At 42.4% G+C, this 144179-nt stretch overlaps 2 protein-coding genes, 1 long non-coding RNA gene and 1 pseudogene across 3 annotated transcripts; 2 read left to right on the top strand and 2 right to left on the bottom strand.

The window, feature by feature from the left end:
- Positions 1-13225, bottom strand: part of LOC115121043 (myosin heavy chain, fast skeletal muscle-like) — a 19754-nt pseudogene extending 6529 nt beyond the window's left edge.
- A 7424-nt stretch (positions 13226-20649) lies between these two features.
- Positions 20650-22818, top strand: LOC135562737 (uncharacterized). The gene is made up of 2 exons (XR_010460084.1): positions 20650-20888; positions 21908-22818. It is a non-coding gene; the product is annotated as an uncharacterized LOC135562737 (long non-coding RNA).
- Positions 22819-35710: 12892 nt separating this feature from the next.
- On the bottom strand, positions 35711-59345 carry LOC115121042 (myosin heavy chain, fast skeletal muscle-like). Its single transcript, XM_065005964.1, has 41 exons — positions 59292-59345; positions 58812-58854; positions 58452-58679; positions 57972-58115; positions 57578-57734; positions 57334-57361; positions 56567-56675; positions 56362-56454; positions 55427-55487; positions 55145-55243; positions 54609-54712; positions 54073-54211; positions 51615-51733; positions 51338-51487; positions 51079-51249; positions 50551-50854; positions 47302-47366; positions 47121-47208; positions 46886-47003; positions 46630-46753; positions 45708-45844; positions 45038-45293; positions 44602-44844; positions 44077-44253; positions 43833-43978; positions 43587-43677; positions 42984-43373; positions 42735-42861; positions 41977-42095; positions 41625-41821; positions 41324-41507; positions 41025-41190; positions 40243-40367; positions 39611-39919; positions 38998-39201; positions 38763-38888; positions 38338-38508; positions 37959-38063; positions 37768-37863; positions 36154-36285; positions 35711-35835 (listed from the first exon to the last, which is right to left on the bottom strand). Exons 3-41 carry the CDS (start codon positions 58665-58667, stop codon positions 35815-35817), a joined length of 5811 nt encoding a protein of 1936 aa, XP_064862036.1. The 5' UTR covers positions 58668-58679; positions 58812-58854; positions 59292-59345; the 3' UTR covers positions 35711-35814.
- Positions 59346-88203: 28858 nt separating this feature from the next.
- Positions 88204-116624, top strand: LOC115120786 (myosin heavy chain, fast skeletal muscle). The gene is made up of 41 exons (XM_065005965.1): positions 88204-88244; positions 88682-88724; positions 88857-89084; positions 89421-89564; positions 89802-89958; positions 90167-90194; positions 90852-90960; positions 91071-91163; positions 92039-92099; positions 92267-92365; positions 92712-92815; positions 93988-94126; positions 102232-102350; positions 102511-102660; positions 102749-102919; positions 103149-103452; positions 104778-104842; positions 104936-105023; positions 105141-105258; positions 105407-105530; positions 106326-106462; positions 106872-107127; positions 107305-107547; positions 107896-108072; positions 108171-108316; positions 108472-108562; positions 108816-109205; positions 109328-109454; positions 110081-110199; positions 110355-110551; positions 110673-110856; positions 110990-111155; positions 111968-112092; positions 112424-112732; positions 113146-113349; positions 113459-113584; positions 113835-114005; positions 114271-114375; positions 114471-114566; positions 116049-116180; positions 116499-116624. The coding sequence occupies exons 3-41, from the start codon at positions 88869-88871 to the stop codon at positions 116517-116519; spliced, it is 5811 nt and encodes a 1936-aa protein (XP_064862037.1). The 5' UTR covers positions 88204-88244; positions 88682-88724; positions 88857-88868; the 3' UTR covers positions 116520-116624.
- The last annotated feature ends 27555 nt before the right edge of the window (positions 116625-144179 follow it).

Genomic DNA, 144179 nt, shown 5'->3' with positions numbered 1-144179 from the left:
GTCAGATATACCTGGATGTGTAGAGTCAGCATTTGTTGCTGACATGTTACGTCTAAGTTTGCTGATCTAGCTAATGAAAAAATCATTAAAGTAGTTGGCATAAATCTTTGGATTGTTCAAGTCCAAATCATAAAGTAATTATAATACTGTTTTAAAATGGTGTTGATGATTACAGTTCCCTCCATTTTCAAAACACTATTCAAACATGAGCCCAATAGAGATTCTGTCAAATGCTCACGTTGCAGGTTCTTGTTCTCTCTCTTCAGAGTCTCCAGATGATCCAGAGCCTCCTCGTAGGAGTTCTTCATCTTGAAGAGTTCAGTGCTCATTGAGCGAACCTCTTCTGAGCTCCTTCCAGCTCAGCCTGGCCCTCCTCATACTTCTGCTTCCACTCTGCCAGAACCTAGGGAAATTAATGGGATTTTCTTTAGGTCTTGATGAAGAGTTTTGAATCAGAAATATGCTACAATTATTCTGCATTTGATCATATAGCAGACAGAAAATATCACTCTAGGTTGAGAATTATTAATGTTCACCTTGTCAAAGTTCCTCTGCTTCTTGTCGAGGTTGGCAGCCATTGCGTTGGCTCTCTCAACGTCAATCATGAGGTCCTCCACCTCTCCCAGCAGCCTCTGCTTGGTCTTCTCCAGGGAGGCGCACTTGGAGTTGGTTGCCTCAATAGTCTCTTCAGCATCCTGCAGACGCTGGGCCAGCTTCTTCCTGTTGTACAACAGAATGTGTACAAATGTTAAAATACTTAGCGAAATAATAATTTCTTAGAGCCCTCTACGGCCCTCACCATCCACACCGTATATTTGAGTTTTTGCTGTTCTGTGCGACTCACTTGGCCTCCTCCAGCTCTTCTGTGCGCTGGATGGCATCAGTTTCATACTTAGTCCTCCACTGAGCCACCTCACTGTTCGCCTTGGACATGCCGCGCTGCAGCTCTGCCTTGGCCTCCTGCTCCTCCTCAAACTGCTCTCTCAGGAGGTCACAGTCATGGCGGGCAGACTGGACACCGTGGGCCAGTGCATTTTTAGCCTGTGAGAGAGAAAGTGAAAGACAAAGAGAGATAAGAGAGACAGTTAAACAAATTACAGTAAAAGTCTCAGAGGGTGGCGTAGTCACTGTCTATATGAAGATCTAAACTCTGTAGTTAATTTTGAGTTCCTTACCTTGACCTCCTCCTCAATCTGCCTCTTCAGCTCCTCCACCTGCTGAGTGAAGGCCTGTTTGCCTCTGGTCAGCTGAGTCACCAGGGATTCCTTCTCCTCCAGCTGGCGGCCAAACTCACCTGCAGAAACAGAGGAACATCTTGTTAATTGGGTCTCTGTTCTCTCAGATTGAACATTTATTTTAAGGTATCGCAGGACAATGTTAGGAGTGAAACTGTGGAATATACTATCTGGATACATCCCCAATACATGTTATTGTGTTTAACTTGATGATGGTACCATTTTCTGTTAGGAGTCTGGCCCTCTGTCCACCGATGTCGTTGATCTGGCGAACATTCTCCTCATTCTTGGTCTTGATCTCGCTCAGCTGGTCCTCAAGAGTACGGCACATCTTCTCCAGATTGCCCTGTTAGTGAAACATGTTCCATCATTACTTTATATATGAGACTCCTGTCAACTTCAGTTCACTTGAATGGTAATGTCGTTGACCCTCCTCAACACTGCTTGATCAAAACATCACTACTCACCTTAGCCTTGGCGACGGCCTCCATGTTGCTGGAGAGGTCATCAATCTCCATCTTGTACTCACTCTTCTCCTTCTCCAGCTTCTGTTTGACACGCTGCAGGTTGTCGATCTGCTCCCCGAGCTCAGCCACACTGTCAGCCTGTTTCTTGCGCAGAGCGGCGGCTGTGGACTCATGCTGCAGGGTGGACTCTTCAAGATCACGACGCAGCTTCTGGAACTCAGCCTCACGCTTCTTGTTCATCTCAATCTGAACAGAAGTGGCGCCTCCGGCCTCCTCCAGCCTCTCGCTGATCTCCTCAAGTTCCCTGGAGAGATCGGCCCTCTGCTTCTCAACCTTAGCCCTGGCAGCACGCTCAGCCTCAATTTCCTCCTCCAGCTCCTCAATACGGGCCTAGAACAGGGGGCAGGAGCAGGGAGGGATGAAAATTTAATTTTAATTTTTAAAATTTTACCTGACCTTGTCAGCTCGGGGGTTTGAACTTGCAACCTTCCGGTTACTAGTCCAACGCTCTAACCACTAGGCTACGCTGCCGCCCCTACTGCAAAATAATAAGAGTCTGTGTATATTTTTCATAAATGTTAAATTTTAATGTGTTAATGTGTTCATACAAAGCCAGTTTCACAAATATATTAAGTAGATAGTGTCCCTTGCAACCTTCAAGCCACCAGGAAAAATGTGTGATACCAGAATATTTTTTTTAGGAGATGTTTCAGGTGTGTTCTTTCCTGTACTGGAGCTTAGGTTCTGTACTGTACCTGGAGTTCCTTGATCTTCTTCTGTAGCTGAGCTCCCAGAGACTGTTCATCCTCTATTTTACTGAGGAGCTGGGATGTCTCAAACTCCTTCCTAAGAAACACAAAGACAGACATTTTCAAACACATTTTGGGTTCAATAGTGTAAAGATGAATAGTTTAATACTATTAATAGATTAATACTATAAGAGTATTGTACGAATCACATGCAAATGTTAATTCATATTTACAAGAATTAGACAAGAACAACCGTTCATTTGCTCAATATTGCAGGTAAAATTGTAGTAATTTGTTTTTGTTTACTTCTTGATTTTCTCATCAGACTGCTGCTTGTCATTCTCCAGGTCCATTATGGACTCCTGGGCCAGTTTCAGATCTCCCTCCAGCTTTCTCTTGGCTCTCTCAAGGTCCATACGGAGCTTCTTCTCTTGCTCCAGAGAACCCTCAAGCTACAAGATAAAAAAAACACATGTATTGTTCAAATCTAAACAACTAAAGATAATAACATCTTACATACTATCTCAGCCAAAATGTCAAACTCCACTCACGTCGTCCACTTGCTGTTCCAGCTTGGTCTTGGCCTTGGTCAGAGTGTTGACTTTGTCCTCCTCTGCCTGCAGGTCGTCCAGTGTCTGCTGGTGGGCCTCTTGGAGGGCTTTCTTCTCCTTGGTCAGCTTGGCAACACTCTCATCCAAAGACGCCATCTCCTCTGTCAAGTTTTTAACCTGAAAACGGCCACCACATAATTAGCCTTTTGTTACTTCACCAATGTGTATTGCATTCATTTAATTCAGATTAGAAATGTGTCAACAGGTACTGTTCTATAGATTTACCACAAGGTGGCAGTGCCAGTGTACTGAAGTTAGAAACGAGGGGCAGCTGAACATACAATAAACGTGGGGAGTACCACTATTCTACTATTCTGTGTCTTCATGTTTCCGCCACCCACAATACATCTGGAATTCAGTTTCTTTTGAGTTATGTTTTGAGTTGATTATGGTTTGGAAAATTGTTTGGTTAGACTGTCTTTGGTAAGACACAAGACCTTGTTTTCAGTGGCGTGCTTCTCCTTCTCCACTTTGGCCAGGGTGAGCTCCAGGTCATCAATGTCCTTCTTCAGCTCAGAACACTCATCCTCCAGCTTCCTCTTCTTGGCAGTCAACTCAGCATTCATCTCCTCCTCATCCTCCAGCCTCTCAGCCGTCTCTTTGAGTTTGGCCTCCAGCTGGATCTTGCTCTTGATGAGCCCCTCACACCTTTCCTCAGAATCGTTGAGATTCTCTGATTCCTGATTTCAGAACAGGATAAATATTTGCAGACTCACGTTGTTTATCAAAATATAGACTTGATTTAGTCATAGAGGTCAGAGCAAATCAACATTCATGAAATATGTATTTAACATGGGCAATAAAAAAATGGTGCTCGTTTGTGTATTCATGTGTATGAAAATATGACCTTATGAGGATCATTTCTCACTCACAGATGCAACTTGGAGTGCCAGGTCGTTCTTCTCTTGCAGAATGGACACCATCTTCTCCTCCAACTCCTTCTTCTTGGCCAGAGCCTTGGCCAGGTCTGTTTTCATCTTGTCAAAGTTCTCCTTCATGTTGGCCAGCTCCTTCTCCGTCTCAGCGCTCTTCAGCAGGGGCTTGATCTTGAAGTACACCTTCATCCATGGCCAGGTTTTCACATTCATGAATGAACGGATGTTGTACTGGACGGTGAAGATGGCATCTCTGGTCGACAGAGAGGATAGAGTGGCATGGTGAGTGACAAGGCCCAGTGCCGTCAAAAACATGATTGTCCTCTGTTTTATATATATTTCCACACTATGAGTTGGGAATAATACTCTGAAATTGTGAAGATTATGATAATGCCTTTTTAAGTGTAAGCTTTGTTTGAAACGATTGCCTGAAATTGGTAATGTAAACTAGTTAATAGACCAATAAGAAAGAGCTTTACAAACCCCTTTGCCAATAACAGATAGTTTTCAATTTTTCGCCTCCCCACTTTTCACCTCCCCCAGACAGTCATAGATAAATTCTTGCTTGAGAAATTGCTCTTTGCTAAGAAGCTCTTTTTGTTTGTTTTCAATTAACCTCTTTGGGGTAAGTGGCTGCATTTGACATCTGGATGAAAAGCGTGCCCAAAGTAAACTGCCTGTTACTCAGGCCCAGAAGCTAGGATATAGAAAACACTCCAAAGTTTCTAAAACTGTTGAAATAACAGAACTGAACTGATTTGCCAGGCGAAAGCCCGAGGACAAACCATACAGGGAAAATGGGACTCCATTATTCATTTTTATTTTTTTATATTTTTTTAACCTTTATTTAACTAGGCAAGTCAGTTAGGAACAAATTCTTATTTTCAATGACGGACTAGGAACAGTGGGTTAACTGCCTGTTCAGGGGCAGAACGACAGATTTGTACCTTGTCAGCTCGGGGATTTAGAACTTGCGACCTTCCGGTTACTAGTTCAACACTCTAACCACTAGGCTACCCTGCCGCCCCATGAACCTGGTTGCAGTTCCTATGGCGTCCACTAGATTATAAGATGTACTTTCTCATTCTGATCAATTCACAGCATTTATTAAAGTATGTGATCATAATGCATTACATACAGGTGGTTCACAGAAAGTTTTGCTAAAATGTCTACGCTTCCTCACCTCCTCTCCATCATCTTGGTGAACTCTTTTCTCATGAGGAATCCACGGCTGAGAGCCTGGACCATGCCGATCAGCACGGCCAGCTTCTCATCTCTCATCTCCTCCAAGACACCCAGCAGACCGGCTTTGAAGAACACCTGAGACACAGGTCAACATGGCCATTGGAACCAGAGTCAGACGGTGACAGATAGAAAGGGTTGGATCAGAACAGGGGAACAACATCACTAGATTCATTTGAACAATATAAAGATTGCAATTCTTACAAACACACCATGAAATAGCTTGTTTAAAAGTTGTAAGTTATTGCAGAGGTGTAGATGAATAATGTACACAGATACAGATAACTGAAGCCACTCTAACACAATACACATGATAATGAGTTGAGTTTCTATACTTCTCCATCTTTTGAAGAAAGAAAAAAGGATAACCAACTGGTGAGATGTTTTTGTTATGTACCTGACATCGACACACCGGTGCGTCAAACGACTCTAGGGGTTTAAATTATCATTGAAGTTCTTTTTTGTTGTCAGATTTTGCTGGGGGCATTTGACTGACCTTGGTGTGTCCAAACTTGTAATCGTCGTGATTTATATCAATGGACCCAAGCAGCTTCTCAGAAGCCTTCTTGTTGTCCATGAACTGGCCCTCTGGGATGACACTGGCATTCAGTACTTTGTACCTGAATGAGGAGACATTTTTAAAACATGTCAAGTTGTAATATGTTGGTTATATTACATAAAAAGTAAGACTATTCTGATGCTGCGAAAACCCTTGGAGCAGGTGTGTGTGTGTGTGTGTGTGTGTGTGTGTGTGTGTGTGTGTGTGTTTGCATGAGTGTACCTCTGCTTGAAGTCAGCATAGATGATTCTGCTGGGGAAGCCCTTTCTGCAGATCCTGATACCCTCCAGAACACCATTACACCTGAGCTGGTGGATAACCAGGAAGTTCTCCATCAGACCTGGTAAAACAAACCATGTCTCTTTAATACTTATTAACAGATTAAAGAATTGGTAAGGTTACTGATACTGTATTGATAAAATGTAATATTCAAGTCAATATTTATTGTACCTGGAGTCTTTGACTCGTTGGGGATCAGGCAGCGTACAAAGTGAGGATGAGTGCTCCTCAAGTTGGTCATCAGCTTTTGTAAGTTCTCCTGGAAGAGGGTTACAAACCATGTTTCTCAGAAATCATTTATGTTAATCAATGCTCCTTTTGGAGGACTGAATATACACATTTCAAAAGCTCACCCTGAACTGGGACGACACAGTCTGCATGGAACCACCCTTCTTCTTGCCTCCTTTCTTGGTCGTATCTGTTCACATATTAGTAAGTAGAAGATCATTAGAAATAAGAGAATCAAATGCTGCCAATGAGATTGTGAAAAAACTATTGACTTTAAAAACAATGTGGGTCTGAATTGTAACAAGTGCATTTGATGTGATGCTAGTCTTACCCTCAGGTGGGGCAGCAGGATACAGGGTCGCCATGAGTTTGACTGAGGACTTCCCGTACATAAGAAGAACTGATTCGTTCAGGGGGTCCTTGTTCTTCTCAGCCAGCCAGTGATGTTGTAGTCCACAACGCCGGCATAGTGCACCAGGGAGAAGTGGGCCTCTGCCTTGCCTTTGGCAGGCTTGGGCTTCTCATATGCCTTGGTTTTGCCAAGATGCTGATCGTTCAGCTTGTTCTTGAAGGTAGTGTCTGAAGCCTTGGGGAACATGCACTCCTCTTCAAGGATGGAGAAGATGCCCAATGGCTTTACAAAAAGAGATGTTTATCAAATTAGTGATTTTACATTTAGGATCACATTTATTTCTTTAGTAAACATCATTTTATAGGATTATATTCATTTAGGGAGACATCATAGGAAACATATTGAGTTCTCAACAGTCAGAACATTTTTACCATTGTGATAATATCTCTCAATGCGCTCCCTATGAGCTTTGATGTTGCATCCCAATATAATCCTTACAGACAATTTACCTTCTCAATAAGCTCAATGCAGGCAGCCAAGTCCATGCCGAAGTCAATGAAGGCCCAGACGATTCCCTCCTTCTTGTACTCCTCTTGTTCCAAGACGAACATGGTGTGGTTGAAAAACTGTTGCAGTTTCTCATTGGTGAAGTTGATGCACAGCTGCTCCATGCTGTTGTACTGTTGATGGAATTTCAGAAGGGATCATTTCATGATACAAGGCTGTAATCCTTCTCAATCACAACTAAATGTCTTGTTCTGGACTCAAACTCACATCAAAGATCTCAAATCCGGCAATATCGAGCACACCGATATAGAACTGCCTTGGATTCTTGGTGTCCAACATCTCGTTGATACGGATGACCATCCACAAGAACATCCTCTCATAGATGGACTTGGCCAAAGCCATGACTGCATTATAAACCTTCAATGATAATACCTCAAATTAATACATGAGACAACATGATTATTTTTTTAAAAGAAAATGCAATTGTCCCCAAAATAATTCAGGTGGTCAGAAAATATTTGATGCTGTGTATTTAACCGCTTTACCTGAGGCACAGTCTGTCCCTTGGTCACGTACTCGTTGCCGACCTTCACTCTGGGGTAGCACAGACATTTCAGCAACTCAGCTGAGTTCAGGCCCAGCAGGTAGCCGATTTTATCAGCCACTGGAGAGAGAACCAACAACAACAGATCGCTTGTTTCTGATGTCACACTGACAATATAGTTTGGTCAACTCTTTTGATTTTAACCCACGTATATTATTTAAAATATTTTATGGGGTTTTGAGTTTGTATCTCCTGCCTGACTTTCATATGGCACTGTCTGTCTTACGTGCTTGGGACTGGGAAAGGGACTAATGCTTCCCATATATTACGTCTTATGAGTGGGACTCACCCTCAGTGCCGTCTGGCTCTGCCTGCTCCTCACGCTGCTTCTGCTTGAATTTCAAGTTGCCATGGTGCATTACAGCTCCTGTCAGCTTGTAGATGGCCATTTTCTCATCGTTAGAGAAGCCCAGGATTGTAATTGCATCCTGGTATTAAAGAGGAAGTACAGCAGTGAAGAATTGAACGGTAGTTTGCTCAGTTACAGTACACTACCGTTCTGTGTTCAGTCCAGAACAAATGGGATGGTTAGAATGAACTGGCTTCTCAGTTCCACATGATTACTTTTGGCCAACACACTAGTATATGAATATGACAGCACAATATGAGTTTTATCAATGCATTCAGTGTGTATTGTGGTCCTACCCATTCCATATCTAGAGTTTGGTTCACACTTTGTATCACTCACATCGGTGGCATCCAGCTCGACCTTGTCGTCAATGCTGGCCACACTGATCTGACCCTGGCTGATCATGGGGAAGTCGTAAGGGTTGGTGGTGATGAGTGTCATTTCTGTGGACAACAGAGAATGGCTTGTCAGTTACATCACTGAGAATTCTGCTGTCCTACCTTTACAGTATCTCTCCCTCCTTTACTCAATAGATGGACTCAAGGATACATGTAGTATATAATGCATAGCATCAAAAGAGGGGGACTGAGGCTCCTGGACTTGTGTATCACAGTGCATTAGTTGATCTTTCCCATGAAAGACCTTGAAAGACCTGACTCATGTTTAGATGCCTTGTTACCTTGGAAGTACTCATTATAATAATATTAACAGTGTGGACTAGGAAACATTTCAATAAGTTCCACAGATGGTGGTGTAAATAACTTCACCATAACCTGTACTTTGCCTTACCAACTAGCTCAGGTTTGTGGTTGGTCATCATCTGGTAGAAGATATGGTAGCCTCTCTCAGCGGGCAGCTGGAAGGCCACTCTGGACTTCTCTAGCAGGTCTGAGAGAGAGAGAGAGAGAGAGAGAGAGAGAGAGAGAGAGAGAGAGAGAGAGAGAGAGAGAGAGAGAGAGAGAGAGAGAGAGATACAATGATATATAGATATAGATATAGATATATAAATATAACGATATAACGATATAGATATATAGATATATACGATATAACGATCTAGATATATAGATATAACGATATAAGATATATAAATATATATAGATATAACGATATAACGATCTAGATATATAAATATAACGATATAACGATCTAGATATATAGATATAACGATATAGATATTACGTCTGATGATATGATCTCCCCAAAATGTTGTGTTTGAATTTAAAGAGATTCTCTGGTACTTGTGTATACTTCATAGCCAGTAGTTCATAGTTCATAGTTCATAGTTCTGGAACTCTCACGAGTCAAAAGTGGTCCCTGACAATTACGTACTACCTCACATTGGTGCAGATATGAGGCACCAAGTCATTGCTCTGTCTTTTGCTCTGTTGTGAGTGCAACTTGCTAGCTGTCAGCTAAAGCTCATTGGCTGAAACTTGAATTACTAAGGGGGCTGACCCACATGGGGGAACATTTTGAGAAAATGGCGCCACATAACTTCCAGAAAACAGTTCCTGGCTAATTAAGGTAAGAGAGATTGTGCATGTATGAACTACATATTGACACATCTAGACCAAAGCGGGAGGTTGAAAAAATGCTTGCTAGTCTTCAAAGTTCCACAGCATGTCATTAAGGAAAGCATTGAGAAAAAGGAAACCAACTCACAGGTCTCAATGTCAGCTTTAGCCAGTTTTCCTCCTTGGAAGTGAATCCTGATGAATTTACCCTGTAGTTGAGCATGGCGGAAAGAAATAGGTTAACTAAATAAAATAAAATAAATCTAACATTTTACTTTGATAGACCACTTGAAATGTTACAGTTTGTTGGACAGCTGATGATAAAACTATAGTGAACTACTGAAATTTTTCCACCCAATATAAGGTCACTTCCACAGTATGCCCTTCATACTTACAAAGCGGGACGAGTTGTCGTTCCTCACTGTCTTGGCATTACCATAAGACTCCAGCAGAGGGTTAGCTGCAATGATCTGATCCTCAAGAGACCCCTGATTGAGACAAACACAAGTTTCTCAGAAACTAGCAAACATTTTTCTTAAAACAGTATTCACCGCTTGAAAAACAAAGTTTATACAGCACACCAAAATGAAATAAGTTATGAAAGCACAACCGACCTGCATTTTGGTGGGGTCTACTTCCTTCTTGACACCAGAAACAGCAATGGTGGCGAAGTACTGGATGACACGCTTGGTGTTGACAGTCTTTCCTGCACCGGATTCTCCGCTGGTTTATGTGACAGACGGGTTTGAGTGTCAGATTGGTTTTTGCTAATCTGCATTGACAAATACACTGTTCACCTATTTTCTAACAAAACTAAATTATTAACAAAATATTTCCACTCATTGGCTCATTATAACGCACAACCTAATCCATTTATAATGTAATGTAATAACTGAACAGAAATATAAACGCGCCATGGAACAATTTCAATGAGTTACAGTTCATGTAAGAAATCAGTCAATTGAAATAGATGAATTAGACCCTAATCTATGGATTTCACATGACCGGGCAGGGGCACAGCCATGGATGGGCCTTGGAGGGCATAGGCCCACCCACTTGGGAGGCAGGTCCACCCACTGGGGAGCCAGGCCAAGCTAATCAAAATGAGTTTTTCCCCACAAAAGGACTTTTGTACAGACAGAAACACTCCTCAGGCTCATCAGCTGTGACTGGTCTCAGAAGATGCCGCTAGTGAAGAAGCCGGATGTGGAGGTCCTGGGCTGGTGTGGCTACGTGCTACACGTGGTCTGTGCTTGTGAAACTGGCTGGACGTACTGCCAAGTTCTCTAAAACAATGTTGGATACTTATGGTAGAGAAATGAACATTCAATTATCAAAACATCTGTGGCAATGTGACAAAACGGCACATTCTTTATTGTCCCCAGCGCAAGGTGCACCTATGTAACGATCGTGTTGTTTAATCAGCTTCTTAATATGCCAATATGGTCCCATTCTTAATATTAGACCAACACTTTACATGTTGCATTTATATTTTTGTTCAGAATATTTTCATCACACCCAAGTCACACAACATATCAGAATAGAAACACTTAATCAAGTGAAATGATAGAAAACAACTTACGTAATCAGGACGGACTGGTTCTCCTTATCTGGAACCAAAAAACATGTTGCTTATTATAATCAATCAACATTTGGAGTACATCATTATATTCATAAGCATCATCATGAATTTCATTTTGGAATATTTTCCATTCAAGGCTAGTGAAATGAGAGATTCCCAGCAAACTGTTCTAACTTAGACTAGAAGACAGTAGATTCCATCCATGCATCCATCCATCCATCCATTTCTCCATGAGAGCTCGTACCAATCATCATGAACTGGAAGGCGTTGTCAGAGACAGAGAAGATATGGGGTGGAGCCTCCATCCTCTTCTTCCCTCTGTAGGCGTTGACAACCTCTTCGTCGTACACGGGGAGCCACTTGTAGGGGTTCACCGTGGCACAGAAGAGCCCAGAGTAGGTCTGGATGAAAGGGATTTCAATTAGGAGATTAGCAAAGTTAGATTGACTTTTACCTGGATTTATGTGAGGATGTGGGTGTACTATGGTATACTAATGTGGCTCTACTGTATTGGTATGTTTTGGTTTCTACTATTCACTTGAGTGTAGTACTTTACGTGTGTATTTCTCATGTTCATGCATGTAGGAATTTCTTATGTTCATTTACAGTATGTGTGTATGTTTATGCAGGTTTCTTACATAGATCATCCATGCTGCATAACGCTCTTTGAGGTTATACAACACAGAGGCTTCATTCAGGTAGGTCATCATGGCCATGTCCTCAATCTTGTCGTACTTAGGGGGGTTCATCTGGTAGATGTCTGCTTCTTTGAACTCTTTGTCCTGAAACAGTCAGAAATCTAGATTTCACACGGATCGAACTGGTCATGAATGTTTTTTGCTGATTAAATACAAGATAAATCTTTTTTTTTAAATGCCACATTTAATCCAACTACTTTGTTATCACCCACTGACAAATACATGTGATTCTTGAATTGTCATTATCAATAATTCAATGCCAATTTTAAACAGCATCTATAAAAGTGTTTTATTTGAGGCTTATTTTCTGCTTTAAAAAAAAGAACAAAGAAATGATTCTTAATCTTTTTTGTTACTGATTTCATATTGGCTTTGGGAATGTTTTTGATAATGTTTTAACTTCAATACTTTTCAGATAAGACTTACCATTGTAGTGCCGTCAGGATTTTTGACTTTGACAGTACACTTTCCCTCTGTCCTGCCAGTGATCAAACCCTTAAGGTACAGCTCCTTGACATCTGTCACATAGCAGGCGTTCTTTGAATCAAACGGTGCGGCTTGTGCCTCAATCCTCTCCCTCTCGGGTTTACGAAGGTACAAGGCAGCCTTGCCGTAGATTTTCATCTCCGCGTCCGTACTCATGTTGACGGTTCACTAGGAAAGAGATGAAACAAGAAACATGATTGACTCTGTGGTGCTTCCTCCACAGTCAACAGCGTGAGCGGTACTGTATCTCACACAGAATATTTTTACACAGAATATTGTTTCACCTTCTTTTTCCCCTCCTACAGATGTATTCGTACGTCTTGGAGGATCCTGTGAAACATCAGGCTGTTGTGAATAAGCTTAGGTCTGAAGCTTTATCATTTAGCCCGCGAAGGACAAGAAACATTTTGAATGGCATAATTCAACTCCATCATTACAGCCATGTCCAATTCAACTACAGATGCAACCATACACTTTCATTTTCCTAGTTTCCTAGTGCAATTCACTTTACATTCTCTCAAGAATTCTAAAAAATAGCCCTGAAAACCCAGTTACATTCTAGACCACCCCCTCATTTTACAAAAAGGGTGCAGTAATACCAAATTTGACTGTGAATGAAAGTTACACTTTACAATGAAAGTTACACCTTACAATTGAAGTAAAACACATTTAACTAAAACCTTTTAAATCAATGCCACTTGATTGCGTATTGTAAAATCTTACAAAAGACAAAAAAACGCTGAATTCAAACAATGCAGTTAGCTACTGCCTTAGATGCTGAGTGAAAATAGACTGTATGTACACACTAAGGAAGTGGAGAAAGTCTTACCACAGAGGAAGAAGGTATCGACCTGACTTATGAATGCTGGGGCCTCAGCCTCCTTATATCTGGTTGGAAGTGCCAACCAAGCAAAAGTTAATTATGGACCACTCTAGTAAAGGAAATGGATTGGATGTGAGACCCCTGTGTGTCTGTGTCTCTCTAGCCCCACCCACTTCGAGGAGCACCACACTCCTTATTCTTTTACCATGGATTGTTCTAGACTATTTTGAGACCTTAAGGAGGATCAGGTTGCCTACTGCAGGAATGTCTACAAATGACATGTCCATCTAACGTGCTCCTAGAGTCGAGCTCTGTGGCTGACCTTGAGCTGCTGTACATACTAAACATGTACACACTGTCATTTACATAAATAAAACACAATAATTTAGTTTAGAACTTGACCTACTGGTTCCATGTAAATCTCAGACTGGGAACAATGTGATCTCCCGCTATCTGCAAGTTTGGCCAATGGCATAACACCTCATTGACATGTAAAGTCAACCAACCAATACATACTTATCTTTAATATAATATAATATAATATTTCACAGAATTTAACGTAAATGAGAGATGTCATAACTAATAATTATGCCAATGTTTTATTAATCAATTGATTCCAATAGTATTCCAGTTTGATTCCAAATGTTCCTCAAATAGTGTAATGGAGTGAGTCCACGTTGCCTCCACAACCATTAGAATTCTTTCTAGAAAATATAATCTGACCTTATTTAGTTGAATATCAGTAATTAATTAATCCTTATCAATAACTATATATATTTTTTGAACCTCTCCTCACCTCATGCTTCTGACGGAGTTGGCCGTTACCTCACGCTTTTGCTTAGTTTGATTTATGACCCTGGTGAAACCATATTAAATAAATATTTAAAATCTAGAACAGACACATTTAGGCTTTTATATAGCTTATAGCACTGTTAACTCCAATGTGTAGTTATTCATCTACATTATGAAGATGCCGCAGGCGCTTTAAACATTCCAGTAGGATTCTTACGACTTAAGGTTAGAGTTCAAATTCCGATGGTCCATAACACCGGTACTTCATGGCTCCTATCCACTCATATGGCTGAGAGAGATATAATATAGCTGCCTCAAACTTTTATGACATTCTGAACGAAGTAAATCGCTTAGCAGCTGAGCAGGCTTCAATAAAACTGATATGAAATGAATAGGGGTGACACTTAATACCAACACCTTTTGTAATAAATCATTTATCATTTATTATTAAATAGTTTATTCATGATTTACTCACACATGTTAGTAAGCTAGTTATTCACACATTTATAAAGACATTTTAATGTGTTTAATAATGATTTATAACTCATAAGATGTTCATTTAAGGCACCTATAAACCATGTATTAAACGGCAGAACGAAGTTGTCAGCTCAGGGATTCGATATTGCAACCTTTCGGATCCTAGTCCAACGCTAGTAACCACTAGGCTACCTGCCACCTATCCCCTTCAAACAAAATAACCGCTAATCCTGAAACAATTCATTTCTTTCTCCAAATTGGAGATTACATGTCAGATGCATCTTTAAGATTTGATGTACTAGTGTGATTTGTATTTGTTAAAAGACATAGGTTCTTGGTATCAAATCAAATCAAAACTTTTAACAATCATTTTACAGCTTTTAATATCTACAATTTTCTGTCAAACATCTGCAATCAATGGCTGTGAAAAAGTTATTTATTTCAAATTGGTTCAGATGAATTAATGTGTTATTCTGATTATTTCAGGTGCAGCGTCTCATTCCATCCCCCTACGAGCAAAATGAAGATGTCACAACGTTCTCCCAACTTATTAGCAACAATGTGACAATGTCCTGTATTAATAAAGTCACTGTTGGAAACATCATAGGGGGCACTGTATCTGAGTGGTAAAACAGTAGCTGGACAGGAAAGGGTTAAGGTGTGCTGTAGATGAAGGCGGTGGACCAAGCCCGGGCCTGGAGAGCTGCTGGCAGTGTGCACAGGCTTTTTTCACTAACACACCTGATTGGTTCGAATCAATGCTATGAGGAGTTGATTTGCTGAATCAACTGTGATAGAGCTGACACACCTGATTGGTTTGAATCAAAACTATGAGGAGTTGATGAGCCGAATCAGCTGTGATCGAGCTGCTGTGGAACAACAGTCTATACCACCTTTGCAGCTGTCCGGAACCGTCTCAGAACAGTGATGGTATTGTTAACCGCCAGCTGTCCAGAACTGTTGCAGAACCCTGATGGTAACATCACAATGACATCAATGATATCGCAGAGTGGCAAGTAGCTTATAGTGATTATAGTGTTAATAATAGAAAGGTTGCTAGTTCTAATCCCTGAACTGACAAGGGTTTCTCAGGGGGGGAGTTGGGATATGGGAAGAAAAAAAAAGAAAAAAATGGAATTCACAAATGTAAATCACCCATCATGTTTAAATCAGACCAGCTCCTTGAAGTCTGCATTTGTCTAAAAAACAGTATTTTGCTCAAAACTTATATATATATTTTTACCCTTAAGTGCATTACTGTATTTTTACCTTGGGATATTGTTTTTCTACAGGAAAAGTATCAAATAAATAGCTGGAGTGCCTCTTTAAGGGTGTTGTATCTCACAAAGTAGTGTTATTGTGACAGGCATGAGTTGCCTGCGAGTCCTCTGCCATTGGCATACAACAGCGGGTTTTTTTGTAACGTGATTTAATCCATTACAATGTCCCCCCGGTAAAGGTCTAAATTGGGATGTATAATGTCATACGCAGTGGCAGGGGTCCACATAACAGTCCTGGTATCCTTTTGAAAGACTTGGAGTCGTCAGAGCAAGGGCTCAGCTCACTCAGAACTTATTTTCCATGCAGGTCACATATCTCAGTGTTAAATCTTTTACAGTAGCCAATGTCAGCAATGTGAGGACAGGGTCGACATACATTTTCAAAATATTGCGCTGTCCTGCACCGGATTCTGTGTTCCACATAGGTTGTCGGAGCTTTACTTTAACAGCAAGTCTATGAAAGGATGACATGTCTAATTAAAAAATATATATTGCTTTTAAAAGTATAAAGAAATGAATCTTAAAAGTCAGTTATTGTGTCTTTTTAAAAAGATTTTCATCCCCATAACCACCCAATCAAACACATCTGTTAAACCTTGTTTTTGGAACTCCAGTCCAATGTCATGAGGTCAAAGAGCAAAAAACACGATTATTTACAAGCCCTATCAATGATCTTGTCTTCAATATTGCCATGTTCACAAACTGGGTGTCAGGAGTAAATGTAACCACCACACCATCGTTTGGCTTTATTACCCCCCCCCCCCGTCAAATTGATTGAGTATCAAACCAGATCTACTGCCGTTTGAGCACCAGTGGGATACAGACTAGACATGGCCAAATACAGACCAGTGTCAAATACACGCTTCTTTTTTTTGGGGGACAGCTATATATATATTAAGATCCTTTTAAGACAGGACAAGTTCATAACAAAAGAGAACATTGATGAAAGCGGTAATCCCATCCCCTCCCCTCAAGGGTTAGGGTTGTCCTGCAGCTGTTGAGCGTACATACATCTTGGGTAGCAGGGGACTGGTCCAGACCAGCCTTAGGAAAAAGTGACATCACAGTCCTCTAGAGCAGTGGTTCCATAACTGTGTATATACAAGTACCAGTCAAAAGTTTAGACACACCTTGTCATTCATATTTTCTACATTGTAGAATAATAGTGAAGACATCAAAACTATGAAATAACACATCATGTAGTAACCAAAAAAATATGGAATCATGTAGGAACCAAAAAAATATGGAATCATGTAGGAACCAAAAACAAGTGTTAAACAAATCAAAATATTTTTTTATTTTTTATTTTGGAGATTCTTCAAAGTAGCCACCCTTTGCCTTGATGACAGCTTTGCACACTCTTAAATAGTTCCCGCAAAACAGTCTCAACGAAAAGAGTGAAGAGGTGACTCCGGGATGCAGGCCTTCTAGGCAGGGTTGCAAAGAAAAAGCCATTTCTCAGTCTGGCCAATAAAAATAAAGGATTAAGATGGGCAAAAGAACAAACACTGGACAGAGGAACTGCCTAGAAGGCCAGCATCCTGGAGTCGCCTCTTCACTGTTTTCGTTGAGACTGGTGTTTTGCGGGTACTATTTAATGAAGCTGCCAGTTGATGACTTGTGTGGCGTCTATTTCTCAAACTAGACACTAATGTACTTGTCCTCTTGCTCAGTTGTGCACCGGGGCCTCCTACTCCTCTTTCAATTCTGGTTGGAGCCAGTTTGCTCAGTTCTGTGAAGGGAGTAGTACACAGCTTATAGGCAATTTCTCGCATGGAATTGCCTTCATTACTCAGAACAAGAATAGACTGACGAGTTTCAGAAGAAAGGTCTTTGTTTCTGGCCATTTTGAGCCTGTAATCGAACCCACAAATGCTGATGCTCCAGATACTCCACTAGTCTAAAGAAGGCCAGTTTTATTGCTTCTTTAATCAGGACAACAGTTTTCAGCTGTGCTAACATAATTGCATTATGATCAATTATCCTCACACAAAGTGCCATTGGAACACAGGAGTTTCTGATAATGGGCCTCTGTACGTCTATGTAGATATTCCATTTAAAACTAGCCGTTTCCAGCTACAAAATAAATTTACAACATTAACAATGTCTACACTGTATTTCTGATCAATTTGATGTTATTTTAATGAACAAAAAATGTACTTTTCTTTCAAAAACAAGGACATTTCTAAGTGACCCCAAACTTTTGAATGGGAGTTTATATTTTTCTTAATTCCATTTCTTTACTTTTAGATTTTTGTGTATTGTTGTGAATTGTTAGATACTACAGCACTGCTGGGGCTAGGAACACAAGCATTTAGTTAGATACTACTGCACTGCTGGGGTTAGGAACACAAGCATTTTAGTTAGATACTACTGCACTGCTGGGGCTAGGAACACAAGCATTTAGTTAGATACTACTGCACTGCTGGGGTTAGGAACACAAGCATTTTAGTTAGATACTACTGCACTGCTGGGGCTAGGAACACAAGCATTTCGCTACTCCTGCAATAACATCTGCTAAATATGTGTATTTGACCAATACATTTTGATTTTGATTTTGAATTTGAATTCAAACCTCAAGTCCAGAGATTAATGAACCATTTCTTTGTGGATTTTGAGGTTATTGTATTTTCTTCTTCCAGGCACACCGACACGACCTCTTCCCCCTCAGAACATGGGGCTTCAGATCCTCAGAAAGTTCTACAGATGCACCATTGAGAGCATCACCGCTGGCTGCATCACCGCTTGATGTGGCAACTGCTTGGCATCCGACCGTAAGGCGCTACAGAGGGTAGTGCAAAAAGCCCAGTACATCACTGGGGCTGAGCTCAATGCCAATCCATTACCTCTATACCAGGCGGTGTCAGAGGTAGGCCCTAAAAATGGTCAAAGACTCCAGCTACCATAGACTGTTCTCTCTGCTACCACACAGGAAGCGGTACCGATGTACTAAGTCTGGAACCAACAGGTCCGTGAACAGCTTCTACGCCCAAGCTATTAGACTGCTCAATAGTTATTTAAATAGTTACCTGGACATTCTGCATTGACCCTATATGCACTAACTTTGTTTTGACTCATCACATACTGCTACTGTTTATCATCTGTCACTTTACCCCTACCTATATGTACATATCTACCTCAATTACCTCATACCCCTGCACATTGACTCAGCACTGGTATCCAGTATATATATTCATGTGTTTATTCCTCGTGTTATTATTTTATATTATTTCTCAATGTTATTCTCTGTATGGTTGGGAAGGGCCGTAAGTAAGCATTTCACTGTTAACCTACACCTGTGGTTTACCACGTAACCAATACAAGGTCCACTTACGGCCAGGTTTCAGCCTCCTGAGGACATACCCATACCCATAACATTACTGTAATGGCTGTCTTGGGAAGAAGGTGAGGACCAAAGTGCAGCGTGGTAAGTGTTCATCTTATTTAATGAAAAAACTAAACACTGAATAACAAACAGCAAAGAAACAACTGAAACAGTTCTATCTGGTGCAGACACACAAAGACTGAAAATAACCACCCACCAAACACAATCAAAAACAGGCTACCTAAATATGGTTCTCAATCAGGGACAACGATTAACAGCTGCCTCTGATTCAGAACCATACCAGGCCAAACACAGAAATAGAAAATCATAGAAAAACTAACATAGACAACCCACCCAACTCACACCCTGACCATACTAAAACAAAAGACAAAACAAAGGAACTAAGGTCAGAATGTGACAGTACACCCCCAAAAGGTGTGGACTCCGGCCGCAAAACCTAAACCTATAGGGGAGGGTCTGGGTGGGTGTCTGTCCACGGTGGCAGCTCTGGCGCGGGACGTGGACCCCACTCCAACATAGTCCTTCTCCGCCTCTCTACCCGCCTCTGTGGCCTCTTTAACGTGGCGACTCTCGCCGCCGACCTCGGACTGAGGACCCAAGCCACGGGTCCCGAATGGACGGGAGACTCCGGCAGCTCCTGACTGACAGACGGGAGACTCCGGCAGCTCCTGGCTGACAGACGGGATACTCCGGCAGCTCCTGGCTGACAGACGGGATACTCCGGCAGCTCCTGACTGACAGACGGGATACTCCGGCAGCTCCTGACTGACAGACGGGATACTCCGGCAGCTCCTGACTGACAGACGGGAGACTCCGGCAGCTCCTGACTGACAGACGGGAGACTCCGGCAGCTCAGGACAGACGGGAGACTCTGGCAGCTCAGGACAGACGGGAGACTCTGGCAGCTCAGGACAGACGGGAGACTCTGGCAGCTCAGGACAGACGGGAGACTCTGGCAGCTCAGGACAGACGGGAGACTCTGGCAGCTCAGGACAGACGGGAGACTCTGGCAGCGCTGGGCAGGAGGAAGGCTCTGGCAGCGCTGGACAGGCGGGAGCACCTGTAGGAAGGAGACGGAGAGACAGCCTGGTGCGGGGGGCTGCCACCGGAGGGCTGGTGCCTGGAGTTGGCACCGGATAGACCAGACCGTGAAGGCGCACAGGAGGTATCGAGCACCGAGCCTGCCCAACCTTACCTGGTTGAATGCTCCCCGTAGCCAGGCCAGTGTGGCGAGGTGGAATAGCCCGCACTGGGCTGTGCTAGCGAACCGGGGACACCATGCGTAGTGCTGGTGCCATGTACCCCGGCCCGAGGAGATGCACTGGAGACCAGATGCACTGAGCCGGCTTCATGGCACCTGGCTCGATGCCCAACCTAGCCCTGCCGATACGAGGCACTGCCATGTACCGCACCGGGCTATGCCTGCGCACCGGGGACACCGTGCGCCTCACGGCATAACACGGTGCCTGCCCGGTCCATTTCTCTCCACGGTTAGCACGGGGAGTTGGCACAGGTCTCCTACCTGACTTCTCCACACTCCCCGTGTTCCCCCCCCCCAATACATTTTTGGGGATGCCTCTCGGGCCTCCTTGATCGCCGTGCCAACTCCATTCGCCGGTATCTCTCCTCACATTGTTCCAGAGAATCCCAGGCGGGCTCCGACATTCTCCCTGGGTCAACCGACCACCTCTCTATTTCGTCCCATGTTGTAACATAGTCCAGATCTTGCTGCTGCTGCTGCTGCCCGTTACCACGCTGCTTGGTCCTTTGGTGGTGGGTGGTTTTGTTACGGCTGTCTTGGGAAGAAGGTGAGGACCAAAGTGCAGGGTGGTAAGTGTTCTTCTTATTTAATGAAAAAACTAATAACAAACAGCAAAGAAACAACCGAAACAGTTCTGTCTGGTGCAGACACACAAAGACTGAAAATAACCACCAACCAAACACAATAGAAAACAGGCTACCTAAATATGGTTCTCAATCAGGGACAACGATTAACAGCTGCCTCTGATTCAGAACCATACCAGGCCAAACACAGAAATAGAAAATCATAGAAAAATTAACATAGACAACCCACCCAACTCACGCCCTGACCATACTAACACAAAAGACATATAACAAAGGAACTAAGGTCAGAACGTGACAATTATCCATATCTTTTCAGGGAAAAATGTAATACTTGTTAAACAAAATCTCTTTACCTGAGCAATTGTATCAGTATAAATAATATAATTTTCCCTAAAATATTTTTGCTCAGGATTTGTATTCTTTATTTTATACTTTTTTTTGCACAGTTTTCATTTTGGACCTGACTGCATGTGGCATGGTAGACATAGTGGAGATCTGAGATCAGACGATTTTGATTTAATACCTGCTGACAAAGATCTACAGGCTGGGCTCATTGCAACTTGAAGCCTCTGGTATGTAGATAAGTGTAACAAATACTGCATACATGAAATGCTTTTATATTGGTCGTAAACTGGTATAGACTAATGTTGTCATTACAGGAGTATGGTTCAAGTGAACGCTGACAGCATAATTCCACCGTGTCTAATTTGGATAAATCCTATAATAAATCTATTATCATAATGAGGACAGTGGAAGGCAAGTTGGTAAATATATTTGATGGCAGCATTGAGGGTAACATTTACTGTAATTTCACAAACCAATATGCTGCACTGGTCATGCTGTTCCCTAAAGAGTGTACCACGCAGGCACATTCTCTCTCACACAGACAGGCACACACACTGGTAGATCAAGAATGTAAAGTACCAGGGGAAGCACTGGCAGCATGCGGACGACTGCAGTGATTCTCCTACTACACACTGACTGGTTCTGTCTCTGACTCACAGACAGCCAGGATGAGAGGTTCTGTCTCTGACTCACAGACAGCAAGGACGAGAGGTTCTGTCTCTGACACACAGACAGCCAGGAGGAGAGGTTCTGTCTCTGACTCACAGACAGCCAGGAGGAGAGGTTCTGTCTCTGACTCACAGATGACCAGGAGGAGGAGAGGTTCTGTCTCTGACTCACAGACAGCCAGGAGGAGAGGTTCTGTCTCTGACTCACAGACGGCCAGGAGGAGAGGTTCTGTCTCTGACTCACAGACGGCCAGGAGGAGAGGTTCTCTGATTTTTTCCAGACGGTTTCAGTCAAAAGAACATATCTTTCAATACATTTTGTTAATTTGATGCCCCCCTACTGGTGAACGTTGAACTGAAGACTTGAAAGAGTCAGGATTCAAGAAACCTCTGGTTCTCATGTCGTTCACCATGGGGAGCTTATTCATTGGAGCGATCATTTGTGACTCAGCCTTGTGTAATGTGTGCTTTTAAACAATGTACAATTTGTTGATTGCTAGGCACACAAATACAATTATTTCTTGATACATTTGAAACCAGATATAGTTCCGGCCACAACCGAACTAGATCATGAACAACTTTAGGCGAATGTCACGCCCTGACATTCGAGATCCTTTTTATGTCTCTATTTTGGTTTTGGTCAGGGCGTGAGTTGGGGTGGGCATTCTATATTTTATGTTTCTGTGATTTTCTATTTCTATGTTTTGGCCGGGTATGGTTCTCAATCAGGGACAGCTGTCTATCGTTGTCTCTAATTGGGAACCATACTTAGGTACCCTTTTTCCCACCTGTGTTTGTGGGAAGTTGACTTTCTTTATGGCACTTAGCCTTAAGCGTCACTGTTTTGTAGTGTGAGTTGTTTTGTTCGGCGTATGTTCTTAATTAAAGATCATGTACGCTCACCACGCTGCACCTTGGTCCAGTTCCTTCAACAGCCGTGAAATGCAGGATGATAAGCAACGATATCAACAAACAGTTAGTTACAACAAAGTCAAGGTATTGGAGTGGCCTTCACAAAGCCCTGACCTCAATCCCATAGAAAATGTGTGGGCAGAACTGACAAAGCATGTGCGAGCAAGGAGGCCTACAAACCTGACTCAGTTACACCAGCTCTGTCTGGAGGAATGGGCTAAAATTCACCCAACTTATTGTGGGAAGCTTGTGGGAGGCTACCTGAAACGTTTGACCCAAGTTAAACAATTTAAAGGCATTGCTACCAAATACTAATTGAGTGTATGTACACTTCTGACCCACTGGGAATGTGATGAAATAAATAAAAGCTGAAATAAATCATTCTCTCTAATATTATTCTGACATTTCACATTCTTAAAATAAAGTGGTGACTGACCTAAGACAGAGAATTGTTACTAGGATTAAATGTCAGGAATTCGTTTAATTGTAAACCTAGTTTAAATGTATTTGTCTAAGGTGTGTGTAAATGTCCGACTTCAACTGTATATGACAGACAAGTTGTGTGTTGAAACACGTCTCGGGAGCCATATATATGAAAGACAAGTTGTGTGTTGAAACACGTCTCAGGAGCCATATATATGACAGACAAGTTGTTGGTTGATGCACGTCTCGGGAGCCATATATATGACAGACAAGTTGTTGGTTGATGCACGTCTCAGGAGCCATATATATGACAGACAAGTTGTTGGTTGATGCACGTCTCGGGAGCCATATATATGACAGGCAAGTTGTTGGTTGATGCACGTCTCGGGAGCCATATATATGACAGACAAGTTGTTGGTTGATGCACGTCTCAGGAGCCATATATATGACAGACAAGTTGTTGGTTGATGCACGTCTCAGGAGCCATATATATGACAGACAAGTTGTTGGTTGATGCACGTCTCGGGAGCCATATATATGACAGACAAGTTGTGTGTTGAAACACGTCTCAGGAGCCATATATATGACAGACAAGTTGTTGGTTGATGCACGTCTCGGGAGCCATATATATGACAGACAAGTTGTTGGTTGATGCGTATATATGACAGACAAGTTGTTGGGACGTCTCGGGAGCCATATATATGACAGACAAGTTGTGTGTTGAAACACGTCTCGGGAGCCATATATATGACAGGCAAGTTGTTGGTTGATGCACGTCTCGGGAGCCATATATATGACAGACAAGTTGTTGGTTGATGCACGTCTCGGGAGCCATATATATGACGGACAAGATGTTGGTTGATGCACGTCTCGGGAGCCATATATATGACAGACAAGTTGTGTGTTGAAGCACGTCTCAGGAGCCATATATATGACAGACAAGTTGTGTGTTGAAACACGTCTCGGGAGCCATATATATGACAGACAAGTTGTGTGTTGATGCACGTCTCAGGAGCCATATATATGACAGACAAGTTATGTGTTGAAACACGTCTCGGGAGCCATATATATGACAGACAAGTTGTTGGTTGATGCACGTCTCGGGAGCCATATATATGACAGACAAGTTGTTGGTTGATGCACGTCTCGGGAGCCATATATATGACAGACAAGTTGTTGGTTGATGCACGTCTCGGGAGCCATATATATGACAGACAAGTTGTGTGTTGAAACACGTCTCGGGAGCCATATATATGACAGACAAGTTGTTAGTTGATGCACGTCTCGGGAGCCATATATATGACAGACAAGTTGTTAGTTGGAACGGAGTCTACAGTCTAAGGTGACACCAAACCGTTTAGTCCCCTCAACTTACTCAACAGCCAATCAATCATTACCAGATTCAGCTGAGGTCTCGAATTTAAGGAATGATTTGTATCAAATACAATGCTTTTAGTTTTAGATGTGTTCAGAACAAGTTTATTACTGGAAACCCATTCCAAAACAGACTGCAACTCGTTCTTTAGGGTTGCAGTGATTTCACCAGCTGTGGTAGCTGACGTGTATAATTCTGAATCATCAGCGTACATAGACACACAGGCTTATTTTAATGGTGGGGCTGACACTCAGTGTCAGAGGATATACCCAACTGTGTATTTGGCCACAACAGACCTCATCAACTGACTTGACAGCCATGGGTCTTCTCACATTCTACTGAGCACTGTATCGAGATCAGGGCCGGTATGTATAAAGCATCTCGGAGTAGGAGTGTTGATCTAGGATCAGGTCCTCAATGTCAATGTCATTTTGTTTATTGTGATCTAAACAGCAAACCTGTTTCTAGATCAGCACTCCAACTCTGAAATGCTTGATAATGGGTTCGATTCAAAACAATTCAGGAACGTAACGGAAATGATTCTCATTCAAAAGCAGTGTGAACAGTTTACTTCCCGATTGAACTGAGTTGTATTTGTTCCAATCCAGCACTAACATACTGAACCTAATTTGAAGTCATTAAGGGCTAAATTGAAAGATTATGATCTGTTTGTGCTTGGGGTTTTGAATAGAATCCTACACACCATGTGGATGGGTTGTCCAGAACAAGAGGTCCTTGATATACTGTTATTAAAAGCAGAAATCTGCAGTTAAAAAAAAAAATGTAAAGTAGGGACCCCGCCTTTGATTTGGTTAAAGAGCTGAGGGATGGGGCTGGTGGAAATGTAACTAATCTCAAATGATTAGATAGAGCTATGGGCGCTGAGGACCGATCATCCATGAGATCAGATTAATAGTTTTAATGATGTTTTGAAGCTATACGGTGTTTGTTTACAATGACATTGTTTACAAAAACAGTGGCGTTAAAAAAAAAAAAATGGGGTTCTGATCTGGTTCTGATTGGGTTCTGATCTGGTTCTGATTGGGTTCTGGTCGGGTTCTGATTGGGTTCTGATCTGGTTCTGATTGGGTTCTCATTGGGTTCTGATTCGGTATGACTAAACTCATGAGGCATTAATAAGTTATATTCTTCAAGAATTAATGAAGATAACATTAATATGAAAGTAATTAAAACACATGAACATAAAAGCTGTGGTATATCAGAACATATACCACGGGTATGACAAAACATTTCTAATGACATTGGTAAACAGTTTATAATAGCAATAATGCACCTCAGGGGTTTTGTGGTATATTGCCAATATACCACGGCTATGGTCTGTATCCAGGCTCTCTGTGTTGCGTCGTGCTTAAGAACCAACATTAGCCGTGGTATATTGGCCATATACCACACCCCTTCGGGCCTTATTGCTTAAATATTCAACTGGCGTTCTACAGTATATATTTGCTGTATTCTGGCAGCGCATTGGGAGGGTTGAACAATAACTCTTGATCCTATACATTTTAAGGGATTTAGTGCTCACTTCAATCCGTAGCCCATAAGATCTGTGTTGTAGTGCGATTGACATGTAAAGGCAATGTTACCGCAATCTGTGAGACTGCGTTTACTGTAAAGGCTGCACATGTCGACACAATCATATCATCATTCAATTTTGTTTTGTCAACCGCGCTACAACTCATATGTTCTGTGATACGGATTGAATCGAGCCCCTAGTCTGTGCTCACAAAGTCATTTTTATCGCCACAGACAGGAGTTTGCCTGAGACACCCCAACGCCTTGGCTCATGTCAGCATTTTTTTTACATGATTTCATCCATTCAAATGCCACAAGTCGCAAACATCTAAATCTGGATTTGAAATGTCACATGCTGTGGCATGGATCCACAAAACAACTGATCTGGTTGTTTTTTACCCCCCTGACAGTGACCTTTTCCTTGGCCAATGGCCATGTTCCCGAAACTGGATGTCAGAAATACATGCAGCCTTAAGTTGTTTAGGATTGTTTTATGACCCTGTGTCATGGAGATCAAACCACATGTCATGGGTATCAAACCACATCTGCTGAGCTGTTCTTCAAACTCCAATTTGATCCCATTACAGTCAGAGTTACAATAGCAACAAATGATTTACAATCCCAATATGGTCATGTTCAGAAACGAGTGTGTCAAGGGGCGGACTGGGACCAGCCATGGCATTTCAAACACATCGGCCCATAGTTTTCCTCAAGGCCCCCACACCGGCCCATTTTATTTCTTTAGGCCCCTAATATAGGCCAGATAATAATACATTTTTTGCAAGAAACCCAAGTTAAACAGGCCCACTGAAAAAAACAAAAACGAATAGCCCATCTGAGAGAAATACATCCAGCTTCCACAATAATATATCTAAAGTAATTTAGCATGTCTTTATTGTTTTGTTTCCATTTTGAGCACCAGCGGATAAAGACCTGAAATGGCCATTAAACGGACCAATCAAATACATGTTTCTTTTTTAGACAGCTTTATTTTTAGACTTTCAAATGTCAAGACAACACCGATTGTAAGAAGATGCAGTCAAGGACAAGAAAAGTAAAGGCCATAAGAGAGAGCATCAATAAAACTGGGAAGCCCACACCATCCCTTCAGCTGCAGCTGTTGGAACACAAGCGTCTGGGGGAGCAGGGGACTCATCCTAGCCAAGCGTTTGGAAGAGGCAGGGTAAGTGGTTAGCCCAAATCCACTAGGTAACCCTGCACCTTAGAGGCTGCCGCCCCATATACATAGACTTGAAATCACTGGCCACTTTAATAATGGATCACTAGTCACTCTAATAATGTTGACATATTTTTGCTTTACTCATCTCATATGTATATACTGTATTCTATTCTACTGTATTTTAGTATTATGTTTGAGGAGAGTACACAGTTATGAACTTGCAAATGTATTAATAAACTAATTAGGCACACTTGATACAAACATATTTACAGATATGCAATGGTTCATTTGGTCAGTCTAAAACTTTGCACATACACTGCTGCCATCCAGAAATCTAAATTGTGCTGAAATAATACATTATGTCCTTTCTCTTGCATTTCAAAGATGATGGTAAAAAAATAATTAATTTAAAAATGAATGTTTTTTTCTTTTGTATTATCTTTTACCAGATCTAATGTGTTATATTCTCCTACATTAATTTCACATTTCCACAAACTTCAAAGTGTTTCCTTTCAAATGGTATCAAGAATATGCATATCTTTGCTTCAGATCCTGAGCTACAGCCAGTTAGATTTGAGTCATTTTTGTGATAAAAAAAATAAAAAATGGGCGGATCCTTTACGAAGTTTTAACCAACCAGCTTTAAGAAATTAAGAAGAAAAACTTGTTAAAAGTCAAAAATATTGAAAATAAAAGTCAAAAATAATTAAACAGCAAAAGTAAAATAACAAAAGCGAGGCTATATACAGGGGTACCAGTACAGAGTCAATGTGGAGGCTATATACAGGGGTACCAGTACAGAGTCAATATGGAGGCTATATACAGGAGGTACCAGTACAGAGTCAATGTGGAGGCTATATACAGGAGGTACCGGTACAGAGTCAATATGGAGGCTATATACAGGAGGTACCAGTACAGAGTCAATGTGGAGGCTATATACAGGAGGTACCAGTACAGAGTCAATGTGGAGGCTATATACAGGAGGTACCAGTACAGAGTCAATATGGAGGCTATATACAGGGGTACCAGTACAGAGTCAATATGGAGGCTATATACAGGGGGTACCAGTACAGAGTCAATATGGAGGCTATATACAGGGGTACCAGTACAGAGTCAATATGGAGGCTATATACAGGGGTACCAGTACAGAGTCAATATGGAGGCTATATACAGGGGTACCAGTACAGAGTCAATATGGAGGCTATATACAGGGGTACCAGTACAGAGTCAATGTGGAGGCTATATACAGGGGTACCAGTACAGAGTCAATGTGGAGACTATATACAGGAGGTACCGGTACAGAGTCAATATGGAGGCTATATACAGGGGGTACCAGTACAGAGTCAATGTGGAGGCTATATACAGGGGTACCAGTACAGAGTCAATGTGGAGGCTATATACAGGAGGTACCGGTACAGAGTCAATGTGGAGGCTATATACAGGGGTACCAGTACAGAGTCAATGTGGAGACTATACAGGAGGTACCGGTACAGAGCTGGAGGCTATATACAGGGGTACCAGTACAGAGTCAATATGGAGGCTATATACAGGGGTACCAGTACAGAGTCAATATGGAGGCTATATACAGGGGTACCAGTACAGAGTCAATATGGAGGCTATATACAGGGGTACCAGTACAGAGTCAATATGGAGGCTATATACAGGGGGTACCAGTACAGAGTCAATATGGAGGCTATATACAGGGGTACCAGTACAGAGTCAATATGGAGGCTATATACAGGGGTACCGGTACAGAGTCAATGTGGAGGATATATACAGGGGTACCAGTACAGAGTCAATGTGGAGGCTATATACAGGGGGTACCGGTACAGAGTCAATGTGGAGGCTATATACAGGGGGTACCGGTACAGAGTCAATGTGGAGGCTATATACAGGGGTACCAGTACAGAGTCAATGTGGAGGCTATATACAGGGGTACCAGTACAGAGTCAATATGGAGGCTATATACAGGGGTACCAGTACAGAGTCAATATGGAGGCTATATACAGGGGTACCAGTACAGAGTCAATGTGGAGGCTATATACAGGGGGTACCAGTACAGAGTCAATGTGGAGGCTATATACAGGGGTACCAGTACAGAGTCAATATGGAGGCTATATACAGGGGTACCAGTACAGAGTCAATATGGAGGCTATATACAGGGGTACCAGTACAGAGTCAATATGGAGGCTATATACAGGGGTACCAGTACAGAGTCAATATGGAGGCTATATACAGGGGTACCAGTACAGAGTCAATATGGAGGCTATATACAGGGGTACCAGTACAGAGTCAATATGCGGGGGCACAGGTTAGTCGGGGTAATTGAGGTAATTGAGGTAATATGTACATATAGGTAGAGTTAAAGTGTCCATGCAAAAATAATAAACAGAGAGTAGCAGCAGCATAAAAGAGGGGTCTGGGTAGCCCTTTCAGGAGTCTTATGGCTTGGGGGTAGAAGCTGTTGGCGCTCCGGTACCACTTGTCGTGCGGAAGCAGAGAGAACAGTGTATGACTAGGGTGGCCGGAGACTTTTGACAATTCTTAGTGCCTTCCTCTGACACCGCCTGGTATAGAAGTCCTGGATGGCAGGAAGCTTGGCCCCAGTGATGTACTGGGCTGTTCGCACTACCCTCTGTAGTGCCTTGCGTTCGGAGGCTGAGCAGTTGCCATACCAGGCATTGATGCAACCAGTCAGGATGCTCTCGATGGTGCAGCTGTAGAACCTTTTGAGGATCTGAGGACCCATGCCAAATATTTTCAGTCTCCTGAGGGAGAATAGGCGTTGTCATACCCTCTTCACAACTGTCTTAGTGTCTTTGGACCGTGATGGTTTGTTGGTGATGTGGACAAAAGTTCTCCAACTGCTCCACTGCAGCCCCGTTGATGATAATGGGGGTGTGCTCGGCCTTCCTTTTCCTGTAGTCCACAATCATCTCCTTTGTCGTGATCAAGTTGTTGTCCTGGCACCACATGACCAGGTCTCTGACCTCCTCCCTATAGGCTGTCACATTGTTGTTGGTGATCAGGCCTACCACTGTTGCATCAACGGTAAACTTAATGATGGTGTTGGAGTCGTGCCTGGCCATGCAGTCATGACTGAACAGGGAGTACAGAAGGGGACTGAGCACGCATCCCCTGAGGGAACCCCCATGTTGAGGATCAGTGTAGCGGATGTGTTGTTACCTACCCTTACCACCTGGGGGCGGCCCGTTAGGAAGTCCAGGATCCAGTTGCAGAGGGAGGTGTTTAGTCCCAGGATCCTTAGCTTAGTGATGAGCTTTTGAGTTCACTGTGGTGTTGAATGCTGAGCTGTAGACAATGAATAACATTCTCACATAGGTGTTCATTTTGTACAGGTGGGAAAGGGCAGTGTTGAATGCAATAGAGATTGCATCATCTGTGGATCTGTTGGAGCAAACTGGAGAAAGATTTATTTAATTTATTTAATTTATTTAATCAGTGAACACCCCTTGTTTTTATTACAACACACCCGTCATCATTGTTTTATTTACTAAAGTAGAGGTTTATTATTATTATTGCTAAAGGTATTGCTAAAGGTATTGCTAAAGGTATTGCTAAAGGTATTGCTAAAGGTATTGCATAGGTGTAAACAATTTTTTAAACGAGAGATAGCACTTGTATAGCCTAAGAAAGTAGCATAAATGTGCAGAAAGTAGCTGCATTTTATTGAAAGGAAACAATAACAGTCTTGAACTTTTTTGGCAACATATTGACATATTCTTATATATTATACAATGTAGAATTCAACTACAAAATACTAGTCTTCTCCAATTTTTTTAACCATTGCCCCCACCCACAAGGTGTATAAACAACATCAATAACTAAGAATAAAGTAAGACAATAGATGCAAAACAAAAACGTGACTCTAATTAGCACATGTAGGACAGTATGCAAGTGTGTGTGCATGGACTTTGCAGATGTATTTCTCGCATGTGCAGCACAGAGTATTTGTTTTACAGTCCTTCTTTTGGGGGCTGAATTAGCATCTCCTCCTCTTGCCTGCCCCAGCTGCAGCCTCAGGTGGATCAGGACAAGATTCAGCCTCCTGAACAGCTTTCACAAGTGCTGCAGAGGCTGCTGTGCGGGAGAGGTGCCCCCGTCTTTGAAGTGCCTTTCCCAGCTGCTCCAGGAACACCTTCCTCTAGTTCTGCTTATCAGGCATCCAGATAGGGTTGATCTTGTTCCACATCATGAAGGCATTGTATGAGGACACATCATTGATGCTATGAAAGATGATCAGGGGCCAGCGGACAGTCATCCTCCTGCAGCTTTAAGTTCCAATCACCTTGTCCAGGTTGTTCATGGCTCCTTTGTTGTGGTTGTAGTCCAGGATGATGACTGGCTTCCTGTCCTCACGATCACTGATCTGAGCTGTTTTGTGCAATGTGCTCAGGAGGACCACATTCTTGTTCCTCTTTGGGGGGTAAGAAAATAGAGTGGTGGTGGGGATGAAGGCAACCTTTCATGAGAAGGCCTCTCTCCCCCTTGTTGCGAGGAGTGCAGGGGAGAGCTCAGGCTTGTTCTCTCTAAGTGTGCCAGCTATGGTGATCTTCCTCCTCAGGAGCTGCTGGCTGAGTTTATAGGAAGTGAAGAAAATCACTTGCAGTGAACATCACTTACGTTACAGATATGAAATTTAAAAATGTACCTCTTAAATAAATCAGTTGCTCATCCACTGTTACTTCAGGCCCAGGGTTGTAGCGGTATGGCAGACGCTCCACCAACTTCTCCCAGACCTCTATTATGGCCAGCAATTTGTCTCTCACACATATTGCAGGTCTTGACTCGCGGTTATCAAATCATGGCATTCTTGAGAAAGTGTGAAAGACTTTCAGTGGCATCGTGGCACGGAAAATCGCCCTTCCACTCTCTGCATCCCAGAGACTACATGTAGCTTCGCCTCAGGACCTATACACACCCGCTAAGATTAGCAGCCCTATATAGGCACGCAGGTCAATCTCATCCATCCTTTTCCAGTTGTCTCTATATTTACAGAAACCCTCCAAATTTTGCCATGGGGAATAGAGAAAATGTTGCCGTTTCTTAAAGGGCTCCCGAGTGGTGCAGCGATCTAATGCACTGCATCTCAGTGCTAGAGGCATCACTACAGACCCTGGTTTGATTCCAGGCTGTATCACAACCAGCCGTGATGGGGCGGTGGACAATTGGCCCAGCGTTGTCCAGGTTTAGCCGAGGTAGGCCGTCATTGTAAATAAGAATTTGTTCTTAACTGACGTGACTAGTTAAATAAAGGTTAAATAAAATAAATTAAAAGTCTACACTTTTTGCCATAGGATGGAGGCAAATGTTTGCAGCTTTTAATGTGATTCGACATACTACAAGTTTAGATACTGTAGCTGGCCGTGAGACTAATTTACAAATCTAATACATTTTTAGCTGACATGGGCTTCTTGAGTGACTGATGCAAAACCAAATTTCTAAAATTACACATTATGTATACATTACAATTCCAGCTATTTTATGTGTACCCATGAGGTCACCAGTCAAATTGCCAAGATCAGAGGTTCCAAGACTGTCCTACTCGCTTTATTTCTATGGCCGTAACACTGTCATAAGGCAACACAATACGCATGTATTGGTATATAAATGTGATCACTTTGTAGAGATGTAAAAGTTATACAGTGCCGAGTAAAAGCCTAAACACCCCTTGAACAGTTTTCAAATGTTGTTACCTTTAAAATTGACTAAATTAAAGAATTTCTACCGAACTACACAACCTACTCCACATTTTCAAAGTAAAAGAAAGATTTAAGAACATTTCCTAAATTATTGTTTTCATTCCACCGAGGTTATTACTTTTGACAGGCCATTACAGCTTTGAATAATTTGGATTTATACCACCTCCTAGGGGAACATACAGGTAAAATGCCAAAATAACGGAAACACTTGAGTAAATAAGGGATACAAAAAAAATGTTGGAAGCAGGTGTGCTTTCTGGGTTAATTAAGCAATTAACTTCCCCATCATGCTTCGGGTCAGTTTCCCATTATTTTAGCTACCACTGATAAAAGAAGAGATCTCAGTGACTTGAAAATAAGAGTCTCAAGGGAGCATAGGGGGTTTAAAGGGTGTCTGTGTCACCAGATCCCAATTGAACACTTATAGGAGATTCTGTAGCAGTGCCAGAGAGAACGTTTTCTACCACCATCAACAAAACAGCAAATGATGGAATTTCCTTTGGAAAAATTGTTGCATCTCTTCATTGATCTTCAGTCTGCAACACTTTCTGGGTAAGTACCGCAGCTCATATACAGCGTCATCTAAAGTTTTTGTGCTTGGTGCGTGGACTCCTGACATAAATGTCATCTTAGACTCAATATGGAGGTCAATGTCTGTCTGTTAAATACGCTTATCTCTTTTCCCCTCCCAGTGTTTCTGTTTTGAGGAGCAGCATTTGAACCGAGTTTGAGGAACTGCGTATGGCCCTTGTTGACACCATCACCCTCTCATAAACCTTCTTCGAGGTCAAGGAGGAACAGAAATGACCACGCTCTGGAATTGTGTATATCTGCCGAAAAATCTATTGGAAATGCAAATTGGCTAATGCTAAACCAACATCATGTTTGTAATTTTTCCCATTTATAGTCAGTTAAATCTCACGTAATCTCACGTAATTTGGTCAGATGCTCGATTACCATTTATGTTGACATAGTCTGTCCACGAGAGATGAATGTGCACGTAATGTGACAAATCTGGTCTGTTTCCTGAGAACCCCACAATCTCCAAAGAGTGCCCTTTCAATTGCTACCATGGTTATGCAAATGATTCTCTCATTATATATTGTGGCCTGTCCTTATAGACCAATGGTGTCAAACTCATTCCATGGAGGGCCTGGATGGAAACCCTAGACAACCAAGTGAGGGGATTTCCTTTCTAATTAGTGACCTTAATTCATCAATCAAGTACAAGAGAGGAATGAAAACCTGCAGAAACTCGGCCCTCTGTGGAATGAGTTTGACAAGTGATATTGGCCAATTTCCCCCAAGTGTAAAGGGTAAACACAATCATTTTTATGTTATTGCTGGTCAGTTCTTGCATCCATAGCCGTCACGTCCTGACCTTAGTTCCTTTTTTATGACTCTGTTTTAGTTTGGTCAGGGTGTGAATTGGGGTGGGCATTCTATGTTTTTGTTCTAGGTTTGGTATTTCTGTGTTTGGCCTGATATGGTTCCCAATCAGAGACAGCTGTCGATCGTTGTCTCTGATTGAGAACCATACTTAGGCAGCCTGTTTTCCCACTAGGATTTGTGGGTAGTTATTTTCTGTTTTGTGTCTGCACCAGACAGAACTGTTTCATTTCGTTCTCTTGTTGTTTTTGTCATTCAGTGTTCTATTAAATAATCATGAACACTTACCACGCTGCGCTTTGGTCCTCACCTTATTCCACCTACGAAAACTGTTAAAGTTGCATAGCTATGAATTTGAGTGGTAACATTTTTCCAGCCTCATCCCTCAGCTGTTTACCAAAAAAGGTGACCGCTTTGTTGGGGTGACCGCTTTGTTGGGGTGACCGCTTCGTTGGGGTGACCGCTTCATTGGGGTGACCGCTTTGTTGGGGTGACCGCTTTGTTGGGGTGACCGCTTTGTTGGGGTGACCGCTTTATTGGGGTGACCGCTTTGTTGGGGTGACCGCTTCGTTGTTAGAATCCCCAGATTGCTTTTTTAAAAGTACAATTTTATGATATGAATAATCTGATGACGGGAGACCAGATTCCCAAGGCAATTTTTTAAATTGTGAATTCTCGTTTGAACGACTTAGTAGAAAAATACATTTAAATTGGGATACTAAGTCGTTCAAACAAGATACTAAGTAGTTTGAACGTGATTTTAAACGTGATTTTGTCTAATTATGCCTCATTTGTTATTGCAGCTTCTCAGACTGTCATGTTGCTGCAGCCATTCATTCACTGAGTCCATCCATTGATATGATCATTCATTGACAGTTTTTTTTAAAGCCTAAAGAAGGGCTGCTTTTGAATGCCTGAGCATATAAGTGGGCGAATGTAGGAGGAGCAGAGCGTAATTTGAGTGGATAAAAAAAAAAATGGTGTCTCCCACTCCAATATCGCTCTGGTACTGCTCAGCCACAAGCTCTGGGTATCACTGGCACTATTTTAATTTTCAATTGACTATTCGGTTGCAAAGAAAACACTACTCATTTAAACTTTTTTTTTTTTTACAAAGTGTTTTTTTAAAATTAAGTTATTCAAATGAGATACGAAGTCGTTTGAACGAGTATTCCAATACTGTTTTTTTTCCCCACAGTCACAAAAGTGTAAATGTAGGCCTACATGTGTTTGCTGAGTAATGAGTCCACAGTCACAAAGAGAGTGTACGTAAGCCGACACGTTTTTAATCCAAGTTAAACATTTCACCGTGAAAATCATATTTTATGCAACACAGGAAAATGATGTAAGACGTTGGTCTTGTTTATTCAGCAACTTCTTTGCCCTGTAAGGAAGACAGAAAGAAAATAATGGATGAGTATTAATAATGAACATGTAAAATATATGAATATATGAACAGTTAGAGATAATGTAATGGATGAAGCATTAAAGGCTGAGCTTTGATTTTCAATTTTGAAGTACCATCTTAGTTTTGAATGAATCTATTTTGACCCAACCTGAAATGTGCTTCTTATAGATCTTAAATACATTTTAGTGAGTGTAAAAGTTTGGTATTGACCTCTGTGAGGACCGACTCATGAGTGGTGTTGATGTGGCCATATTTGAACATGAGTCAGGTTTAGGTTTAGTAGCAGCTCCGTACCTTTCCAGTGTCGCGGGTCTTGGCTCTGAGCTTGTTGACTTGAGACTCAGCGATGTCAGCACGCTCCTCAGCCTCCTCCAGCTCATGCTGAACCTTCCTGAACTTAGACATGTGGCCGTTGGCTTGTTCCTCCTGGGTGCGGAAAAGAGAGGGGGAGCATCAAATCAGCGTTCAAAGTTTGAAGCTTCAGGTAGCAAGTTAATATTATAGGTATTTTAAAGTACTTTTTTATTGACAGATTTTGGAAAACAATGTATATATGGAGATGGATGATCCAGCAGAGAGAATGAGTGGTGAAATGGGGGATCAAACCACTGCCTCCAGGGATGTTCAGTGTCTAAAACAAGTATTCACACCCCCTTGGAAAACAATCACATTTTATAGTGTTACAAATTCAGATTAAAATGGATTTAAATTCGTTTTCTTTTGTTGCCAACGATCTACAAAACATTCTGGAATATCAAAGTAGAAGAACAATTAAAAAAAAAAAACATTGGTATTAATAAATAAAAAATAAAAAACTATATTAGGACTAGATAGGTATTCACATCTTTAGCTGTGTCTTTGTGTCTTTATGTCTAAATATCTGGATTGTCTTTCATCATTATTCAAGATCTGTCCATTTGGATGTTGATCATTGCCATACAGACATTTTTAAGTCTCGCCATCATTTTTCAAGAAGATATAAGTCAAAATCATTCTTATTAGCTACACACAGTTAATGCTACACCACAGATAGCCTAGCGGTTAAGAGCGTAGGGCCAGTAATCGAAAGGTTGCTGGATTGAAACCCCCCAGACGACTAGGTGAAAGTCTGCCGGTGTTCCCTTGAGCAAGGCACGTAACCCTACTCTCTCTGGATGAGTGAGTCTGTTTAAAGAATGTGTTTGGAGCGAGTATTTGTCTGTAAGCTATTTTATCTTCATTTATTGGCTGTTAAAAATGTTTTTTAGTTAAGTGAATGAACTGACGGCCTGTACAGGTCCGGAACGATAGACTCGTTTTTTGTTTTGCTTTTGTAGCCCATTTCAGCGATCAATATGGCTGAAAGCAGACTAAATTAAAAGGTGGACATTATACCCCACTCCTGGTCCACCTACACCGAAAGAAGTGGATGGCGAGTGGGATGGAAATCCTCCCATTCACACTTTATTTGGGCCATGAACAACTTTAGCCACACCTGATATCACCGTTCCTCCTTTCCTTTAGTTTCCTTACTAGGCCAATCCGGAACATTCCTTGTTTTCTTGGTAAGAAACTCAAGTGTAGATGTGTCCTTGTGTTTTAGGTTATTGTTGAGCTGAAAGGTTCATTTGTCTCCCAGTGTCTGGTGAAAAGCAGACTGAATGTGTTTTTCTCTAGGATGTTGCCTGTGCTTTACACCATTCTGGTTTTTTCTTCATCCTGATAAACTCCCCAGTCCTTGCAGATATAAAGCATTCCTGTAACAAGTTCATTCCTTTGCCATTTTTTGTAACCTATCTACCAATCAGTGCTCTTCTTTGCGAGGCATTGGTTAAAGCCTAAACTAAACTGTATGGATATTAAGGTTTGTAATGTCTACAAGGGGAAAAATATGTTTATCAATGTACGCTGACAAAGTATGTGACTCACCGCTTCCTCAGCCTGCCTCTTGTAGGCCTTGACTTTCATCTGCAGCTTATCTACCAGGTCCTGAAGTCTGACAACATTCTTCTTATCCTCCTCAGTCTGTGGGACAAGATCAAAGAATCAATGCACCAAAGTGTTAGACACAAACCTGTCTGTGTTAGTGTCAAGTTTGGGATGAAGGCACTTTCTGTTACCTGGTAGGTGAGCTCCTTGACTTTGCGCTCATACTTGCGGACTCCCTTGACCGCATCTACACCTCTTCTCTGCTCAGCCTCCACATCAGTCTCGAGCTCACGAACCTTTATGGACGAAAGGCGTTTGTTTGAGGTGGTGAAATCAGACGTAACAAATCTTAGTACAACAGAGGTATATTCTTCTAACCAGTCAAGGAGGCACAATTGTTGTCCGTTCCTATGTACTTTTACAATTGTAATTAAAGGGATCTGTAATGATACAATTTCATTATCTATGTGGGTTATTGAGAGAAAGTCATTACACAATGCTCCTGTGTATTTGTATGATTAAATACATTTCCAGCAATCTGTTTTTCAATCCACCCTGCTGTTAACTCACCCTGGACTCCAGTTTCTGGAGCTGCTTCTTGCCTCCCTTCATGGCCAGATTCTCAGCCTCATCCAGACGGTGCTGCAGGTCCTTGACTGTGACCTCCAGGTTCTTCTTCATCCTCTCCAGGTGAGAGCTGGTGTCCTGCTCCTTCTTCAGCTCCTCAGCCATCATGGCCGCCTGGAATAGTAGTTTGTTTAATTTCTGCACCATTTGGCACCAATCATAACATTCCTCTGAGATCTTTTTTTCTGTTAAACCATCCCAGATACCATTGGCCTTTGGATACAAATCAAGTTAAGGCAGTGAACCCACTGTTCCGAGGCCGTCATTGAAAATAAGAAGTTGTTCTTAACTAGCCTAGTTGCCTAGTTAAATAAAGGTCAAATACATTTTAAAAAGTGAATGCAATTGAACAGATCATAAGGACTCACATCAGTGATGGCCTTCTTGGCCTTCTCCTCTGCATTCCTGGCCTCCTGGACAATGTCTTCCACCTCTCCCTGCACCTGCACCAGGTCAGACTCCAGCTTCTTCTTGGAGTTTAGAAGGCTGATGTTCTGGAGGAGAAGTAAGAAACAACATGTGACTCTCAAGACAACTTTCAGGTAACAAGGCAGAAACCGTATGCTTGGTTGAGTTTCATTAGAAACGGATTTTGACCCATACCTGGGAGTGCAGCAGTCCAACACGCTCGCTGGCGTCTACCAGCTCAGTCTCAGCAACTTTGCGGCCTCTCTCTGTCTGCTCCAGAGCAACTCTCAGCTCCTCGATTTCAGCCACCATCAGACCGTTCCTACGCTCCACCATGGCTGCCTGCTCCTTCATATCATCTGCAGCGCGGACGGCGTCATCAAGGTGCAACAGGGCATCCTGGGGTTCACAATGACATGGGTTCATTAGGACTTGTGGAAGTAGAGGTGATGGGGCGGCAGGGTAGCGTAGTGGTTAGAGTGTTGGACTAGTTATCGGAAGGTTGCAAGTTCAAACCCCCGAGCAGACAAGGTACAAATCTGTTGTTCTGCTCCTGAACAGGAAGTTAACCCACTGTTCCTAGGCCGTCATTGAAAATAAGAATTTGTTCTTAACTGATCTTGCCTGGTTAAATAAAGGTAAAATAAAATAAAAGGGTCAGTGAAATAAATGTTAGTTAAGAATTTCCCCAATATCTCTACTTTTCGACACTATATTAATCAAATCTATTAAGGTCTTTTCTATAGATTCACAAACAAATCTCTCCCTAACCTTCAGATTTTTTTGCCTGATATCCCAGTCCCTTTACCTTGAGCTGTCCCTGGACGTTCCTCAGCTGTTTCTGGGCCTCAGCGGCCTGCCTGTTGGAGTGGCTCAGCTGAACCTCCATCTCGTTCAGGTCTCCCTCCATCTTCTTCTTCACCCTCAGGGCATCATTCCTGCTCCTGATCTCAGAATCCAGGTTGCTCTGCATGGAGTCAACCATCCTCTGGCTGTTCCTCTTGATCTGCTCCATCTCCTCGTCCTTCTCAGCCAGCTTCCTGTCCACCTCACCCTTGATCTGGTTCAGCTCCAGCTGCACACGCAGAATCTTGGATTCCTCGTGCTCCAGTGTTCCCTGGACAAAGAGAAGCAGTCAGGCCAATTGTGTTCAATAAATTTGGATGTGTATAACACAAGGAATTAAATATATATGACTACAATAAACACCAATACAGGGAGTGTGGGACTGTAGCTGGCGTTGGCTAGTGTACCACTTTAGTTGTATTGTTTGTATATCGTATTTTACATTTGTGTGACTGTCTATCAGTGTTTTGTTATTTGTTGTCTTGTGTTTTTTGTGGACCCCAGGAAGAGTAGCTGATGCTTCTGCAAAAGCTCATGGGGATCCAAATGATCGAATGAACACTGCTTTTCCCATCAAACAGTTGTAGTTTGTACCTCAGCCTCCTCCAGAGCGGTCTGGATCTCAGACTTCTCTGTCTCCACGGTCTTCTTGGCCTTCTCCAGCTCATGGATGCTCTTGCCAGTCTCTCCGATCTGCTCAGTTAGGTCACCGATCTCCTCTGCACACACCAAACACAGGATCAGTTTAGACTTGGGAGATTTTCAGTGGGTATTGTCAATGCAATGAAGTTGACATTGAATCATAATAATTACTGGTGCCGAGCTTCCTGCCATCCAGGACCTCTATACCAGCCGGTGTCAGGGAATGCCCTAAATATTGTCAAAGACTCCAGCCACCCAAATCATTGACTGTTCTCTCTGCTACCGCATGGCAAGCAGTACCAATGCATCAAGTCTGGAACAGACAGAACCCTAAACAGCTTCTACCCCAAGCCATAAGTCTGGGTAGCTTTTGGTTACTATGTAACGATCTACACATCTACACATCTACACGACTCGGTACTGGTGCCTTGTGTACATGGCCAAGTTATCGTTACTCATTGTGTATTTATTCCTCGTGTTATTTGTTCACTATTATTTCCTTTGTTCTCGCTGCATTGTTGGGAAGTGCCGTAAGCACCTGTTTTTTACGAAGCAGGTAACAAATACAATTTGATTCATGAATTAATCAGCACTTCATTGGTTCTTGTAGATCTAAATGCCCCCACTCCTTTGGGTTGTTCAAAGGAATATCGATTATAAGTTGAAAAAAATGTAAATGTTGATGTTTACACTCGTCAAACATGAGCCCAATAGAACTGCTGTCAAATGCTCACGTTGCAGGTTCTTGTTCTCTCTCTTCAGAGTCTCCAGATGATCCAGAGCCTCCTCGTAGGAGTTCTTCATCTTGAAGAGTTCAGTGCTCATTGAGCGAACCTCCTTCTGAGCTCCTTCCAGCTCAGCCTGGCCCTCCTCATACTTCTGCTTCCACTCTGCCAGAACCTAGAGAAATCCATGGTATATTCAATAGGTCTTGATGAATAGTTTTGAATCAGACATATGGTGGAGTTATGCTACATTTGATCATACAGCAGACAGAAAATATCCCTCTAGGTTGAGGATAATTAATTTTCACCTTGTCAAAGTTCCTCTGCTTCTTGTCTAGGTTGGCGGCCATGGCGTTTGCTCTCTCAACGTCAATCATAAGGTCCTCCACCTCTCCCTGCAGCCTCTGCTTGGTCTTCTCCAGGGAGGCACACTTGGAGTTGGTCGCCTCAATGGTCTCCTCAGCCTCCTGCAGACGCTGGGCCAGCTTCTTCCTGTTTGACGAGGGTTTACAAACGTTACAATACATCTCAACGCGACCTTTTTTTAGAGTTCCCTACCACTCACTATCCACAACCTATATTTGAGTTTTGCTGTTCCGTGCGACTCACTTGGACTCCTCCAGCTCTTCTGTGCGCTGGATGGCATCAGTTTCATACTTAGTCCTCCACTGAGCCACCTCACTGTTGGCCTTGGACATGCCGCGTTGCAGCTCTGCCTTGGCCTCCTGCTCTTCCTCAAACTGCTCCCTCAGGAGGTCACAGTCATGGCGGGCAGACTGGACACCGTGGGCCAGTGCGTTTTTAGCCTTTTCAAGACAAAGATAGAGAAATGTAAAGACTAAGAGAGATAGTAAAACATATGACAGTAGAAGTCTCTGAGGGTGGCCTGGTTACCGTCTATATCAGGTGTGGGTAATCACTTTGTCTCGAGGGCCACATTGGGATTTCAAAATTGCTTTACCTTGACCTCCTCTTCAATCTGCCTCTTCAGCTCCTCTACCTGCTGGGTGAAGGCCTGTTTGCCTCTGGTCAGCTGAGACACCAGGGATTCCTTCTCCTCCAGCTGGCGGCCAAACTCACCTGCAGGGACAGAGGGACATCTTGTTAATTGGGTCTGTCTTTGTTCTCTAAGATTGAACATGTATTTCAAGGTAGTGTAGGGCAATGTCAGGTGTTGAATATTTGGGGTTGGGTAGGCTACTTTCTAAATGTAATCCATTACAGTTACTAGTTACCTGTCAAAGTGTAATCAGTAACATAACTTTTGCATTACACAAAATCAGTAATGTAATCTGATTACTTTACATTACTTTTGGATTACTTTCCCCTTACGAGCCATTAGAAGCAGACAAAAAACATCCATCAAACCCATTTGGTGTGTCATCATAGTGTTCTCTGAATTGTGGTCAGACTCGTTCAGGTGGAACTAACAAACTTGCTAGAAAACTAAATGAAGTCGATGTATTTTTTGACCAACATCATTTCTGAATTTTAAAGTAATCAAATAAGTAATCATCTAGTTTTTCAAAAGTATTAGTAGTCTGAATAAAATAGTTTTTTCTGATAATGTAACAAATGGCTCTAAAGTGCAACCATTATAGTTTAAGTCAGAACAGTAGAAACTCTGTGGACTGGAATACGTGGATACAGCCCCCAATACTTGTTATTGTGTTTTACTGAATAATGAATTGGTTTGTTGTTCTTTGTTGATGGTGGTACCATTTTCTGTCAGGAGTCTGGCCCTCTGTCCACTGATGTCATTGATCTGGCGAACATTCTCATCATTCTTAGTCTTGATCTCACTCAGCTGGTCCTCAAGAGTACGGCACATCTTCTCCAGATTGCCCTGTTAGTGAAACCATGTTCCATCATTACTTTATATATGAGACTCCTGTCAACTTCAGTTCACTTGAATGGTAATGTCGTTGACCCTCCTCAACACTGCTTGATCAAAACATCACTACTCACCTTAGCCTTGGCGACGGCCTCCATGTTGCTGGAGAGGTCATCAATCTCCATCTTGTACTCACTCTTCTCCTTCTCCAGCTTCTGTTTGACGCGCTGCAGGTTGTCGATCTGCTCCCCGAGCTCAGCCACACTGTCAGCCTGTTTCTTGCGCAGAGCGGCGGCTGTGGACTCATGCTGCAGGGTGGACTCTTCAAGATCACGACGCAGCTTCTGGAACTCAGCCTCACGCTTCTTGTTCATCTCAATCTGAGCAGCAGTGGCGCCTCCAGCCTCCTCCAGCCTCTCGCTGATCTCCTCAAGTTCCCTGGAGAGATCGGCTCTCTGCTTCTCAACCTTAGCCCTGGCAGCACGCTCAGCCTCAATTTCCTCCTCCAGCTCCTCAATACGGGCCTAGAACAGGGGGCAGGGGCAGGGAGGGATGAACACTACAATACAGTTGAAACAACTGTATTCATACAAAGCCAGTTTCACAAATATATTAAGTAGATAGTGTCCCTTGCAACCTTCAAGCCACCAGGAAAAATGTGTGCTACCAGAATATTTTTTTAGGAGATGTTTCAGGTGTGTTCTTTCCTGTACTGGAGCTTAGGTTCTGTACTGTACCTGGAGTTCCTTGATCTTCTTCTGTAGCTGAGCTCCCAGAGACTGTTCATCCTCTATTTTACTGAGGAGCTGGGATGTCTCAAACTCCTTCCTAAGAAACACAAACATGTTGATTGCAAGGTTGGTTTCGGTTCAATAGAGTGAAGTTAGAGTATCATACGTATCGCATGTAAATGCTAATTCATAATTACAAGAATTAGTCAAGAACAGCCATTATTGTCAATATGGCAGGTATTGTTTGCTTACTTCTTGATTTTCTCATCAGACTGCTGCTTGTCATTCTCCAGGTCCATTATGGACTCCTGGGCCAGTTTCAGATCTCCCTCCAGCTTTCTCTTGGCTCTCTCAAGGTCCATACGGACCTTCTTCTCTTGCTCCAGAGAACCCTCAAGCTACAAGATAAAAACACACATGTATTGTTCAAATCTAAACAACTAAAGATAATAACATCTTACATACTATCGTGGCCAAAATGTCTAAATCCACTCACGTCGTCCACTTGCTGTTCCAGCTTGGTCTTGGACTTGGTCAGAGTGTTGACTTTGTCCTCCTCTGCCTGCAGGTCGTCCAGTGTCTGCTGGTGGGCCTCTTGGAGGGCTTTCTTCTCCTTGGTCAGCTTGGCAACACTCTCATCCATAGACGCCATCTCTTCTGTCAGGTTTTTAACCTGAAAACGGCCACCACATAATTAGCCTTTTGTTACTTCACATAAATGGGAGATTTAGTTTCATGTGTATTGCATTCATTTAATTCATATTAGAAATGTGTCAACAGGTACTGTTCTATAGATTCACCACTAGGTGGCAGTGTACTCCATGCCAGTGTACTGAAGTTAGAAACGAGGGGCAGCTGAACATACAATAAACGTGGGGAGTACCACTATTCTACTATTCTGTGTCTTCATGTTTCCGCCACCCACAATACATCTGGAATTCCATGTCTGTTGAGCTATGTTTTGTGTTGATTATGGTTTGGAAAATTGTTTGGTTAGACTGTCTTTGGTAAGACACAAGACCTTGTTTTCAGTGGCGTGCTTCTCCTTCTCCACTTTGGCCAGGGTGAGCTCCAGGTCATCAATGTCCTTCTTCAGCTCAGAACACTCATCCTCCAGCTTCCTCTTCTTGGCAGTCAACTCAGCATTCATCTCCTCCTCATCCTCCAGCCTCTCTGTCGTTTCTTTGAGTTTGGCCTCCATTTGGATCTTGCTCTTGATGAGTCCCTCACACCTTTCCTCAGCATCGTTCAGATTCTCTGATTCCTGGTTTCAGAACAGGAGAAAAATTTGCCTCCTCACTTTGTTTATCAAAATAAAGATTTGATTTAGTCAAAAATGTCAAATCAAATCAATATAAATTCATGAAATAAATTTAAATGAAGAATAAAAAAATGGTGCTCGTTTGTGTATTCATGTGTATGAAAATATGACCTCATGAGGATCATTTCTCACTCACAGATGCAACTTGGAGTGCCAGGTCGTTCTTCTCTTGCAGAATGGACACCATCTTCTCCTCCAACTCCTTCTTCTTGGCCAGAGCCTTGGCCAGGTCTGTTTTCATCTTGTCAAAGTTCTCCTTCATGTTGGCCAGCTCCTTCTCCGTCTCAGCGCTCTTCAGCAGGGGCTTGATCTTGAAGTACACCTTCATCCATGGCCAGGTTTTCACATTCATGAATGAACGGATGTTGTACTGGACGGTGAAGATGGCATCTCTGGTCGACAGAGAGGATAGAGTGACATGGTGAGTGACATGCTTAAAGCTACATTCTGGGATTTGAAGAACAACACCCCCCCCAACACTTTGAGTATACAGCTGAGGAACGGAGCGAAGGAAATGGAACAACTCTTACATTCATAGACAGAGTTCTAGATGCAAGGACTGACAGGTCATGCTTATTAATTAAATCAGGAGGCATTTTATGTTATTTAATAATGAATGGGTAAATATCACCAATACAAATTACAACTGAACAGCTTTGCCAAATCCCAAACTGCAGCACTAATAGAACATTATAAGACCTACTTTCTCATTCTGATCAACTCACAGCATATACAGTATGTGATCATAATGCATTACATTCAGGTGGTTCACAGAAAGCTTTGCCAAGATGTCTACTCTTCCTCACCTCCTCTCCATCATCTTGGTGAACTCTTTTCTCATGAGGAATCCACGGCTGAGAGCCTGGACCATGCCGACCAGAACAGCCAGCTTCTCATCTCTCATCTCCTCCAAGACACCCAGCAGACCGGCTTTGAAGAACACCTGAGACACAGGTCAACATGGCCATTGGAACCAGAGTCAGATGGTGACAGATAGAAAGGGTTGGATCAGAACAGGGGAACAACATCACTAGATTAATTTGAACAATATAAAGATTGCAGTGCTAACAAACAAACCATGGGACAGCTTGTTTAGAAGTTGGAAGTTATTGCAGAGTTGTAGATGAATAATGTACACAGATAACTGAAGCCATACCACTCTAACACAATGTACATGATAATGAGTTGAGTTTCTATACTTATACGAATTTGAAGAAAACGTTTTCCACCTTTTTCACAAGTTTAAATGTCAATCAGCAGTTGAAGAAATAACAAAATGTACTCCCTGCCCCTATTTCAGTAAAAAAAGAGGGATGGGGCTGGAGAAATGTAACAACTCTCAAATTCATAGACAGGATGCAAGGACTGACCATCCATGCTATTAAATGATAGGTTTAACCATTTTTTGAGGCTATATAGTGTTAGTTTACATTTACTTAGTTTACACACCATTAGAGTAAAACAAGCGTATCCTTCGGGTTCCACAGTTGAACTGAGCTCATGAGGCATTTATACGTTATATTAAGTTATATCAAGAATCAATGGGTCCATATCATTAATGTATCATTCAAAAAATGCAACTGCTGATTGACCCTTTAAATGAAGCTGAAAGAATGAAAGGATGGATAAATCAACTGGATGTTTGAATGGTTCATGTTTAAATTATCATTGAAGTTGTGTTTGGATGTCAGCATTTAAGGGAACAGGGGGGGGTGGTATTTGACTGACCTTGGTGTGTCCAAACTTGTAATCGTCGTGATTTATATTAATGGACCCAAGCAGCTTCTCAGAAGCCTTCTTGTTGTCCATGAACTGGCCCTCGGGGATGACACTGGCATTCAGTACTTTGTACCTGAATGAGGAGACATTTTTAACACATGTCAAGTTGTAATAGGTTGGTTATATTACATAAAAAGTAAGCCTATTCTGATGCTGGGAAAACCCTTGGAGCAGGTGTGTGTTGTGTTGTGTTGTGTGAGTGTACCTCTGCTTGAAGTCAGCATAGATGATTCTGCTGGGGAAGCCCTTCCTGCAGATCCTGATACCCTCCAGAACACCATTACACCTGAGCTGGTGGATAACCAGGAAGTTCTCCATCAGACCTGGAAAAACAAACCATGTCTCTTTAATACTTATTAACAGATTAAAGAATTGTGGCTTGTTAAGGTTACTGATACTGTACTGATAAGATGTCATATTTAACTCAATATTTATTTTACCTGGAGTCTTTGACTCGTTGGGGATCAGGCAGCGCACAAAGTGAGGATGAGTGCTCCTCAAGTTGGTCATCAGCTTTTGTAAGTTCTCCTGGAAGAGGGTTACAAACCATGTTCTCAGAAATCATTTATGTTAATCAATGCTCCTTTTGGAGGACTGAATATACACATTTCAAAAGCTCACCCTGAACTGGGACGACACAGTCTGCATGGAACCACCCTTCTTCTTGCCTCCTTTCTTGGTCGTATCTGTTCACATGTTAGTAAGTAAAAGATCATTAGAAATGAGATAATCAAATGCTGCCAACGGGATTGTGCAAAATAACACCTATTGAATGAGTATATTAACCCAGTAAATAACCCTGATAAATTGTGATTTATTCAAAGAATTTAAAGCATTGGTCACCAACATGTCGATCGGGATTTTAAACCGTTTCATGTCTGAAGGTAGAGAGCAAATCAACTGCACGTATAGGCCTACTGCTGGCCAATCAGATAGCTCAGAGCACCGTGCCTGTACAGTTTCCCTGAGCCATAGACTGTAAAAACAAGAATCGGACCCACAACAAAGTTACTACTTTGAGATGTAAAAACGATATAAACTATGACTAGAGAAAGACTCGACAAATACAGCAGAGCGGTGCTGTTTTAATGAGTTAGTTCATGTTTAAGTTGTTATTCAACACTTTGTTCAACACTTTTATGAGACATAAAATGCGTGTTTTCCCTACTTCCACTCATGCAACAACCAGCACTGCAGCTGTAATGAATGAGGACAACCAGCACTGCAGCTGTAATGAATGAGGACAACCAGCACTGCAGCTGTAATGAATGACTACAACCAGCACTGCAGCTGTAATGAATGACTACAACCTGCACTGCAGCTGTAATGAATGAGGACAACCAGCACTGCAGCTGTAATGAATGACTACAACCATCACTGCAGCTGTAATGAATGACTACAACCAGCACTGCAGCTGTAATGAATGACTACAACCATCACTGCAGCTGTAATGAATGACTACAACCATCCCTGCAGCTGTAATGAATGACTACAACCATCACTGCAGCTGTAATGAATGACTACAACCAGCACTGCAGCTGTAATGAATGACTACAACCAGCACTGCAGCTGTAATGAATGACTACAACCAGCACTGCAGCTGTAATGAATGACTACAACCTGCACTGCAGCTGTAATGAATGACTACAACCATCACTGCAGCTGTAATGAATGACTACAACCATCACTGCAGCTGTAATGAATGAGGACAACCAGCACTGCAGCTGTAATGAATGACTACAACCAGCACTGCAGCTGTAATGAATGACTACAACCTACAACCAGCACTGCAGCTGTAATGAATGACTACAACCAGGACTGTAATGAATGAGGACAACAACCAGCACTGCAGCTGTAATGAATGAGGACAACCAGCACTGCAGCTGTAATGAATGACTACAACCAGCACTGCACTGAATGACTACAACCAGCACAGCTGTAATGAATGACTACAACCATCACAACCAGCAGCTGTAATGAATGACTACAACCATCACTGCAGCTGTAATGAAATGAATGAGCTGTAATGAATGAGGACAACCAGCACTGCAGCTGTAATGAATGAGGACAACCAGAACTGCAGCTGTAATGAATGACTACAACCAGCACTGCAGCTGTAATGAATGACTACAACCAGCACTGTAGCTGTAATGAATGACTACAACCAGCACTGCAGCTGTAATGAATGACTACAACCAGCACTGCAGCTGTAATGAATGACTACAACCAGCACTGTAGCTGTAATGAATGAGGACAACCATCCCTGCAGCTGTAATGAATGACCACAACCAGCACTGCAGCTGTAATGAATGACTACAACCATCCCTGCAGCTGTAATGAATGACTACAACCATCACTGCAGCTGTAATGAATGACTACAACCAGCACTGCAGCTGTAATGAATGACTACAACCAGCACTGCAGCTACAACCAGCACTGCAGCTGTAATGAATGACTACAACCATCACTGCAGCTGTAATGAATGAGGACAACCAGCACTGTAGCTGTAATGAATGACTACAACCAGCACTGCAGCTGTAATGAATGACTACAACCAGCACTGCAGCTGTAATGAATGACTACAACCATCACTGCAGCTGTAATGAATGACTACAACCAGCACTGCAGCTGTAATGAATGACTACAACCAGCACTGTAGCTGTAATGAATGACTACAACCAGCACTGAAGCTGTAATGAATGACTACAACCAGCACTGCAGCTGTAATGAATGACTACAACCAGCACTGCAGCTGTAATGAATGACTACAACCAGCACTGTAGCTGTAATGAATGAGGACAACCATCCCTGCAGCTGTAATGAATGAGTACAACCAGCACTGCAGCTGTAATGAATGACTACAACCATCACTGCAGCTGTAATGAATGACTACAACCATCCCTGCAGCTGTAATGAATGACTACAACCATCACTGCAGCTGTAATGAATGACTACAACCAGCACTGCAGCTGTAATGAATGACTACAACCAGCACTGCAGCTGTAATGAATGACTACAACCATCACTGCAGCTGTAATGAATGACTACAACCAGCACTGCAGCTGTAATGAATGAGGACAACCAGCACTGACTACAACCATCACTGCAGCTGTAATGAATGACTACAACCAGCACTGCAGCTGTAATGAATGACTACAACCAGCACTGCAGCTGTAATGAATGACTACAACCATCACTGCAGCTGTAATGAATGAGGACAACCAGCACTGTAGCTGTAATGAATGACTACAACCAGCACTGCAGCTGTAATGAATGAGGACAACCAGCACTGTAGCTGTAATGAATGAAGACAACCAGCACTGTAGCTGTAATGAATGAGGACAACCAGCACTGTAGCTGTAATGAATGAAGACAACCAGCACTGTAGCTGTAATGAACGAGTAAAGCAAAGTGTTCTGATACACTTGTGTTGTTATTATTAGTGGCTTGTGTCTTTTTTAATATCAAGGAATATTTCAGTTTCTCTGGTCACAGAGAACAACATGAATTGGTGAATGAGGCAGAAAGAATGCAGTGCTACTTGAGTATCACCAGGTCGATAGCCTACTGCACAAATCTCTTCGCTACAGATCTGTTTTTAATTGATTCATGTTACATAGGATTGTATTTTCTAAGTCGTTGTTTAAACAATTCTCAGCAGTAGATCTTAGCTTGCATTTTGACTCACAAAGTGATCTTGACTCTGAAAAGGTTGGTGGCCAGTGCTTTAAAACCAATGTGGGTCTGAGTTGTAACTATTGCTTATTAATTTAATCTTTTGACTTGATGCTAGTCTTACCCTCAGGTGGGGCAGCTGGAGTTGTAACTATTGCTTATTAATTTAATCTTTTGACTTGATGCTAGTCTTACCCTCAGGTGGGGCAGCAGGATACAAAGCAGCCAACAGTTTGACTGAGGACTTCCCGTACATCTGAATAACTGAGTCGTTCAGGGGGTCCTTGTTCTTCTCCAGCCAGCCAGTGATGTTGTAGTCCACAGTGCCGGCATAGTGCACCAGGGAGAAGTGGGCTTCTGCCTTGCCTTTGGCAGGCTTGGGCTTCTCATATGCCTTGGTTTTGCCAAGATGCTGATCGTTCAGCTTGTTCTTGAAGGTAGTGTCTGAAGCCTTGGGGAACATGCACTCCTCTTCAAGGATGGAGAAGATGCCCAATGGCTTTACAAAAAGAGATGTTTATCAAATTAGTGTCATTTGCATTTAGGATCACATTTATTTCTTTAGTAAACATCATTTTATAGGATTATATTCATTTACGGGGCCATAATAGGAAACATATTGAGTTCTCAACAGATATGTTGTACCATTGTGATAATATCTATCAATGCGCTCCCTATGAGCTTTAATGTTGCATCCCATTATAATCCTGACAGACAACTTACCTTCTCAATAAGCTCAATGCAGGCAGCCAAGTCCATGCCGAAGTCAATGAAGGCCCAGACGATTCCCTCCTTCTTGTACTCCTCTTGTTCCAAGACGAACATGGTGTGGTTGAAGAACTGTTGCAGTTTCTCATTGGTGAAGTTGATGCACAGCTGCTCCATGCTGTTGTACTGTTGATGGAATTTCAGAAGGGATCATTTCATGATACAAGGTTGTAATCCTTCTCAACTAAATGTCTTGTTCTGGTCTCATACTCACATCAAAGATCTCAAATCCGGCAATATCAAGCACACCGATATAGAACTGCCTTGGATTCTTGGTGTCCAACATCTCGTTGATACGGATGACCATCCACAAGAACATCCTCTCATAGATGGACTTGGCCAAAGCCATGACTGCATTATAAACCTTCAATGATAATACCTCAAATTAATACATGAGACAACATGATTATTTTTAAAAAGAAAATACAATTGTCCCCAAAATAATTCATGTGGTCAGAAAATGTTTGATGCTGTGTATTTAACCGCTTTACCTGAGGCACAGTCTGTCCCTTGGTCACGTACTCGTTGCCGACCTTCACTCTGGGGTAGCACAGACATTTCAGCAACTCAGCTGAGTTCAGGCCCAGCAGGTAGCCGATTTTATCAGCCACTGGAGAGAAAACCAACAACAACAGATTGCTTGATTCTGATGTCTTTTATCGGTTAAGTTTTCATTTTCACCCACATCCATTATTCAAATCATTTCTGGAGGTTGGAATTGGATCTCCAAAATGTATATCCTGCCTGACGTTCATGTGGCACCGTCTGTCTTGGTCATTTCCCTGTAAAAGGACCAATGAGCACCAACATGGGAAGTTCATAGGCGCATCTCAAATTGGGTGTCAAATGAAAGCTAAGAGTCTATATTTTCTAGAAATTAAGGAAAAATATATATATATATATATTTGTTTTACCATTTGCCATCTTGAAAATGAGGAATAAACAAATGCTTTGATTTCTGGTCAAACAGATGAACATGAGTTTTATAAAACAGCAGAAAACGTCTTAAACGGTATTAGAAATACTACTAATATCAACACTTGTTTCAGAAATGTTTCTGCCTTCTGTAAGTTTAAAACACATTGCCTTGTGCATTAAAATTCTGTTACCTCATGAGGCGGGAGAACAATGAAACTTTACAGAATTAACAAGTAAAGGTAGACCTGCCAATTAGTTAGTGTTTTTACTCATATCAATTCAGTACAGTAGTGTATAGTTCAGTTCAGTAGTGTATAGTACAGTAGTGTAGTGTATAGTACAGTAGTGTATAGTTCAGTACAGTAGTGTATAGTTTAGTACAGTAGTGTATAGTACAGTACAGTAGTGTATAGTTCAGTTCAGTAGTGTATAGTTTAGTACAGTAGTGTCTAGTACAGTAGTGTATAGTTCAGTACAGTAGTGTATAGTACAGTACAGTAGTGTATAGTTCAGTACAGTACAGTAGTGTATAGTTCAGTACAGTAGTGTATAGTTCAGCACAGTAGTGTATATTTCAGCCCAGTAGTGTATAGTTCAGTACAGTAGTGTATAGTACAGTACAGTAGTGTATATTTCAGCCCAGTAGTGTATATTTCAGCCCAGTAGTGTATAGTTCAGTACAGTAGTGTATAGTACAGTACAGTAGTGTATATTTCAGCCCAGTAGTGTATATTTCAGCCCAGTAGTGTATAGTTCAGTAGTGTAGTGTATAGTTCAGTACAGTAGTGTAGTGTATAGTTCAGTACAGTAGTGTATAGTTCAGTACAGTACAGTAGTGTATAGTTCAGTACAGTAGTGTATAGTTCAGTACAGTAGTGTATAGTTCAGTACAGTACAGTACAGTAGTGTATAGTTCAGTACAGTAGTGTATAGTTCAGTACAGTAGTGTAGTGTATAGTTCAGTACAGTAGTGTATAGTTCAGTACAGTAGTGTATAGTTCAGTACAGTAGTGTAGTTCAGTACATTGTGTAGTTCAGTACAGTAGTGTAGTTTATAGTTCAGTACAGTACAGTAGTGTATAGTTTAGTACAGTAGTGTATAGTTCAGTACAGTAGTGTATAGTTTAGTACAGTAGTGTAGTGTATAGTTTAGTACAGTAGTGTCTAGTACAGTAGTGTAGTGTATAGTTTAGTACAGTAGTGTATAGTTCAGCCCAATAGTGTGTAGTTCAGTACAGTTGGTAGTTTAGTACAGTAGTGTAGTGTATAGTTTAGTACAGTAGTGTATAGTTCAGTACAGTAGTGTATAGTACAGTACAGTAGTTTATAGTACAGTACAGTAGTGTATAGTTTAGTACAGTAGTGTAGTGTATAGTTCAGTACAGTACAGTAGTGTAGTGTATAGTTCAGTACAGTAGTGTATAGTTTAGTACAGTACAGTAGTGTAGTGTATAGTTCAGTACAGTAGTGTATATTTCAGTACAGTAGTGTATAGTACAGTACAGTAGTGTATAGTACAGTACAGTAGTGTATAGTTTAGTAAAGTAGTGTCTAGTACAGTACAGTAGTGTATAGTTCAGTACAGTACAGTAGTGTATAGTTCAGTACAGTAGTATATAGTTCAGTACAGTAGTGTAGTGTATTTTTGCTATGGGTATTATATTATTCATTTGCTATGACTTTTCAAATCACCCAGTTGTGCTATTTGCAGACATTGTTGAATCTGAATTCAGAGCAGATATGGAAAACGTGGGCACAGAAAAAACTGAGCAAATATCTTGTTACCAAACTTAGCATCTGCCCATATCTTCCTGTAAATGTGTTTTTGTGTCATGTTCAGTGTAAATTGTTAAAAGTGTTCATTGTACATAGAGTTAAAGTGTAAAATGTATGATTTTTGTTTGTTGTACATTTTAAATGAAAATCTCAACACAAATCCGTTTCCGTGGATTGAACTTCTTACGTTGTTATTTCTACGTTGGGGAAAGAGACTAATGCTTTCCATATATTACATCTTCGAGTTGGACTCACCCTCGGTTCCATCTGACTCGGCCTGCTCCTCACGCTGCTTCTGCTTGAATTTCAAGTTGCCATGGTGCATTACAGCTCCTGTCAGCTTGTAGATGGCCATTTTCTCATCGTTAGAGAAGCCCAGGATTGTAATTGCATCCTGGTATTAAACAGGAAGTACAACAGTGAGGAACTGAACGGTAGTTTGCTCAGTTACAGTACACTACCGTTCTGTGTTCAGTCCAGAACAAATGGGATGGTTAGAATTAACTGGCTTCTCAGTTCCACATGATTACGTTTGGCCAACACACTAGTATATGACAGCACAATATGAGTTTTACACAGTTCCACAGGGGACTTAGTGACAGTCTCTGATGTCTTACATGTGTATGCCTCAAGGTGAAGTGTGAAGGCATGAAGAATGGCCTTGAAGCACATGACTAACTAACACAAGGTGGCCAGCTGCCATCAAGTTGGATTGGAGCAATGCATTCAGTGTGTATTGTGGTCCTACCCATTCCATATCTAGAGTTTGGTTCACACTTTGTATCACTCACATCGGTGGCATCCAGCTCGACCTTGTCGTCAATGCTGGCCACACTGATCTGACCCTGGCTGATCATGGGGAAGTCGTAAGGGTTGGTGGTGATGAGTGTCATTTCTGTGGACAACAGAGAATGGCTTGTCAGTTACATCACTGAGAATTCTGCTGTCCTACCTTTACAGTATCTCTACTCAATAGATGGACTCCTTTACTCAATAGATGGACTCCAGAGGACTTACAAATGCTTTCACCTTATGACATCCAGTGGAACAGCCACTTTAAGTGCATCTAGGTCTTTTAAGGGGGGAGGGGAGAAGGCATCTAGGTAAAGAGGTGGGGACTGAGATTGCTCCTGGACTAGTTTGCATCACAGTGCATTAGTTGATCTTTCCCATGAAAGACCTTGAAAGACCTGACTCATGTTTAGATGCCTTGTTACCTTGGAAGTACTCATTATAATAATATTAACAGTGTGGACTAGGAAACATTTCAATAAGTTCCACAGATGGTGGTGTAAATAATTTCACCTTAACCTGTACTTTGCCTTACCAACTAGCTCAGGTTTGTGGTTGGTCATCATCTGGTAGAAGATATGGTAGCCTCTCTCAGCGGGCAGCTGGAAGGCCACTCTGGACTTCTCTAGCAGGTCTGAGAGAGAGAGAGAGAGAGAGAGAGAGAGAGAGAGAGAGAGAGAGAGAGAGAGAGAGAGAGAGAGAGAGAGAGAGAGACAGAGAGAGAACATACGATAACATTACATTTGATGATTCAATCTCCAACAAATATTCTGTGTGATTTATTGAAAGCATTTAGAAACAAGGAAACCCAACTCACAGGTCTCAATGTCAGCTTTAGCCAGTTTTCCTCCTTGGAAGTGAATCCTGATGAATTTACCCTGTAGTTGAGCATGGGAGTTAGAAGTAGGTCAACTAAATAAATCTAACATTTTACTTTGATAGACCCCTTGAAAAGATACAAATTGTTTGACATCTATTGACAAAATTATAGAGCACCACAGTATCAGTCGTAATACCCATAAAACCTAGCGGTCAAACAGGGAAATAGTTCCAAACGTTTATACACCATTCATTTTCCCAATAGATTTTAGAAACACGTATTTAAGCGCTGTGTTTCGCTTACCATGTAGTTTTGATAACCATATAAATCTATCTTAGACAAGGTGACTTTTAGCTAAATATTTTTGCCTGTATTTAGCCACAACAAATGAAATGCTAATTCCCTGCTAATGTGGCTAACATAAAGAACTACAAATGCCATAATGATGTGGACGAGAGTGCCTAAAATAGGCAAAGGTTAGAATCTCTGGATTAACTATCTAATGTTAGCTAAATTTAGTAATGAATAAATTGGCTACATTTATTGACACAATAGCTGTTAGCAAAGATGACCGCTAGAGATGACCTGCAAGTTCTTGCAGTGATATTAGTATTTTTCCATGATGTCTACTTTGATGCTAATTAGCATTTTGCAATCTGAGAGTAAATAGAGATGAAAATATTGATAAAAGTCACCTTTTCTGATTGACATGGTGGTCAAAACGTCACACCAGGGTGAGCCTACACAGACCACAGCCCTTATTTTAAGTGTTTCTAAAATCCCCTATGGGAGAAATAAAAGGTGGAAAAACAATTGGAAGCATTTCCCTGTTTTTACCACAAGGTTTTATGGGTATTATGACACCTATAGGGAACTACTAAAATATTTTTTCCAATTGAAGGTCACTTCCACAGTATGCCCTTCATACTTACAAAGCGAGACGAGTTGTCGTTCCTCACTGTCTTGGCATTACCATAAGACTCCAGCAGAGGGTTAGCTGCAATGATCTGATCCTCAAGAGACCCCTGATTGAGACAAACACAAGTTGCTCAGAAACTAGAAAACACTTTAATTAAAACACTATTCAACGGCTTGAAAAACAAAGTTTACACAGAACACCAAACTAAAATGTGTTACCTTCATTTTGCTGGGGTCTACTTCCTTCTTGACACCAGAAACTGCAATGGTGGCGAAGTACTGGATGACACGCTTGGTGTTGACAGTCTTTCCTGCACCGGATTCTCCACTGGTTTATATGACAGAGAAAGATTGGTTTAGTCACATGTCAGAATGGCAGACATGTTTGAATGGCAGATTGCATTTCACTAAGAAATAGCTTTGAAAAATACACTGTAGACACGTTTTAATAATTAATTTAATAATTAATAAATATTGTCCTGTATTTTATAACACCAGTCATTACTCAGATAGTCATTGTATTTTATAACACCCAGCAGTAGTCTAATCCATTCATAATGTCCTGTATTTTATAACACCCAGTCATTACTACAGATAGTCTATTCCATTCATAATGTCCAGATGTCTATTATTTTATAACACCCAGTCATTACTACAGATAGTCTAATCCATTCATAATGTCCTGTATTTTATAACACCCAGTCATTACTACAGATAGTCTATTCCATTCATAATGTCCTGTATTTTATAAAACCCAGTCATTACTACAGATAGTCTATTCCATTCATAATGTCCTGTATTTTATAACACCCAGTCATTACTACAGATAGTCTATTCCATTCATAATGTCCTGTATTTTATAACACCCAGTCATTACTACAGATAGTCTAATCCATTCATAATGTCCTATATTTTATAACACCCAAGTCACCCAATATATTAGAATAGAAACACATTTTCAAGTGAAATGATAGAAAACAACTTACGTAATCAGGACGGACTGGTTCTCCTTATCTGGAACCAAAAACAATGCTGCTTATTATAACCAATCAACATTTGGAGTACATCATTGTATTCATAAGCATCATCATGAATTTAAATTTGGAATATTTTCCATTCAAGGCTAGAGAAATTAGAGATTCCCAGCAAACTGTTCTAACTTAGACTAGAAGACAGTAGATTCCATCCATGCATCCATCCATCCATCCATTTCTCCATGAGAGCTCGTACCAATCATCATGAACTGGAAGGCATTGTCAGAGACGGAGAAGATATGGGGTGGAGCCTCCATCCTCTTCTTCCCTCTGTAGGCGTTGACAACCACTTCATCGTACACGGGGAGCCACTTGTAGGGGTTCACCGTGGCACAGAAGAGCCCAGAGTAGGTCTGGATGAAAGGAATTTCAATTAGGAGATTAGCAAAGTTAGATTGACTTTTACCTGGATTTATGTGAGGATGTGGGTGTACTATGGTATACTAATGTGGCTCTACTGTATTGGTATGTTTTGGTTTCTACTATTCATTTGAGTGTAGTACTTTACGTGTGTATTTCTCATGTTCATGCATGTAGGAATTTCTTATGTTCATTTACAGTATGTGTGTATGTTTATGCAGGTTTCTTACATAGATCATCCATGCTGCATAACGCTCTTTGAGGTTATACAACACAGAGGCTTCATTCAGGTAGGTCATCATGGCCATGTCCTCAATCTTGTCGTACTTAGGGGGGTTCATCTGGTAGATGTCTGCTTCTTTGAACTCTTTGTCCTGAAACAGTCACAAATCTAGATTTCACACGGATCGAACTGGACATGACTCAATGCTTTTTGCTCAATAAAATGCTTACCCCCATTTAATCCAACTACTTTGTTATCACGCGCTGACAAATACATGGAGATTCTTGACTTGTCATTATCAATAATTCCATGACAGTTTTAAACAGTAGCAATAAAAATGCTTTGTTTGAAGGTTATATTCTGCTTAAAAAAGAACAAAGAAATGCTTCTTAATCTTTTTTTCGTTACTGATTTCATATTAGCTTTTGGCATGTTTTTGACAATATGGATAATGTTTTAACTTCAATACTTTTCAGATAAGACTTACCATGGTAGTGCCGTCAGCATTTGTGACTTTGACAGTACACTTTCCCTCTGTCCTGCCAGTGATCAAACCCTTAAGGTACAGCTCCTTGACATCTGTCACATAGCAGGCGTTCTTTGAATCAAAGGGTGTGGCTTGTGCCTCCATCCTCTCCCTCTCGGGTTTACGAAGGTACAAGGCTGCCTTGCCGTAGATTTGCATCTCCGCGTCCGTACTCATGGTGACGGTTCGCTAGGAAAGAGATGAAACAAGAAACATGATTGACTCTGTGGTGCTTCCTCCACAGTCAACAGAGTGAGCTGTACTGTATCTCACACATAATTATTTTCAGCACTTTTTATGTGAAGACAAACCATGTCTCACCTTTTTCCCCTCCTACAGTTTAATTTGTATGTCTTGGAGGATCCTGTGAAACATCAGGGTGTTGTGAATACGCACTAGTCTAAAACCTTGTAATTTGGCCCCTGAAGGGCAAGAAACATTTGGAATGGCATCATTCAACTCCATCATTACAGCCATGTCCTATTCAACTACTGTTGCAACTGGTAACATTATTTTTCCTACTTTACTGTACATTCTGTCAAGTAGCCCTGACAATCCAGCTACATTCTTCACCACCCCCTGAATTTACAAACAAATGCAGGTGCAGCACTTTTCACCTTGAATGAAAGTGACAGATTTGAAGCAAAACACATTTAAAGTACATTTTAAATAAATGCCACTTGATTGAATATTGTAAAGTCTTACAATACATTCAATTATGAACTCAAACAATGCAGTTAGCTACCGCCTCAGATGCTGAGGACAAATATGAGACAAATGTAAAAATCTAAGGAGTCTTACCACAGAGGAAGAAGGTGTCTGACTCATGGATACAGGGGCTTCAGCCTCCTTATATCTGGTTGGAAAGGACAACCAAGCAGAAGTTAATTATGGACACCTCTGGTAAAGGAAATGGATTGGATGAGAGGTCTCTGTGTGTCTGTGTCTCTCTAGCCCCACCCACTTCGAGGAACACCACACTCCTTATTCTTTTACCATGGATTGTTCTAGACTATTTTGAGACCTCAAGGAGGATCAGGTTGCCTACTGCAGAAAAGTCTACAAATGACATGTCCATCTAACTTGCTCCTAGAGTCGAGCTCTGTGGCTGACCTTGAGCTGCTGTACATACTAAACATGTACACACTGTCATTTACATAAATAAAACACAATGCTTTAGTTTAGAACTTGACCTACTGGTTCCATGTAAATCTCAGACTGGGAACAATGTGATCTCCCGCTATCTGCAAGTTTGGCCAATGGCATAACACCTCATTGACATGTAAATTCAACCAACCAATCTGAATACATAAACGTCGTAATGCATATCTCTGAAGAGTCTAGTAGAAGCAAAACCAACCCTGTTACACTACCCCAGCATGTTGACTGAATAGTGTGTCTGTCAGGGTGTTGGGTACACGGACTTTAAAATGACAAGTTTTCACCGTATAAATAAAGACTTGTAGTTTGAAGATTTCTTATTTGAATTTGATTGTTACAGTGAATGGTACTACAACACAGGTTTAAAGGTGTAATGAATGGTACTACAACACAGGCTTAAAGGTGTAATGAATGGTACTACAACACAGGCTTAAAGGTGTAATGAATGGTACTACAACACATGCTTAAAGGTGTAATGAATGGTACTACAACACTTGCTTAAAGGTGTAATGAATGGTACTACAACACAGGCTTAAAGGTGTAATGAATGGTACTACAACACAGGCTTAAAGGTGTAATGATGGTTTCACAAAAGTGTTATGAGCCCCTACGAATAAAGTGTTACCAAAAGAACCACTAATTCTGAAACAATTAATTTGTTTCTCCAAATTGGAGATTACATGTGAGATGTATCCTTAACATTATATATACTTCTGAGTTTTGTAGTTGTTAAAAGAGATAGGTTCTTGGTATCAAATCAACACTTCTTTTTTTCAAGTCAATCATTTTACAGCTTTTAATATCTATGGTATATGTTCTGTCAAACATCTACAATCAATGGTTGTGTAAAAGTTATTTCAAATTGGTTCAGATGAATTAATGTGTTATTCTGATTATTTCAGGTGCAGCGTCTCATTCCATCCCCCTACGAGCAAAATGAAGATGTCACAACGTTCTCCCAAATTATTAGCAACAATGTGACAATGTCCTGTATTAATAAAGTCACTGTTGGAAACATCATAGGGGGCGTTGCAGGAGACACATGATGAGTAGGCAAACAATCTTTTAATTTCTTAGGCTATGCTATTCTCATCTCAGCAGTCGGGGCTTATTGTTTAAAGCCTTTGAAGTGATTGAGTATCGGCCAACTCTTCCAAACAGCTGCCACAGCATATTTTCTAGACACGTTTTTGTGGGTAGAGAGAGTCTTCGTACAATGAAGGTTATTAAAAAGGAGTTCATGACATTAAAGGTATTTTAATGGGCAGGAGTGTAGATATCTTACATGATATTTAACCACTTGTCATTGTATCTGCAGGACATGTTTCTCTTAGATCCACAGTTGGGTATAAGCTTTGCTTAGAATCAGTTTACCAAGTCCTCAACTTAACCATTAAGGTGGAAATTACAAAGCAGATCTTAGATCATTTGATTAGCTGAATCAGCTGTGATAGAGCTGACACACCTGATTGGTTTGAATCAGGACTATGAGGAGTTGATTCGCTGAATCAGCTGTGATAGAGCTGACACACCTGATTGGTTTGAATCAGGACTATGAGGAGTTGATTCGCTGAATCAGCTGTGATAGAGCTGACACACCTGATTGATTTGAATCAAGACTATGAGGAGTTGATTCGCTGAATCAGCTGTTATAGAGCTGCTGTGGAACAAAAGTCTGTACACCTTGCTGCTGCCCAGAACCGTGATGGTAACATCATAAGGACATCAACGATATCCCAGAGTGTCAAACCCTGATGCTATTGTTAACCACCAGCTGTCCAGAACGGTTGTCAAACCCTGATGCTGTTGTTAAATTCCAGCTGACAATAACTGTGCTATTGTTATCGAGAAGGACCTTCCCAAAGCTACACCACAGGACAGAACTGTCAGGCAAAAGGCCCAGGACCACAGACTAATACGCAGCTACACCACAGGAGAGGACACTCAGATATACACAACAACTGCTGTAGCTACTAACATACTGAACCCCCAGCTAAACGTAAAACATTTATAGTATTCACTCATGACTGTCAGAGATGGATTGATTTCTGACTGAGACACTTATACAAAGAGTTACAATAATACAGACATGAGGAAATAAAAGCATTTTCATGTTTCTCCAGATCAGTGACTGAGATGAAAGTCTTGATTTTAATTATATTTTAATTATACTTCTTCAGTCGGTCAATACAAATGTTATGATCAAAATTATCCAAAATAACTAGAATATGGCATTCACCACCGGCTTCGGTAGCCAACAGAAGGTCACTACTGACTTTCAATAAAACTGCTGCGAAGTGATCGGAAGCCCGACTGGATTTAAAAAAATTAGTTGTTAATTCTCAAATGAGTCAGCAATTGCTTGAAAAAAACTTTTTCTAACATCTTGGATTTAAAAAAAGGAAGCTTAGAGATAGGTCTATAATTACTCAGTGAGGAAGGGGACTAGATTGAGCTTTTTAAGGAGAGGTTGAACAAAACATTTATAAAGTGGGCTGGAACAGAGCCAGAGGTCAGTGAACTATTTTTATTAGCCAATGTTGGTGTCAACAGTAGGCATAACGCCTTGTAGTAGTCTTGTAGGGACCATGTCCAAGGGGCAGGAGGACGTCTTCATGTGAGCAACAGTATCAGGGAGGAAGTAGAAGCAGTAGACGGTCTCAGAGTAGTTGCCTCAAGTGCTTCCTGAACAGAAATGCGGTATGGGACTGGCTACTGTCAATCTGGGATCTAATATTTTCAATATTTTCTGTAAAGAGATCAGGGGTGGAAGCTGGCCAAGCTACAGCAGTGTCTGTCAGACCATCAGACATCCCGAAAATTGGCCTTCTCACAAAAACATTTGTAGCATGCGAAAGGTTTGGCCTACAAACTAATTTGAGACGCATCTGAAGTTGGTAACGCTGATGTGCCAACTTCTGTCTGTAGCATCCGAAACAGGGGAAACATGTGACCCCACTGGGGAAACAATGTGACCCCACTGGGGAAACATGTGACCCCACTGGGGAAACAATGTGACCCCACTGGGGAAACAATATGACCCCACTGGGGAAACAATACGACCCCACTGGGGAAACAATGTGACCCCACTGGGGAAACAATGTGACCCCACTGGGGAAACAATATGACCCCACTGGGGAAACAATATGACCCCACTGGGGAAACAATATGACCCCACTGGGGAAACAATATGACCCTACTGGGGAAACAATATGACCCCACTGGGGAAAGGAGAGACTCTCACAGGACATGATGATGTTCTCCATTTTGTTCTATGACCCCATCAGTGTCACGGGACTCGTCTGAAGGTATCCCATTAAAATGAATGAAAGTATGGAGGTGGGTTTAAATATGGGTTTAAAAAATATGGGTTTAAATATGTGTAAATAATATACATATATCTCCTAGATATAGGACAGACACTTTTTTTCCCATTCATGAATGTTATTCAATGCATTTCTCTGTGCTATAGTAGTGAAGGCCATAAGCAAATATTTATTTTTAATTCCTAAATGGGTCCTAAAATTCTGAATCAAATAGCTAAATTATCCATGGTATGACCATCTTTAAACAATTCCATATGGTACCTTAGTAGAATCAAACCTACATTGCAAGCTCCATGTTCTACTAACCTCCTGAGCTACAGAGGACGTACAATATTATAGTATTTTGCACGTTGTAATACATTATTATAGACATTATACATACAAAACCAGTCAAAAGTTTGGACACACCTACTCATTCAAGGGTTTTCTTTTTTTAAACTATTTTCTACATTGTCAAATAATAGTGAAGACATCAAAACTATGACATAACACCAAAAAAGTGTTAAACTAATTCTTCAAAGTAGCCAACCTTTGTCTTGATTTCTGAATTTCCCTAGAGGCATCAACTCCACCAACTTTAAGCTCTTTTGGAGATCATTCCACATGAGAGGCGCAAATAAACGAAAATGGGATTTACCGGTGGAGATTGAAGGGATTAGTCTCCAGGGTTAGCCATCCCTGAGTCCAGGTCTGGTAACTTCCCTGTCTGAAGGTTAATAATGATCTACGGTGTGGCGGAAGTTTATGCAAGAGGCCTTTATAGACAAAAAGAGCGCAATGCATCGATCTACGCGACTTAAAGGAGGGCCAGCCTACTTGCTGATACCAAATGCAATGATGTTTACTGGACCTATCACATGTAATAAAGTGCAATGATAAACAGTCCAAATGGCTTTAATACAGTGGCGTCTTCATTCATACTACATTGCCATAGCCAATAACCGGAATGAATGTTAACTGAATGGTTTTCTGCTATTTAACAAAAGGCTGATCCCAGAGAAGAGGCCTATTTGAATGAGTACATTTCCGGTGGTGAGAAAAAGTACCCAATTGTCAAACTTGAGTAAAAGTTAAGATACCATTAATAGAAAATGACTCAAGTAAAAGTGAAAGTCGCCCAGTAAAATACTACTTGAGTAAAACTCTAAAAGTATTTGGTTATAAATAAACTTCAGTATCAAAAGTACTTAAGTACTTTTTACCACTGGTTATTTCTTAACTGAGTTGACTAGGAAGTTGTCCCTGAGTGCTTGGTGTGTTCAGTAATAGTTCTATAGCCTTGACCACTATGGCAGCTGTTGTTTCTGTTGGACACTGAGGATACCAGTTTGATTGAAGATGTGATGAAAGGATCTATTTAGTAATGAAATCCACCCCACGAACAGAGCCAATTTCTGAGGGACTGACTGCCATTAACTGTTAAAACTGACATAATATCTGTCAACGTAATTCAGCTACCATCTTAATAATGTTATATGGAATAGATCGTGAAGATTAAGTGAGGTTCATTTGTTGGATCGGAATCAGATTTACTGCATTCATTGGTCTGTGATCTCTGTAAGCTTGTCCTAGTGTAGTAGTTATAATAATGTGGGATACAATTCTCTACACCCTTAGAAAAAGGGTTCATTAGCTGTCCCCATAGGATAAAGAAAAGAAAAGAAAATGTATTTATATAGCCCTTCGTACATCAGCTGATATCTCAAAGTGCTGTACAGAAACCCAGCCTAAAACCCCAAATAGCAAGCAATGCAGGTGTAGAAGCACGGTGGCTAGGAAAAACTCAGTAGAAAGGCCAAAACCTAGGAAGAAACCTAGAGAGGAACCAGGCTATGAGGGTTGGCCAGTCCTCTTCTGGCTGTGCCGGGTGGAGATTATAACAGAACATGGCCAAGATGTTCAAATGTTCATAAATTACCAGCATGGTCAAATAATAATAATCACAGTAGTTGTTGAGGGTGCAGCAAGTCAGCACCTAAGGAGTAAATGTCAGTTGGCTTTTCATAGCCGATGATTAAGAGTATCTCTACCACTCCTGCTGTCTCTAGAGAGTTGAAAACAGCATGTCTGGGACAGGTAGCATGTCCGGTGAACAGGTCAGGGTTCCATAGCCGCAGGAAGAACAGTTGAAACTGGAGCAGCAGCACAGCCAGGTGGACTGGGGACAGCAAGGAGTTCATCATGCCAGGTGGGTCCTGAGGCATGGTCCTAGGGCTCAGGTTCTCAGAGAGAGAGAAAGAAAAAACGAGAGAAAGAGAGAATTAGAGAGAGCATACTTAAATTCACACAGGACACCGGATAAGACAGGAGAAGGACTCCAGATATAACAGACTGACCCTAGCCCCCAGACACATAAACTTCTACAGCATAAATACTGGAGGCTGAGACAGGAGGGGTCAGGAGACACTGTGGTCCCATCCGATCCCCGGATAGGGCCAAACAGGCAGGATATAACCCCACCCACTTTGCCAAAGCACAGCCCCCACACCACTAGAGGGATATCTTCAATCACCAACTTACCATCCTGAGACAAGGCCGAGTATAGCCCACAAAGATCTCCGCCACGGCACAACACAAGGGGGGGTGCCAACCCAGACAGGAAGATCACGTCAGTGATTCAACACACTCAAGTGACGCACCGCTCCTAGGGACGGCATGGAAGAGCGCCAGTAAGCCAGTGACTCAGCCCCTGTAATAGGGTTAGAGGCAGAGAATCCCAGTGGAGAGAGGGGAACCGGCCAGGCAGAGACAGCAAGGGCGGTTTGTTGCTCCAGAGCCTTTCCGTTCACCTTCACACTCCTGGGCCAGACTGCACTCAATCATATGACCCACTGAAGAGATGAGTCTTCAGTAAAGCCTTAGAGGTTGAGACCGAGTCTGCATCTCTCACATGGGTAGGCAGACCATTCCATAAAAATTGAGCTATATAGGAGAAAGCCCTGCCTCCAGCTGTTTGCTTAGAAATTCTAGGGACAATTAGGAGGCCTGCGTCTAGTGACCGTAGCGTACGTGTAGGTATGTACGGCAGGACCAAATCAGAGAGATAGGTAGGAGCAAGCCCATGTAATCCTTTGTAGGTTAGCAGTAAAACCTTGAAATCAGCCCTTGCCTTAACAGGAAGCCAGTGTAGGGAGGCTAGCGCTGGAGTAATAGGATCAAGTTTTTTGGTTCTAGTCAGGATTCTAGCAGTCGTATTTAGCACTAACTGAAGTTTATTTAGTGCTTTATCCAGGTAGCCGGAAAGTAGAGCATTGCAGTAGTCTAACCAAGAAGTAACAAAAGCATGGATTAATTTTTCTGCATCATATTTGGACAGAAAGTTTCAGATTTTTGCAATGTTACGTAGATGGAGAAAAGCTGTCCTTGAAACAGTCTTGATATGTTAGTCAAAAGAGAGATCAGGGTCCAGAGTAACGCCGAGGTCCTTCACAGTTTTATTTGAGACGACTGTACAACCATCAAGATTAATTGTCAGATTCAACAGAAGATCTCTTTGTTTCTTGGGTCCTAGAGCAAGCATTTTGTCCGAGTTTAAAAGTAGAACGTTTGCAGCCATCCACTTCCTTACGTCTGAAACACAGGCTTCTAGGGAGGGCAATTTTGGTGCCTTCACCATGTTTCATTGAAATGTACAGCTGTGTGTCATCCGCATAGCAGTGAAAGTTAACATTAGGTTTTCGAATGACATCCCCAAGAGGTAAAATATATAGTGAAAACAATAGTGGTCCTAAAACGGAACCTTGAGGAACACCGACATTTACAGTTGATTTGTCAGGTGACAAACTATTCACAGAGACAAACTGATATCTTTCCGACAGATAAGATCTAAACCAGGCCAGAACTTGTCTGTGTAGCCCAATTTGGGTTTCCAATCTCTCTAAAAGAATGTGGTGATCGATGGTATCAAACGCAGCACGAAGGTCTAGGAGCACGAGGACAGATGCAGAGCCTCGGTCTGACGCCATTAAAAGGTAATTTACCACCTTCACAAGTGCAGTCTCAGTGCTATGATGGGGTCTAAAACCAGACTGAAGCATTTTGTATACATTGTTTGTCTTAAGGAAGGCCGTGAGTTTCTGCGCAACAGATTTTTCTAAATTTTTTGAGAGGAATGGAAGATTCAATAGAGGCCGATAGTTTTTATATTTTCTGGGTCAGGGTTTGGCTTTTTCAAGAGAGGCTTTATAACTGCCACTTTTAGTGAGTTTGGTACACATCCGGTGGATAGAGAGCCGTTTATTATGTTCAACATAGGAGGGCCAAGCACAGGAAGCAGCTCTTTCAGTGGTTTAGTTGGAATAGGTTCCAGTATGCAGCTTGAAGGTTTAGAGGCCATGATTATTTTCATCATTTTGTCAAGAGATACTGTAACTCTTTTTTATTCCAGGTATGAACCTTTTGGGTTCCATGTGGAACCCGCTCCGAGAAGGCTTCTAGATGGATCCCAATATGGTTCTACCTGCAACCAAAAATAGTTATTCGAAGGATGGTTCTCACACACACATTGTAAAGTGACATGACCTAAAAAAAAAAAAAACTTCAAACACCATGTGTTATTTGAACTACAACTGTCTGCTTGGCCTTGAAGCCAACTCTTCCTGCCTCACTCGATTCTATGTTTAGCTGTCTCATAAATGTCTAAAGTCTCCACTATGTTTGTGGCATAGTGGAGATCTGAGATCAGACCATTTTGATTTAATACTTGCTGGCAAAGATCTACAGGCTGGGCTCATTGCAACTTGAAGCCCCCTATATACGTGTAACATTACTGAATACGTGAAATGCTTTTATCTTGGTCTTAAACAGGTGTAGACTAATTGAAAGCTTGGGACAATAAGGTTCTTTCTGCATTTTTTAGTAATAGCCTTGTTCTGGTCAATATTCTTACCCCAAATACCCAAATAAATACCCAAATAAAAACACCATTCAAACCAATCATGGTTCCGAACTATTAAAGCCAATTATCTCAGAATCATCTTTTTTGCAGATAGAACCTTATAGTCCCAAACTGACATAATGTTGCCATTATAGGTAAACTGGTGTAGACTAATGTTGCCATTATAGGTAAACTGGTATAGACTAATGTTGTCATTATAGGTAAACTGGTGTAGACTAATGTTGCCATTATAGGTAAACTGGTATAGACTAATGTTGTCATTATAGGTAAACTGGTATAGACTAATGTTGTCATTATAGGTAAACTGGTATAGACTAATGTTGTCATTATAGGAGCTTGTTTCAAGTTAGCGCTGACAGCATAATTCCACCGTGTGCTTAACACCCCGGCAGTCCTACAATCTAAGCTTGATGCCCTCAATCTAACACAAATCATCAAGGAACCCACCAGGTACAACCCTAAATCTGTAAACAAGGGCACCCTCATAGACGTCATTCTGACCAACTGGCCCTCCAAATACACCTCCGCTGTCTTCAACCAGGATCTCAGCGATCACTGCCTCATTGCCTGTATCCGCTACAGAGCCGCAGTCAAACGACCACCCCTCATCACTGTCAAACGCTCCCTAAAACACTTCTGTGAGCAGGCCTTTCTAATTGACCTGGCCCGGGTATCCTGGAAGGACATTGACCTCATCCCGTCAGTTGAGGATGCCTGGTCATTCTTTAAAAGTAACTTCCTCACCATTTTAGATAAGCATGCTCCGTTCAAAAAATGCAGAACCAAGAACAGATATAGCCCTTGGTTCACTCCAGACCTGACTGCCCTCGAAACCAGCACAAAAACATCCTGTGGCGGACTGCAATAGCATCGAATAGTCCCCGCGATATGCAACTGTTCAGGGAAGTCAGGAACCAATACACACAGTCAGTCAGGAAAGCTAAGGCCAGCTTCTTCAGGCAGAAGTTTGCATCCTTTAGCTCCAACTTCAAAATGTTCTGGGACACTGTGAAGTCCATGGAGAATAAGAGCACCTCCTCCCAGCTGCCCACTGCACTGAGGCTAGGTAACACGGTCACCATCGATAAATTCATGATTATCGAAAACTTCAACAAGCATTTCTCAACGTCTGGCCATGCCTTCCGCCTGGCTACTCCCCCCCCACAGCTACTCGCCCAAGCCTCTCCAGGTTCTCCTTTACCCAAATCCAGATAGCAGATGTTCTGAAAGAGCTGCAAAACCTGGACCCCTACAAATCAGCTGGGCTTGACAATCTGGACCCTCTATTTCTGAAACTATCCGCCGCCATTGTCACAACCCCTATTACCAGCCTGTTCAACCTCTCTTTCATATCGTCTGAGATCCCCAAGGATTGGAAAGCTGCTGCAGTCATCCCCCTCTTCAAAGGGGGAGACACCCTGGACCCAAACTGTTACAGACCTATATCCATCCTGCCCTGCCTATCTAAGGTCTTCGAAAGCTAAGTCAACAAACAGGTCACTGACCATCTCGAATCCCACCACACCTTCTCCGCTGTGCAATCTGGTTTCCGAGCCGGTCACGGGTGCACCTCAGCCACGCTCAAGGTACTAAACGATATCATAACCGCCATCGATAGGAGACAGTACTGTGCAGCCGTCTTCATCGACCTTGCCAAGGCTTTCGACTCTGTCAATCACCATATTCTTATCGGCAGACTCAGTAGCCTCGGTTTTTCAGATGACTGCCTTGCCTGGTTCACCAATTACTTTGCAGACAAAGTTCAGTGTTTCAAATCGGAGGGCATGCTGTCCGGTCCTCTGGCAGTCTCTATGGGGGTGCCACAGGGTTCAATTCTCGGGCCGACTCTTTTCTCTGTATATATCAATGATGTTGCTCTTGCTGCGGGCGACTCCCTGATCCACCTCTACGCAGACGACACCATTCTATATACTTCCGGCCCGTCCTTGGACACTGTGCTATCTAACCTCCAAAAGAGCTTCAATGCCATACAACACTCCTTCCGTGGCCTCCAACTGCTCTTAAACGCTAGTAAAACCAAATGCATGCTTTTCAACGGTTCGCTGCCTGCACCCGCACGCCTGACCAGCATCACCACCCTGGGTGGTTCCGACCTTGAATATGTGGACATCTATAAGTACCTAGGTGTCTGGCTAGACTGTAAACTCTCCTTCCAGACTCATATCAAACATCTCCAATAGAAAATCAAATCAAGAGTCGGCTTTCTGTTACGAAACAAAGCCTCCTTCACTCACGCCGCCAAACTTACCCTAATAAAACTGACTATCCTACCGATCCTCGACTTCGGCGATGTCATCTACAAAATTGCTTCCAACACTCTACTCAGCAAACTGGATGCAGTTTATCACAGTGCCATCCGTTTTGTCACTAAAGCACCTTATACCACCCACCACTGCGACTTGTATGCTCTAGTCGGCTGGCCCTCGCTACATATTCATCGCCAGACCCACTGGCTCCAGGTCATCTACAAGACCATGCTAGGTAAAGCTCCGCCTTATCTCAGTTCACTGGTCACGATGGCAACACCCATCCGTAGCACGCGCTCCAGCAGGTGCATCTCACTGATCATCCCTAAAGCCAACACCTCATTTGGCCGCCTTTCGTTCCAGTTCTCTGCTGCCTGTGACTGGAACGAATTGCAAAAATCGCTGAAGTTGGAGACTTTTATCTCCCTCACCAACTTCACACATCTGCTATCTAAGCAGCTAACCAATCGCTGCAGCTGTACATAGTCTATCGGTAAATAGCCCACCGATTTATACCTACCTCATCCCCATACTGTTTTTATTTACTTTTCTGCTCTTTTGCACACCAATATCTCTACCTGTACATGACCATCTGATCATTTATCACTCCAGTGTTAATCTGCAAAATTTTTACTTTTCGCTTACCTCCTCATGCCTTTTGCACACAATGTATATAGACTCCCCTTTTTTTTCTACTGTGTTATTGACTTGTTAATTGTTTACTCCATGTGTAACTCTGTGTTGTCTGTTCACACTGCTATGCTTTATCTTGGCCAGGTCGCAGTTGCAAATGAGAACTTGTTCTCAACTAGCCTACCTGGTTAAATAAAGGTGTTCTCAACTAGCCTACCTGGTTAAATAAAGGTGTTCTCAACTAGCCTACCTGGTTAAATAAAGGTGTTCTCAACTAGCCTACCTGGTTAAATAAAGGAGTTCTCAACTAGCCTACCTGGTTAAATAAAGGTGTTCTCAACTAGCCTACCTGGTTAAATAAAGGTGTTCTCAACTAGCCTACCTGGTTAAATAAAGGTGTTCTCAACTAGCCTACCTGGTTAAATAAAGGTGTTCTCAACTAGCCTACCTGGTTAAATAAAGGTGTTCTCAACTAGCCTACCTGGTTAAATAAAGGAGTTCTCAACTAGCCTACCTGGTTAAATAAAGGTGTTCTCAACTAGCCTACCTGGTTAAATAAAGGTGTTCTCAACTAGCCTACCTGGTTAAATAAAGGTGTTCTCAACTAGCCTACCTGGTTAAATAAAGGTGTTCTCAACTAGCCTACCTGGTTAAATAAAGGTGTTCTCAACTAGCCTACCTGGTTAAATAAAGGTGTTCTCAACTAGCCTACCTGGTTAAATAAAGGTGAAATAAAAAAATAAAATAAATAAAGTGTCTAGTTTTGATGAATGCCATAATAAATGTATCATCATTTTTTAATTTATAGTCTGAGGACAGTGGAAGGCAAGTTGATAAATACATTTGTTGGGATAATTGAGAGTAACATTTAGGTTATGTCTCTATCTCACAGACAGCCAGGAGGAGAGGTTCTGTCTCTGACTCACAGACAGCCAGGAGGAGAGGTTCTGTCTCTGACTCACAGACAGCCAGGAGGAGAGGTTCTGTCTCTGACTCACATACAGCCAGGAGGAGAGGTTCTGTCTCTGACTCACAGACAGCCAGGAGGAGAGGTTCTGTCTCTGACTCACAGACAGCCAGGAGGAGAGGTTCTGTCTCTGACTCACAGACAGCCAGGAGGAGAGGTTCTGTTACTGACTCACAGACAGCCAGAAGGAGAGGTTATGTTACTGACTCACAGACAGTTCTGTACCAGTTTGCTCTGTCAGTGTCCAATATTTTTTTCAGGCACGCTTAGGTGAAATAATTAGCAACATCAGTCGTCATCAGCAGAACTAACCCTGCCTTGTCCTCTCTTTCATGTTATGCTACCTGAATTCTGAGTGCTGGCGACACCAGGCAAACCTCTGTTCAACATACTGTAGATGCTGGCACCCAATGACAAGACACTGGAACTCATCATTGCTCTGGTTTCTATGTCAGCATTGCGGGCTAGCGATGAGCTGTGGCCTGCCCAATTTTGCATTGGCACTGCTACAACTTCTCAAATCGGTCCCGGCTTCATCCTCAAGATCGCGGGCCCACGATCCTCTGCTGCTATAATGTTACATTTGATTGATTGTGAGATTGTGGAAACTACATGAGTTCCTGCAGTATTGCTATATGATCATGATTGTGTCAGCCCTGTGTCCCAGTAGCTATGTTGCATAGGTAGAATAGCCTCATATACCAAAATGACAGCTCATCCTGCCTTAGCTTAGCCAGCCGGTGATGCAGCTATATGGCAGGTGGTTGGCTAGGTTCATCGCAGGCGTGTTCATACACCTTACGGTTTCCAAGTTAGATAGGAAGAATATACCCATGTACCAAGATGACGGCCCATCTTGCCTCTTGGAGGGCGGTGCGTCGCATTAGTAATACGTATGGCTGCTGATGCTAGCTGATGCTACATATAGTTAGTATTCACACATAGGCCTAGTACTCAGTCATGTAATATAATTAACTTAGCTGGTCTATAGAGAGCTCCTAAATGGAGTTTACATGGCTGTACCATGCCTCATTAAGCTAACTAGTGCATGACTGCGTCAGCCGTGGTGAATAGCCGACATGTTGCCATCTTTGCTGTCTACTTGATATAGGTACATTGCATATATCAACAGGTGGTTGGGCTGGGTCATATTGCTTAAGGTTGCTTGTTAGATGAGGAGATATTTTTAATATAGACCCACCAGATGATTCGTCATTTAGTTTCAGCTACAGCACCCGGCAATGGGTCTCCAGGGGAACTGAGTTCGTACTGCTTACGGTTGCTAGTTAGATGGGTAGAATATTCCCATGTAACAAGATGACAGCTCATCTTGTCTCAAGTGAGGGTACCCAGCGGTGAGGGTACCCAGCGGTGAGGGTACCCAGCGGTGAGGGCCAGCGGTGAGGGTACCCAGCGGTGAGTCATATGAGACATGCGTTGAAACTCTTACTATACATGGTAGGATGACTTTAGCTGGTGTATACTATACATGGTAAATATTCACACAGAGTCTCGTAATGGTAGGATGACTTTAGCTGGTGTATATTATACAGTCTTCTAATTGTAGGATGACTTTAGTTGGTGTATACTATACATGGTAAATATTCACACAGAGTCCTGTAATGGTAGGATGACTTTAGCTGGTGTATACTATACATGGTAAATATTCACACAGAGTCTTGTAATGGTAGGATGACTTTAGTTGGTGTATACTATACAGTCTTGTAATGGTAGGATGGCTTTAGCTGGTGTACAGTATACAGTCTTGTAATGGTAGGGTGACTTTAGTTGGTGTATATTATACAGTCTTCTAATGGTAGGATACCTTTAGCTGGTGTATACTATACAGTCTTGTAATGGTAGGATGACTTTAGCTGGTGTTCAGTATACAGTCTTGTAATGGTAGGATGACTTTAGCTGGTGTATAGTATACAGTCTTGTAATGGTAGGGTGACTTTAGCTGGTCTGTAGTATCCAGTCCTCTAATGGTAGGATGACTTTAGCTGGTCTGTAGTATCCAGTCCTCTAATGGTAGGATGACTTTAGCTGGTCTGTAGTATCCAGTCCTCTAATGGTAGGATGACTTTAGCTGGTCTGTAGTATCCAGTTCTCTAATGGTAGGATGACTTTAGCTGGTCTGTAGTATCCAGTCCTCTAATGGTAGGATGACTTTAGCTGGTCTGTAGTATCCAGTTCTCTAATGGTAGGATCACTTTAGCTGGTCTGTAGTATCCAGGCCTCTAATGGTAGGATGACTTTAGCTGGTCTATAGTATCCAGTCCTCTAATGGTAGGATGACTTTAGCTGGTCTGTAGTATCCAGTCCTCTAATGGTAGGATGACTTTAGCTGGTCTGTAGTATCCAGTCCTCTAATGGTAGGATGACGTTAGCTGGTCTGTAGTATCCAGTCCTCTAATGGTAGGATGACTTTAGCTGGTCTGTAGTATCCAGTCCTCTAATGGTAGGATGACTTTAGCTGGTCTGTAGTATCCAGTCCTCTAATGGTAGGATGGCTTTAGCTGGTCTATAGTATCCAGTCCTCTAATGGTAGGATGACTTTACACGGTCTATAGTATCCAGTCCTCTAATGGTAGGATGATTTTAGCTGGTCTGTAGTATCCAGTCCTCTAATGGTAGGATGACTTTAGCTGGTCTGTAGTATCCAGTCCTCTAATGGTAGGATGACTTTATCTGGTCTGTAGTATCCAGTCCTCTAATGGTAGGATGACTTTAGCTGGTCTGTAGTATCCAGTCCTCTAATGGTAGGATGACTTTAGCTGGTCTGTAGTATCCAGTCCTCTAATGGTAGGATGACTTTAGCTGGTCTGTAGTATCCAGTCCTCTAATGGTAGGATGACTTTAGCTGGTCTGTAGTATCCAGTCCTCTAATGGTAGGATGACTTTAGCTGGTCTGTAGTATCCAGTCCTCTAATGGTAGGATGACTTTAGCTGGTCTGTAGTATCCAGTCCTCTAATGGTAGGATGACTTTAGCTGGTCTGTAGTATCCAGGCCTCTAATGGTAGGATGACTTTAGCTGGTCTGTAGTATCCAGTCCTCTAATGGTAGGATGACTTTAGCTGGTCTGTAGTATCCAGTCCTCTAATGGTAGGATGACATTAGCTGGTCTGTAGTATCCAGTCCTCTAATGGTAGGATGACTTTACACGGTCTATAGTATACAGTCTTGTAATGGCAGTGGTGTATAGTACTTAATTCAAAATACTTTCAAATTCTACTTCAGTAGTTTTTGAGGTATCTGCACTTCACTTTACTATTCGTATTTTTGACAACTGTTACTTCACTACTTTCCTAAAGAAAATGACTTTTTACTCCGTACATTTTCCCTTGACATCCAAAATTACTCGCTACATGTTGAATGCTTAGCAGGACAGAACATGGTCTAATTCACACACCTATCCAGCAGTGGGAAAAGTACCCAATATTGTCATAATTGAGTAAAAGTATAAATACCTTAATAAAAAGTTACTCAAGTGAAAGATGAAAGTCACTCAGTAAAATAGTATTTGAGTAAACGTTTAAAAGTATTTGGTTTTAAAAATACTTAAGTATAAAAAGTACATGTAATTGCTAAAATATACTTATATACTCAAAAATAATTTCAAATTCCTTATATTAAGCAAAGCAGACGACGCCATTTTCTTGTTTTTAAAAAGTACTAATAGCCAGGGTCACACTCCAACACTCAGACATTATTTACAAAAGACGCATTTGTGTTTATTGAGTCCACCAGACCAGAGGCGGTAGGGATGACCACGTTTTCGCTTGATAAGTGCGTGAATTTTGCCATTTCCCTGTTCTGCTAAGCATTCAAAATGTAACAAGTACTTTGGGTTGTCAGGAAAATGTATGGAGTAAAAAGTACAATATTTTCTTTAGGAATGTAGTGAAGTAAAAGTAAAAGTTGTCCAAAGTATAAATAATAAAGTAAAGTACAGATACCTCCCAAAAAATACTTAAGAAGTACTTTATAGTATTTGTACTTAAGTACTATACATCATTGCACTTGTCAAGAGGACATCCCTCATCATCCCTACTGCCTCTGATCTGACGGACTCACTAAACACAAATGCTTCGTTTGTAAATGATGTCTGAGTGTTGGAGTGTACCCCTGGCTATCCGTAACTTTAAAAATATTGTGCCTACTGGTTTGTTTGTTATAATTAGACATTTTTCATACTTTTACTTTTACTTTTGATACTTTAATACATTTTTGTAACTACATTTACTTTTAATACTTAAGGATATTTAAAACAAAATACTTTTATTCAAGTAGTATTTTACTGGGTGACTTTCACTTTTACTTGAGTCATTTTCTATTACGGTATACTGCTACTGCTTCCACTTCCTCCCTGATACTGTTGCTGACATGAAGACCTCCTCCTGGCTCTTGGACATGGTCCCTACAAGACTACTACAAGGCGTTATGCCTACTGTTGACCCCAACATTGGCTAATAAAAATAGTTCACTGACCTCTGGCTCCGTTCCAGACCACTTTATAAATGTTTTGTCTAACCTCTCCTGTAAGTTATTTTCAAGCAATTGCTGGCTCATTTGAGCATTAACAACTTATTCCAAAAAATTCAGTTGGGTTTCCGATCATTACACAACAGAGAAACTGCTTCATTAAAAGTCCGTAATGATCTTCTGTTGGCTACCGGAACTGGTGAATTCAATATTCGAGTTATTTTGGATACTTTTGATTCTAACATTTTTGTTGACCGGCTGGAGAGGTGGGTGGGAATCTCCTGCACTGCATTGAACTGGTTCAGGTCATATTTTTGTGGCAGGCGTTTCTCAGTGAGCATTGGTGTTTCAGGATCGTCCCCAGAACCTATTCACTATGGTGTATCTCAGGGGTCAAATCTGGGCACCATTATTTTTTTATCGTATATATGTTTTCCTTTGGTGACATCATCTGCAATCATAACATTCAGTTTCTCTGCTATGCAAATGACACACAGCTCTATTTACCAATCAGACCTAGTGACCAAGCTAGCGTAGCTACCCTTCACCAGTGACCAAGCTAGCGCAGCTACCCTTCACCAGTGACCAGGCTAGTGTAGTTACCCACCTCTTTCCAAGATGGCATAGCAGTTCAGACGTCTTTTGTCCTCGTCTTGTCGTGTCGTGTATATATATATATTTACAACTTTTTTTTCACATACATTTTATTTTTATTTTCCATCAACTCATCTTCAATACACTCTCCTGCAACCTGCCTCACCAATTGATATGTATAAATACGTATTATTTACCTCAAATCTGCAATCAAATCTGCAATCCTCAAGAAGCTAGCCAGAAGCTAGCCAGAAACTCCAAGAAGCTAGCCAGAAGCTAATCAGAAGCTAGTTAGCTTCTTTACTGGCAAATTCAGCTAACCACGGTTTGTGGTCATTAGCTATCCTTTAACTCGAAAATCTATCGCCAGTTTTGTACGGCGCAGCGCGGCTCGAACGGAACATACCGGACCGATTTTTCTCTCCATGTCCCTGGATTTCAACTGCTCTCTGGACATTCACTCCCGGATCTCACAGCTAGCTGGCTGCTATCCGTGTGTCTATCTGCTTTCGTCGATTCCGGAGCAAACATCAATTACTCCGGAGCTAGCGAGCTCCGTCAACCACTCCTGAGCTCCGTCAATCACTCCTGGGCTGCAGTCACCTATCCGGACCCGTTTTACTGCCTACACGGAGCCCCTCCGGGCCTTCACAACTGGACTGCCGACGTTATCTACCCGAAGGAGATCCGGCTGGCTCCTCCGTCGCGACGTTACCTGAATGCCCATCTGCGGCCTGCTAACCGTTAGCTGTCTTACCGGATGCTCTCAGAATAGACAATCGGACAATTTATTTATTTTTATTATTACTATGTTTCTTCTTGGGCCTCTATAACTATATCTATTGTTTTTATTTTTTTGTTGTTGTGTGATTTGGACTAATCCCCTCTACAACACGGAACTCCACTGACGGAACGCAAGAGGTGGCTAACAACAGACCTCCATCCTATGCTAGCTTGCTACCGATGTCCTGGCTAGCTGTCTAAATCGCCGTGACCCCCAAACCAACCTCTCCACTCCCTGGACCCTTTTGATCACTCGACTAAGGATGCCTCTCCTTAATGTCAATATGTCTTGTCCATTGCTGTTCTGGTTAGTGTTTATTGGCTTATTTCACTGTAGAGCCTCTAGTCCTGCTCACTATACCTTATCCAACTTATTAGTTCCACCACCCACACATGCAATGACATCTCCTGGTTTCAATGATGTTTCTAGAGACAATATCTCTCTCTTCATCACTCAATACCTAGGTTTACCTCCACTGTACTCACATCCTACCATACCTTTGTCTGTACATTATACCTTGATGCTATTTTATCGCCCCCAGAAACCTCCTTTTACTCTCTGTTCCAGACGTTCTAGACGACCAATTCTTATTGCTTTTAGCCGTACCCTTATTCTTCTCCTCCTATGTTCCTCTGGCGATGTAGAGGTGAATCCAGGCCCTGCAGTGCCTAGCTCCACTCCTATTCCCCAGGCGCTCTCTTTGATGACTTCTGTAACCGTAATAGCCTTGGTTTCATGCATGTTAACATTAGAAGCCTCCTCCCTAAGTTTGTTCTTTTCACTGCTTTAGCACACTCTGCCAACCCGGATGTTCTAGCTGTGTCTGAATCCTGGCTTAGGAAGACCACCAAAAATTCAGAAATTTTAATTCCAAACTACAACATTTTCAGACAAGATAGAACTGCTAAAGGGGGCGGTGTTGCAATCTACTGCAAAGATAGCCTGCAGAGTTCTGTCCTACTATCCAGGTCTGTACCCAAACAATTTGAACTTCTACTTTTAAAAATCCACCTCTCTAAAAACAAGTCTCTCACCGTTGCCGCCTGCTATAGACCACCCTCTGCTCCCAGCTGTGCTCTGGACACCATATGTGAACTGATTGCCCCCCATCTATCTTCAGAGCTCGTGCTGCTAGGCGACCTAAACTGGAACATGCTTAACACCCCAGCCATCCTACAATCTAAACTTGATGCCCTCAATCTCACACAAATTATCAATGAACCTACCAGGTACCCCCAAAGCCTTAAACACGGGCACCCTCATAGATATCATCCTAACCAACTTCCCCTCTAAATACACCTCTGCTGTCTTCAACCAAGATCTCAGCGATCACTGCCTCATTGCCTGCATCCGTAATGGGTCAGCGGTCAAACGACCTCCACTCATCACTGTAAAACGCTCCCTGAAACACTTCAGCGAGCAGGCCTTTCTAATCGACCTGGCCGGGGTGTCCTGGAAGGATATTGATCTCATCCCGTCAGTAGAGGATGCCTGGATATTTTTTTAAATGCCTTCCTAACAATGTTAAATAAACATGCCCCATTCAAGAAAATTAGAACCAGGAACAGATATAGCCCTTGGTTCTCCCCAGACCTGACTGCCCTTAACCAACACAAAAACATCCTATGGCGTTCTGCATTAGCATCGAACAGCCCCCGTGATATGCAGCTGTTCAGGGAAGCTAGAAACCGTTATACACAGGCAGTTAGAAAAGCCAAGGCTAGCTTTTTCAAGCAGAAATTTGCTTCCTGCAACACTAACTCTAAAAAGTTCTGGGACACTGTAAAGTCCATGGAGAATAAGAACACCTCCTCCCAGCTGCCCACTGCACTGAAGATAGGAAACACTGTCACCACTGATAAATCCACCATAATTGAGAATTTCAATAAGCATTTTTCTACGGCTGGCCATGCTTTCCACCTGGCAACTCCTACCCCGGTCAACAGCACTGCACCCCCAACAGCAACTCGCCCAAGCCTTCCCCATTTCTCCTTCTCCCAAATCCATTCAGCTGAAGTTCTGAAAGAGCTGAAAAATCTGGACCCCTACAAATCAGCCGGGCTAGACAATCTGGACCCTTTCTTTCTAAAATTATCTGCCGAAATTGTTGCCACCCCTATTACTAGCCTGTTCAACCTCTCTTTCGTGTCATCTGAGATTCCCAAAGATTGGAAAGCAGCTGCGGTCATCCCCCTCTTCAAAGGGGGGACACTCTTGACCCAAACTGCTACAGACCTATATCTATCCTACCATGCCTTTCTAAGGTCTTCGAAAGCCAAGTCAACAAACAGATTACCGACCATTTCGAATCTCACCATACCTTTCTGCTATGCAATCTGGTTTCAGAGCTGGTCATGGGTGCACCTCAGCCACGCTCAAGGTCCTAAACGATATCTTAACCGCCATCGATAAGAAACATTACTGTGCAGCCGTATTCATTGATCTGGCCAAGGCTTTCGACTCTGTCAACCACCACATCCTCATCGGCAGACTCGACAGCCTTGGTTTCTCAAATGATTGCCTCGCCTGGTTCACCAACTACTTCTCTGATAGAGTTCAGTGTGTCAAATCGGAGGGTCTGCTGTCCGGACCTCTGGCAGTCTCTATGGGGGTGCCACAGGGTTCAATTCTTGGACCGACTCTCTTCTCTGTATACATCAATGAGGTCGCTCTTGCTGCTGGTGAGTCTCTGATCCACCTCTACACAGACGACACCATTCTGTATACTTCCGGCCCTTCTTTGGACACTGTGTTAACAACCCTCCAGGCAAGCTTCAATGCCATACAACTCTCCTTCCGTGGCCTCCAATTGCTCTTAAATACAAGTAAAACTAAATGCATGCTCTTCAACCGATCGCTACCTGCACCTACCCGCCTGTCCAACATCACTACTCTGGACGGCTCTGACTTAGAATACGTGGACAACTACAAATACTTAGGTGTCTGGTTAGACTGTAAACTCTCCTTCCAGACCCATATCAAACATCTCCAATCCAAAGTTAAATCTAGAATTGGCTTCCTATTTCGCAACAAAGCATCCTTCACTCATGCTGCCAAACATACCCTTGTAAAATTGACCATCCTACCAATCCTCGACTTTGGCGATGTCATTTACAAAATAGCCTCCAATACCCTACTCAACAAATTGGATGCAGTCTATCACAGTGCTATCCGTTTTGTCACCAAAGCCCCATATACTACCCACCATTGCGACCTGTACGCTCTCGTTGGCTGGCCCTCGCTTCATACTCGTCGCCAAACCCACTGGCTCCATGTCATCTACAAGACCCTGCTAGGTAAAGTCCCCCTTATCTCAGCTCGCTGGTCACCATAGCATCTCCCACCTGTAGCACACGCTCCAGCAGGTATATCTCTCTAGTCACCCCCAAAACCAATTCTTTCTTTGGCCGCCTCTCCTTCCAGTTCTCTGCTGCCAATGACTGGAACGAACTACAAAAAATCTCTTAAATTGAAACACTTATCTCCCTCACTAGCTTTAAGCACCAACTGTCAGAGCATCTTACAGATTACTGCACCTGTACATAGCCCACCTATAATTTAGCCCAAACAACTACCTCTTTCCCAACTGTATTTAATTTATTTATTTATTTTGCTCCTTTGCACCCCATTATTTTTATTTCTACTTTGCACATTCTTCCATTGCAATACTACCATTCCAGTGTTTTACTTGCTATATTGTATTTACTTTGCCACCATGGCCTTTTTTGCCTTTACCTCCCTTCTCACCTAATTTGCTCACATTGTATATAGACTTGTTTTTTTTTTTTTTTTTTTTTTTTACTGTATTATTGACTGTATGTTTGTTTTACTCCATGTGTAACTCTGTGTCGTTGTATGTGTCGAACTGCTTTGCTTTATCTTGGCCAGGTCGCAATTGTAAATGAGAACTTGTTCTCAACTTGCTTACCTGGTTAAATAAAGGTGAAATAAATAAAAAATAAATAAACCCTTCACCATTGACCAAGCTAGCATAGCTACCATTTATAATTGACCAAGCTAGCATTGCTACCCTTCACCATTGACCAAGCTAGCGTAGCTACCCTTCATCATTAACCAAGCTAGCGTAGTTACCCTTCACCATTGACCAAGCCAGTGTAGCTACCCTTCATCATTAACCAAGCTAGCGTAGCTACCCTTCACCATTGACCAAGCTAGTGTAGCTACCCTTCACCAGTGACCAAGCTAGCATAGCTACCCTTCACCATTGACCAAGCTAGCATAGCTACCCTTCACCAGTGACCAAGCTAGTGTAGCTACCCTTCACTGGTGTCTTGCTGACATCAAATGTTAGATGTCTGACAGTTTTCTCCAGCTCAATGATAAGAAATCTGAGGTTGTTTTATTTGTTCCCCACCTTGAAGGGAGTCCGATTGTAGATAACCTTAGAACTTTCCCCACCAATGTAAAGCATACGTCCGGAAACCTTGGTGTCTTATTTGACCCTGACGTAAAACTTGAGTTGCATGTAAAGAAGGTTAGTCAATCTTGATTTTATAATCTAAGAAATATAACTAAAGTCAAGACTTTTGTCTCAGTCACTGATCTGGGGAAACATGTAAATGCTTTTATTTCCTCATGTCTGTATTATTGTAACTCTTTGTATAAGTGTCTCAGTCGGAAATCAATCCATCGCCAACAGGCATGAGTGAATACTATAAATGTTTTACGTTTGGCTGGGGGTTCAGGATGTTAGTAGCTACAGCAGTTGTTGTGTATATCTGAGAGTCCTCTCCTGTGGTGTAGCTGGGTATTAGTCGGTTGTCCTGGGCCTTTTGCCTGACAGTTCTGTCCTGTGGTGTAGCTTTGGGAGGGTCCTTCTCGATAACAATGGGGTCATCCGTCAACCCATATCTCTTCACCATCTACCCTGCATCTACCCTGCATCTACCCTTCTCTGTCTATCCGGACATTTGATGTTACTGTGGATGGAGAGAAACAGTTTCACGTTTCAAGTTGTGTTAGTCGTATGTACAGGATACGCAGCTGTTGCAACAGTGTTCTGGGGCCAGCTGCACCATTTGTTCAACCCCAGCTCAATCACAACTGAGTGCACCAGTTGGGCGTAAACAAATATGAATTTCTTTATACTTTTAAGCAAATTTTTTTAAATTAGACATGTCATCCTTTCATAGACTTGCTGTTAAAGTAAAGCTCCGACAACCTATGTGGTACACAGAATCCGGTGTAGGACAGCGCAATATTTTGAAAATGTATGTCGACCCTGTCCTCACATTGCTGACATTGGCTACTGTAAAAGATTTAACACTGAGATATGTTGCCTGGAAAACAAGCTCAGAATTTTTTGCACAGTTATTGTCAGCTGGCATTTAACAACAGCATCAGGGTTTGGCAAAAGGTTCTGGACAGCTGGTGGTTAACAATAGCATCAGGGTTTGACACTCTGGGATATCGTTGATGTCCTTATGATGTTACCATCACGGTTCTGGGCAGCAGCAAGGTGTACAGACTTTTGTTCCACAGCAGCTCTATAACAGCTGATTCAGCGAATCAACTCCTCATAGTCTTGTTTCAAACCAATCAGGAGTGTCAGCTCTATAACAGCTGATTCAGCGAATCAACTCCTCATAGTCTTGTTTCAAACCAATCAGGAGTGTCAGCTCTATAACAGCTGATTCAGCGAATCAACTCCTCATAGTCTTGTTTCAAACCAATCAGGAGTGTCAGCTCTATCACAGCTGATTCAGCGAATCAACTCCTCATAGTATTGATTCAAACCAATCAGGTGTGTCAGCTCTATCACAGCTGATTCAGCTAATCAAATGATCTAAGATCTGCTTTGTAATTTCCACCTTAATGGTTAAGTTGAGGACTTGTTAAACTGATTCTAAGCAAAGCTTATACCCAACTGTGGATCTAAGAGAAACATGTCCTGCAGATACAATGACAAGTGGTTAAATATCATGTAAGATATCTACACACCTGCCCATTAAAATACCTTTAATGTCATGAACTCCTTTTTAATAACCTTCATTGTAAGAAGACTCTCTCTACCCACAAACGTGTCTAGAAAATATGTTGTGGCAGCTGTTTGGAAGAGTTGGCCGATACTCAATCACTTCAAAGGCTTTAAACAATAAGCCTCGACTGCTGAGATGAGAATAGCATAGCCTAAGAAATTAAAAGATTGTTTGCCTACTCATCATGTGTCTCCTGCAACGCCCCCTATGATGTTTCCAACAGTGACTTTATTAATACAGGACATTGTCACATTGTTGCTAATAAGTTGGGAGAACGTTGTGACATATTCATTTTGCTCGTAGGGGGATGGAATGAGACGCTGCATCTGAAATAATCAGAATAACACATTAATTCATCTGAACCAATTTGAAATAACTTTTACACAACCATTGATTGTAGATGTTTGACAGAACATATACCATAGATATTAAAAGCTGTAAAATGATTGACTTGAAAAAAAGAAGTGTTGATTTGATACCAAGAACCAAGAAACTACAAAACTCAGAAGTATATATAATGTTAAGGATATATCTCACATGTAATCTCCAAGTTGGAGAATCAAATGAATTGTTTCAGAATTAGTGGTTCTTTTGGTAACACTTTATTTGTAGGGGCTCATAACACTTTTGTGAAACCATCATTAGACCTTTAAGCCTGTGTTGTAGTACCATTCATTACACCTTTAAGCCTGTGTTGTAGTACCATTCATTACACCTTTAAGCCTGTGTTGTAGTACCATTCATTATACCTTTAAGCCTGTGTTGTAGTACCATTCATGACACCTTTAAGCCTGTGTTGTAGTACCATTCATGACACCTTTAAGCCTGTGTTGTAGTGCCATTCATTACACCTTTAAGCCTGTGTTGTAGTACCATTCATTAGACCTTTAAGTCTGTGTTGTAGTACCATTCATTAGACCTTTAAGCAAGTGTTGTAGTACCATTCATTACGCAAGTGTTGTAGTACCATTTTACGCAAGTGTTGTAGTACCATTCATTACACCTTTAAGCCTGTGTTGTAGTACCATTCATGACACCTTTAAGCCTGTGTTGTAGTACCATTCATTACACCTTTAAGCCTGTGTTGTAGTACCATTCATTACACCTTTAAGCCTGTGTTGTAGTACCATTCATTACACCTTTAAGCCTGTGTTGTAGTACCATTCATGACACCTTTAAGCCTGTGTACCATTCATGACACCTTTAAGCCTGTGTTTCATTACACCTTTAAGCCTGTGTTGTAGTACCATTCATTAGACCTTTAAGCCTGTGTTGTAGTACCATTCATTAGACCTTTAAGCAAGTGTTGTAGTACCATTCATTACACCTTTACGCAAGTGTTGTAGTACCATTCATTACACCTTTAAGCCTGTGTTGTAGTACCATTCATTACACCTTTAAGCCTGTGTTGTAGTACCATTCATTACACCTTTAAGCCTGTGTTGTAGTACCATTCATTACACCTTTACGCAAGTGTTGTAGTACCATTCATTACACCTTTAAGCCTGTGTTGTAGTACCATTCATTACACCTTTACGCAAGTGTTGTAGTACCATTCATTACACCTTTAAGCCTGTGTTGTAGTACCATTCATTACACCTTTAAGCCTGTGTTGTAGTACCATTCATGACACCTTTAAGCCTGTGTTTTAGTACCATTCATTACACCTTTAAGCCTGTGTTGTAGTACCATTCATGACACCTTTAAGCCTGTGTTGTAGTACCATTCATGACACCTTTAAGCCTGTGTTGTAGTGCCATTCATTACACCTTTAAGCCTGTGTTGTAGTACCATTAATGACACCTTTAAGCCTGTGTTGTAGTACCATTCATTAGACCTTTAAGCAAGTGTTGTAGTACCATTCATTACACCTTTATGCAAGTGTTGTAGTACCATTCATTACACCTTTAAGCCTGTGTTGTAGTACCATTCATTACACCTTTAAGCCTGTGTTGTAGTACCATTCATTACACCTTTAAGCCTGTGTTGTAGTACCATTCATTACACCTTTAAGCCTGTGTTGTAGTACCATTCATGACACCTTTAAGCCTGTGTTGTAGTACCATTCATGACACATTTAAGCCTGTGTTGTAGTGCCATTCATTACACCTTTAAGCCTGTGTTGTAGTACCATTCATGACACCTTTAAGCCTGTGTTGTAGTACCATTCATTAGACCTTTAAGCAAGTGTTGTAGTACCATTCATTACACCTTTACGCAAGTGTTGTAGTACCATTCATTACACCTTTAAGCCTGTGTTGTAGTACCATTCATTACACCTTTAAGCCTGTGTTGTAGTACCATTCATTACACCTTTAAGCCTGTGTTGTAGTACCTTTCATTACACCTTTAAGCCTGTGTTGTAGTACCATTCATTACACCTTTAAGCCTGTGTTGTAGTACCATTCATTACACCTTTAAGCCTGTGTTGTAGTACCATTCATGACACCTTTAAGCCTGTGTTGTAGTACCATTCATGACACCTTTAAGCCTGTGTTGTAGTACCATTCATGACACCTTTAAGCCTGTGTTGTAGTACCATTCATGACACCTTTAAGCCTGTGTTGTAGTGCCATTCATTACACCTTTAAGCCTGTGTTGTAGTACCATTCATGACACCTTTAAGCCTGTGTTGTAGTACCATTCATTAGACCTTTAAGCAAGTGTTGTAGTACCATTCATTACACCTTTACTTTAAGCAAGTGTTGTAGTACCATTCATTACACCTTTAAGCCTGTGTTGTAGTACCATTCATTACACCTTTAAGCCTGTGTTGTAGTACCATTCATTACACCTTTAAGCCTGTGTTGTAGTACCATTCATTACACCTTTAAGCCTGTGTTGTAGTACCATTCATGACACCTTTAAGCCTGTGTTGTAGTACCATTCATGACACCTTTAAGCCTGTGTTGTAGTACCATTCATTACACCTTTAAGCCTGTGTTGTAGTACCATTCATTAGACCTTTAAGCCTGTGTTGTAGTACCATTCATTAGACCTTTAAGCAAGTGTTGTAGTACCATTCATTACACCTTTACGCAAGTGTTGTAGTACCATTCATTACACCTTTAAGCCTGTGTTGTAGTACCATTCATTACACCTTTAAGCCTGTGTTGTAGTACCATTCATTACACCTTTAAGCCTGTGTTGTAGTACCATTCATTACACCTTTAAGCCTGTGTTGTAGTACCATTCATTACACCTTTAAGCCTGTGTTGTAGTACCATTCATTACACCTTTAAGCCTGTGTTGTAGTACCATTCATTACACCTTTAAGCCTGTGTTGTAGTACCATTCATTACACCTTTAAGCCTGTGTTGTAGTACCATTCATTACACCTTTAAGCCTGTGTTGTAGTACCATTCATTACACCTTTAAGCCTGTGTTGTAGTACCATTCATTACACCTTTAAGCCTGTGTTGTAGTACCATTCATGACACCTTTAAGCCTGTGTTGTAGTACCATTCATGACACCTTTAAGCCTGTGTTGTAGTGCCATTCATTACACCTTTAAGCCGGTGTTGTAGTACCATTCATGACACCTTTAAGCCTGTGTTGTAGTACCATTCATTAGACCTTTAAGCAAGTGTTGTAGTACCATTCATTACACCTTTACGCAAGTGTTGTAGTACCATTCATTACACCTTTAAGCCTGTGTTGTAGTACCATTCATTACACCTTTAAGCCTGTGTTGTAGTACCATTCATTACACCTTTAAGCCTGTGTTGTAGTACCATTCATTACACCTTTAAGCCTGTGTTGTAGTACCATTCATTACACCTTTACGCAAGTGTTGTAGTACCATTCATTACACCTTTAAGCCTGTGTTGTTGTACCATTCATTACACCTTTAAGCCTGTGTTGTAGTACCATTCACTGTAACAATCAAAACACATGAATTCAGCGTCATTCATAAGGAATCTTCAAAATACAAGACTTTTGTTATTTTAAAGTCCGTGTACCCAAAACCCTGACAGACACACTCTTCAGTCAACAGGCTGGGGGTAGTGCAACAGGGTTGATTTTGCTTCTACTAGACTCTTCAGAGATATGCATTATAACGTTTATGTATTCAGAAAATAAGAATTTGTTCATTAATGACTTGCCTGGTTAAATAAAGGTAAAACAAATAGAAAAAAAAGAAATGGGTTGAATTTACATGTCAATGAGGTGTTATGCCATTGGCCAAACTTGCAGATAGCGGGAGATCACATTGTTCCCAGTCTGAGATTTACATGGAACCAGTAGGTCAAGTTCTAAACTAAAGCATTGTATTTTATTTATGTAAATGACAGTGTGTACATGTTTAGTATGTACAGCAGCTCAAGGTCAGCCACAGAGCTCGACTCTAGGAGCACGTTAGATGGACATGTCATTTGTAGACATTCCTGCAGTAGGCAACCTGATCCTCCTTAAGGTCTCAAAATAGTCTAGAACAATCCATGGTAAAAGAATAAGGAGTGTGGTGCTCCTCGAAGTGGGTGGGGCTAGAGAGACACAGACACACAGAGGCCTCTCATCCAATCCATTTCCTTTACCAGGGGTGTCCATAATTAACTTCTGCTTGGTTGTCCCTTCCAACCAGATATAAGGAGGCTGAGGCCCCTGTATCCATGAGTCAGACACCTTCTTCCTCTGTGGTAAGACTCCTTAGATTTTTACATTTGTCTCATATTTGTCCACAGCATCTGAGGCGGTAGCTAACTGCATTGTTTGAGTTCATAATTTAATGTATTATAAGGCTTTACAATATGCAATCAAGTGGCATTGATTTAAAATGTACTTTAAATGTGTTTTGCTTCAAATCTGTCACTTTCATTCAAGGTGAAAAGTGCTGCACCTGCATTTGTTTGTAAATTCAGGGGGTGGTCAAGAATGTAGCTGGATTGTCAGGGCTACTTGACAGAATGTACAGTAAAGTAGGAAAATGAATGTTACCAGTTGCAACATTAGTTGAATAGGACATGGCTGTAATGATGGAGTTGAATGATGTCATTCCAAATGTTTCTTGCCCTTCAGGGGCCAAATTACAAGGTTTTAGACTAGTGCGTTTTCACAACACCCTGATGTTTCACAGGATCCTCCAAGACGTACAAATTAAACTGTAGGAGGGGAAAAAGGTGAGACATGGTTTGTCTTCACATAAAAAGTGCTGAAAATAATTGTGTGTGAGATACAGTACAGCTCACTCTGTTGACTGTGGAGGAAGCACCACAGAGTCAATCATGTTTCTTGTTTCATCTCTTTCCTAGCGAACCGTCACCATGAGTACGGACGCGGAGATGCAAATCTACGGCAAGGCAGCCTTGTACCTTCGTAAACCCGAGAGGGAAAGGATGGAGGCACAAGCCACACCCTTTGATTCAAAGAACGCCTGCTATGTGACAGATGTCAAGGAGCTGTACCTTAAGGGTTTGATCACTGGCAGGACAGAGGGAAAGTGTACTGTCAAAGTCACAAATGCTGACGGCACTACCATGGTAAGTCTTATCTGAAAAGTATTGAAGTTAAAACATTATCCATATTGTCAAAAACATGCCAAAAGCTAATATGAAATCAGTAACGAAAAAAAGATTAAGAAGCATTTCTTTGTTCTTTTTTAAGCAGAATATAACCTTCAAACAAAGCATTTTTATTGCTACTATTTAAAACTGTCATGGAATTATTGATAATGACAAGTCAAGAATCTCCATGTATTTGTCAGCGCGTGATAACAAAGTAGTTGGATTAAATGGGGGTAAGCATTTTATTGAGCAAAATACATTGAGTCATGACCAGTTCGATCCGTCTGAAATCTAGATTTCTGACTGTTTCAGGACAAAGAGTTCAAAGAAGCAGACATCTACCAGATGAACCCCCCTAAGTACGACAAGATTGAGGACATGGCCATGATGACCTACCTGAATGAAGCCTCTGTGTTGTATAACCTCAAAGAGCGTTATGCAGCATGGATGATCTATGTAAGAAACCTGCATAAACATACACACATACTGTAAATGAACATAAGAAATTCCTACATGCATGAACATGAGAAATACACACGTAAAGTACTACACTCAAATGAATAGTAGAAACCAAAACATACCAATACAGCAGAGCCACATTAGTATACCATAGTACACCCACATCCTCACATAAATCCAGGTAAAAGTCAATCTAACTTTGCTAATCTCCTAATTGAAATCCCTTTCATCCAGACCTACTCTGGGCTCTTCTGTGCCACGGTGAACCCCTACAAGTGGCTCCCCGTGTACGATGAAGTGGTTGTCAACGCCTACAGAGGGAAGAAGAGGATGGAGGCTCCACCCCATATCTTCTCTGTCTCTGACAACGCCTTCCAGTTCATGATGATTGGTACGAGCTCTCATGGAGAAATGGATAGATGCATGGATGGAATCTACTGTCTTTTAGTCTAAGTTAGAACAGTTTGCTGGGAATCTCTCATTTCACTAGCCTTGAATGGAAAATATTCCAAATTGAAATTCATGATGATGCTTATGAAGACAATTATGTACTCCAAATGTTGATTGGTTATAATAAGCAGCATTGTTTTTGGTTCCAGATAAGGAGAACCAGTCCGTCCTGATTACGTAAGTTGTTTTCTATCATTTCACTTGAAAATGTGTTTCTATTCTAATATATTGGGTGACGTGGGTGTTATAAAATACAGGACATTATGAATGGATTAGACTATCTGTAGTAATGACTGGGTGTTATAAAATACAGGACATTATGAATGGATTAGACTATCTGTAGTAATGACTGGGTGTTATAAAATACAGGACATTATGAATGGAATAGACTATCTGTAGTAATGACTGGGTGTTATAAAATACAGGACATTATGAATGGAATAGACTATCTGTAGTAATGACTGGGTGTTATAAAATACAGGACATTATGAATGGATTAGACTATCTGTAGTAATGACTGGGTGTTATAAAATACAGGACATTATGAATGGAATAGACTATCTGTAGTAATGACTGGGTGTTATAAAATACAGGACATTATGAATGGAATAGACTATCTGTAGTAATGACTGGGTGTTATAAAATACAGGACATTATGAATGGATTAGACTACGCTTAACAATGACTCGATGAGTGGGAATATTTATTAATTATTAAAACGTGTCTACAGTGTATTTTTCAAAGCTATTTCTTAGTGAAATGCAATCTGCCATTCAAACATGTCTGCCATTCTGACATGTGACTAAACCAATCTTTCTCTGTCATATAAACCAGTGGAGAATCCGGTGCAGGAAAGACTGTCAACACCAAGCGTGTCATCCAGTACTTCGCCACCATTGCAGTTTCTGGTGTCAAGAAGGAAGTAGACCCCAGCAAAATGAAGGTAACACATTTTAGTTTGGTGTTCTGTGAAAACTTATTTTCAAGCCGTTGAATAGTGTTTTAATTCAAGTGTTTTCTAGTTTCTGAGCAACTTGTGTTTGTCTCAATCAGGGGTCTCTTGAGGATCAGATCATTGCAGCTAACCCTCTGCTGGAGTCTTATGGTAATGCCAAGACAGTGAGGAACGACAACTCGTCTCGCTTTGTAAGTATGAAGGGCATACTGTGGAAGTGACCTTCAATTGGAAAAAATATTTTAGTAGTTCCCTATAGGTGTCATAATACCCATAAAACCTTGTGGTAAAAACAGGGAATTGCTTCCAATTGTTTTTCCACCTTTTATTTCTCCCATAGGGGATTTTAGAAACACTTCAAATAAGGGCTGTGGTCCGTGTAGGCTCACCCTGGTGTGACGTTTTGACCACCATGTCAATCAGAAAAGGTGACTTTTATCAATATTTTCATCTCTATTTACTCTCAGATTGCAAAATGCTAATTAGCATCAAAGTAGACATCATGGAAAAATACTAATATCACTGCAAGATCTTGCAGGTCATCTCTAGCGGCCATCTTTGCTAACAGCTATTGTGTCAATAAATGTAGCCAATTTATTCATGACTAAATTTAGCTAACATTAGATAGTTAATCCAGAGATTCTAACCTTTGCCTATTTTAGGCACTCTCGTCCACATCATTATGGCATTTGTAGTTCTTTATGTTAGCCACATTAGCAGGGAATTAGCATTTCATTTGTTGTGGCTAAATACAGGCAAAAATATTTAGCTAAAAATCACCTTGTCTAAGATAGATTTATATGGTTATCAAAACTACATGGTAAGCGAAACACAGCGCTTAAATACGTGTTTCTAAAATCTATTGGGAAAATGAATGGTGTATAAACGTTTGGAACTATTTCCCTGTTTGACCGCTAGGTTTTATGGGAATTACGACTGATACTGTGGTGCTCTATAATTTTGTCAATAGATGTCAAACAATTTGTATCTTTTCAAGGGGTCTATCAAAGTAAAATGTTAGATTTATTTAGTTGACCTATTTCTAACCCCCATGCTTTTACAACAGGGTAAATTCATCAGGATTCACTTCCAAGGAGGAAAACTGGCTAAAGCTGACATTGAGACCTGTGAGTTGGTTTCCCTTGTTTCTCAATGCTTTCAATAAATCACACAGAATATTTGTTGGAGATTGAATCATCAAATGTAATGTTATCGTATGTTCTCTCTCTGTCTCTCTCTCTCTCTCTCTCTCTCTCTCTCTCTCTCTCTCTCTCTCTCTCTCTCTCTCTCTCAGACCTGCTAGAGAAGTCCAGAGTGGCCTTCCAGCTGCCCGCTGAGAGAGGCTACCATATCTTCTACCAGATGATGACCAACCACAAACCTGAGCTAGTTGGTAAGGCAAAGTACAGGTTAAGGTGAAATTATTTACACCACCATCTGTGGAACTTATTGAAATGTTTCCTAGTCCACACTGTTAATATTATTATAATGAGTACTTCCAAGGTAACAAGGCATCTAAACATGAGTCAGGTCTTTCAAGGTCTTTCATGGGAAAGATCAACTAATGCACTGTGATACACAAGTCCAGGAGCCTCAGTCCCCCTCTTTTGATGCTATGCATTATATACTGCATGTATCCTTGAGTCCATCTATTGAGTAAAGGAGGGAGAGATACTGTAAAGGTAGGACAGCAGAATTCTCAGTGATGTAACTGACAAGCCATTCTCTGTTGTCCACAGAAATGACACTCATCACCACCAACCCTTACGACTTCCCCATGATCAGCCAGGGTCAGATCAGTGTGGCCAGCATTGACGACAAGGTCGAGCTGGATGCCACCGATGTGAGTGATACAAAGTGTGAACCAAACTCTAGATATGGAATGGGTAGGACCACAATACACACTGAATGCATTGCTCCAATCCAACTTGATGGCAGCTGGCCACCTTGTGTTAGTTAGTCATGTGCTTCAAGGCCATTCTTCATGCCTTCACACTTCACCTTGAGGCATACACATGTAAGATATCAGAGACTGTCATTAAGTCCCCTGTGGAACTGTGTAAAACTCATATTGTACTGTGTTGGCCAAACGTAATCATGTGGAAATGAGAAGCCAGTTCATTCTAACCATCCCATTTGTTCTGGACTGAACACAGAACGGTAGTGTACTGTAGCTGAGCAGCCAGTTAATTCTAACCATCCCATTTGTTCTGGACTGAACACAGAACGGTAGTGTACTGTAACTGAGCAGCCAGTTAATTCTAACCATCCCATTTGTTCTGGACTGAACACAGAACGGTAGTGTACTGTAACTGAGCAGCCAGTTAATTCTAACCATCCCATTTGTTCTGGACTGAACACAGAACGGTAGTGTACTGTAACTGAGCAGCCATTTCATTCTAACCATCCCATTTGTTCTGGACTGAACACAGAACGGTAGTGTACTGTAACTGTTAATTCTAACCATCCCATTTGCAGCCAGTTAATTCTAACCATCCCATTTGTTCTGGACTGAACACAGAACTGTAGTGTACTGTAACTGAGCAGCCAGTTAATTCTAACCATCCCAACTGAACACCAGTACTGTAACTGAGCAGCCAGTTAATTCTAACCATCCCATTTGTTCTGGACTGAACACAGAACGGTAGTGTACTGTAACTGAGCAGCCAGTTAATTCTAACCATCCCATTTGTTCTGGACTGAACACAGAAGAACTGAGCAGTGTTAATTCTGTAATCCCATTTGTTCTGGACTGAACACAGAACAGTTCATTCTAACCATCCCATTTGTTCTGGACTGAACACAGAACGGTAGTGTACTGTAACTGAGCAGCCAGTTCATTCTAACCATCCTATTTGTTCTGGACTGAACACAGAACTGTAGTGTACTGTAACTGAGCAGCCAGTTAATTCTAACCATCCCATTTGTTCTGGACTGAACACAGAACGGTAGTGTACTGTAACTGAGCAAACTACCGTTCAGTTCCTCACTGTTGTACTTCCTCTTTAATACCAGGATGCAATTACAATCCTGGGCTTCTCTAACGATGAGAAAATGGCCATCTACAAGCTGACAGGAGCTGTAATGCACCATGGCAACTTGAAATTCAAGCAGAAGCAGCGTGAGGAGCAGGCCGAGTCAGATGGAACCGAGGGTGAGTCCCACTCGTAAGATGTAATATATGGAAAGCATTAGTCCCTTTCCCCAACGTAGAAGTAACAACGTAAGATGTTCATTCCACGGAAACGGATTTGTGTTGAGCTTTTCATTTAAAATGTATGACAAACAGAAATCATACATTTTACAGTTCAACAAACCATTCAACTCAATGTACAATGAACAATTTACACTGAACATATTACGAAAACACATTTACCGTGCAGTTGTGCAAAGTTTGGTAGCAAGAATTTTGGTAAAATCTCCCTCAGTTTTTTCTGTGCCCACGTTTTCCACAAACACTCTTAAATATCTGCTCTGAATTCAGATTTACATTTACATACATTTAAGTCATTTAGCAGACGCTCTTATCCAGAGCGACTTACAAATTGGTGCATTCACCTTATGACATCCAGTGGAGCAGCCACTTTACAATAGTGCATCTAAATCTTTTAAGGGGGGGGTGAGAGGGATTACTTTATCCTATCCTAGGTATTCCTTAAAGAGGTGGGGTTTCAGGTGTCTCCGGAAGGTGGTGATTGACTCCGCTGTCCTGGCGTCGTGAGGGAGTTTGTTCCACCATTGGGGGGCCAGAGCAGCGAACAGTTTTGACTGGGCTGAGCGGGAACTGTACTTCCTCAGTGGTAGGGAGGCGAGCAGGCCAGAGGTGGATGAACGCAGTGCCCTTGTTTGGGTGTAGGGCCTGATCAGAGCCTGGAGGTACTAAGGTGCCGTTCCCCTCACAGCTCCATAGGCAAGCACCATGGTCTTGTAGCGGATGCGAGCTTCAACTGGAAGCCAGTGGAGAGAGCGGAGGAGCGGGGTGACGTGAGAGAACTTGGGAAGGTTGAACACCAGACGGGCTGCGGCGTTCTGGATGAGTTGTAGGGTTTAATGGCACAGGCAGGGAGCCCAGCCAACAGCGAGTTGCAGTAATCCAGACGGGAGATGACAAGTGCCTGGATTAGGACCTGCGCCGCTTCCTGTGTGAGGCAGGGTCGTACTCTGCGGATGTTGTAGAGCATGAACCTACAGGAACGGGCCACCGCCTTGATGTTAGTTGAGAACGACAGGGTGTTGTCCAGGATCACGCCAAGGTTCTTAGCGCTCTGGGAGGAGGACACAGTGGAGTTGTCAACCGTGATGGCAAGATCATGGAACGGGCAGTCCTTCCCGGGAGGAAGAGCAGCTCCGTCTTGCCGAGGTTCAGCTTGAGGTGGTGATCCGTCATCCACACTGATATGTCTGCCAGACATGCAGAGATGCGATTCGCCACCTGGTCATCAGAAGGGGGAAAGGAGAAGATTAATTGTGTGTCGTCTGCATAGCAATGATAGGAGAGACCATGTGAGGTTATGACAGAGCCAAGTGACTTGGTGTATAGCGAGAATAGGAGAGGGCCTAGAACAGAGCCCTGGGGGACACCAGTGGTGAGAGCACGTGGTGAGGAGACGGATTCTCGCCACGCCACCTGGTAGGAGCGACCTGTCAGGTAGGACGCAATCCAAGCGTGGGCCGCGCCGGAGATGCCCAACTTGGAAAGGGTGGAGAGGAGGATCTGATGGTTCACAGTATCGAAGGCAGCCGATAGGTCTAGAAGGATGAGAGCAGAGGAGAGAGAGTTAGCTTTAGCAGTGCGGAGCGCCTCCATGATACAGAGAAGAGCAGTCTCAGTTGAATGACTAGTCTTGAAACCTGACTGATTTGGATCAAGAAGGTCATTCTGAAAGAGATAGCGGGAGAGCTGGCCAAGGACGGCACGTTCAAGAGTTTTGGAGAGAAAAGAAAGAAGGGATACTGGTCTGTAGTTGTTGACATCGGAGGGATCGAGTGTAGGTTTTTTCAGAAGGGGTGCAACTCTCGCTCTCTTGAAGACGGAAGGGACGTAGCCAGCGGTCAGGGATGAGTTGATGAGCGAGGTGAGGTAAGGGAGAAGGTCTCCGGAAATGGTCTGGAGAAGAGAGGAGGGGATAGGGTCAAGCGGGCAGGTTGTTGGGCGGCCGGCCGTCACAAGACGCGAGATTTCATCTGGAGAGAGAGGGAGAAAGAGGTCAGAGCACAGGGTAGGGCAGTGTGAGCAGAACCAGCGGTGTCGTTTGACTTAGCAAACGAGGATCGGATGTCGTCGACCTTCTTTTCAAAATGGTTGACGAAGTCATCTGCAGAGAGGGAGGAGGGGGGGGAGGGGAGGAGGATTCAGGAGGGAGGAGAAGGTTGCAAAGAGCTTCCTAGGGTTAGAGGCAGATGCTTGGAATTTAGAGTGGTAGAAAGTGGCTTTAGCAGCAGAGAGAGAAGAGGAAAATGTAGAGAGGAGGGAGTGAAAGGATGTCAGGTCCGCAGGGAGGCGAGTTTTCCTCCATTTCCGCTCGGCTGCCCGGAGCCCTGTTCTGTGAGCTCGCAATGAGTCGTCGAGCCACGGAGCGGGAGGGGAGGACTGAGCCGGCCTGGAGGATAGGGGACATAGAGAGTCAAAGGATGCAGAAAGGGAGGAGAGGAGGGTTGAGGAGGCAGAATCAGGAGATAGGTTGGAGAAGGTTTGAGCAGAGGGAAGAGATGATAGGATGGAAGAGGAGAGAGTAGCGGGGGAGAGAGAGCGAAGGTTGGGACGGCGCGATACCATCCGAGTAGGGGCAGTGGGAAGTGTTGGATGAGAGCGAGAGGGAAAAGGATACAAGGTAGTGGTCGGAGACTTGGAGGGGAGTTGCAATGAGGTTAGTGGAAGAACAGCATCTAGTAAAGATGAGGTCGAGCGTATTGCCTGCCTTGTGAGTAGGGGGGAAGGTGAGAGGGAGAGGTCAAAAGAGGAGAGGAGTGGAAAGAAGGAGGCAGAGAGGAATGAGTCAAAGGTAGACGTGGGGAGGTTAAAGTCGCCCAGAACTGTGAGAGGTGAGCCGTCCTCAGGAAAGGAGCTTATCAAGGCATCAAGCTCATTGATGAACTCTCCGAGGGAACCTGGAGGGCGATAAATGATAAGGATGTTAAGCTTGAAAGGGCTGGTAACTGTGACAGCATGGAATTCAAAGGAGGCGATAGACAGATGGGTAAGGGGAGAAAGAGAGAATGACCACTTGGGAGAGATGAGGATCCCGGTGCCACCACCCCGCTGACCAGAAGCTCTCGGGGTGTGCGAGAACACGTGGGCGGACGAAGAGAGAGCAGTAGGAGTAGCAGTGTTATCTGTGGTGATCCATGTTTCCGTCAGTGCCAAGAAGTCGAGGGACTGGAGGGAGGCATAGGCTGAGATGAACTCTGCCTTGTTGGCTGCAGATCGGCAGTTCCAGAGGCTACCGGAGACCTGGAACTCCACGTGGGTCGTGCGCGCTGGGACCACCAGATTAGGGTGGCGCGGCCACGCGGTGTGGAGCGTTTGTATGGTCTGTGCAGAGAGGAGAGAACAGGGATAGACAGACACATAGTTGACAGGCTACAGAAGAGGCTACGCTAATGCAAAGGAGATTGAATGACAAGTGGACTACACGTCTCGAATGTTCAGAAAGTTGAGCTTACGTAGCAAGAATCTTATTGACTAAAATGATTAAAAATGATACAGTACTGCTGAAGTAGGCTAGCTGGCAGTGGCTGCGTTGTTGACTTTGTAGGCTAGCTGGCAGTGGCTGCGTGGTTGATTCGGGGGCTAGCTGGCTAGCTAGCAGTGTTGATTACGTTACGTTGCGTTAAAAGAACGACAATAGCTGGCTAGGTAACCTAGAAAATCGCTTTAGACTACACAATTATCTTTGATACAGAGACGGCTATGTAGCTAGCTATGTAGCTAGCTACGATCAAACAAATCAAACCGTTGTACTGTAATGAAATGAAAATGTGATACTACCTGTGGAGCGAGGCGGAATGCGACCGGGTTGTTGAGTTCTAATCGGTAGACGTTGGCTAGCTGTTGGCTAGCTAGCTGTGTCTCCTACGTTAAGGACGACAAATAGCTGGCTGCGTTGTTGATTCAGGGGCTAGCTGGCTAGCTAGCTAGCTAGCAGTGTTGATTACGTTACGTTGCGTTAAAAGAACGACAATAGCTGGCTAGGGAACCTAGAAAATCGCTCTAGACTACACAATTATCTACACAATTATCTTTGATACAGAGACGGCTATGTAGCTAGCTATGTAGACGGTGGGCGTTAGTTAGCTGGCTAACTCAGATAACACAATGTCTGCAAATAGCACAACTGGGTGATTTGAAAAGTCATAGCAAATGAATAATATAATACCACTGCAAAAATACACTACACTACTGTACTGAACTATATACTACTGTACTGAACTACACAACTGTACTGAACTACACTACTGTACTGCACTATACACTACTGTACTGAACTACACAACTGTACTGAACTACACTACTGTACTGAACTACACACTACTGTACTGAACTATACACTACTGAACTGTACTGAACTATACACTACTGAACTGTACTGAACTACACACTACTGTACTGAACTATACACTACTGTTCTGTACTATACACTACTGTACTAAACTATACACTACTGAACTATACACTACTGAACTGTACTGAACTATACACTACTGTTCTGTACTATACACTACTGTACTAAACTATACACTACTGAACTGTACTGAACTATACACTACTGTTCTGTACTATACACTACTGTACTGAACTATACACTACTGTACTGAACTATACACTACTGTTCTGTACTATACACTACTGTACTAAACTATACACTTCTGTACTGAACTATACACTACTGAACTGTACTGAACTACACTACTGTACTGAACTATAAACTACTGAACTGTACTGAACTATACACTACTGTACTGAACTATAAACTACTGAACTGAACTATAAACTACTGTACTGAACTATAAACTACTGAACTGTACTGAACTATACACTACTGTACTGAACTATAAACTACTGTACTGAACTACACAACTGTACTGAACTACACTACTGTACTGCACTATACACTACTGTACTGAACTATAAACTACTGAACTGAACTATAAACTACTGAACTGTACTGAACTATACACTACTGTACTGTACTATACACTACTGTACTGAACGACACTACTGTACTGAACTATACACTACTGTACTGAACTATACACTACTGAACTGTACTGAACTATACACTACTGAACTGTACTGACTGTACTGAACTATACACTACTGTACTGAACTGTACTGAACTATACACTACTGTACTGAACTATACACTACTGTACTGAACTATACACTGTACTGTACTGTACTGCACTATACAACTGTACTGAACTATGTACTGAACTATAAACTACTGAACTGTACTGAACTATACACTACTGTACTGTACTATACACTACTGTACTGAACGACACTACTGTACTGCACTATACACTACTGTACTGAACTATACACTACTGTACTGAACTATAAACTACTGAACTGTACTGAACTATACACTACTGAACTGTACTGAACTATAAACTACTGTACTGTACTATACACTACTGTACTGAACTATACACTACTGTACTGTACTGAACTATAAACTACTGTACTGTACTGAACTATAAACTACTGTACTGTACTATACACTACTGTACTGAACTATACACTACTGTACTGTACTGAACTATAAACTACTGTACTGAACTATACACTACTGTACTGTACTATACACTACTGTACTGTACTGTTCAACCTTCCCAAGTTCTACACGTCACACTCCTCCGCTCTCTCCACTGGCTTCCAGTTGAAGCTCGCATACAAGACCATGGTGCTTGCCAACGGACTGCACCTCAGTACCTCCAGGCTCTGATCAGGCCCTACACCCAAACAAGGGCACGTTCATCCACCTACTGGCCTACTGTACCACTGAACTCAGCCCAGTCAAAACTGTTCGCTGCTCTGGCCCCCAATGGTGGAACAAACTCCCTCACGACGCCAGGACGGAGTCAATCACCACCTTCCGGAGACACCTGAAACCCCCCTCTTTAACCTCTTCCCTCTACTCGGGACGCTTGTACTGACTCTGAAATGCAAATGTACTGAACTAATAGTATTAGTTAAAGTTCATTAAAATACTGTACTGAACTATCCAGGCAACACAGATTTTTAAAATGCTGGACAGCATGAGAACTATACACTACTGCACCAATACACTACAACACAAAAGCACACACTAAACTGTACAATAAAATAGAAAACAGTCATTACCTTTCACCACTACTGTAAACACTATTGGGTCTTTATTTATTAAACATATAAAGCCAAGATACGTTATATGTAGACTGTGTGATAAATGAAAAAACGATTTCACAAGTAACATTTTTTTAAATTAAAAAAGTACTAAACTAAACACTACGTTTGTAATGCTACTTTAGGTATATAGTAAACGTTAATAAGCGATAAAAATCATCACGATGTAAAAATCATTAGCTGTCGTCTTGGAAAAAACTGAACTCCAAATGAAACTACGGTTCAACCAAGAATCAAAGATGATTCAATTCACAAGACTCTAGACAACATGGGGATGCTGTGGGAGTTGAATGCTCGGTCTTAAACACTGTGAAAAATTGCTGGAACAAGGATATTTATTTCCATTTTCTGTGATCACACTACGTTATGTTATAGCCACAACGTGATTTACCAGTTTTAAAAACGTGTGTTTCCTATCCACACATTCTAACCATATACACTATATTCCTGTAGGGCGCTGAAATACGATTTTTAACAAAATGTTCAAAAATAGAGGGTAGGAGCAACAAGTTAAGGAATACCTAGGATAGGATAAAGTAATCCTTCTCACCCCCCTTAAAAGATTTAGATGCACTATTGTAAAGTGGCTGTTCCACTGGATGTCATAAGGTGAATGCACCAATTTGTAAGTCGCTCTGGATAAGAGCGTCTGCTAAATGACTTAAATGTAAATGTAAATGTAACTATACACTACACTACTGTACTATACACTACTGTACTGAACTATACACTACTGTACTGTACTGAACTATACACTACACTACTGTACTGTACTATACACTACTGTACTGAACTATACACTACTGTACTGTACTGAACTATACACTACACTACTGTACTGTACTGAACTATAAACTACTGTACTGAACTATACACTACTGGGCTGAACTATACACTACTGTACTAGACACTACTGTACTAAACTATACACTACTGTACTGAACTACACACTACTGTACTGTACTAGACACTACTGTACTAAACTATACACTACTGTACTGAACTATACACTACTGTACTGAACTTTAAACTACTGTACTGTACTAGACACTACTGTACTAAACTATACACTACTGTACTATACACTACTGAACTGAACTATACACTACTGTACTGTACTATACACTACACTACTGTACTATACACTACTGAACTGAACTTTAAACTACTGTACTGTACTAGACACTACTGTACTAAACTATACACTACTGTACTGAACTATACACTACTGTACTATACACTACACTACTGTACTATACACTACTGAACTGAACTATACACTACTGTACTGAATTGATATGAGTAAAAACACTAACTAATTGGCAGGTCTACCTTTACTTGTTAATTCTGTAAAGTTTCATTGTTCTCCCGCCTCATGAGGTAACAGAATTTTAATGTACAAGGCAATGTGTTTTAAACTTACAGAAGGCAGAAACATTTCTGAAACAAGTGTTGATATTAGTAGTATTTCTAATACCGTTTAAGACGTTTTCTGCTGTTTTATAAAACTCATGTTCATTTGTTTGACCAGAAATCAAAGCATTTGTTTATTCCTCATTTTCAAGATGGCAAATGGTAAAACATACATAAATACATTCCTTAACTTCTCGAAAAATATAAACACTTAGCTTTCATTTGACACCCAATTTGAGATGCGCCTATGAACTTCCCATGTTGGTGCTCATTGGTCCTTTTACAGGGAAATGACCAAGACAGACGGTGCCACATGAACGTCAAGCAGGATATACATTTTGGAGATCCAATTCCAACCTCCAGAAATGATTTGAATAATGGATGTGGGTGAAAATGAAAACTGAACCGATAAAAGACGTCAGAATCAAGCGATCTGTTGTTGTTGGTTTTCTCTCCAGTGGCTGATAAAATCGGCTACCTGCTGGGCCTGAACTCAGCTGAGTTGCTGAAATGTCTGTGCTACCCCAGAGTGAAGGTCGGCAACGAGTACGTGACCAAGGGACAGACTGTGCCTCAGGTAAAGCGGTTAAATACACAGCATCAAACATTTTCTGACCACCTGAAATATTTTGGGGACAATTGCATTGCTTTTTATAAATACTTACGTTGTTTTTCCCAACCTTATCACTGGACATGGTCAATATATCATGTATTAATTTGAGGCGTTATCATTGAAGGTTTATAATGCAGTCATGGCTCTGGCCAAGTCCATCTATGAGAGGATGTTCTTGTGGATGGTCATCCGTATCAACGAGATGTTGGACACCAAGAATCCAAGACAGTTCTATATCGGTGTGCTTGATATTGCCGGATTTGAGATCTTTGATGTGAGTATGAGACCAGAACAAGACATTTAGTTGAGAAGGATTACAACCTTGTATCATGAAATGATCCCTTCTGAAATTCCATCAACAGTACAACAGCATGGAGCAGCTGTGCATCAACTTCACCAATGAGAAACTGCAACAGTTTTTCAACCACACCATGTTCGTCCTGGAACAAGAGGAGTACAAGAAGGAGGGAATCGTCTGGGCCTTCATTGACTTCGGCATGGACTTGGCTGCCTGCATTGAGCTTATTGAGAAGGTAAATTGTCTGTAAGGATTATATTGGGATGCAACATCAAAGCTCATAGGGAGCGCATTGATAGATATTATCACAATGGTAAAAATGTTCTGACTGTTGAGAACTCAATATGTTTCCTATTATGGCCCCGTAAATGAATATAATCCTATAAAATGATGTTTGCTAAAGAAATAAATGTGATCCTAAATGTAAAATGACACTCATTTGATAAACATCTCTTTTTGTAAAGCCATTGGGCATCTTCTCCATCCTTGAAGAGGAGTGCATGTTCCCCAAGGCTTCAGACACTACCTTCAAGAACAAGCTGAACGATCAACATCTTGGCAAAACCAAGGCATATGAGAAGCCCAAGCCTGCCAAAGGCAAGGCAGAAGCCCACTTCTCCCTGGTGCACTACGCCGGCACTGTGGACTACAACATCACTGGCTGGCTGGAGAAGAACAAGGACCCCCTGAACGACTCAGTTATTCAGATGTACGGGAAGTCCTCAGTCAAACTGTTGGCTGCTTTGTATCCTGCTGCCCCACCTGAGGGTAAGACTAGCATCAAGTCAAAAGATTAAATTAATAAGCAATAGTTACAACTCCAGCTGCCCCACCTGAGGGTAAGACCAGCATCAAGTCAAAAGATTAAATTAATAAGCAATAGTTACAACTCAGACCCACATTGGTTTTAAAGCACTGGCCACCATTACAGCTGCAGTGCTGGTTGTAGTCATTCATTACAGCTGCAGTGCTGGTTGTAGTCATTCATTACAGCTACAGTGCTGGTTGTAGTCATTCATTACAGCTGCAGTGCTGGTTGTCCTCATTCATTACAGCTGCAGTGCTGGTTGTAGTCATTCATTACAGCTGCAGTGATGGTTGTAGTCATTCATTACAGCTGCAGTGCTGGTTGTCCTCATTCATTACAGCTGCAGTGCTGGTTGTAGTCATTCATTACAGCTGCAGTGCTGGTTGTAGTCATTCATTACAGCTGCAGTGCTGGTTGTAGTCATTCATTACAGCTACAGTGCTGGTTGTCCTCATTCATTACAGCTGCAGTGCAGGTTGTCCTCATTCATTACAGCTGCAGTGCTGGTTGTCCTCATTCATTACAGCTGCAGTGCTGGTTGTAGTCATTCATTACAGCTACAGTGCTGGTTGTAGTCATTCATTACAGCTGCAGTGCTGGTTGTAGTCATTCATTACAGCTGCAGTGCTGGTTGTAGTCCTTCATTACAGCTGCAGTGCAGGTTGTAGTCATTCATTACAGCTGCAGTGCTGGCTGTAGTCATTCATTACAGCTGCAGTGCTGGTTGTCCTCATTCATTACAGCTGCAGTGCTGGTTGTCCTCATTCATTACAGCTGCAGTGCTGGTTGTAGCATGAGTGGAAGTAGGGAGAACACGCATTTTATGTCTCATAAAAGTGTTGAACGAAGTGTTGAATAACAACTTAAACATGAACTAACTCATTAAAACAGCACCGCTCTGCTGTATTTGTCGAGTCTTTCTCTAGTCATAGTTTATATCGTTTTTACATCTCAAAGTAGTAACTTTGTTGTGGGTCCGATTCTTGTTTTTACAGTCTATGGCTCGGGGAAACTGTACAGGCACGGTGCTCTGAGCTATCTGATTGGCCAGCAGTAGGCCTATACGTGCAGTTGATTTGCTCTCTACCTTCAGACATGAAACGGTTTAAAATCCCGATCGAGATGTTGGTGACCAATGCTTTAAATTCTTTGAATGAATCACAATTTATCAGGGTTATTTACTGGGTTCATTTACTCGTTCAATAGGTGTTATTTTGCACAATCCCGTTGGCAGCATTTGATTCTCTCATTTCTAAAGATCTTTTACTTATTCACATTTGAACAGATACAACCAAGAAAGGAGGCAAGAAGAAGGGTGGTTCCATGCAGACTGTGTCGTCCCAGTTCAGGGTGAGCTTTTGAAATGTGTATATTCAGTCCTCCAAAAGGAGCATTGATTAACATAAATGATTTCTGAGAAAATGGTTTGTAACCCTCTTCCAGGAGAACTTACAAAAGCTGATGACCAACTTGAGGAGCACTCATCCTCACTTTGTACGCTGCCTGATCCCCAACGAGTCAAAGACTCCAGGTACAAAAAATATTGAGTTAAATATGACATCTTATCAGTACAGTATCAGTAACCTTAACAAGCCACAATTCTTTAATCTGTTAATAAGTATTAAAGAGACATGGTTTGTTTTACCAGGTCTGATGGAGAACTTCCTAGTTATCCATCAGCTCAGGTGTAATGGTGTTCTGGAGGGTATCAGGATCTGCAGGAAGGGCTTCCCCAGCAGAATCATCTATGCTGACTTCAAGCAGAGGTACACTCATGCAACACACACACACACACACACACACACACACACACACCTGCTCCAAGGGTTTTCCCAGCATCAGAATAGGCTTAGCTTTTATGTAATATAACCAACCTATTACAACTTGACGTGTTAAAAATGTCTCCTCATTCAGGTACAAAGTACTGAATGCCAGTGTCATCCCAGAGGGCCAGTTCATGGACAACAAGAAGGCTTCTGAGAAGCTGCTTGGGTCCATTAATATAAATCACGACGATTACAAGTTTGGACACACCAAGGTCAGTCAAATACCACCCCCCCCCCCCCCCCCCTGTTCCCTTAAATGCTGACATCCAAACACAACTTCAATGATAATTTAAACATGAACCATTCAAACATCCAGTTGATTTATCCATCCTTTCATTCTTTCAGCTTCATTTAAAGGGTCAATCAGCAGTTGCATTTTTTGAATGATACATTAATGATATGGACCCATTGATTCTTGATATAACTTAATATAACGTATAAATGCCTCATGAGCTCAGTTCAACTGTGGAACCCGAAGGATACGCTTGTTTTACTCTAATGGTGTGTAAACTAAGTAAATGTAAACTAACACTATATAGCCTCAAAAAATGGTTAAACCTATCATTTAATAGCATGGATGGTCAGTCCTTGCATCCTGTCTATGAATTTGAGAGTTGTTACATTTCTCCAGCCCCATCCCTCTTTTTTTACTGAAATAGGGGCAGGGAGTACATTTTGTTATTTCTTCAACTGCTGATTGACATTTAAACTTGTGAAAAAGGTGGAAAACGTTTTCTTCAAATTCGTATAAGTATAGAAACTCAACTCATTATCATGTACATTGTGTTAGAGTGGTATGGCTTCAGTTATCTGTGTACATTATTCATCTACAACTCTGCAATAACTTCCAACTTCTAAACAAGCTGTCCCATGGTTTGTTTGTTAGCACTGCAATCTTTATATTGTTCAAATTAATCTAGTGATGTTGTTCCCCTGTTCTGATCCAACCCTTTCTATCTGTCACCATCTGACTCTGGTTCCAATGGCCATGTTGACCTGTGTCTCAGGTGTTCTTCAAAGCCGGTCTGCTGGGTGTCTTGGAGGAGATGAGAGATGAGAAGCTGGCTGTTCTGGTCGGCATGGTCCAGGCTCTCAGCCGTGGATTCCTCATGAGAAAAGAGTTCACCAAGATGATGGAGAGGAGGTGAGGAAGAGTAGACATCTTGGCAAAGCTTTCTGTGAACCACCTGAATGTAATGCATTATGATCACATACTGTATATGCTGTGAGTTGATCAGAATGAGAAAGTAGGTCTTATAATGTTCTATTAGTGCTGCAGTTTGGGATTTGGCAAAGCTGTTCAGTTGTAATTTGTATTGGTGATATTTATCCATTCATTATTAAATAACATAAAATGCCTCCTGATTTAAGCATGACCTGTCAGTCCTTGCATCTAGAACTCTGTCTATGAATGTAAGAGTTGTTCCATTTCCTTCGCTCCGTTCCTCAGCTGTATACTCAAAGTGTTGGGGGGGGGATGTTGTTCTTCAAATTCCAGAATGTAGCTTTAAGCATGTCACTCACCATGTCACTCTATCCTCTCTGTCGACCAGAGATGCCATCTTCACCGTCCAGTACAACATCCGTTCATTCATGAATGTGAAAACCTGGCCATGGATGAAGGTGTATTTCAAGATCAAGCCCCTGCTGAAGAGCGCTGAGACGGAGAAGGAGCTGGCCAACATGAAGGAGAACTTTGACAAGATGAAAACAGACCTGGCCAAGGCTCTGGCCAAGAAGAAGGAGTTGGAGGAGAAGATGGTGTCCATTCTGCAAGAGAAGAACGACCTGGCACTCCAAGTTGCATCTGTGAGTGAGAAATGATCCTCATGAGGTCATATTTTCATACACATGAATACACCATTTTTTATTGCACATGTTAAACATATATTTTATGAATATTGATTTGCTCTGAACTAAATAACTAAATAAATTCCATATTTTGATAAAGTGAGCAGGCTGATTTTTCTCCTGTTCTGAAATCAGGAATCAGAGAATCTGAATGATGCTGAGGAAAGGTGTGAGGGGCTCATCAAGAGCAAGATCCAGCTGGAGGCCAAACTCAAAGAAACGACAGAGAGGCTGGAGGATGAGGAGGAGATGAATGCTGAGTTGACTGCCAAGAAGAGGAAGCTGGAGGATGAGTGTTCTGAGCTGAAGAAGGACATTGATGACCTGGAGCTCACCCTGGCCAAAGTGGAGAAGGAGAAGCACGCCACTGAAAACAAGGTCTTGTGTCTTACCAAAGACAGTTTAACCAAACAATAACTCATACCATAATCAACAGAAAACATAGCTCAACAGAAATGGAATTCCAGATATATTGTGGGTGGCGGAAACATGAAGACAAAGAATAGTAGAATAGTGGTACTCCCCACGTTTATTGTATGTTCAGCTGCCGCTCGTTTCTAACTTCAGTACACTGGCATGGAGTACACTGCCACCTAGTGGTGAATCTATAGAACAGTACCTGTTGACACATTTCTAATCTGAATTAAATGAATGCAATACACATGAAACTAAATCTCCCATTTATGTGAAGTAACAAAAGGCTAATTATGTGGTGGCCGTTTTCAGGTTAAAAACCTGACAGAGGAGATGGCGTCTATGGATGAGAGTGTTGTCAAGCTGACCAAGGAGAAGAAAGCCCTCCAAGAGGCCCACCAGCAGACACTGGACGACCTGCAGGCAGAGGAGGACAAAGTCAACACTCTGACCAAGTCCAAGACCAAGCTGGAACAGCAAGTGGACGACGTGAGTGGATTTAGACATTTTGGCCACGATAGTATGTAAGATGTTATTATCTTTAGTTGTTTAGATTTGAACAATACATGTGTGTTTTTATCTTGTAGCTTGAGGGTTCTCTGGAGCAAGAGAAGAAGGTCCGTATGGACCTTGAGAGAGCCAAGAGAAAGCTGGAGGGAGATCTGAAACTGGCCCAGGAGTCCATAATGGACCTGGAGAATGACAAGCAGCAGTCTGATGAGAAAATCAAGAAGTAAGCAAACAATACCTGCCATATTGACAATAATGGCTGTTCTTGACTAATTCTGGTAATTATGAATTAGCATTTACATGCGGTACGTATGATACTCTAACTTCACTCTATTGAACCGAAACCAACCTTGCAATCAACATGTTTGTGTTTCTTAGGAAGGAGTTTGAGACATCCCAGCTCCTCAGTAAAATTGACGATGAACAGTCTCTGGGAGCTCAGCTACAGAAGAAGATCAAGGAACTCCAGGTACAGTACAGGACCTAAGCTCTAGTACAGTAAAGCACACACCTGAAACATTTCCTAAAAAAATATTCTGGTAGCACACATTTTTTGGAAGATGTGGTTTCTTACCGTTGTGGTTTTGATTCCCGCATGGGATGCTATCTACTGAATATATTAGTGTAACTGGTTTCGAATGAACACATTTAAAAAATATATATAGTATTATTGTTTTATGTATTGTAGTATCCATCAACTGTGCTTCTGCCCCCTGTTCTAGGCCCGTATTGAGGAGCTGGAGGAGGAAATCGAGGCTGAGCGTGCTGCCAGGGCTAAGGTTGAGAAGCAGAGAGCCGATCTCTCCAGGGAACTTGAGGAGATCAGCGAGAGGCTGGAGGAGGCTGGAGGCGCCACTGCTGCTCAGATTGAGATGAACAAGAAGCGTGAGGCAGAGTTCCAGAAGCTGCGTCGTGATCTTGAAGAGTCCACCCTGCAGCATGAGTCCACAGCCGCCGCTCTGCGCAAGAAACAGGCTGACAGTGTGGCTGAGCTCGGGGAGCAGATTGACAACCTGCAGCGTGTCAAACAGAAGCTGGAGAAGGAGAAGAGTGAGTACAAGATGGAGATTGATGACCTCTCCAGCAACATGGAGACCGTCGCCAAGGCTAAGGTGAGTAGTGATGTTTTGATCAAGCAGTGTTGAGGAGGGTCAACGACATTACCATTCAAGTGAACTGAAGTTGACAGGAGTCTCATATATAAAGTAATGATGGAACATGGTTTCACTAACAGGGCAATCTGGAGAAGATGTGCCGTACTCTTGAGGACCAGCTGAGTGAGATCAAGACTAAGAATGATGAGAATGTTCGCCAGATCAACGACATCAGTGGACAGAGGGCCAGACTCCTGACAGAAAATGGTACCATCATCAACAATGAACAACAAACCAATTCATTCTTCAGTTAAACACAATAACATGTATTGGGGGCTGTATCCACGTATTCCAGTCCACAGAGTTTATACTGTTCTGACTTAAACTGTAATGGTCTCACTTTAGAGCCATTTGTTACATTATCAGAAAAAAATATTTTATTCAGACTAATACTTTTGAAAACTAGATGATTACTTATTTGATTACTTTTAAATTGAGAAATTATGTTTGGCAAAAAATACATTGACTTCATTTGTTTTCTCGCAAGTTTGCACCTGAGCGAGTCTGACCACAATTCAGAGACCACTTTGATGACTCACCAAATGGGTTTGATGGATGTTTTTTGTCTGCTTCTAATGCCTCGTAAGGGAAAGTAATCCAAAAGTAATGTAAAGTAATCAGATTACATTATTGAGTTTGAGTAATGCAAAAGTTACGTTACTGATTACACTTGGACAGGTAACTAGTAACTGTAATGGGCTACATTTAGAAAGTAACCTACCAAACCCTGAATATTCAACACCTGACATTGCCCTACGTTACCTTGAAATACATGTTCAATCTTAGAGAACAAAGACAGACCCAATTAACAAGATGTCCCTCTGTCCCTGCAGGTGAGTTTGGCCGCCAGCTGGAGGAGAAGGAATCCCTGGTGTCTCAGCTGACCAGAGGCAAACAGGCCTTCACCCAGCAGGTAGAGGAGCTGAAGAGGCAGATTGAGGAGGAGGTCAAGGTAAGAGAATTTCAAAATCCCAATGTGTCCCTCGAGACAAAATGATTGCCCACACCTGATATAGACGGTAACCAGGCCACCCTCAGAGACTTCTACTGTCATATGTTTTACTATCTCTCTTAGTCTTTACATTTCTCTATCTTTGTCTCGAAAAGGCTAAAAACGCACTGGCCCACGGTGTCCAGTCTGCCCGCCATGACTGTGACCTCCTGAGAGAGCAGTTTGAGGAGGAGCAGGAGGCCAAGGCAGAGCTGCAACGCGGCATGTCCAAGGCCAACAGTGAGGTGGCTCAGTGGAGGACTAAGTATGAAACTGATGCCATCCAGCGCACAGAAGAGCTGGAGGAGTCAAAGTGAGTCGCACGGAACAGCAAAACTCAAATATAGGGTGTGGATAGTGAGTGGTAGGGAACTCTAAAAAAAGGTCGCGTTGAGATGTATTGTAACGTTTGTAAACCCTCTGTCGTCAAACAGGAAGAAGCTGGCCCAGCGTCTGCAGGAGGCTGAGGAGACCATTGAGGCGACCAACTCCAAGTGTGCCTCCCTGGAGAAGACCAAGCAGAGGCTGCAGGGAGAGGTGGAGGACCTTATGATTGACGTTGAGAGAGCAAACGCCATGGCCTCCAACCTAGACAAGAAGCAGAGGAACTTTGACAAGGTGAAAATTAATTATCCTCAACCTAGAGTGATATTTTCTGTCTGCTGTATGATCAAATGTAGCATAACTCCACCATATGTCTGATTCAAAACTATTCATCAAGACCTAATGAATATACCATGGATTTACCTAGGTTCTGGCAGAGTGGAAGCAGAAGTATGAGGAGGGCCAGGCTGAGCTGGAAGGAGCTCAGAAGGAGGTTCGCTCAATGAGCACTGAACTCTTCAAGATGAAGAACTCCTACGAGGAGGCTCTGGATCATCTGGAGACTCTGAAGAGAGAGAACAAGAACCTGCAACGTGAGCATTTGACAGCAGTTCTATTGGGCTCATGTTTGACTAGTGTAAACATCAACATTTACATTTTTTTCAACTTATAATCGTTATTCCTTTGAACAACCCAAAGGAGTGGGGGCATTTAGATCTACAAGAACCTATGAAGTGCTGATTAATTCATGAATCAAATTGTATTTGTTACCTGCTTCGTAAAAAACTGGTGCTTTACGGCCCTTCAAATCAAATTAAATCAAATGTTATTTGTCACATACACATGGTTAGCAGATGTTAATGCGAGTGTAGCGAAATGCTTGTGCTTCTAGTTCCCGACAATGCAGTAATAACCAACAAGTAATCTAACTAACAATTCCAAAACTACTGTCTTATACACCTTCCCTACAATGCAGCGAGAAAAAAAGGAAATAATAGTGAACAAATAACACAAGGAATAAATACACAATGAGTAACAATAACTTGGCCATGTACACAAGACACCAGTACCGAGTCGATGTGTAGATGTGTAGATCGTTACATAGTAACCAAAAGCTACCCAGACTTATGGCTTGGGGTAGAAGCTGTTTAGGGTCCTGTCTGTTCCAGACTTGATGCATTGGTACTGCTTGCCATGCGGTAGCAGAGAGAACAGTCAATGATTTGGGTGGCTGGAGTCTTTGACAATATTTAGGGCATTCCCTGACACCGGCTGGTATAGAGGTCCTGGATGGCAGGAAGCTCGGCACCAGTAATTATTATGATTCAATGTCAACTTCATTGCATTGACAATACCCACTGAAAATCTCCCAAGTCTAAACTGATCCTGTGTTTGGTGTGTGCAGAGGAGATCGGTGACCTAACTGAGCAGATCGGAGAGACTGGCAAGAGCATCCATGAGTTGGAGAAGGCCAAGAAGACCGTGGAGACAGAGAAGTCTGAGATCCAGACCGCTCTGGAGGAGGCTGAGGTACAAACTGCAGCTGTTTGATGGGAAAAGCAGGGTTCATTTGATCATTTGATCATTTGGATCCCCATGAGCTTTTGCAGAAGCCTCAGCTACGCTTCCTGGGGTCCACAAAACACACAAGACAACAAATAACAAAACACTGATAGACAGTCACACAAATGTAAAATACGATATACAAACAATACAACTAAAGTGGTACACTAGCCAACGCCAGCTACAGTCCCACACTCCCTGTATTGGTGTTTATTGTAGTCATATATATTTAATTCCTTGTGTTATACACATCCAAATTTATTGAACACAATTGGCCTGACTGCTTCTCTTTGTCCAGGGAACACTGGAGCACGAGGAATCCAAGATTCTGCGTGTGCAGCTGGAGCTGAACCAGATCAAGGGTGAGGTGGACAGGAAGCTGGCTGAGAAGGACGAGGAGATGGAGCAGATCAAGAGGAACAGCCAGAGGATGGTTGACTCCATGCAGAGCAACCTGGATTCTGAGATCAGGAGCAGGAATGATGCCCTGAGGGTGAAGAAAAAGATGGAGGGAGACCTGAACGAGATGGAGGTTCAGCTGAGCCACTCCAACAGGCAGGCCGCTGAGGCCCAGAAACAGCTGAGGAACGTCCAGGGACAGCTCAAGGTAAAGGGACTGGGATATCAGGCAAAACAATCTGAAGGTTAGGGAGAGATTTGTTTGTGAATCTATAGAAAAGACCTTAATAGATTTGATTAATATAGTGTCGAAAAGTAGAGATATTGGGGAAATTCTTAACTAACATTTATTTCACTGACCCTTTTATTTGATTTTGTTTTACCTTTATTTAACCAGGCAAGATCAGTTAAGAAAAATTCTTATTTTCAATGACGGCCTAGGAACAGTGGGTTAACTTCCTGTTCAGGGGCAGAACGACAGATTTGTACCTTGTCTGCTCGGGGGTTTGAACTTGCAACCTTCCGATAACTAGTCCAACACTCTAACCACTACGCTACCCTGCCGCCCCATCACCTCTACTTCCACAAGTCCTAATGAACCCATGTCATTGTGAACCCCAGGATGCCCTGTTGCACCTTGATGACGCCGTCCGCGCTGCAGATGATATGAAGGAGCAGGCAGCCATGGTGGAGCGTAGGAACGGTCTGATGGTGGCTGAAATCGAGGAGCTGAGAGTTGCTCTGGAGCAGACAGAGAGAGGCCGCAAAGTTGCTGAGACTGAGCTGGTAGACGCCAGCGAGCGTGTTGGACTGCTGCACTCCCAGGTATGGGTCAAAATCCGTTTCTAATGAAACTCAACCAAGCATACGGTTTCTGCCTTGTTACCTGAAAGTTGTCTTGAGAGTCACATGTTGTTTCGTACTTCTCCTCCAGAACATCAGCCTTCTGAACTCCAAGAAGAAGCTGGAGTCTGACCTGGTGCAGGTGCAGGGAGAGGTGGAAGACATTGTCCAGGAGGCCAGGAATGCAGAGGAGAAGGCCAAGAAGGCCATCACTGATGTGAGTCCTTATGATCTGTTCAATTGCATTCACTTTTTAAAATGTATTTGACCTTTATTTAACTAGGCAAGCTAGTTAAGAACAACTTCTTATTTTCAATGACGGCCTCGGAACAGTGGGTTCACTGCCTTAACTTGATTTGTATCCAAAGGCCAATGGTATCTGGGATGGTTTAACAGAAAAAAAGATCTCAGAGGAATGTTATGATTGGTGCCAAATGGTGCAGAAATTAAACAAACTACTATTCCAGGCGGCCATGATGGCTGAGGAGCTGAAGAAGGAGCAGGACACCAGTTCTCACCTGGAGAGGATGAAGAAGAACCTGGAGGTCACAGTCAAGGACCTGCAGCACCGTCTGGATGAGGCTGAGAATCTGGCCATGAAGGGAGGCAAGAAGCAGCTCCAGAAACTGGAGTCCAGGGTGAGTTAACAGCAGGGTGGATTGAAAAACAGATTGCTGGAAATGTATTTAATCATACAAATACACGGGAGAATTGTGTAATGACTTTCTCTCAATAGATAATGAAATTGTATCATTACAGATCCCGTCAATTAAAATAGTGAAAGTACATAGGAACTGACAACAATTGTGCCTCCTTGACTGGTTAGAAGAATATACCTCTGTTGTACTAAGATTTGTTGCGTCTGATTTCACCACCTCAAACAAACGCCTTTCGTCCATAAAGGTTCGAGAGCTCGAGACTGATGTGGAGGCTGAGCAGAGAAGAGGTGTAGATGCGGTCAAGGGAGTCCGCAAGTATGAGCGCAAAGTCAAGGAGCTCACCTACCAGGTAACAGAAAGTGCCTTCATCCCAAACTTGACACTAACACAGACAGGTTTGTGTCTAACACTTTGGTGCATTGATTCTTTGATCTTGTCCCACAGACTGAGGAGGATAAGAAGAATGTTGTCAGACTTCAGGACCTGGTAGATAAGCTGCAGATGAAAGTCAAGGCCTACAAGAGGCAGGCTGAGGAAGCGGTGAGTCACATACTTTGTCAGCGTACATTGATAAACATATTTTTCCCCTTGTAGACATTACAAACCTTAATATCCATACAGTTTAGTTTAGGCTTTAACCAATGCCCGCAAAGAAGAGCACTGATTGGTAGATAGGTTACAAAAAATGGCAAAGGAATTAACTTGTTACAGGAATGCTTTATATCTGCAAGGACTGGGGAGTTTATCAGGATGAAGAAAAAAACAGAATGGTGTAAAGCACAGGCAACATCCTAGAGAAAAACCACTTTCAGTCTGCTTTTCACCAGACACTGGGAGACAAATGAACCTTTCAGCTCAACAATAACCTAAAACACAAGGACACATCTACACTTGAGTTTCTTACCAAGAAAACAGGGAATGTTCCGGATTGGCCTAGTAAGGAAACTAAAGGAAAGGAGGAACGGTGATATCAGGTGTGGCTAAAGTTATTCATGGCCCAAATTCACCCTGTGAATGGGAGGATTTCCATCCCACTCGCCATCCACTTCTTTCGGTGTAGGTGGACCAGGAGTGGGGTATAATGTCCACCTTTAGAATTTAGTCTGATTTCAGCCATATTGATCGCTAAAATGGGCTACAAAAGCACAAAAAAAAACGAGTCTATCGTTCCGGACCTGTACAGGCCGTCAGTTCATTCACTTAACTAAAAAACATTTTTAACAGCCAATAAATGAAGATAAAATAGCTTACAGACAAATACTCGCTCCAAACACATTCTTTAAACAGACTCACTCATCCAGAGAGAGTAGGGTTACGTGCCTTGCTCAAGGGAACACCGGCAGACTTTCACCTAGTCGTCTGGGGGGTTTCAATCCAGCAACCTTTCGATTACTGGCCCTACGCTCTTAACCGCTAGGCTATCTGTGTGTAGCATTAACTGTGGGTAGCTAATGAGAAGGATTTTGACTTATATCTGCTTGAAAAATGATGGCGAGACTTAAAAATGTCTGTATGGCAATGATCAACATCCAAATGGACAGATCTTGAATAATGATGAAAGACAATCCAGATATTTAGACATAAAGACACAAAGACACAGCTAAAGATGTGAATACCTATCTAGTCCTAATATAGTTTTTTATTTTTTATTTATTAATACCAATGTTTTTTTTTTTAATTGTTCTTCTACTTTGATATTCCAGAATGTTTTGTAGATCGTTGGCAACAAAAGAAAACGAATTTAAATCCATTTTAATCTGAATTTGTAACACTATAAAATGTGATGTTATCCAAGGGGGTGTGAATACTTGTTTTAGACACTGAACATCCCTGGAGGCAGTGGTTTGATCCCCCATTTCACCACTCATTCTCTCTGCTGGATCATCCATCTCCATATATACATTGTTTTCCAAAATCTGTCAATAAAAAAGTACTTTAAAATACCTATCATATTAACTTGCTACCTGAAGCTTCAAACTTTGAACGCTGATTTGATGCTCCCCCTCTCTTTTCCGCACCCAGGAGGAACAAGCCAACGGCCACATGTCTAAGTTCAGGAAGGTTCAGCATGAGCTGGAGGAGGCTGAGGAGCGTGCTGACATCGCTGAGTCTCAAGTCAACAAGCTCAGAGCCAAGACCCGCGACACTGGAAAGGTACGGAGCTGCTACTAAACCTAAACCTGACTCATGTTCAAATATGGCCACATCAACACCACTCATGAGTCGGTCCTCACAGAGGTCAATACCAAACTTTTACACTCACTAAAATGTATTTAAGATCTATAAGAAGCACATTTCAGGTTGGGTCAAAATAGATGAATTCAAAAGTAAAATGGTACTTCAAAATTGAAAATCAAAGCTCAGCCTTTAATGCTTCATCCATTACATTATCTCTAACTGTTCATATATTCATATATTTTACATGTTCATTATTAATACTCATCCATTATTTTCTTTCTGTCTTCCTTACAGGGCAAAGAAGTTGCTGAATAAACAAGACCAAAGTCTTACATCATTTTCCTGTGTTGCATAAAATATGATTTTCACGGTGAAAATGTTTAACTTTGAATAAAAACGTGTCGGCTTACATACACTCTCTTTGTGACTGTGGACTCATTACTCAGCAAACAGCTGTTTCATATCATACAAATATTGTACTTTAATTTAATCTAAGATTCCAAAAACAACAATGCGGTCTATGTGTAGCTATGGCAGAAAGCGTTGTTTAGATATTATCAAATAGACCAGCTAATACCATCCTACCATTACACATTAATACCATCCTACCATTACACATTAATACCATCCTACCATTACACATTAATATCATCCTACCATTACACATTAGTATTATCCTACCGTTACACATTAGTATCATCCTACCGTTACACATTAGTATCATCCTACCGTTACACATTAATATCATCCTACCATTACACATGAATATCATCCTACCATTACACATTAATATCACCCTACCATTACACATTAGTATCATCCTACCATTACACATTAGTATCATCCTACCATTACTCATTAATACCATCCTACCATTACACATAAATATCATCCTACCATTACTCATTAATACCATCCTACCATTACTCATTAATACCATCCTACCATTACACATTAGTATCATCCAACCATTACACATTAATATCATCCTACCATTACTCATTAATATCATCCTACCATTACACATTAGTATTATCCTACCGTTACACATTAGTATCATCCTACCGTTACACATTAGTATCACCCTACCATTACACATTAGTATCATCCTACCATTACACATTAGTATCATCCTACCATTACACATTAATATCATCCTACCATTACTCATTAATACCATCCTACCATTACACATAAATATCATCCTACCATTACTCATTAATACCATCCTACCATTACACATTAATATCATCCTACCATTACACATTAATATCATCCTACCATTACACATTAGTATTATCCTACCATTACACATTAGTATCATCCTACATTACACATGAATATCACCCTACCATTACACATTAATATCATCCTACCATTACACATTAGTATCATCCTACCGTTACACATTAGTATCATCCTACCGTTACACATTAGTATCATCCTACCGTTACACATTAATATCATCCTACCATTACTCATTAATACCATCCTACCATTACTCATTAGTATCATCCTACCATTACACATTAGTATCATCCTACCATTACACATTAGTATCATCCTACCGTTACACATTAATATCATCCTACCATTACACATGAATATCATCCTACCATTACACATTAATATCACCCTACCATTACACATTAGTATCATCCTACCATTACACATTAGTATCATCCTACCATTACTCATTAATACCATCCTACCATTACACATAAATATCATCCTACCATTACTCATTAATACCATCCTACCGTTACACATTAATATCATCCTACCATTACACATGAATATCATCCTACCATTACACATGAATATCACCCTACCATTACACATTAGTATCATCCAACCATTACACATTAATATCATCCTACCATTACTCATTAATACCATCCTACCATTACACATAAATATCATCCTACCATTACTCATTAATACCATCCTACCATTACACATTAATATCATCCTACCATTACACATTAATATCATCCTACCATTACTCATTAATACCATCCTACCATTACACATTAATATCATCCTACCATTACACATTAATATCATCCTACCATTACACATTAGTATCATCCTTCCGTTACACATTAGTATCATCCTACCGTTACACATTAGTATCATCCTACCGTTACACATTAGTATCATCCTACCGTTACACATTAGTATCATCCTACCGTTACACATTAGTATCATCCTACCGTTACACATTAATATCATCCTACCATTACTCATTAATATCATCCTACCATTACTCATTAATACCATCCTACCATTACTCATTAGTATCATCCTACCATTACACATTAGTATCATCCTACCATTACACATTAGTATCATCCTACCGTTACACATTAATATCATCCTACCATTACACATGAATATCATCCTACCATTACACATTAATATCACCCTACCATTACACATTAGTATCATCCTACCATTACACATGAGTATCATCCTACCATTACTCATTAATACCATCCTACCATTACATATAAATATCATCCTACCATTACTCATTAATACCATCCTACCATTACTCATTAATACCATCCTACCATTACACATTAGTATCATCCTACCGTTACACATTAATATCATCCTACCATTACACATGAATATCATCCTACCATTACACATTAATATCACCCTACCATTACACATTAGTATCATCCTACCATTACACATTAGTATCATCCTACCATTACTCATTAATACCATCCTACCATTACACATAAATATCATCCTACCATTACTCATTAATACCATCCTACCATTACTCATTAATACCATCCTACCATTACACATTAGTATCATCCAACCATTACACATTAATATCATCCTACCATTACTCATTAATACCATCCTACCATTACACATTAATATCATCCTACCATTACACATTCATATCATCCTACCATTACACATTAATATCATCCTACCATTACACATTCATATCATCCTACCATTACACATTAATATCATCCTACCATTACACATTAATATCGCATTCAACATGTAACTACTTTTGGGTGTCAGGGAAAACATACGGAGTAAAAAGTAAATTTTCTTTAGAAATGTTGTAAAGTAAAATATGTCAAAAATATTTATTGTAAAATAAAGTAAAGTACAGATACCCCAAAAAACTACTTAAGTAGTACTCTAAAGTATTTTTACTTAAGTACTTTTTACCAATGGTTATTTCTTAACTGAGTTGACTAGGAAGTTGTCCCTGAGTGCTTGGTGTGTTCAGTAATAGTTCTATAGCCTTGACCGCTATGGCAGCTGTTGTTTCTGTTGGACACTGAGGATACCAGTTTGATTGAAGATGTGATGAAAGGATCTATTTAGTCCTGAAATCCACCCCACGAACAGAGCCAATTTCTGAGGGACTGACTGTAATTAACTGTCAAAACTATCATAATAACTGTCAACATAGCATTTCAAGTTATCTATAAAAAAAAGCTTCCTCTCAACTTTTGAAAAATGTTCTTACCTCGTAGTTACAAGTTGAACACTCCGATAGCTGTATCTGAAACTATGACGTATAATGCATCATAATGTGGTTATAACGCCTCATAAGGTCTTACTGTCATCTCCTAATGATCCTGATTAGTGATTTATAAGAAGACATTACAAAGGCTCATACATGCTTATAACAGATAATAATGCATTATACTTGTCAGTCTTACCACCTACACTTCCAATTGACTGTCATCTCCTAATGATCCTGATTAGTGATTTATAAGAAGACATTACAAAGGCTCATACATGCTTATAACAGATAATAATGCATTATACTTGTCAGTCTTACCACCTACACTTCCAATTGAAGTGGAAATGACATCATCCACATTAGACAGTCATTCTTATGTCCCTGAATTAGGATCTTCTCTGATCTTCTTAGATCCACAAGATAATTATTTGTGGAGTTTGTGTGTTTGTGAACAATGGTTCTCACAATGGTTCTCACAATGGTTCTCACAATGGTTCTCACAATGGTTTTCACAATGGTTCTCACAATGGTTTTCACAATGGTTCTCACAATGGTTCTCACAATGGTTCTCACAATGGTTCTCACAATGGTTCTCACAATGGTTCTCACACAAACAATGTACACAGAGGTGAACTATAAAAAAACAAACCTTCAAACACCATGTGTTATTTTAACTACAACTGTCTGCTTGGCCTTGAAGCCATCTCTTCCTGTCTCTCTGGATTCTATGCTTAGCTGTCTCATAAATGTCTGAAGTCTCCACTATGTATGTGGCATTGTGGAGATCTGAGATCAGATGATTAAAATAGCGAACGCGTCAGTTTCCTCCTTTAAAGGTTAGCACCTATAAAAAAAAAAATATATATATATATTTATTAAAAGAAACTGTGAGGACATAATAAAACGTAACTCGTGGATGTGGCCGCCGATCACTGGTCCATTGGGTCAAATGGTTTGAATGTATCAGAGACCACTAGTGACTCTGGTCTCTATCAGTCACTCTTGTGGTGAAAACTATCTATACCAATAAAAAATACAGAATGTACTCAAACATTTATCTTGTTTTTAAATGTGCATGAGATTAGATGTTTTATACCTCAAGAGTAGGTTAAGTTTACATCCCAGGCCATCTGCTGTTCAGATCCCAGATCCCGCCCTTGCTGTCTCTGCCTGGCCGGTTCCCCTCTTTCCACTGGGATTCTCTGCCTCTAACCCTATTACAGGGGCTGAGTCACTGGCTTACTGGGGCTCTCTCATGCCGTCCCTGGAAGGGGTGCGTCACCTGAGTGGGTTGATTCACTGATGTGGTCATCCTGTCTGGGTTGGCGCCCCCCCTTGGGTTGTGCCATGGCAGAGATCTTTGTGGGCTATACTCAGCCTTGTCTCAGGATGGTAAGTTGGTGGTTGAAGATATCCCTCTAGTAGTGTGGGGGCTGTGCTTTGGCAAAGTGGGTGGGGTTATATCCTTCCTGTTTGGCCCTGTCCGGGAGTGTCCTCGGATGGGGCCACAGTGTCTCCTGGCCCCTCCTGTCTCAGCCTCCAGTATTTATGCTGCAGTAGTTTATGTGTCGGGGGACTAGGGTCAGTTTGTTATATCTGGAGTACTTCTCCTGTCCTATTCGGTGTCCTGTGTGAATCTAAGTGTGCGTTCTCTAATTCTCTCCTTCTCTCTTTCTTTCTCTCTCTCGGAGGACCTGAGCCCTAGGACCATGCCCCAGGACTACCTGACATGATGACTCCTTGCTGTCCCCAGTCCACCTGGCCGTGCTGCTGCTCCAGTTTCAACTGTTCTGCCTTATTATTATTCGACCATGCTGGTCATTTATGAACATTTGAACATCTTGGCCATGTTCTGTTAAAATCTCCACCCGGCCCAGCCAGAAGAGGACTGGCCACCCCACATATGCTCTCTCTAATTCTCTTTCTTTCTCTCTCTCTGAGGACCTGAGCCCTAGGACCATGCCCCAGGACTACCTGAGATGATGACGCCTTGCTGTCCCCAGTCCACCTGACCGTGCTGCTGCTCCAGTTTCAACTGTTCTGCCTTACTATTATTTGACCATGCTGGTCATTTATGAACATTTGAACATCTTGGCCATGTTCTGTTATAATCTCCACCCGGCACAGCCAGAAGAGGACTGGCCACCCCTCATAGCCTGGTTCCTCTCTAGGTTTCTTCCTAGGTTTTGGCCTTTCTAGGGAGTTTTTCCTAGCCACCGTGCTTCTACACCTGCATTGCTTGCTGTTTGGGGTTTTAGGCTGGGTTTCTGTACAGCACTTTGAGATATCAGCTGATGTACGAAGGGCTATATAAATAAATTTGATTTGATTTGATATGCCTCAGTCCACATTTTGTTTAAAGCACCAAATAGTTTCCTGGTTTTAATCTGTTGCTAATTTGTTCCATTCATTTGGAGTTGAGGCAAACACATTGCTGCAAATCCAAGTAATACATAATAATAATTCATTTATAATATATGCCATGAAGCAGACATTTTTACAGTCTTACAGTCATGCGTGCATTTTACATACGGTGGTGAGGGGAATCAAACCCACTATCCTGACGTTGCAAGTAGCACGCTCTACACTCTTAGGAAGAAAAGGTGCTATCTAGAACCTAAAGTAATTCATTCCGCTGTCCCCATAGAAGAATCCTTTGAGGAACCCGTTTTGGTTCCAGGTAGAACCCTATCGGATTCCATGTAGAACCCTTTCCCCAGAGTGTTCTACATGGAACCCAAAATAATTGTATCTGGAACACAAAAGGGTTCTCCTGTGACCTATGGGAACAGCCGAAAAAACTTTTGGAATTTCTAAGCTACAGTTGGCTGCAATTCTACTCATTTTGCCTCAGGGAAAGATAATGTATTTATTTTTTACAGCTAATTTCCTCCAATTTCGCCATAGGGGAATGGCACATGTTTGCAGTTTTTAATATGATAACGGATGATCAATGGGCCTCACCCGGGTCAGTAATTCCACAATGCTTACTACACGTTCATGGGCCTCACCCGGGTCTGTAATTCCACAATGCTTACTACACGTTAATGGGCCTCACCCGGGTCTGTAATTCCACAATGCTTACTACACGTTCATGGGCCTCACCCGGGTCTGTAATTCCACAATGCTTACTACACGTTCATGGGCCTCACCCGGGTCTGTAATTCCACAATGCTTACTACACATTAATGGGCCTCACCCGGGTCTGTAATTCCACAATGCTTACTACACGTTTATGTAACCACCTTCAAACACCATGTGTTATTTTAACTACAACTGTCTGCTTGGCCTTGAAGCCATCTCTTCCTGCCTCACTGGATTCTATGTTTAGCTGTCTCATAAATGACTGAAGTCTCCACTATGTATGTGGCATAGTGGAGATCTGAGATCAGACCATTTTGATTTAATACTTGCTGGCAAAGATCTACAGGCTGGGCTCATTGCAACTTGAAGCCCCGTATATACGTGTAACATTACTGAATACATTAAATGCTTTTATCTTGGTCTTAAACAGGTGTAGACTAATTGACCGCTTGGGACAATAAGGTTATTTATGTGTTATTGACACAGCCTTGTTCTGTTCAATGGTCTCTTCCTATTTGGGCATCTGGTACACCGTCGTGCTGTTGAGATGCCTGTCTGTTGAGATGCCTGTCTTTTCAGATGCCTGTCTGTTGAGATGCCTGTCTGTTGAGATGCCTGTCTTTTCAGATGCCTGTCTGTTGAGATGCCTGTCTGTTGGGATGCCTGTCTGTTGAGATGCCTGTCTTTTCAGATGCCTGTCTGTTGAGATACCTGTCTGTTGAGATGCCTGTCTGTTGGGATGCCTGTCTGTTGAGATGCCTGTCTGTTGAGATGCCTGTCTGTTGAGATGCCTGTCTGTTGAGATGCCTGTCTTTTCAGATTCCACACTGATTCTTTAGTTGTTGACAATACTGTACATCCCCGCACTTCTTCTCTTGGTCTCGGATCTCCTCCTCTGTAACGGCCGTCTTCGGGTGGAAGAAGGTGAGGACCAAAGCGCAGCGTGGTAAGTGTTCATATTTTTTATAAAATAACTGAAAACTGAAAAAACAACAAACGACAAACGAACAGTCCCGTAAGGTGAATGAAAAAAACACTAAACAGGAAATAAACACCCACAAAACACAAGTGGGAAAAGGCTACCTAAGTATGATTCTCAATCAGAGACAACTAACGACACCTTCCTCCGATTGAGAACCATACTAGGCCGAACTCAAAAACCAACATAGAAAAACAAACATAGACTACACACGCCAACTCACTCCCTGACCATACTAAAACAAAGACAAAACAAAGGAACTAAGGTCAGAACGTGACATCATCTTTGTAAGTCACATTGATGTTTCACCTGTGTGTGTTATTAGATTCCTTTTATGAAAATATTTAGCATACAAGATGACTGTAGCTAAAGCAAAGGGGGCTATTAGCAGCACACAAGTGGACTACAAATGCATGCTGGGCCGGGGCATGTCCTGAGCTCGTGAAGTTAGCTCTAATGGAGCAAAATTGGAGTGGGCGAGAAGGCCAAAGCTCCAGCCTTTGTGTAACTCGCTCCACGCTCTAGTCTCATTGGGTAAGCTCCTCTCACATACTCCGGGCCCAAGAAACTGGTGTTATTGTCACTAATGTTATCGTTGTCGGAGCTCGGTTCAAGTGAACGCTGACGACATAACATGTCTAATTTTGAGGGAAAAAAATGCAATAATAAAAATAATCATAATTTTATCATCTACAATGTGAGGACAGTGGATACAAGTAAATACATACATTTGATGGGATAATTGAGAGTAACATGTATTGTAATTTCACAGACCCATATGCTGCACTGGTCATGCTGTTCCCTAAAGAGTGTACCACGCAGGCACATTCTCTCTCACACAGACAGGCACACACACTGGTAGATCAAGAATGTAAAGTACCAGGGGAAGCACTGGCAGCATGCGGACGACTGCAGTGATTCTCCTACTACACACTGACTGGTTCTGTCTCTGACTCACAGACGGCCAGGACAAGAGGTTCTGTCTCTGACTCACAGACAGCCAGGAGGAGAGGTTCTGTCTCTGACTCACAGACAGCCAGGAGGAGAGGTTCTGTCTCTGACTCACACACAGCCAGGAGGAGAGGTTCTGTCTCTGACTCACAGACAGCCTGGAGGAGAGGTTCTGTCTCTGACTCACAGACAGCCAGGAGGAGAGGTTCTGTCTCTAACTCACAGACAGCCAGGAGGAGAGGTTCTGTCTCTGACTCACAGACAGCCAGGAGGAGAGGTTCTGTCTCTGACTCACAGACAGCCAGGAGGAGAGGTTCTGTCTTTGACTCACAGACGGCCTGGAGGAGAGGTTCTGTCTCTGACTCACAGACGGCCAGGAGAGGTTCTGGCCTGGAGGAGAGGTTCTGTCTCTGACTCACAGACAGCCAGGACGAGAGGTTCTGTCTCTGACTCACAGACAGCCAGGACGAGAGGTTCTGTCTCTGACTCACAGACAGCCAGGAGGAGAAGTTCTGTCTCTGACTCACAGACGGCCAGGACGAGAGGTTCTGTCTCTGACTCACAGACAGCCAGGAGGAGAGGTTCTGTCTCTGACTCACAGACAGCCAGAAGGAGAGGTTCTGTCACTGACTCACAGACAGCCAGGAGGAGAGGTTCTGTCTCTGACTCACAGACAGCCAGGAGGAGAGGTTCTGTCTCTGACTCACCGACAGCCAGGAGGAGAGGTTCTGTCATTGACTCACAGACGGCCAGGAGGAGAGGTTCTGTCACTGACTCACAAACGGCCAGGAGGAGAGGTTCTGTCTCTGACTCACAGACGGCCAGGAGGAGAGGTTCTGTCTCTGACTCACAGACAGCCAGGAGGAGAGGTTCTGTCTCTGACTCACAGACAGCCAGAAGGAGAGGTTCTGTCACTGACTCACAGACAGCCAGGAGGAGAGGTTCAGTCTCTGACTCACAGACAGCCAGGAGGAGAGATTCTGTCTCTGACTCACCGACAGCCAGGAGGAGAGGTTCTGTCACTGACTCACAGACGGCCAGGAGGAGAGGTTCTGTCACTGACTCACAAACAGCCAGGAGGAGAGGTTCTGTCTCTGACTCACAGACGGCCAGGAGGAGAGGTTCTGTCACTGACTCACAGACAGCCAGGAGGAGAGGTTCTGTTACTGACTCACAGATGGCAAGGAGGAGAGGTTCTGTCTCTGACTCACAGACGGCCAGGAGGAGAGGTTCTGTCTCTGACTCACAGACAGCCAGGAGGAGAGGTTCTGTCTTTGACTCACAGACGGCCAGGAGGAGAGGTTGACTCCCAGACGGTTCTGTACCAGTTTGCTCTGTCAGTGTTTGAGATCTCTTTCCGGCTCCCCAGTAACTTCTCCAGTAGATAGCTGTCATTCAGCACATCCCAGTCCGTCAGTATTCTCTAGTATTCAGACCACTTGACTTTAACAACATTTTGTTACATTACAGCCTTATTCTAAAGTTGATTAATTATTTTTTAAAGCTCATCAATTTACACACAATACCCTATAATGACAAAAGTGAAAACAGGTTTTAGAATGACATTTTTGCTAATTTATTTTAAAAAATAAGAAAAACAGAAATACCTTATTTACATAAGTATTCAGACCCTTTGCCATGAGATTTGAAGTTGAGCTCAGGTGCTTCCTGTTTTCATTGATCATCCATTGATCATCCTTCAGATGTTTCTACATCTTTCATTGGAGTCCACTTGTGGTAAAATCAATTGACTGGACATGATTTGGAAAGGTCTTTATAAGGTCCCACAGTTGACAACGCATGTCAGAGCAAAAACCATTCTGCAGCATTGGAGGTCCCCTAGAACACAGTGGCCTCCATCATTCTTAAATGGAAGAAGTTTGGAACTACCAAGATGGGGGAGGAAGGCCTTTGTCAGGGATGTGACCAAGAACCTGATGGGCACTCTGACAGAGCTTTAGAGTTCCTCTGTGGAGATGGGAGAACCTTCCAGAAGGACAGTCATCTTTGCAGCACTCCACCAATCAGGTCTTTATGGTTGAGTGACCAGATGGAAGCCGCTATTCATTAAAAGGCACATGACAGCCCGCTTGGAGTTTGACAAAAAACACCTAAAGACTCTCAGACCATGAGAAACAATATTCTCTGATCTAATGAAAACAAGATTGAACTCTTTGGACTGAATGGCAAAGGGCACGTCTGGAGGAAACCTGACATTAAAGCTGTTAGAGCTGTTAGAGCTGCTAGAGCTGTTAGATATGTTAGAGCTGTTAGAGCTATTAGATATGTTAGAGCTGTTAGATATGTTAGAGCTATTAGATATGTTAGAGCTGTTAGAGCTGTTAGAGCTGTTAGAGCTGTTAGAGCTGTTAGAGCTGTTAGAGCTATTAGATATGTTAGAGCTATTAGAGCTGTTAGAGCTGTTAGAGCTATTAGATCTGTTAGAGCTATTAGATATGTTAGAGCTATTAGAGCTATTAGAGCTGTTAGAGCTGTTAGATATGTTAGAGCTGTTAGATATGTTAGAGCTATTAGAGCTATTAGAGCTGTTAGAGCTATTAGATATGTTAGAGCTGTTAGAGCTATTAGAGCTGCTAGAGCTATTAGAGCTATTAGAGCTGCTAGAGCTATTAGATATGTTAGAGCTGTTAGATATGTTAGAGCTATTAGATATGTTAGAGCTGTTAGAGCTATTAGAGCTATTAGAGCTATTATTAGATATGTTAGAGCTGTTAGAGCTATTAGAGCTATTAGAGCTGCTAGAGCTATTAGATATGTTAGAGCTGTTAGAGCTATTAGAGCTATTAGAGCTGTTAGAGCTATTAGAGCTATTAGAGCTATTAGAGCTGTTAGAGCTATTAGATATGTTAGAGCTATTAGAGCTATTAGAGCTATTAGAGCTGTTAGAGCTATTAGATATGTTAGAGCTATTAGAGCTATTAGAGCTATTAGAGCTGCTAGAGCTATTAGATATGTTAGAGCTATTAGAGCTGTTAGAGCTGTTAGAGCTATTAGATATGTTAGAGCTATTAGAGCTATTAGATATGTTAGAGCTGTTAGAGCTGTTAGAGATATTAGATATGTTAGAGCTATTAGATATGTTAGAGCTATTAGAGCTATTAGAGCTATTAGAGCTGTTAGATATTAGCTGTTAGAGCTATTAGATATGTTAGAGCTATTAGAGCTGTTAGCTATTAGCTATTAGAGCTATTAGAGCTGTTAGAGCTGTTAGAGCTGTTAGAGCTGTTAGAGCTATTAGAGCTATTAGAGCTATTAGATATGTTAGAGCTATTAGATATGTTAGATATGTTAGAGCTATTAGAGCTGTTAGAGCTATTAGAGCTATTAGAGCTGTTAGAGCTATTAGATATGTTAGAGCTATTAGAACTGTTAGAGCTGTTAGAGCTATTAGAGCTGTTAGAGCTGTTAGAGCTATTAGATATGTTAGAGCTGTTAGAGCTGTTAGAGCTATTAGAGCTATTAGAGCTGCTAGAGCTGTTAGAGCTGTTAGAGCTGTTAGAGCTGTTAGAGCTATTAGAGCTATTAGAGATATGTTAGAGCTATTAGATATGTTAGAGCTATTAGATATGTTAGAGCTATTAGAGCTGTTAGAGCTGTTAGATATGTTAGAGCTATTAGAGCTATTAGAGCTGTTAGAGCTGTTAGATATGTTAGAGCTATTAGATATGTTAGAGCTATTAGAGCTATTAGAGCTATTAGAGCTATTAGAGCTATTAGATATGTTAGAGCTGTTAGAGCTATTAGAGCTGTTAGAGCTGTTAGAGCTGTTAGAGCTATTAGAGCTGTTAGAGCTGTTAGATATGTTAGAGCTATTAGAGCTATTAGAGCTATTAGAGCTATTAGAGCTGTTAGAGCTGTTAGAGCTATTAGAGCTGTTAGAGCTGTTAGATATGTTAGAGCTGTTAGAGCTGTTAGAGCTATTAGAGCTATTAGATATGTTAGAGCTGTTAGAGCTATTAGAGATATTAGATATGTTAGAGCTGTTAGAGCTGTTAGAGCTATTAGATATGTTAGAGCTATTAGAGCTATTAGATCTGTTAGAGCTATTAGATCTGTTAGATATGTTAGAGCTGTTAGAGATATTAGATCTGTTAGAGATATTAGAGCTGTTAGATCTGTTAGAGATATTAGATATAGTTAGCTCAAGCATGAATTAGAGCTATTAGATATGTTAGAGCTGTTAGAGTGGTTATTTATTTTTTATTTATTTTACCTTTTAGCAAGCTAGTTAGACAAATTAGATATGTTAGAGCTATTAGCTGTTAAGCTGTTCAGAGCTATTAGAGCTATTAGAGCTATTAGATATGTTAGAGCTGAGGAAGACTGATTAAAGATTTTATTAATCAAATGTTATTTTGTGAAAACTTAGAGCTATTAGAGCTATTAGAGCTGCTATAGCTATTAGATATGTTAGAGCTGTTAGAGCTATTAGAGCTGCTATAGCTATTAGATATGTTAGAGCTGCTATAGCTGTTAGAGCTGTTAGCACACATTTATTAGATATTTGAAAACTTAGAGCTGTTAGAGCTATTATATTATATTAGATATTATTTTTATATATTTATTTATAATGTTTATAGCTATTAGAGTATATTAGATATATTGAAAAAGAGCTAAATTAAAGCTATTTTAGAGCTATTAGAGCTGTTAGAGCTGAAATTAGATACTCTCATATTACAGAGTAAAGGCTAGACGCTTCATATTAGATCTGTTAGCACCTAGATATTAGATCTGTTAGAGATATTAGATATGTTAGAGTCTGTTAGAGATATTAGAGCTGTTATAGCTATTAGAGCTCAAGATCATGAATGGAAGTGATGTAGGCCAGTGAATAATATTGTATTTTCATTCCCATGTTCCACTCCTTGATTGGTGGAGAGGTGGTTATTTATTTTTTATTTATTTTACCTTTGTTTTACTAGGCAAGTCAGTTAAGAACAAATTCCAGCACCCCATATACCCAGCACCCCATATACCCAGCAATTTACCTAGCACATATACAATGACGGCCTAGGAACAGTGGGTTAACTGCCTGTTCAGGGGCAGAACGACAGATTTGTACCTTGTCAGCTCGGGGATTCGAACTTGCAACCTTTCGGTTACTGCCGCCCCACAGAGGGGCACCCCAAATGCTGCAGCTCTAACCTCCTGATTGAAGTGTTTGAGCCGTGAGTTGTGGACCAATCAAATTAGATCCCCTCATCATCCCCTTCTCCAGACCATATTTGAGGAAGACGTCTGATTAAAGATTTTATTAATCAAATGTTATTTTGTGTTAAAAAACAATAATAGTCACAGCACACATTTAGTAAAGACAGGATGCATTTGAAAACTTCCAACGCAGATATCCCACTCCGGAACTGTAGTATACCCGTGGAGTATATTATTATATTATATTATGTTATATTATTTTTATATATTTATTTATAATGTTTATATTATTATAGTATATTATGTTCAACAATATATTGAAAAATAAGCTAAATCCCCCCCCAAAAACATATTTTCAATATTCATGTTTATTTTTTTCAGTATTCAAAAATTGTTCTTGAAATCAAAATACTACTCATATTACAGAGTAAAGGCTAACGCTTCATATTAAACCAATATCTGCTTTGTTGCACCTACAGATTAAACATTTGGAGTCTTAAAGGAAGTATCTTTCATGAGTCTGGATACAAATGTTAAACGTCAACAATCCTTTCATTCTATTGGATCAAAGTTCTATAAAATCCCCCACCCCCCCGCCAAAAAAATCATGGTATTTTTGTATTTTTTTGGTCCTTTATCGTGAGCAATCACCTTAGTAAATCAAGTTGATGCATGAATTGAAGCGACACCCTCTGTGTTTCAAAAGACGATGGAATTAAACACTGGTATGTCCACTACGCATGATGTTGTCTTCTGGCTACAGCTACATATCAATGAAGTCCTAACACCCCATATACCTAGCACCCCATATACCTAGCACCCCATATACCTAGCACCCCATATACCCAGCACCCCATATACCCAGCACCCCATATACCCAGCACCCCATATACCTAGCACCCCATATACCCAGCACCCCATATACCCAGCACCCCATATACCCAGCACCCCATATACCTAGCACCCCATATACCTAGCACCCCATATACCTAGCACCCCATATACCTAGCACCCCATATACCTAGCACCCCATATACCTAGCACCCCATATACCTAGCACCCCATATACCTAGCACCCCATATACCCAGCACCCCATATACCTAGCACCCCATATACCTAGCACCCCATATACCCTAGCACCCCATATACCTAGCACCCCATATACCCAGCACCCCATATACCTAGCACCCCATATACCTAGCACCCCATATACCTAGCACCCCATATACCTAGCACCCCATATACCAGCACCCCCTAGCACCCCATATAGCACCCATACCTAGCACCCCATATACCTAGCACCCCATATACCTAGCCATATACCTACCCCATATACCTAGCACCCCATATACCTAGCACCCCATATACCTAGCACCCCATATACCTAGCACCCCATATACCTAGCACCCCATATACCTAGCACCCCATATACCTAGCACCCCATATACCTAGCACCCCATATACCTAGCACCCCATATACCTAGCACCCCATATACCTAGCACCCCATATACCTAGCACCCCATATACCTAGCACCCCATATACCTAGCACGCAATGGCTACATCAATATTGTGACTACAAACTTGAATGTTTTTGCTGTTTGTTTTGGTTGTTTCTGATTATTTTGTGCCCAATACAAATGAATGGTAAATAATGTATTGTGTCATTTTGGAGTCACTTTTAATTGTAAATAAGAGTGGAATATATTTCCGTACATTAATATGGATGCTGCCATGATTAATAAGGATAATCATGAATGAAATGTGAATAATGATGAGTGGGAAAGTTACAGAGGGACAAAGATCATACCAACAAAACATGCTTACCTTTCACTATTACCAATAACAGGGGAGGCTAGCATTTGTTTGGGGGGTATTTACACCTGTGTATCTTTCTCATTCATCATTATTCACAATTCATTCATGATTATCAATCATGGCAGCATACACATTAACATAGAGGTATTACTTGTATTTTACATTGTCCTTTTCAGCACAGCTCCAGCAACTATCATGGATGTGTAAGCAGGCCAGCTCAGCACAGCTCCAGCAACTATCATGGATGTGTAAGCAGGCCAGCTCAGCACAGCTCCAGCAACTATCATGGATGTGTAAGCAGGCCAGCTCAGCACAGCTCCAGCAACTATCATGGATGTGTAAGCAGGCCAGCTCAGCACAGCTCCAGCAACTATCATGGATGTGTAAGCAGGCCAGCTCCAGCTCAGCACAGCTCAGCACAGCAACTATCATGGATGTGTAAGCAGGCCAGCTCAGCACAGCTCCAGCAACTATCATGGATGTGTAAGCAGGCCAGCTCAGCACAGCTCCAGCAACTATCATGGATGTAAGCCAGGCCAGCTCAGCACAGCTCCAGCAACTATCATGGATGTGTAAGCAGGCCAGCTCAGCACAGCTCCATGGATGTGTAAGCAGGCCAAGCAATGATCAATTATGTGTAAGCAGGCCAGCTCAGCACAGCTCCAGCAACTATCATGGATGTGTAAGCAGGCCAGCTCAGCACAGCTCCAGCAACTATCATGGATGTGTAAGCAGGCCAGCTCAGCACAGCTCCAGCAACTATCATGGATGTGTAAGCAGGCCAGCTCAGCACAGCTCCAGTAACTATCATGGATGTGTGAGCAGGCCAGCTCAGCACAGCTTCAGTAACTATCATGGATGTGTAAGCAGGCCAGCTCAGCACAGCTCCAGCAACTATCATGGATGTGTAAGGAGTCCAGCTGTAAGGGTTTTCCTGTGGTGAAGGAGAAGCGGACCAAAATGCAGCGTGGTGGTTATTCATGTTCTTTAATAAAGGAACTAGACATGAAATAACTAACAAAACAATAAATGTGCGAAAACCTAAACAGTCCTATCTGGTGCAAACACAGAGACAGGAACAATCACCCACAAACACACAGTGAAACCCAGGCTACCTAAGTATGATTCTCAATCAGAGACAACTAATGACAGCTGCCTCTGATTGAGAACCATACTAGGCCGAAACATAGAAATACCCCAAAACATAGAAAAACAAACATAGCCTGCCCACCCAACTCACGCCCTGACCATACTAAATAAATACAAAACAAAGGAAATAAAGGTCAGAACGTGACAGTACCCCCCCCCCAAAGGTGCGGACTCCGGCCGCAAAACCTTAACCTATAGGGGAGGGTCTGGGTGGGCGTCTGTCCGCGGTGGCGGCTCTGGCGCGGGACGCGGACCCCACTTCACCATTGTCTTAGTCCGCCTTATTGTCTGCTTCCGTGGCCTCCTAACCACGGCGACCCCTCTAAATGACCCCACTGGACTGAGGGGCAGCTCGGGACAGAGGGGCGGAAGCTCTGGACAGAGGGGCGGAGGCTCTTGGCTGAGGGGCAGTTGCTCTTGGCTGAGGGGCAGGGGCTCTGGGCTGAGGGGCTCTGGCGGCTCTGGGCTGAGGGGCTCTGGCGGTCCCTGGCTGACTGGCGGCACTGGCGGCCCCTCGCTGACTGGCGGCACTGGCGGCGCTGGGCGCTGGGCAGCGCTGGGCAAGCTCAGGCGGCGCTGGGCAGGCGGGAAGCTCAGGCGGCGCTGGGCAGGCGGGGCAGGCGCTGGGCAAGCTCAGGCGGCGCTGGGCAGGCGGGAAGCTCAGGCGGCGCTGGGCAGGCGGGAAGCTCAGGCGGCGCTGGGCAGACGGGAAGCTCAGGCGGCGCTGGGCAGACGGGAAGCTCAGGCGGCGCTGGGCAGACGGGAAGCTCAGGCGGCGCTGGGCAGACGGGAAGCTCAGGCGGCGCTGGGCAGACGGGAAGCTCAGGCGGCGCTGGGCAGACGGGAAGCTCAGGGGGCGCTGGGCAGACGGGAAGCTCAGGGGGCGCTGGGCAGACGGGAAGCTCAGGGGGCGCTGGGCAGACGGGAAGCTCAGGCGGCGCTGGGCAGGCGCTGGGCGGACGGAAGCTCCGGCAACGCTGGGCAGACGGGAAGCTCCGGCAACGCTGGGCAGACGGGAAGGTCCGGCAACGCTGGGCAGACGGGAAGCTCCGGCAACGCTGGGCAGACGGGAAGCTCCGGCAACGCTGGGCAGACGGGAAGCTCCGGCAACGCTGGGCAGACGGGAAGCTCCGGCAACGCTGGGCAGACGGGAAGCTCCGGCAACGCTGGAGAGGAAGGCTCTGACAGCGCTGGACTGAGTAGCTCTGGTGCCTCTGGACTGAGGGGCGGGAGCTCTGGTAGCGCCGAACAGGCGGGAGACTCCGGCTGCGCTGGAGAGGAGGAAGGCTCTGGCAGCGCTGGAGAGGCGGGAGACTCCGACAGCGCTGGAGAGGAGGAAGGCTCCGGCAGCGCTGGAGAGGCGGGAGCCTCTGTAAGGATGAGCCGGAGAGACAGCCTGGTGTGGGGGGCTGCCACCGGAGGGCTGGTGCGTGGAGGTGGTGACGGAGAGGTGGAATAGCCCGCACTGGGCTATGCATGCGAACCGGGGACACCGTGCGTAAGGCTGGTGCCATGTAAGCCGGCCCAAGGAGAAGCACTGGAGACCAGATGCGTAGAGCCGGCTTCATGGCACTTGGCTCGATGCCCACTCTAGCCCGGCCGAAACGCGGAGCTGGAATGTACCGCACCGGGCTATGCACCCGCACTGGGGAAACCGTGCGCTTCACAGCATAACACGGTGCCTGCCCGGTCGCTCTCGCCCCCCGGTAAGCACAGGAAGTTGGCGCAGGCTTCGCCACACTTCCTGTGTACCCTCCCCCAATACATTTTTGGGGCTGCCTCTCGGGCTTCCTTGCCAGCCGTGTTCCCTCATATCGCCGGTTCCTCTCTCCGGCTGCCTCTGCTCCCCTAGCTGCCTCCACCTGTTCCCATGGAAGGCGATCCTTTCCCGCCAGGATCTCCTCCCAGGTGTAGCAACCCTTCCCGTCCAATACATCGTCCCATGTCCATTCCTCTTTGCGCCGCTGTTGCTGTTGCCCGTTACCACGCCGCTTGGTCCTGTTGTGGTGGGTGAATCTGTAAGAATTTTCCTGTGGTGAAGGAGAAGCGGACCAAAATGCAGCGTGGTGGTTATTCATGTTCTTTAATAAAGGAACTAGACATGAAATAACTAACAAAACAATAAATGTGCGAAAACCTAAACAGTCCTATCTGGTGCAAACACAGAGACAGGAACAATCACCCACAAACACACAGTGAAACCCAGGCTACCTAAGTATCATTCTCAATCAGAGACAACTAATGACACCTGCCTCTGATTGAGAACCATACTAGGCCGAAACATAGAAATACCCCAAAACATAGAAAAACAAACATAGACTGCCCACCCAACTCACGCCCTGACCATACTAAATAAATACAAAACAAAGGAAATAAAGGTCAGAACGTGACACCAGCTCAGCACAGCTCCAGTAACTATAATGGATGTGTAAGCAGGCCAGCTCAGCACAGCTCCAGCAACTGTCATGGATGTGTAAGCAGGCCAGCTCAGCACAGCTCCAGCAACTATCATGGATGTGTAAGCAGGCCAGCTCAGCACAGCTCCAGCAACTATCATGGATGTGTAAGCAGGCCAACTCAGCACAGCTCCAGCAATGATCAATTATGTGTAAGCAGGCCAGCTCAGCACAGCTCCAGCAACTATCATGGATGTGTAAGCAGTCCAGCTCAGCACAGCTCCAGCAACTATCATGGATGTGTAAGCAGGCCAGCTCAGCACAGCTCATGCTTGGTTCGTCTCAGCTCTGTGAAAATGGTACTGGAGTCATGTCAAAGGGAAAGGAAATATTCTGCCAGTGGTTTAAATTAGCCGAAGTTTGTAGTGGCTCTTGAAAGAAAATCTAACCATGGATAATAGTTTAAACTGGCATATAGACCACTTTGAGGATGAACACCCATCTGTCCTTAAGTTGTAAAACACTGAACTTCCCCTTTAAGAGGAGTAGAGGGATTTAAAGAGCTAATTTGCATATATGTAGATTCATTGAGAAAGGCAGAGAGGGTTTCCTCTAGTTTGCTGACTCATTTGTCTGTGTAAAAGGCGGGTTTAAAGTCTGTGTATCGACACGTTTGTTGACAGTGGTCGCAGTGACATCTTGAAAATTATTTTGTCATCTGACATTAAACTTGTCGTTGTCATTATGAAAAAAGTATAAACCAAAAAAAATGACAGACTGCAAGAAATCAGCAGCCTGGTGGTCCAAATAGCTGTATTTTAATGCCAATAAACCCATCCGCTAAAACATTTATTTAGTGTAGTTATGTCAATCTAGCAAACCAGGCAACTAAAAAGCAACTTCTGGTTGTTTTCTAGCTAGCTAGCTAATAATGACCAGAGCATACAGTAGCTGACAACGTCTTAACGTTAGCTCATTTCTATTCATTATTACAGGAAGATAAATCATTATTTATGTTATTATTTGTTTATTATTATTATTTACAAGGTAATGGCGAGATAACTACAGAAAATAGCCTACGGTTGTGAGTCTCAGCGAAGGTCTATAGTCATTCTACCGGAGTATAAATTAAATGTAGTTTTGACCGATGACATTTGTCGCTTTCTAATTGTCGACAGACATGTCATCAGACCGAGCAAGTATAAACCAGCCTTAAAGCAGTAATACACAAAGCTAAATAAACATTTCCACTTTTGATTAATAAATTCTTCCTTTTTACCAGTCTTCTGACATTTTTTTGCATGGTACCCACAGTTCATATAGCAGTGGACGGCAAGTCAAATAATAACAAGGAGATAAACACAAAGGTTCCTCCTTAATCCGGTTCAGGTAGGTAGGCCTATGATGTCAGAGCATTACATCATCAACATGCGTCACAGTTTCAACAGATCCGTGTGTAATGGAACCCACTCAAGTTGTAGATAGATTTAAAGCCAGCTTGCTTGAAAAACACATGGTAGTATTGTAGAGGTGTGGTAAAACATGAGTCAGCTTGGTGGTTTGAAACAGAGATAATTAAATACTAGGTGTATTTAAAAAAAAAAATCTTATTTGTATAGCTGCTTTCACACGATATACGACACTCATGTCTTGTTCATATGATGTCCCAAAATGTGTGTTGTGGAAAAGGTTTTATGAGGACTGTCTTAGTGGTCCCGAAGGAAGTATGGGCTCCTGAATTGCAGGTGATGGCCATTGGCTGGCCCTGTGCATCCGAGCTTATTTCGGGAATGAAAGCTTTTTCTTGAACAGTACACTATTATGTAGGCTGCGTAAGGGGGATACCTAGTCAGTTGTACAACTGAATGAAAGGGGGATACCTAGTCAGTTGTACAACTGAATAAAAGGGGGATACCTAGTCAGTTGTACAACCTAATGAAAGGGGGATACCTAGTCAGTTGTACAACTGAATGAAAGGGGGATACCTAGTCAGTTGTACAAGTGAATGAAAGGGGGATACCTAGTCAGTTGTACAACTGAATGAAAGGGGGATACCTAGTCAGTTGTACAACTGAATAAAAGGGGGATACCTAGTCAGTTGTACGATTGAATGAAAGGGGGATACCTAGTCAGTTGTACGATTGAATGAAAGGGGATACCTAGTCAGTTGTATGACTGAATGAAAGGGGGATACCTAGTCAGTTGTACGACTGAATGAAAGGGGGATACCTAGTTAGTTGTACGACTGAATGAAAGGGGGATACCTAGTCAGTTGTACAACTGAATGAAAGGGGGATACCTAGTCAGTTGTACAACTGAATGAAAGGGGGATACCTAGTCAGTTGTACAACTAAATGAAAGGGGGATACCTAGTTAGTTGTACTGTCACGAATCCCGCTTCCTGAGTCTGTGTTTGCCTGTGTTTCTGTCCTGGAGTGTGTTTCCGGTGTCCTGGAACGCACCCTGTCTGGTTGCCGGGCGAATTAGCTTGTTGGGAGATCGATGTTCACCCGCACCTGTATCCCATCAGTAATCTGCACACCTGTCCTGATCATCACCTCTCCCCTTCAAAAGCTCTGACCTGACATCCATTCCCTGCCGGATCGTTAGCCATGAACAGTATGTTGTGCCATAGTATCAGCCTCAAGTTGGATAGAATTTGTTTTGTTGTTTTTTACGTATTGCTTGCCTTAAACTTACCTCCATTTGTTCTGTCTTCAGTTACTCACCCGGATCATTTACCCCATTCCCGCCTGGTCGTCGGAGGATTCCGCTACCCCATTGGATCCACCTATTTACTCCCATCAACTCACCACCGCTGCCCGCTACGCCACCTGGATATATCTACCCATTCACATTCACTTGTAAATAAATACTCACCTTCTTCCTACTCTCCTTGTCCTGGTCTGCTTCTGGGTTCGATTTTGAAAGAACGTGACATGTACGACTGAATGAAAGGGGGATACCTAGTCAGTTGTACAACTAAATGCCTTCAACTGAAATATGTCTTCTGCATTTTGTGTATTCTGCACCTCCTCTGAATCAGAGAGGTGCTGGGGGCTGCCTTAATTAATCAACATCCACATCTTCAGCACCTGGGGAACAGTGAGTTAACTGCCTTGCTCAGGAGCAGAACAACAGATTTTTACCTTGTCAGTTTGGGGATTCAATCCAGCAACCATTTGGTTACTTGCCCAACACTCTAACCACTAGGCTACCTGCCTAATGGTTAATAACAATAACAAATTAGTAACCCATATATAGGCAACTGAAATTCCACATTCATAAACAGTGCATTTAAGTAAACAATTGCAAGTTGATATTTGTATTGTGTCTTATGGTTGACATCACACTGATTTCACTCTCAAATATCTTGATCTGCTCAAGGGGTCTCCTCAATGGTCAAAACTGGGCAAGACTGGTTAAAATGGCATCATAATGACGTCATGACGTAATGTCAACCAGACTGGTTCTGGTGATGTCATTTCAACCAATTTTGCTAGTTGCTAGTTTCAGAGAGCTCCAACCTGGTTGGGGCTGGGAGCTGTGTCGGACTCCGTGGTTTTGGACAAGGCGGACAGTCATACGAGCGAGGCGGCACAGTGACTGCATTCATACGGGCTTCACAAAGGCTATGATCCTCTTCTACAAAGGCCGGCTATCCCTGGAGAATGTCACCGTGTTCTACTGTACACAGAGCTGAAACTCTCTGAACAAGGAATCAGGGAAGCACACTCTGGTACCCAGTGATTCTAAACCAGGGGACCTAGGACTGAACCCTGGGGGACCTCAGTGAGCTTTCAAGGGAAGTGGTTCCTGGAATTATCAGGGGGAAAGTGGCTCTCAGAATGGGGAAGGTTGAGAGTCTCTGCTTTAGCCTAAAGTAGGCCTGTAGATGTCATGTCACGAGTCACTGTTTCTTATGGACAATTCAATACTGAACAAACACAAGTGGGAAAATTCAGTTATTGTGCTTGAATTTCACAGGAAAGTCTCAGATGTAAGACTGGTAGAAGCAGAAATGTACTTCAAAATTGTAGCAAAAACGATTGCATCGAGGACACCGAACTCACAACAACCAGCAACCAGAGATTTCAGCCAAGACTGAAAGCAATAAGAGAGAAGCTGTAAGGGTGTGAAACGGATGTATATTTTAGTAATTTAGCAGACATTCTCACACAGACTAATCAGGAGGACTAAAGTAGGTCAGCCAATGTGCTTCAGATCATATGCCTTCTTTGGTTTCTATCTCTCTCTCTCTCTTTCTTTCTCTCTCTCTCTCTCTCTCTCCCTCGCACACAGTTACACACACATAAATAATATTCATTATATTTCAATAGCAGACAGTGATGATAGTTTGGTTGCTCCTTGAGGGAAATATATGCCGCACATATGCGGGTGGGATCAGATCCTGGAGCAGAGCTTTACACTCACATAGGAGTATACAGATGTAGGATCTTCATTTGAGCCAGTTTACTACAGCAGGGAAATAATCCTGCAGCAAAAGAGAACGTGAATTATTATGTGGATTGTAAATAATATACATTTTTTTGTAGGTGTTGATAAAAGTTTCATAAGTGAAAATCAAGTCTGAAATTTCAAAGTCGAAATTACAAACTTCAGAAGATTTTTAGAATACGCTACAAGTTTTTAGTTTGCTGCATTGCAGGAAAGTTTGCCTGCAACAGGGTGATCAAATTAAGAGCCTACATCTGTAGGTCTACAAACACACTTTCCTTCTCTTTCTTTCACAGAGGTTTCTCGCACCCAAGGATATTCTCTCCATCCATTGTCAAATCAAATCAAACGCCAATGTTTTGAACACCAACAAACCGTAAACTTTTTGTTTTGCACGTGACTGTCACGACTTCCGCCAAAGTCGGTCCCTCTCCTTATTCGGGCGGCGTTCGGCGGTCGACGTCACTGGCTTTCTAGCCACCGCCGATCCACTTTTAATTTTCCATTTGTTCTGTCTTTGTCTTATCATCTGCCTTATCACACCTGGATTCACTTACCAATCAATTGTTTATTATTTAACCCTCTGTTCCCCATGTTGTATTTGTGAGTGATTGTTATTTGTTATTTGGATGATTGTCAGGCGTGGCACTTTTTTTACTCCGTGTTTTTGGCACTTATACACGCATTACAGAATCACTCACCTCAAGAATGCAGTCAGCAGGAGCAGACCTAGTTGCAGTGGAGGAGCGCGTTCAGCAGCACGCGACCATGTTGAAATGTTTGGGCACAGCCACGGATCGTGTCCTGCAGACCATGGATTGTTGGGGGAGAGGAGGAGGAAATTCAGCGCCTCCACCAGCCCCACTACAACAGGTCCCACTATCCACCCCCCTTTTCACCTGGTCTTTGACTCGCGCTCCCGAAGGAATATGATGGAACGGCTGCCGGATGCCAGGGGTTTTTACTACAGCTGGAGCTCTACCTGGCGACCATCCACCCGGCTCCTTCGGGGCGTGAGAGTGTGTCTACCCTCATCTCCTGCATCTCAGGCAAAGCCCTGGAGTGGGCCAACGCCGTATGGAGTGAGAGAGACGCGGCGTTGGACCATTACGCAGAGTGAACGTCTGTTCCACCTGAGACAGGGGTCGAGGAGCGCGCAGGATTTCGCCTTGGTGAGTCGGCACCAGGCTCACCCAGAACCCCCTGTTGCTCACATGTATGTGTTTATTTCATTTCCTGAGTTTTCCCCGCATTCCCAACATAAGGCGCTAGTAGATTCAGGCGCAGCTGGGAATTTTATTGACCGTTCATTTGCTCATAGTTTAGGGATTCCCCTGGTTCCTGTAGCCCTTCCCTGTGCACGCCCTAGATAGTTGACCATTAGGGTCAGGGTTGATTAGGGAGGCCACCACTCCACTCGGCATGGTTACGCAGGAGGGTCATAAGGACAGAATCAGTCTCGTCCTTGTTGATTCTCCTGCGTTTCCCGTGGTTGGCCTGTCATGACCCCACAATTTTGTGGCAACAGAGGGCTCTCAAGGGGTGGTCACAAGAGTGCTCAGGGAGGTGTGTGGGGGTTTCCATCGGTTCGACTACGGTGGAAAGTCCAGACCAGGTCTCCACCGTGCACATCCCCTTAGAATATGCCGATTTGGCTCTCACCTTCTGTAAGAAGAGGGCGACTAAATTACCACCTCATCGACGGGGTGATTGTGCGATAAATCTCCTGGTAGACTCAGCACTTCCCAGGAGTCACGTGTATCCTCTGTCACAGGAGGAGACGGTGGCTATGGAAACATATGTCTCTGAATCCCTGGGGCAGGGATACATTCGGCCCTCCACTTCACCTGCCTCCTCAAGTTTCTTTTTTGTGAAGAATAAGGATGGGGGTCTGCGCCCGTGTATTGACTATCGAGGGATCAGTCAGATCACTGTGAGGCACAGCTACCTGCTGCCTCTCATAGTCAGTGTCATCTAGTCAATGCACGGTTGCGCTTCTTCACAATGTTGGATCTCAGGAGCGCTTACAACCTGTTGCATATCCGTAAGGGGGACGAGTGGAAGACGGCATCTAGTACCACCTCAGGGCACTATGAGTATCTCGTCATACCGTACGGGTTGATGAATTCTCCATCAGTCTTCCAGACCTTTGTGATGAGATTTTCCAGGACCTGCACGGGCAGGGTGTAGTGATGTATATCGACGACATTCTGATATACTCCGCTACATGCACCGAGCATGTGTCCCTGGTGCGCAGATTGCTTGGTCGACTGTTGGAGCGTAACCTGTACGTCAAGGCTGAGAAATATCTGTTCTTGCAACAGTCCGTCTCCTTTCTAGGGTACCACATTTCCACGTCAGGGGTGGAGATGGAGAGTGACCACATTTCAGCCGTGTGTAATTGGCCGACTCCCACCACAGTAAAGGAGGTGCAGCGGTTTCTAGGGATTGCCAACTACTACCGGCGGTTTATCCGAGGTTTTAGTCAGGTAGCAGCTCCCATTACCTCACTGCTGAAGGGGGGACCGGTGCAGCTGCAGGCTTTGGTCCACATGGACTGTTTTACGGCGTAGCGTAGCTATAAACTAGCGCCTCCTGCCGAGCTCCGCTGTCTTTCAAAGTGACAAAGCACTTGAGTGAACCGTGTCCATCACGTAGCACATCACCGCCAACAATCAACAAAGTTGTCTAGATTGGTCTGTTTAGATCTTTATGGACAATTTGGTACCATTAACAACAGGATGAATGGGCCCAGGGTGCATTTCAACAGTCTAAAAACGGCTTCCTCTCCAAGTCTCCTTTCCATTAGTAGTTGTCACAGGTCTGATCAGGAATATAACAAGACAGAGGAAACACATTTCCATTGTAGTGAATGCATCGGCCATCTTGCTTTTACCTGTCCCACTGCGTGTTTTCAGCTCGGTGAAGATGAGAGACGGGAGAGGAGCAGAGGAAACCACTTGAGACTATTAAGATGCACCCTGTGCTCTCCTCTTATTGGTGTGAGGTAGTGAAGGGTCTGATGTCCTCTCCTCTTATTGGTGTGAGGTAGTGAAGGGTCTGATGTCCTCTCCTCTTATTGGTGTGAGGTAGTGAAGGGTCTGATGTCCTCTCCTCTTATTGCTGTGAGGTAGTGAAGGGTCTGATGTCCTCTCCTCTTATTGGTGTGAGGTAGTGAAGGGTCTGATGTCCTCTCCTCTTATTGCTGTGAGGTAGTGAAGGGTCTGATGTCCTCTCCTCTTATTGGTGTGAGGTAGTGAAGGGTCTGATGTCCTCTCCTCTTATTGCTGTGAGGTAGTGAAGGGTCTGATGTCCTCTCCTCTTATTGGTGTGAGGTAGTGAAGGGTCTGATGTCCTCTCCTCTTATTGGTGTGAGGTAGTGAAGGGTCCGATGTCCTCCCCTCTTATTGCTGTGAGGTAGTGAAGGGTCTGATGTCCTCTCTTCTTATTGGTGTGAGGTAGTGGAGGGTCTGTTCAATTGAAGATACACCGATGGGTGCTCCAGTGAGTTCATTACCTTCCAACTTTACTCTGTTTTGGAGCATTTTCTTCTGTTTTGGTAAGAGGTCCTTGGACCTGTGTCTTAGTGGTACGATTCTTAACATCAATCCCCCCCTTGATGATTATGTAACACCAACAACGACCAGCTGTATCTTTCCACAGTGGATAGACATAGAGGAAAACACGCTGTTCTCCGGTAGAGAGCTTTAGGTATCACGTTACACAAAACCAATTCATCGTTATAATACAGACAGAGGTGAAAAGCTGTTCATCATGTTACACGGAGAAGGAAAAGACAAAACGTGGGAGAGACAAAAATGCTTGGGATAAAAGAGAGGGTACAGGAGGTGAAGAGACTAATAAAGTGGAGGAGAAAGGGAAAGAAACAAAAGAAAAAAGAAAGTAAGAAAGAAAGAAATATAAAATCAAAGAGGGAAAAGTCATGTCAGCTTACAGAGAATGATTTAAGAGAACATAGCAAAATCATAGAGATATGAAATCAGGGTTGGGGCCAATTCCATTCCATTGTAGTCATGTTCAGGAAGTAAACAAAAAAAATGAACATTTGTCAAATTTTCCTTCATGAAAAGCAATAAGGGTAATTGACCTCAAACCTGGACATCTGTTCATAGTCCGCTGAGATTTATACCATTACAACTAGACGTAGGTCAGTATATACTGTAGTTAGCTGTGATCCCGTTCTAGTAGAAAGGACCTGATATGGTTTATTCCAGATCAGATATTCAATAAGACTGACATTTAATATACAGTAGTTAGCTGTGGGAGAGATGCTGCCCGGAAGTTACTCCAGCTTCGGCTGGACACCCTCAGTGTGGCAGACTATGCGGTGGAGTTCCGCACGCTAGCAGCAGAGGGTACCTGGAACCGCTGTTCGACATGTTCCTGCACGGATTATCGGAGGAGATAAAGGATGAGCTGGCAGCCCGAGAACT

This window comes from Oncorhynchus nerka, linkage group LG20, assembly GCF_034236695.1.
Source record: "Oncorhynchus nerka isolate Pitt River linkage group LG20, Oner_Uvic_2.0, whole genome shotgun sequence".
Lineage (NCBI taxonomy): Eukaryota > Metazoa > Chordata > Actinopteri > Salmoniformes > Salmonidae > Oncorhynchus > Oncorhynchus nerka.
The sequence above is the reverse complement of the archived record's forward strand: the minus strand, read 5'-3'. Positions and strand labels throughout refer to the sequence as shown.

Coding starts and splice junctions, on each gene's coding strand:
- LOC115121042 (XM_065005964.1), bottom strand. CDS start 58,667: ATGAGTACGGACGCGGAGATGCAAATCTACGGCAAGGCAGCCTTGTAC. Junction 57,735..57,971: donor ATGCAGCATGGATGATCTAT/GTAAGAAACCTG, acceptor CCTTTCATCCAG/ACCTACTCTGGGCTCTTCTG. Junction 44,254..44,601: donor AGCACGCCACTGAAAACAAG/GTCTTGTGTCTT, acceptor GGCCGTTTTCAG/GTTAAAAACCTGACAGAAGA.
- LOC115120786 (XM_065005965.1), top strand. CDS start 88,869: ATGAGTACGGACGCGGAGATGCAAATCTACGGCAAGGCAGCCTTGTAC. Junction 92,100..92,266: donor TAAAGCTGACATTGAGACCT/GTGAGTTGGTTT, acceptor TCTCTCTCTCAG/ACCTGCTAGAGAAGTCCAGA. Junction 102,661..102,748: donor CCGGATTTGAGATCTTTGAT/GTGAGTATGAGA, acceptor TTCCATCAACAG/TACAACAGCATGGAGCAGCT.